General features: G+C 35.8%; 2 protein-coding genes and 1 long non-coding RNA gene across 3 annotated transcripts; all 3 read left to right on the forward strand.

The window, feature by feature from the left end:
• Nucleotides 1-7447: 7447 nt before the first annotated feature.
• On the forward strand, nucleotides 7448-10696 carry LOC141487542 (uncharacterized). The gene is made up of 2 exons (XR_012468430.1): nucleotides 7448-9525; nucleotides 10587-10696. It is a non-coding gene; the product is annotated as an uncharacterized lncRNA (long non-coding RNA).
• Nucleotides 10697-19490: 8794 nt separating this feature from the next.
• LOC111516786 (GILT-like protein 1) lies at nucleotides 19491-28525 on the forward strand. The gene is made up of 4 exons (XM_074186637.1): nucleotides 19491-19651; nucleotides 22080-22223; nucleotides 27823-27993; nucleotides 28214-28525. Exons 1-4 carry the CDS (start codon nucleotides 19592-19594, stop codon nucleotides 28454-28456), a joined length of 618 nt encoding a protein of 205 aa, XP_074042738.1. The 5' UTR covers nucleotides 19491-19591; the 3' UTR covers nucleotides 28457-28525.
• A 23620-nt stretch (nucleotides 28526-52145) lies between these two features.
• Nucleotides 52146-90582, forward strand: LOC111511970 (microfibril-associated glycoprotein 4). The gene is made up of 7 exons (XM_074186638.1): nucleotides 52146-52305; nucleotides 60400-60568; nucleotides 68454-68559; nucleotides 75773-75879; nucleotides 78276-78497; nucleotides 84887-85117; nucleotides 90070-90582. The coding sequence occupies exons 1-7, from the start codon at nucleotides 52228-52230 to the stop codon at nucleotides 90225-90227; spliced, it is 1071 nt and encodes a 356-aa protein (XP_074042739.1). The 5' UTR covers nucleotides 52146-52227; the 3' UTR covers nucleotides 90228-90582.
• Nucleotides 90583-112598: the final 22016 nt, after the last annotated feature.

Consider the following 112598-nt stretch of genomic DNA (forward strand, 5'->3'; position numbering starts at 1 on the left):
TTATCAACAAAAGAGTATAAAAATACCAGAGCGATTCCAAAAATGTATTAATATATGGGGTGTTCCATTGAAAAAAATAAAGTTGCTAGGACTTTTTGATGGAAGTGGCAACGCCGCAATGCTGAAAATATTTTAGATCGATAAAACAGGTAAGGAAATGTGAGAGATGAAATTTTCAGGAAAATTATGCTTTGCGTTTTCCAGAAACGTCTAACCTACCATCGACCGTGAGTCACGCTGTATAATCTGAACGCTTCAAACCATTTATGTCACGAAAAATTGTATCTCGTTCAAAATCCCGAAATAATTCAAGAACAGATACAATATTAGTATTAGTAGGCATCTCATTGATGTCCTCCCCAAAAATCTTTTTGTGATTGTATATCCAAGCCCTTAAATCAAATTGTGTCATATCCATGATACATTTGGACTCAATGATACATTTTTCTAACTCGTCTCGATTGTTAACACTTGTGACGCAATTATCAATATAGAATGATTCTTTGAGCTTATCTGCAATACACTTGAAAGACTGAGAAACTTTATTCAAATGATATTTAATAGTGGCCGCTAACAAAAAAGGGATCGATAAGACACCAAATACTACTCTTGTATGACGATATTGGACAATTCCAGTACGAGATTGATCTTTCCACCATGAAAACTTTAAAAAATGACTATCTTTGGGTGCCATACTGATCTGGAGGAATGCTCTTTTTATATCTGAAATTACTCCAATTGATCCTACTCTGAACTTCATGATAATATTGGGTATCACCTCTATTAAATTTGTTCCCTTTTCTAAATAATCGTTTAATGACATACCATCACGAATTATTTTCGCCAAAGCATCAAAAACTGGCCTGATCTTTGTTGTACTACTAGAATCTTTGAATACAGGGTGATGCGGTAGAAAATGACCTGAAATATTTCTATCATCGTTTCGAACCTCTTCAATTATCCCTGAAGTTTTCCAGTCTTCCAAAATCTCACTATATTCTACAAATTGATTGCTACTGATTAAATTCTCAGTTGTAAAAATGAGTATTTTTTCCGCGGATTCCCTATAACCTAGCAATTTTGGACCATCCTCTACCCAAGGAAGTTCAACTGCATATCGGTTACTAATATTACGACAAATCGATTTATTAAACCGTCTTATTGTTTCAGCATCTACGACGTATTTACTTTTGACAGCTTTAGGATCCCGAATTCACAGAATATCCAAACTCCATAAACTGGCTATGTTTATGTCATCAAAACTACATAGTGTATCGAAAATATCATTATTGCTTTGACATTTTCCCAAAAGTGTCCACCCTAAACGAGTTTCTATGGCAACCAAATCATTATCTACATTTTCTAGCCTTCCTGTCAACAATTTTCCATAAATATCTGTACCTAAAAGTAAGCTGATCTCAGTAGATTCAATACAAGAATCAGAAACAACTATATTTTCATTTCTCAACTCACGATTAATATCAATATTATGGAAACGTAGAGAATAATTACATATTTTTGTTTGTTCAAGAGCTTTAACTTTACAGCAAAATGTACTACTTAAGTTATGAATTTATATTTCGTATAGAGTATGAATTTTGGGCTTCAACTGTACTCCCCCAAAAACAATCTGTATAATGTTCTCATACCCTATTTTTTCAAAACCTAAATTTACAGCGCACTCTGTCAAAACATAAGATCGTTGAGATGGTGAATCCAATAAAGCTCTGACAACTTTAGAGCCATGTTCACCGGCAATCCTTATAAAAACAGTTTGCAATAAAGTACCAATACTGTCATTACCGAATAAAACATTTTCATTATTCTGTTCACTATTAGAAACTGAATTTTCATTTAATTTCATATCAGATTTTGTAGCCAACTCAGCATAAAGAATAGGATAATGTTTTTTGCTACAAACTATACATTTAACAATGGTTTTACAATTTTTGATGGTGAGCAAAGCAAGGCAAGCAAAGCAAGCATTCTTTTTGGTGACGATATCTTTTCTTTTAGTGAAAGTGAATGAACGGGCTTTAAAAAAATCTCAACTTGAATGTGATTTACTATCGCAGAATTTGCATTGAAAAATCTTTTTGTTACCCCTTTATCCAGTTGAGAGAATCGTGGCTGCTGTATACAATTCAGAATCACTTTGATTTTGATGTGTTACCTTATGTGAAACTCTGTCGATTATTTGACCTCTCAAACCATATTTTGGATCCTTTCCAGAAACAAAACTGTTCCTGGCCAAGCGTATACGCTCTTCACTTTCTACTTCATTCTCGAAAAAATCTAATAACATTTGTAAATGATTGGTAGAGTGATCATTGGAAGAATGAGAAATACTGCTTGATTCCCCTTTTATTACCCTTTTGTGTCTCTCCCACACCCTCAATATGTCATCAGGAAGAGCAGATTCAAGTAAAGGGTATAACATAGAAGCATATTTGTTACAAGTAACCCCCAAAGATTCAAGAGCCCTCAACTGTGTTTCTAAAGAATCATATAAAACCATCAGTGGCATACCTGATTTCTCAATATTAGCTTGTTTCAAAACTAAATTGAGCAATTCCCTCACATACCTCTATCAAAAACTCATCTCTGGCGAATCTAATCTCGAGCTGATCAATGACATTTTTATAGTTAGCCCCTGATGGTGGGAAACTGGATCCATGGCTTGCAGAAGGTATTGAAATGTATCATCCTGTTCAATGTCTTCGTCCTCGTCTATCTTACGGAACTGACCCCAAAATCCCATCCATTGTTTAACATCTCCATTGAATTTTTTCAAATCTAGTTTTGGTAATAGGAACCTTCGTTTTATATCTGGAGGGTTTCTCTTTGATTGCTTTTCGTATCCTCTTGCCTTGGTGAATTCGTCAACGTGTAATCACTTTTGGATCTATAATGTATTAATTGCTCTCTGTAGATCTTTATTTTTCTGAATTCTTCATTGATTATGGCATCTTCTCGGAAACCAATGAAGTTTTAATCACTGAATCAAGTTCAAATATTCGTTCAGCTTCATCCTCTAACTGTCCCAGCAAAGTTGAAATGTCGTACTGCTCAATTTCTGGACTGCTGAGCTCTTTTTCCAAGTCATCACAAATACCGGTAAACATTTTTCTTAACAACTCTCGTTTTCTCTTGGCTGAGGAAGGACTCTCCATACCTAGTCCTGTCACGGTCGCCAATTAATGTTATGGAGTGATCTCAAGAAAGAATGGGTATTTTCTTTTGTGACTTTTTTGAAAACGTGTATTGACAATTCTATAACATTTCATCTGACAGTAGTTATCAACATAAAAATAAACTATATCTAGATCTACAAGGTATTTCAGAACAAATAAAACAAAACTTCTCTCTTCTCTATCCACAACATATACTATAAAAGAGTATCCAAGAATTTTCTCGTAAACTAAGTAGTTTAAGAATCATTGTCGAAACAAATGGTCTTTTTCGTTCCTTCGGATGCATGAAATTTTCATTGATTTCATTCTTGGTATAAAATAATTCCTCGAGTGACATTGTGATAGAAAATCTGACTGATGGAAATTATATTTTACGACCTTTCGAGTTATAAATTGAAAAATTATTATCATAGATTCATCTGAGAAATTGGGGATTTTTTGTTACATTAAAGTTATTTTTGTTACTTATCTTCAAGTACCCAAATAAGTACCTACAGGTGCTCGAAAAGAAGATAAGAAGCCTTCAATCAAGTCTTAGTCTTGATTTTCGGAATCACAATTCTCAAGGATTCTTCAAATGTTGTTTTGACATGTTTCATAACAAACGTCTTGTTTCTATGTACAACGAAACCCTTCATTTGAGTCAAAATAAGTTCATTAAGATTGAGTAAGCAATGATAAGGAAGCAGAAGCTATCTTGTCGACTACATATTTCGTGAAACGAGCTGTATTTGAACGTACTATGGAAAATTGTTTTTTTTCAACATACTTTCATCGAATAGTACGATTTTTTCGTTGAAGCAACTCTATGATATACACTTTTTTTCAGTTAATACTTGGCCAATTTTTGTGAAATGATAACATCACCGTTCGCCATAATCATTCAACTCAAACATCAATGAACCGTCCTCAACAAAATCATCAACAAATGTCACTTTCCTTTTTCGGAAGGCGACTTCAATCCGGTAGACCAGTTTTCTGAAAGTTGCACGTAAACTACAAGTTTACGTTAAACACAATATCAACCTCACTATGGGAATAATATCTCTGCAATGACCCATTAGATATTAATTTGATGTGTGCTGTAGGAAAAAACCCATTTATCCAATAAGATGCAATATTCGTTTATATTGAAAACGATCCCCTGGTTTAGCAACCTATAATTTGTTTCCGAATTTTGTGATTTCGTTATGATTTACCACAGTTGGATCTTTCGAGTCGTTTCATCACCTGAGGTGGCGTGCGTTGGGTATTTTGTCAGGAACACTTGTTGAAATTGAATACTTGATTTATTTATTGACATACAGTTGATGCTGTTATAACATTTTGATCTGGAATATCAAGTCTCTGCAAGGCCTGTAAGGAAGCCTATTAGACATCGTAGTTCATCCCTACTGTAGTCCAACAACTGTTTGGAATCAAGCTTCGAAAGGTGGATAAACGCCTTGAAGTGAGCCAATCCTGGAAGTTTCTGCCAGAAGTCCATACATCTTCTTGCCATCCAAGTATTCAATGTTTGAATTTCATTAGTTCGGACTTCCATTGTCTACTATGATTTAAAATCCCTGAAACAACCAAAAAAGTATAATTGAAAATGAATAGCTGGAAATAACAATTATATTAACCAAAATAAACCTGAAATGAAATAATGGTGAAATAAAATACAAGTAAAAATAGAACAATTGAATAAATAAAAATAAAGAAATGAAAAAAGAAAATGAAAATAAAAAGTGGAGAGATTCCAAGTCAGGTTAGTTCACGACGTTTTGATTGTTAGTATCTACAATCGTCTTCGGGTGATGACTGCTGAAATCGCCAATCCCAGGAGAGAGAACTAAACGCATATTGGAACGCGCCAGCCGAGCACTGATAAGGTCTCAAATCAATTATCACCGTTGGAAGAGGTCAACTTTGTTGCAGGATGCCACGGAACGATTTGAAGAGATGAGAAGGGAGACATCGGAAGATGATCATGGACCAATCTTTGCCTAGATTGAAAGCACGTGCTTGAAGATCCGTCAAGACATGGAGATTACCAACAACAGAAAGTGGGGAAAGTTAGTGAGGATACAATTCCCAAATACAGAACGAAAACAGGACAACTATGAAGCCGCCAACGTCATCAACATGAGTTTCCGCCCGCTCATGGGAATAGAGGAATCTTTGTTGAGAAAAGGTCTAAATTTCGCCATTACGCCAACATCTGTGCCCACTTTGGAGATAATTACTGCAGTGGAATCCAACAGTTCCCTTGTTGACCAGACCGAGGCAGAAGAGTTCAGATGGAAAATTAGAGAACAGCTGGATCGAGAACCAGTTCCAACATCTAACATCAGCAATGAAGAACGTGGAGCTCTGAACGGCCTACGTAGAAACAACATCATCAAGATCCTACCTGCAAATAAAGGAAACGCTACTTTGGTAATGGATACCGTTCTCTACGAACAGAAGATCGAAGAGGTTCTTCAGGAAGGGATGATATACAAAGATCGTACGGGACCATACTGCATCAATCGAAAGGAAGTTGTACCAGATTTTGAAAAAACACCAAGTCTATTTTCCGGACAAGGAAAGATCATCGCTAACACCGCACCACAGTGAGCCCCCTCACTTGTATGGTCCACCCAAAATCCACAAGAAGGACGTTTCGCTTAGACCGATCATCAGCTCCAGTGATTCGGCTACTCAAAACTTGTCTAGATTTTTACTTTCCTTAATACAACCATTACAAAGAAAAACATCGTCTTTTGTGAAGAATTCAGGGCATTTCGTCGAACTACTAGGGTCAATTGAGGTCACACAGGAAGATCAACTATTTAATTTTGACGTGGAAAGCCTTTACACCAACGTTCCGGTCGAAGAAGCACTCCAAATCATACAGAGAAAGCTATCCGAAGACGGGAACCTGAAAGAGAGAACAAAACTACCTATAGAAGTAATCATGGAATTACTAGGATGCTGTGTACGAAACTGTTATTTCCAACTGAAGGACGAATTCTTTACACAAGATGAAGGACTGCCAATGGGATCGCCACTTTCACCAGTCATAGCCAACATATATATGGGGTGGTTTGAAACTCTGGCCATTGAAGAAGCCCACAAGAAACCTTGAGTCTGGTTGAGATATGTTGACAACATCCATAATATGGTACCATGGGAATACTGAACTAGACGCCTTCCTGAAACACATCAATTACACAATGGAGAAGGAAATCCACAACGAATTGCCATTCTTAGACGTTTTGGTGAAGAGAACCGACACTAAGTGGGAAATATCTGTATACCGAAAACCCACTCATACGGGACAGTATCTGAACCACGAATCCAGCCACCATCAATCGACTAAAAGAGGAATCATCAAGACTCTATTAGACCGTGCTTTTGGGCTTTGTAATACGAAGGAAGGTCTCGAGAAGGAACTAGACATCATCAAAAATGATCTTCAACAGAATGGCTACTCCAAAGCGATGGTAGAAAAGACTTTGGCTAGAAGACAGCAGGAGTCTCGCAAGGAAGAGAAGCCGACACAACCAGTGCTTGCAGTTCCCTATATCAGAGGATTATCGGAGAGGATAAGAAAAATTGGTTCCAAGTACATCATCAGAACCTGCTTCAGATCCGGTAACACTATCCATAGCAGCCTCACGAAAACCAGTCTACCAAACACGGACTGCGATTCCAAGAATTGCATTTACCGGATACCCTGTGAGTGCGGAAAATCCTATATTGGTGAAACTAAGAGGCCATTGAATGTTCGCATTGCTGAGCACGAAAAACACACACAGCGAGGGGAAACCAGCAAATCAAGAATAGCAGACCATGTTTGGACCCATCAACACAACATCGAGTGGTCCCAAGCTGAGATCTTGCACGGAGAGGAACATTGGTTTAGGAGAAAATTCAAAGAAGCCGCATACATATTGTCTAACAACGTATTCAGCCAAGCCAGCGTAGAAATACGCAACATATGGAAACCCATCATCAAGCGAAAAATGGCCAACTCCCGCCAAAACGGTCATCTCCCACGGAACCAGTGAAGCGGAAAATGGAAAGCGGGGATAAGTGAAAGTACTCGAACGACCTATAAATAGTCATCTCTCGGAGGAATTAGTCCAGTCATCACCCGAAGATGATTGTAGATACTAACAATCGAAACGTCGTGAACCAACGTGACTTGAAATCTCTCCACTTTTTATTTTTTTTTTTATTTATTTATTTTCATTCATTCAATTGTTCTATTCTTACTGGTATTTTATTTCACTATTCTTTCATTACAGGTTTATTTTGCTTAATATAATTGTTATTTTCAGCTATTTATTTTTAATTATTCTTTTTTAGTTGTTTCAGGGATTTCAAATCATAGTAGACAATGGAAGTCCGAACTAGTGAAATTCATCATGAAACATTGTCAATGGTTGTTTGCCACAACCCAAAGCGATGCCAATGACAGGTTCTGGTCCAATGTAGCCGCTTGCAGCACCTTCTTTTGCAAGGGAGTCAGCAGCCTCATTACCTTCCAGGCCAGTATGGCCAGGAATCCAGACCAGAGACAATCTGTTAAGTCTTCCTATCGAGGAGAGTCATTTTTGGCAATTTGCTACCAATTTAGAGGTTGTACGGTAGGAGCCAAGCCAATAGCGTGAACTTCCGCTTGGAATACAGTCGCATAAGTTCCTAGGCAGAAACTGTCCTGGGTCTGCGACTAAAAAGACCTGCACCAGAACCGTAGAGGTGTTTTTGATCCTCCTGTGAACCAATAACTATCTGCTCTTAATTTTTCCATCTCCCGGATGATCCAGTCTTCTCTACCTGGGAATAGTACTTTATATGGCATTTCGCAGTTGACAGTTGGAAGCATAAAGTCAGAGGTCATTTCCAGAATGCTGGTACTTCTAGTGTCAAGCAACAGTCTGTTGCAGTCTGTATTCAACTGATTTGTGCAATTGGCAATGTGCACAAGTCTGTATGCAGTCCATCTAGCCTCTCCGTCCAGAAAAATGTGGAGAGGATCTCCATGGCCGCTGACGGTGTGGTACTGATGCCACCAGTTATACCCAGACAAGCCTGTCTCTGTAGGCCAGAGAGCTTTGCTTGGACCGGTTTCTGTGAAGGCTTCGGCCACCAAGCAACTGCACCATAAGTGATCATTGGTCTGACAACCATCACCTGAATTCATTGGTTTGTTTGGGACCCAAGCCCCAAGTTTCACAACAAATCCTTCGACATGTACATCTAGCTTTGTGTAAAACTGTTTCCAAATGAGCGTTCCAGGTGAGTCGTCCATCACGAACAATGTCAAGATATTTCACCTCCGTTCCAAATGGAATGACCTCATTATTGAGGGAAATCGACGTTAGATCGTCCAATTTTCCTCTCTTGGTGAAGGGGATTAACACAGTTTTGCTGGAGTTGACAGACATCTGCATCCTCAGATATTACAAGCTACCATTACCAACGTGGACCTTGCCAGGATGACAAGGTCATCTACATATTAATAATAATAATAATAATAATATGTTTATTTGTCAATTGTTCACATGCTAATTCACATCGATTATATTATATATAATATACAAATAAACACAAATAAACACCAACACCGAACATCGCGAAAGCAGAGCTTGTATGCGATGAAACTGTCAAAATTTTCGATTGAAAAATATACGTATTTTATGAAATAAACTATAGCAACAAACAAAAAAGAAATACAGAAGAAATAATCTAGACAGTAAATAAAACTTTTGTATGTAGTAGTTAATAAAAATAATAATAAACAAAAAGAACTACAAACCATTGCAAACAACAGGATTTGCCAATACAAAAAAAGAACAACATACCATGTTACTAGGACGTCAGGCTCTTAGTAACAAATTAATTTGATGTCGTTCGTCCAAAACGAATTTTTTAATTAATTTTTGAAATTTTTTAAAATGTTCTGCCTGTCGAATGGACTCCGAAAGTATATTATAGGCTCGACTAGCTGAATGCAAATGACTTCGATGACCAATTGTTTTGAGTGTCAGTTCTGTTTTGATAAATTTTTTTACTTTATTTCTAGTGTTATGTACGTGGTCTATATAATCGTGACGTTTATGTTTATATTGAAAATACACTAACTGTATGTAGTACAACTGACTAATATCAAATATTTTAGCCTCTTGATAAAGAAGGTTTGTAGGATACAACATGTCTCTTTTAAATATTATTTTTAGGAATCTTTTTTGTAGAGTCTCAAGTTTGGACAAATGACAGTTTGCGGCTCCACCCCATCCCAATATTCCGTAATTTAGCCTAGATTCAACCAGAGAGTAATATACAATCTTTATCACAGGTAAGTCTAAGTATCGGTTCAGAAAGTTTATTTTATATAGCATAGGCCTCAATGTTTTAATTACATTTTGTATATGTATATTCCATTTCATAATATCGTCAATTGTTATACCTAAATATTTTATATATCTAACTCTATTTATTTCTATTTTTTTATTGTTGACATGTAACTGTACAACATTAAAATCTGATAAACCATTTTCATAACAACTAAATGGAACAAAGCACGTTTTTGAGTAATTAACAGTTAATAAATTATAATCAAACCAGTCTATAATGTGAATAAAATCTTGATTAATTTTTTGTTGTAGGTCAGCCGATGACTCACTCTGATAAAAAACAGCCGTGTCATCTGCAAAACTAATAATGGAACCTTCAGTATTCAAGGTAAGTACATGATTAATATAAATGGTGAACAGAGTAGGCCCTAGAACCGTACCTTGCGGCACACCATATGTTATTAAATTTTCTTCACCTAATTTATCATTTATTTTGACTTTTTGCTTTCTTCCAGCTAAATAGCTCACCATCAAATTATAAACACTGCCCCTGAAACCTAAATCCTGCAAAGTTTCCAACATCCTATTATGAGACACTGTGTCAAATGCCTTTGCAACATCCAAGAAAATGCATAACGATTTTTGTTTGTATCTAGTGGTTTATAAATTTTGCTTGTCAGAAAAGAGATTGCATCTTGTGTTGACCTATCTTCCCTGAACCCAAATTGATGTTCTGATATTAAATTGTATTCATTTAAGTATTTTGTTATACGAATTTTCAAAATTTTTTCAAATATTTTTGCAAAGTTAGAAATCAGGGAGATAGGTCTATAATTGGAAACTTCAGTTTTACTTCCTTTTTTATGTAATGGGACTACAATTGATAATTTAAAACAAGAAGGGTATACACCTTTATAAATAATATTGTTTATTAAATAACACAGTGGTATTGCAATCTCATTTGCAATTTCCTTCAAACATTCTGCGGTAATTTCGTCGTAACCCGGTGATTTTTTGTTTTTTAAAGATTTTATGGTGTTAATAACTTCTTCTTCTGTTGCAGGTTCCAAGAAAATTGAATGGGGTAGTGATTTGTAAGAATGTTTACAATTTGAAGTCCGCGGTATTTTATTAGCAAGTTCTGGTCCTACATTGGAAAAATAGTTATTGAATTCCGTAGCTATTTCAAAAGAATCAGTGATAGAGTTTCCTCGAACATTATGTATTTCTGTTATACTGTTATTTGTTTCTGTTTTGCCTGTGAGTTCATTTACAGTGTTCCACAGAATTTTTGAATTTTTTGAATTTTGGTAGTAGTTACGTTTGGCTGTTCTGATCACTGTTGTCAAATTGTTTTTATAATTAATAAATTTATATTTTTTAAATAAATCATTTGGGTTTTTCTTATGTTCTTTATAAAGTGTGTCTTTCTTGTTTATAGATTTTACCAGACCATTTGTAATCCACTGTTTTCGATGTTTGTTTTTGGCATTTATTTTAATTTTTTGAGTATTAGTATCTATATTTGTTTTCACTACTTTCATAAGAGTTTCAGCTAATTTATTAGTATCTTGAATATCATAGAATGTAGTCCAGTCATAATGCTTTAAAGAATGTTCAAAGTTATTATAATTTATAGTTTTCGTATACAAACTTTGAATTTGCTGTCCCGAATAGTCTTTCCCAATGCCACCCTGTTGCAAATGTAGAATTGTCGATGAATGATCAGTGAGTGCAGACTTATAAATACAGGGGGCACACAAATTATTGGATAATTCATAATTTTTACTTCTTACAAAAATATGATCTAAGCAAGTTCCTGAAGCATCTCTTGTTATTCCATTTATTGTTGAAACAAAATCAAATTCATAAAGTATGTTCAAATAGTCAGACACCAACTGATCATCCTCATCTAATATGTTAATGTTAATGTCACCCAAAATGAAATGATAATCAGTAAGAAATTTTGATGCCACTAAATACCGCCCAAGACTATATAAAAACTCTCTAATATCAGTAGATGGTGGTCTATAAATTGACGTAAGAATAATTTTTTTATTATTTACAGTTAAATTTGTTTCAATGACTTTAAGTTGGTTAATGTTTATGATATTGGTATGGTACTTTAAATTATCACGTATGTATATTATCACGCCATCATTTTTGTTTATATCACCTTCATTATATATTAAACTATACCCATTTAATTTAAAAATACCTGTATTTTGAACCTTAAACGTTTCAGTTAAAACTATTACATCAAATTTATTTTCGAACTGTTCTAATATAATCTCTAGCTCATCCATATTCTTTGCAATGCTTCGTATATTGTGGTTAAACACCTTGAATGAATTTTTGCAATTTTTTTTGTTAAAATATCCTCATATTCTACAATATTATATACAGTATAAGTATCTAAAGTTTTAATTCTAACATCCCTAATATACTGATCCATCCCCAATTCTCTCTATTTCTTTACTGTCTTTTAAGATTGATTAATTGTCTACCCTAATTAGGAAAACAAATATATATAAATTATGCTAAAAATAATGAAATAATGAGAAATATATAAACAATTTTCAGGTCGCTGCTCTGACTCAACATAACTTTCTTACATCTTCTTCACTCTGAATAAGGATTTTTTTGCCATTTATCTATGAGTAAATTCTTCCCTCTATGGTCCACGTATTCGTTTTTCCAAGTTTTTCTTTAGCAAACACCATTAAATCGTATTTGCTTCTTGTCAATTCTTCGGTTATGACTACATTTGAACCTTTTTTTTTATTAAAGTAGACGGAATTCCGCTGCTTCAAACTATCAAATACAACAATAACAGGATCCTTATTTCTATTTTTTCTACTATTTATCCGATAGCAAGAGTTTATTTGTACATCAGGCACTCCGATCTTCATAGCAATTGAATTTTGAATATTGTCTTTCAATTCATTTACATTTTCGTTCTTGATACCATAGAACCTTAATTTGAAGTTATTGGTTTTCTGTTCCAATTCTTCAACTTTTAGGGACAACTCTTCGTATTCCCCTTGTATAGTCCTAATTTTATTTGAATGTTCATTTATTTGCAAGGATAAATCCTCAACTTTTTGTAATAATTTTTGTGACAGTTTATCAGCTAATGTTTCGGATATATCCTCAACGAATTTCTTGTTTTGAAGCATTTCTTGCAACACTTCTTTCGATATGTCTTTAACCAATCTTTTTATCTCTTCTCTTTGTCTTTCAGTAAAAACCATTTTCGATATTTTTATATGAAGATTTGTTTGATTCAATTCAATTGATGCAAGAAATTAATAAAAGAACAAAACTTACAGTTTCAGCAGAAAACTATGTAAAAGTATTTCTTCATAATAAACACTCCACTATCGGCTCTTTTTTTAAACTATTTTTTTTTATCACTAAAAATTAAAAAATAGCCAGAGCTGCAAAAATAGCGTCTACACTCGACGAAAACTCATGAATGAATCTTTAATTCATTCAAGAAATTTTCATATATTATGGGTTTCAGAAACTTGGTTACATCCTGGTATCCCTGACAGCTTTATAAACGTTGAGGATTATTCATTGATTAGAAATGATAGAGTCGCCAAACGTGGAGGATGAGTAGCTTTTTTTATTAAAAGCCTGTTAGGATACAAAGTTTTAATTTCTGAAAATGAAAGTTTCCTTGAACACCCGTGGATGAAAATTCAAGTGGGAAAAGAAAAATTTGCTGTCGGAGTATGTTACAGACCTCCTAAAACTGATCATGTGGCTTTCCTGAACAGATTCGAAAACGTTTTGATAAACATTCATCCCGAATTTGAGCATATTATATCTCTTGGGGATTTCAATATCGATTATTTCAATACAGATTCTAACTTATTGAAAGATTTTAGATCAGTAACTGAATCATTCAATTTCACGCAAAATATTTCTGATGCAACTCATATCACGAATCACTCTATGACTTTAATCGATCATCTCTACTCTAATTTTGAATTAAACAGCGTAGGTGTGGTCGATTTGGGATTTGTTAGACCCTTTTTAATTTACTGTTCATTTGTAATAGATCGCAGTGATGGAAAATCCAAAAATGTTACTTTCCGTGATTTTTCTGGTATTGATTTTAAACAATTTCAACATAACCTTGTAATTCAGGACTAGGATCGTATTGATCAATTGAACCGTATAGATGATGAAGTTGATTACTTGAATAAAACCATTCTGAAAGTGGTAAATCATCATGCACCGACAAAAACGTTCATTTTTAACTCGTGCAAAAGGAGAAACCAGCCCTGGATAACGGATAATATGAAATTGTTGCAAAAACTGACAGACAAGGCTTTGAATGGATATAAAAAATCTAGACTGCAGACCCATTGGGAATATTATAAAAAGAAAGAAAAAGGCATATTTAGATTTCAAACTGTACCTTGAAAGAAAAATGGAAAGAAATGAGAAAACTGAATGTAACTCATAAACAAAATACTGTGAATCTAAAGCAAATGGAACTTCAAACTAAACAACGCCCTTCATGGTATTAGCCAGGGGAGTTGTTTTCTGATAGGCGTCAGTCCATTAAATCTACTGTGTAGGTATACAGGCTGATTCACGGTGAATGGCACATTAGACGTTTCTGGTGAACCAGACAACGGATCACTTTGAAAATTTAATGGAGGGCATATTCGGACATTCTCTAGCCAACTAAAATATTTCCGACAATGCGATGTTGCCGCTTCTATTAGAAAGCAGTAGCAACTTTGATTTTTCAAATGGACCACTCTGTATATAATATTATTTTTTGAATCTCCAACAATTGCCCGACAACTTTTTTTGATATTTCCCTATACCTATCTGTTACCGTTTTCGAAATAAAAATTAATTTCAATTTTTTTCTTCGAAAATCATGACTTATAAAAATGAAGATATCTTTTAGTTAAGAAGTACTATGATATCGAAATTTGGTTTGGAGTTAGGTGATACTTGGACACTTCCCACACGTCAGCCTAATCTCCGTTACTTCAATACAGGGTGGTAAAAAAATACAGTTTTTTCGTTTGCTTGAAAAAGTTGCTGAAATTTGATTATTTTAAATGGAACACCCTGTGTATTATTGAAAATTCGGAAAGCTGCTGAAATTTGCTTCCTTTCTATGTATATCATACCTATACCTAACTAGTCAAGTTTCGGACTTATGAACATTTATTTGTGAAAATGTCCCTTCAGAATGGTATTTCCATTCGGTATTTGGTCAGCAGGCCATGATTACTATTTGACAGTAGCGTTGTGGCATTCTCCTAATAATATCGACATTTTCGTCACTTCAGAAGTTGCAAATACCTTCAAAACGATGGAACAAATCTATTCAAACGAAGTTTATGAATTTGTTCATTATTTTTGGACAGTGTGACAAAATTATCAGCAGAACATGTAGAAAGTTCAATGAAATGTATCCGAATCTACCGCCAATGAACCTCAAGAAATTTATACGAATTCAGAACAATTTCAATGCATTTGGATCAACTTTAAAAGCATCAAGAAACTTGCCTAGACCCGTAACTTTCGAAGACAACCAGATTAATGTCTTAGCATATTTTCACGCATTTCCCGAGTCATCGATAAGAAGTGCTGAAGAAGATTTGGGTATAAAATATTCATCGGTTCAAATAATCTTGCGAAGACATAAAATGCATGATTATAAATTCACCAAAATTCAAGCAATGAAGCCTCAAGATCCTCAACAGAGAGTAGAATTTTGTGAAATGTTAATGACACGCATTCAAGAAGATCCACTTCTATTAAATAAAATTATTTGGACTGATGAATCGAAATTTTCGAGAGAAGGGATTTTCAATAGAAAAAATCGTCATTATTGGTCCAGTGAAAATCCTCACGTCGCAAAAGAAGCCGGATTTCAAGAAAAATTTAGTTTTAATGTCTTCTGCATGTTGATAGACAACAAATTGAGGTACGTGATATACGAGGAGTCATTAACATCCAGAAGCTATCTGAATATTTTGGAGAATACTGTAGACAGTTTCGTGGATAATCTGCCACTCGAAGATTATCGAAACTGTTGGTACCAACTAGACGGAGTTCCTGCACATTGCACAAGAGAAGTGAGCGCAGAACTGGATAGACTATTTGACGATCGGTGGATGAGGCGCTTGGGACTATGGAATTGGCCAGCGAGATCACCCGATCTTAATCCATTAGATTTTTATTTGTGGTGAATGTTCAAAGAAAAAGTTTACAAAATACCTGAGCGTTCGAGAGATGAATTGTTAGAAAGGATTGCCCAAACATTTGAAGATTTGGATCCCAATGAAATCAGATCTGCCACCACGAAAGCAGTCAACACCCGCATTTTAAAGTGATTGGAAGTGAACGGCCAGCGATTCGAACATATTTTGAAATATTCCACATGATTTTTTTACTTTTTTATAATTATTCATATCAATATTTCCAATTTCAAGGTTCTTGGTGCTTTTTTAAAGTTCATCCAAACATATTGAAATTGTTCTGAATTCGTATAAATTTCTTGAGGTTCATTGGCGGTAGATTCGGATACATTTCATTGAACTTTCTACATGTTCTGCTGATAATTTTGTCACACTGTCACTAAGAACTTCGTTTGAATAGTTTTGTTCCATCGTTTTGAAGGTATTTGCAACTTCTGAAGTGACGAAAATGTCGATATTATTAGGAGAATGTCACAACGCTACTGTCAAATAGTAATCATGGCCTGCTTACCAAATACCGAATGGAAATACCATTCTGAAGGGACATTTTCACAAATAAATGTTCATAAGTCCGAAACTTGACTAGTTAGGTATAGGTATGATATACATAGAAAGAAAGCAAATTTCAGCAGCTTTCCGAATTTTCAATAATATATAGGGTGTTCCATTCAAAATAATCAAATTTCAGCAACTTTTTCAAGCAAACGAAAAAACTGTATTTTTTTACCACCCTGTATTGAAGTAACGGAGATTAGGCTGACGTGTGGGAAGTGTCCAAGTATCACCTAACTCCAAACCAAATTTCGATATCATAGTACTTCTTAACTAGAAGATATCGGCATTTTTAGAAGTCATGATTTTCGAAGAAAAAAATTGAAATTAATTTTTATTTCGAAAACGGTAACAGATAGGTATAGGAAAATATCAAGAAAAGTTGTCGGGCAATTGTTGGAGATTCCAAAAATAATATTATATACAGAGTGTTCCATTTGAAAAATCAAAGTTGCTACTGCTTTCTAATAGAAGCGGCAACACCGCATTGTCGAAAATATTTTAGTTGGCTAGAGAATGTCCGAATATGCCCTCCATTGAATTTTCAAAGTGATCCGTCGTCTGGTTCACCAGAAACGTCTAATGTGCCATCCACCGTGAATCAGCCTGTATAGAGACTGGCTTGAACGTTTGGAGTTCCATTTGCTTCAGATTTGTTTACTGCCAGTCTGACTGACTGACTGACTAATAAGAAAGTTTTTCTACCTCATTCAGAGGAATCGGGCAAATTACGAATATGCAGTTGATTAGTACCTCGTCCACTGGATGGAGTGACATTTTGTGATGTTCGTTTCAACTTCGGAAGAGGAATGAAATACTCTGAAAGAATTCCGATTTTCAATTGTGGAATATCATTGACTTCAGGTCGATGATGGTCACTATCTTGCACTGATGAGCGGCTAATAAGCCCGAAACCGGTCTGCAAGTGTGCCCGTTCCAAAGTTGAAGGTCGACTCTTTCAGTTGTATTACCAATTGCATATGCAGGACATTTTCTGTGAAGATTCCTGCACTGACGCCTGTCGGATATAATCCGACGCACTTCGTGGTATTAGCCAGGGGAGTAGTTGTTTTCTGATTGGAGTCAGTCCATTTAACCTACTGTGTAGGTATATCGAGACTGGCTTGAACATTTAAAGTTCATTTCTTTAGATTTGTTTACTGCCTGTCTTCTAGCATAGCCCACTGACTAATAAGAAAAAAATACTGTGATACCAAAATCATTAAAACATCCTCAAGAATATAAAAGCTATGAAGTGTATGAAGAACTTCTTGATATTGATAGTATTCACGGCACGACAACTGGGGCAGATATTTTTAAGGGAGTTGAAAATGCCAATAATAAAAAGAACCTTCGATGAAGAAATTTGAAATCTATAACAACCGATGGATGCAAAAATATGTATGGTAAAAATAAAGGAGTAGTTGCACTTGTGTCAAAGGCTGTAGAAAATGATGGTGGTTCAAAACCATTAGTCTCACATTGTATCATTCATCAACAGTCCTTGTGCAGAAAATGTTTGGATATGTCTGAAGTTCTAAAACCAGTCATATCACTTGTTAACTTCATCAGATCCACTGGGCTGAATCACCGACAATTCCGCGAAATTATTCAACAGATTGGAGAAAATGATTTACCATATTATACTGCCGTACGCTGGCTTAGTTGCGGAAAAGTCCTTAAGCGCTTTTTTGAACTTCGAGCAGAGATCTAAATTTTTTTGAATGATGTGAATGGATGTGAAAGTTAGTCTTCTATGTCGATTTGACAAATCATATGAACGAACTGAATTTGAGATTGCAAGGAGAAAATCAGCTTCTCCCTAATTTATACAACAATATCAAATCCTTCAGGCAGAAAAAAAATACTATTTCAATCGCAATTATGTAAAAAATGTTTCACACATTTTGAAACATGTGAAATATTCAGCCACACTACAGAGACTAAATTTCCCGTCAAGTTTGCAATCGAAACTTTGAGGGCTTTGAAGATAAATTTTGATACTCGTTTTTCAGATTTTGATGTCATTGCGAATGAAATTGAGCTTTTTCAAAATCCTTTTGATTCTGACATTGAAACCCTGGCTCCGGAAGTCCAAATGGAAATTATTGATTTACGGTGCAGTGACATGCTTAAGAACAAATATCAAAATTCATCTTTGTTGGAATTGTATGTATTCCATTGGAACAATTTGCTCGTGGGTTGTTTTCTGTTTTTGGTACTACTTACTTGTGTGAAAAAACGTTTTCCAAGATGAAGTACACAAAGAATGTTAACAGATCTCAATTAATCGATGAGCATCTTAAATCTCTTTTGATAATTGGTACAAGTAAAATTGATCCACAACTACAAAGTATTCTCGGTGGAAAATCACAATTACGTAAATCTCATCACTGTTTTTGTTTTACTGTGATTCATTTCAATTATTTGTTAGTTATTAATATGCTTAAACTTAGATACTCAAGTTAAGTTTTCTTTGTCATCATTTCTGTCGTTAAGTTTCACCTTGTAAGTGAATAAAACCGAGTAATTATCATTCTGTGTTTTCTTCTTCAACTTATCACAGCAATAGTACCAACAATTAGCCGTCGCGGGCCGGATTGATGACACTGGCGGGCCGGATTTGGCCCGCGGGCCGTAGTTTGGAAACCCCTGATCTAGAGTATTGCAAGAATTCATAGAAGAAAACCGAAACCCTTTTTTCTTTGAAAGTTCACCTTCCATGAAAAAACGTAAACATTCTCATTTGATGGAGGACGGAAAGCTATCATAATTTCCTTGTTCGTTCGGGATGTTCTAGAATGTCCGTCTTCTAAAACTTTATAGCGGGCGGCCATCATATTTTCGAAAGCATGACTTTCAGGTTGAAGGGCAAATGCGACACCATTCAAAGAAAATTGTAGGTAAACGAGTATATTTATTTGATTTTTCTGGTACTATCGAATGAAATGCTTCCAAATTATACATTTTCCACAATCCTTCTGCTCGTAGTTCTGAAATACACCAATAAATGCTCGCAATGAATGGAAATATATTTCGTTGACCAATAAAATTCATTAAGTGTTTTTCCAAATTTGGTGATATCATCTGAAACAATCAATCATATCAAGTAGTGCACCTATCAGTGATTGGGATATATCTTTTAAAATAATCCCAGATATTTTGCTATAGTATAAATAGATTTCGGTCTGATACATTGAAGCACTATTCTGAAATCAGTACGTCGATACAGTGACTGATATATTTCTTATAGAACTGAGATAAATCTGAGAAAATGAAGGGAAAAAGTTTGAGTTATTTCATACTGTTTCTCTCTTGCTTTTACCAATGCCAAGTAAGTTTAATTTTTTAAAGTCAATACTATCTTCGAAATGTATCATATTATTATTTTTGTTGCTCAATTGACATATTATCAAAACGCATTTTCGATTTCAACAACTTAATGACAGATAATCATGACAGAAATGGTTATTCAATTGCATAAGATCAAAAACAATTCCAGAATAGAAAATACTCAATATGATTTCTGCAGGAATTAAAGCAGCTGTTTTAAGGACCAAGTTTGAGTTTTGAGAAAATGAAGAAAAGGATAATAAACACACATTTTCCAGATATCTATAATATCAATCGAAATTACACTAATCCATTAGTTGATGAAAATCATGTAACTATCCATGACAATAATTGATCAATATATATATTTATATATATATATATATATATATATATATATATATATATATATATATATATATATATATATATATATATATATATTACAATGTAGGTTTTCATGGATGGTAGAATATGATGTGTTGTTTTTCCGGGTGTTCATCCGTTGGGTACTATTCGATAGTCGACGTTTCGCCATCATCTCAGATGGCATTATCAAGACGAGTTACTGCTTCGCTTCGAGAGGTGTAACTGTTTTGTGGACTCAAAATTAATCTTGTGACCTGTTTGTAGATGGTGTTGTTTTGTTCTTATCGAGTTTTTGTGCTTCTGGGTTCTGGCAGATATACGTCTGTTGGTCTGACCGATATATTGTTGTCCACAGTCCTCGCATGTGATGCTATATACTCCTTGGTTTTCTAGGGAAATTCTCTCTTTCGGTCTGGGCAGCCAACTGGATATCGTTTTGTGCGGTTTGTAGGTTGTCCGAATATTTTTACGTCTTAGTATTCTCCCGATTTTGTCGGTCACACCTTTGATATAAGGTAGTGTCACAGATTGTCTGTCGGGTGGAGAGTCTTCTGTCGTTCTAGTGGATGTTTTTTTGGTTCTTCTTTGTCTGTCGATGGCCTTTTGAATGATCTTTGGTCCGTAGCCATTTTGTCGCAGAGCCTTTGTTGTCTCCCCCAATTCTGTTGCCCTGTTTGTTGGTTCTGTTAGGCGGAAACTGCGTGATATTAACGTGTTGGCTACGGATTGTAGCTGGGTAGGGTGGTGGTGTGATGCTGCTTGTAGGTAGCGGTTGGTGTGTGTGGGTTTTCGGTAAACTGTATAACCCAAATTGCCAGTTGGTTTTCGTGTTATTAGTAGGTCTAGGAAAGGTAGCTGCCTGTTCTCCTCTCTTTCGGTAGTGAACTGGATGCGGGAAAGGATGTTGTTCAGGTAGGTCACAAACCGGTCTAGTTCTTGTTTTCCGTGGGGCCAGATGATGAATATGTCGTCTACATATCTTTTCCACAGAGTTGGTTTGAGGCGAGCGTTGTTAAGTGCTTCTTTCTCGAAGTGCATCATGAACAGGTTTGCGATCACGGGCGATAGGGAGGAACCCATCGGAGCTCCCTCTACCTGTTTATAGAGCTATGAAGAAGCCATTAACAACCCTCAGGTAGAAAAACAGGTAGGAGAACTACCAAAAGCCATCAACAACCCTCAGGTAGAAAAACAGGTAACAAATCCATACAACTTACGCAAGCGAAACCATATAAAAACACCACAAGAAGAACCTAACATCAGTTACACCTCTCGAAGCGAAGCAGTAATTCGTCTTGATAATGCCATCTGAGATGATGGCGAAACGTCGACTATCGAATAGTATACAACGGATGAACACCCGGAAAAACAACACATCATATATATACATATATATACATATATATATATATATATATATATATATATATATATATATATATATACATATATATATATATATATATATATATATATATATATATATATATATATTATATAAAACAGAATAATGACTGTGTTAACTATAAATCGGTTCAGTATACAGCCAAGTGTGAAGGATGGGCAACACTTGGTTGCATCCTTCACACTTGGCTGTACCGTACTGACGAAGGCTAAATAGCCAGAAACACGTGTCTACGGTTTGCCCACTTTCATATGAGTGGACATGCGGATTCGTTTTCCGACGGCATTTCAGGTTAGCTTCCCAAATTTCTGCTACCGCAGTTGTCGGTTGATTGGTCAAACCACCAACACTGACATTGACTGGGGGTCACACCAATAGGTGGTTCCACTTATGTTTCGCTTGCGTTTACGCAGCTATTTTCCTCAAGTACTTTCTTGGTTTTTCTCATTTTGTCTTCAATAGAGGACCGCCTGCCCGGTACTGACGATGCCCAATAGGCTGAAACAGCTGTCTACAGGTGGCTCTTAAATTGAAATCAATATGGGAATCATCAAAAAGTACTTACCTATTTATTTTTGATTTTCATGGAATTATTTTCCAGCAGCTTGAAACCACAATAAAATGTAACAATGTTAATTTATCAAATTATTTTCAGGCAATCGCCGACGTGAAACTTAGTGTATATTATAATACTCTCAGTCCGGAAGTCAAAGACTTCTTCAACGTACAAGTTCGAAAACTCTACAATAATTTGGCACCGTCCTTCAGTCTCGAGTTGGTACCGAATGGATTATGCGGTGTAAGTAAAAAATTATAATGAAAAAAACTTTCTAAAAACGAATTGATACTTAGTCTTTGAAAATGATAAAATATAATCTGATAATGAAAATGGTATACCTATACACAGTGTCTCAATTGTCACGGATCAAACAGAAGAAAGAGAAGGGACTTTTCGACCAAAAAAAAACAATATTTTTTAAATGGAACAACCTATTTTTTATCATGCATTCTGATTCGTGATAACATTGTCAGCAACAAAGTTCATAAGCGACTTATGTGTACAAAAATTTTTTTGTTGAACATATATTTGGGCTCTTCTCTTGACACTACGTGTTGCTCTCAACACAATTTGTTCATCAATTCTATTAATTATAGTTTCAATATAACTTTTCAGTTCATCTTTATTATTATGTTTTATTTTGTTCACCTCATTTTCCAGAAATCCACGAAAATGAAAATATTGAATTGTCATGTCAGGTGAACAAGGAGGTCAGTTCACAGGACCATTTGTAGCAATCCATCTGTTTTCAAAATAGTCTCGCAACATTCTTTCTACGCCACTGAAATAATGTGCTGGTGCTCTATCCTGCTGAAAATAGATTAATGAATTGATGAAATGGGGTCCGTTCAGAGAACTATTGTAGAAAAATGTACCAACAATTCTGCCTCTAAATAAACCACACCAAACATTAATACTGAATCGCCTTTGCGAATTGTGGGGATGGGCTACAAAATGGATTGTGTCTACTACTATAATGAAAATTATTTCTATCATACATCCCACAATTTGAAAAATTAGCCTCATCGTCCCATAAAATATCCTTATAGAAGTTTTGATTTTGTCTGCAATCATTCATAAACCACAGACAAAAATCAAATCGTCTCTCAAGGTCACCAGTTTCTAGTATTTACATTAGTCTCATGAGGAACGGAGGCGTGCACTTCAATTTCTGTACATTCAGATATTACAAAACGTTTTTTATTTCTTCTCTTCTCGAAAATATTTTCATTGTTCTTGAATCGATGAAGAAGCACAGCAAAAAACGCCGGTTAGGTAATTCACGATCCGGGAATGAATTGTTGTAGTAATGGAGTGCTGTCACGTTATCTTTCTGGTAAACCAAGTAGAATTCTAACATATTACATAGTTGACAGTTGACAGTAACAATAATTTATGACATTGTCATGGTATACTCGAGAATATTCGACGAATAGTACTTCAACAAAGTTTCAAGGCAACTTGATTACTCATTATAATTCTGTTTCCTCAAATCAAACACATTTTTTCCAACGGCATCAATATGACGCTCCACTTCTTTCTGTTGTGTACGAAAATCTGTTTGTTCTGTTCTGTTTGAAATCTGTTTTTCCGTTAATCATCTGTCGTCCCCATAGGAACGACAACTCTCAAAAGTTGATTAACTTGTTCGAGCTAAGGACTAACGAGGTCTCACCTTTCAACGCGTGATTCCTAACACGGAAATGGCTTCAATGTTATCATTACGGCAGTCATATTTTGATTCACAAAATGGATTCGGCTAATGGAATGTCATCACGATGAAAATCGTCGTTTCGAAAAAATTAGTACCAAACAGCTAAGTAGTGTCAAAAGTGAGTGGTACTATATAATGATCACGGGTCTTACAAGTTCAAGTCACAGCGCAATTTTTTTTTTGCTGTTAGTAACAGAATATTGTCATAAGTCGCTCATTTTCAACTTTAGGAAGGAATATGATATGAGCTCTGTTGTTGAGAATGTTTTCACGAATCGAAATATATAATGAAATGAATTTAGTTTCAAAAAGCTTGAAAACCCGCTTCTGAAGAACATCGAAATGAAAAGTTGAAAAAAATTTTTTAATGAGCTCAAAACAATGACGAACGAAAAATAATAGTATTATTGTGAAAAAAGCAACGGTTGCTTGATATACAAAAAATATGGCACAAAGAACCCATGATTTTTTCACAATAATATCAGTTTATTCCGTTCGTTATTGTTTCAAGCTTATTTAAAAAAAATCTTACTTTTTAGTTCGATGTTTTTTGAAAGCGTGTTTTACAGTTATTCAAAACTATAATAATTCTTTACTTTTCAGTTTCATGTGCTATAAAAGCGTGTTCCTTAGTTTTTTCAAACAATATTCAGTTTTAACTTTTTGTCCGATTTATTGTAAAAATAATTTTTTTCAAGTTCTAGTCACTAGTATTATGAAACTTTAGACGGCGCAAGAATGTAAAATTCGTCTCAAAATACATGATAAAGTTTGAAGTCTTAAATTCTATAGTAATACTGAGATGCAGGTAGTCTCCAGTACGTCTCCAACAGAGGGCGGAAAGTTGTGAAATTATTTGTTTCGAAGTAAGAAGAAAATTTGCAGTAATAGTTTCAAAAAACAATTCAGTCTTGATATTTCGATTTGAAGTTCAATTCAAATTATTAATGGACTTGAAATTTATTTTTTAGTGAATAATTTCATTTTTCATATCATCCTTTTGATTTAATATGTACCTATGTCAAGCGAAGAAAGTTTTTGGCTTTCTACTACTCCATCTTGATACAGAAAAAAAGAGATGAGGAAACTTTCCAAAGAAAGGAAGGAATCGATTTGAAAATAAGTAACCGTATACATGGATGTGTAGATCATGCAAAGAAGTAACATTCAGGCACAAACTGAAAGAAAGTTGTCCTGAAACAGCTACTTTCATATGAACATTGAATTATACGAAAGAAAAAAACTCTTTCGAAACAAATACTTCTATATGAACCCTGAATCATACAGAAGATACTCGTCTCTACTCTACTACTTTGAATGAATGGTCATACATTGCACTTACGTGGAACACTGTCACCCTCACTCGAATACACCGATGTTTCGCCTTAAGACACTTGCCCAAAGGCTCTTCAGTACCAAATTGAATAACATTCTAGAAAATACACACAATTCATTCATGAATAACGATTTTTAATGTCACAGAATAAGCTTGATCTGCTTATGTCATCGATGACATCGTAATGACATTCATTCACCTATTTGATTCAATCCCAGCCAAGAGGAATCTTATTTGAATTGAAGAGGTTTTAATTTTAGGAGTGATTAATTTTTGGGAAAGAAAGTTTTTGGCTTTGTACTACTCCATCATGATACAAAAAAAGGGAAAGTGGAAAACCAAAAACTTTCTCTCACAAAAATTGATCACTCCTAAAAATATAACCACTTCAATTCAAATATGTCAAGCACTTCAATTCTAATTTTTCGATTTTTTGAAATATTGCGTAACTAAATTTTATAGGTATACTATTTACGATAACGTTTCCATTGTTGAAATCCATATTTTGGTTTGCTTTCAAGTAATCTAATTAGATTTTGAAGTGTATCTTCCGTTTCGTTTAAAACTTTTTTCTGTACTAAATCAAGGGTAATTGAAAATATTCAAATATCTAAATAAATTATCATTCTTGAAATCCATTTTTTATTCTGATTTTTTTCATTAACCTATCAAGGAGGTCACGTACATCAACATCCTCTCGCGAATGGACCAAGCAGGTTACATACAGTGCCATCTGCCCGCGAATAGATCAAGCAATAACGCCGATAATTCTGTCAACATAGATCTCGAGCTTGAAAGTTACAAGCAGACAAACATGCATACAAACATACATGACTGTATTTTTTTTTGTTTTCGGCATCAAGAAGGCCAATAAAAATTCTACAAGTTTGCCCATATAAACAAATTTGTAGCATCAATGATAACGGAGTTATCAATGATGCGGACCCATAGAACTCATCTTCTTCTTCTTCTTCTTTTACTGATTTTCTAAATATACAGTTGTCCTCTGAAATTTCAATATAGCCAGGTATATGATTGAAAATCTTGAGAGCATAATAATATACAGCGTGTATACTGTATGCCCTTTCTTTCAAAACACACCATGAAAAAAGTCAAGCCCACAAGATTTTGTGGGCTAAAACATGTGAAAGTACAGACAATAACAGAATAGGATGATTAGAAATAACAAAATTGTAAACAAAATATCACATTTTCACAATAAATGCTGAAAATGGTGTTCATTACATTCTAAACACTCTGAAATGTTTTTTTGTACGCGACCTGTGGTTGATTCTTCAATTTCCTGGGGATCCAGATCTTCAATACTCCGCACTATTCGCCGTCGCAATTCTTCTTTGGTAAGCACTGGAGTACTGTATACCCTTTCTTTCAAAACACCCATGAAAAAAGTCAAGTGACGTGAGATCGGGTGATCTCGGTGGCCAATCCCACGGCCCTAAACGTTTAAACCAACGATCCTCGAAGAGTTCGTTAAGTTTACTGGAAACTTCCTGGGTGTAATGAGCTGACGCCCCGCCCAGTTGAAACCACGAATTCCTATACTCCTCTATAGGCAAATTTTCAAGAAAATCGGTTACAGTCGTCCTTAATATTTGGAGATATCTCTCTGCATTCAGTGTGTCTTCATAAATGAAGAAGCCAATTTTATCGTTCTTCAGAATACAGAAAACATTCTAGTAATTTTTTTTTCGAAAACCCATTTCTTTTGTAACATAAGGATTATAATCAACTATTGTTTGAAGAGAAGTTTCATTCGATGGTTGAGGAGTATTTTAATAATTATCTTCTCATTGTATTATCTGTGACTAATTGAGAAACATCAAACGAAATCTGTTTAACAAAAATGAGTGATGAACAAGGAAACCATGCCAATTTCCGTTTGAAACAGTTTATCTCGAAAACGGTTCAAAATAGAAATAGTATTATCTGAACAAAGTTAATCTAAAATTGGATGTAGAGCTCAAAAATGTTGGAATATACAGGGTGTTCCATTTGAAAAAATTGAGTTCCACTCATTTTTTCATGAGATCAAAGTATCTGCATTTTTTGAAGACCCTGTATGAGGCAAATGAAAATATGACTCGGAGTGAAGATCCTCATAGTATCACTTCACTCTATTTCAAATTTGATCGTTTTAGTGCAAGAGAGTTCAAGATCAGCATTTATAAAAGTTCATGTTTGGTAAAAAAAAATATCAAATTGATTTATATCTTCTAAACGGTAATAGATAGGTATAGAGAAATAGTATATGAATTTGTTGACAAAGTGAAAATGAATCATAATATGATAATATATACGGGGTGTTCCATTTGAAAAATCAAAGAAGCCGTTACTTTATAGTAGAAGCGACAACGCCGCTTCGTCTAAAATATTATAGGCTTGTAGGTCATATTGACTTAGGCACACTGTGGAATTTTCAGGTTGATCCGTTGAATAGTTTGCCAGAAACGGCTAATTAACGCTCATCATGAAAAGCCCGGTATAAGCTTGACGATTACCATACAATGTCATTTTTGTCTAAAAGATTATAAAGTATTATTATTTTTATGTATTATTATTAAATATAAAACTGATCCGAATGAATTTTTAAATTTCATATCATGTCAAATTCAATAATTATTTTAATTCATGAATCCACCATCAGAACAAAATATATACTTATAATTATCACGCATTCATATGTTTGTTTGAACATATAACTGTTACTCAAATTCTGTTTTCTCAAGTTCTACATTCAGCTGAATGACACATTTGATTCCTGATTTCAGATGGACTTCCTGTCACCAAGTTTAACTGTGAAATGTCCCAATGGCCCGAACGAGGTTCATGTCAATAGAATCCATTCTTGTGCAGTAGGTCGACATTCGGAAAAGGACAGTCTTGAATTTGTTCTGTGCTCGATGGGATCGGATCCGTCCAATGACGAAGATACAAAAAAGGTAAGAAACGTCGACTATGAATTCAGTGATCAGTATATTGACCAAATTGTTCGAGAATAAGTTTCATCAACAATAAGTAAGATGAAACTATTTCAATGATTTCTTCAGAAAATTATATTTTCCGAACAGGCATATCAAAACGTGAAAAACAAATCTTATTCGTATCCACTATATGGAATATTGTGATTCTGAAATGAAATAACTTTTGAATTAATTTCAGTGTGCTGAGAGTGTTGGAATGTCATGGAATGAGCTGGAAACTTGCTTCAACGGCTACTCAGGATTTATCTTTCAAACTGCGAATTATTTCAGAACTTCCGGCATTAACCCCTATATAATGAAAGTTCCTGCTGTTCTCTTCAATGGACACCTTAATAGCACATTGAAAAATGATGCCATCACTAATTTACAAGGAGCGGTGTGTGAATTTTTGAATAACGAACCAGACGCTTGCAAAGAATGATTTCATGCTGCTTTGCTTTCCTGATGAATTATCTTCTTAAGAGTAATTAAATGTCAATGTTGAAGTTTATTTATTATTGTTTTATTCACACCACAGAGTTTGGGATCGTTATAATCAGAGAATAAAAATGTCGAAGAACTTATATTTTCAACGAACCTTTTTCTTGAATACTATTAAAGATACTCGTATTTCTAGAATGGGTTAAAAACAATATGGGTTTGGAACAGGATTATCCATAACTAATAATGATGAAAATAGTAATTTCACATTCATTTTACCCATTTATTTATACAGGGCTATTCAAATTCGTTTCTGTACATAAGGATTTCGTAAACGATAAGATTTTAATATTTTTTTTTAATGTAAAGCACTGAAAGGTCTACCTTGGAACAAAATTTGAATTGTTTATCATAGTTTCAGGGCATACTACGATATTTTCATGGTCAAAAATCGGGATTTTTTATTAGCGATTTTTTTATTGAAAAAATTAATAAGCCACTGGATTCAGAGTTCCTCTAAACAGGTGTGAACAAAATTTCATAAAAAAATATTCATTATTAACAAAGTTATGACAACTCAAATATTCTATACCGACGAAGCCACTTTCACTACAAATGGAGTAGTGTCATTACAGAATTGTCGCTATTGGGCAGCGGATAATCCTAACTGGGTAATGAACTGTAAAAGCCAGTATTCCCAAAAATCAACGTCTGGTGTGGGATATTGAACGAACGAATTATTGTTACTTTCTTTTTTGAGGAAAACATTAATGCGCAGAAGTTTCTAGAATTTTTAAACACAGAGTTTTGGGATGCTATTCACGAGCTGCCAATCAATGAACGATCAAATTTAATTGTCAAGTTAGATGGGTGTTCAGTTCATTATGCCAGAGCTGTGAGGCAATGGCTTAACGAACATTTTCCAAACCGATGGATAGGCCGTGGTAGTCCGTTTATAGAGTGGCCACCCAGATCTCCAGACCTCACAGTTTTGGACTTTTTTCTCTGGGGACTTCTCACACAAAAGGTTTACAAAAACCGCTCAAGAGATAAAAATGAACTTTGTGCAAGAATTCGACAGGTATGTGCAGATATTAGCCCTCAAGAACTAAGGAACGTAACCAGAAACATTCGTAAGCGCTACGACATATGTATCGAAATACGTGGTGGAGCAGTAGAGGCTCCTAGAATATGAGTTAGAATTAATTGTTGCACTGAATCGAAACATTAAAATAATCAGTTATTAGTTACGTTTATTGAAATTTTTTGCTTCATTGTTAGTTGAATTGTGTGAATGTAATTCCGTTATTTTCAATTAAAATATTTACGCTATTTGTTTTTTTTCCATCTGGTGGCACTTATTGTTGAAATCATTAAAAAAATTATACATTGTAACTGTTAGCTGTGTGAGTTTTCGAATTTTTGAGTTGTCATAACTTTGTTAATAATGAATATTTTTTCATCAAATTTTGGTCACACCTATTTAGAGGCACTCTGAATCCAGTGGCGTATTGATTCTTCCAATAAAAAAATCCCGATTTTTGACTAAGAAAAAATATCGTAGTATGCCCTGAAACTTTAATAAACATTTCAAATTCAGTCCCAAGGTAGACCTTTCAGTACTTGACATTTAAAAAAAAATATTTAAATCAATTCACAAATTCATATTTTAGGGGGGTGTTTCCATTAAAAATGGGTCACACTGTAGATCATCAGTTAAACTGTGGCAAAGTTGCGTATTTCAGAGACCTATTCAATGATGTGAAAAAATCGAATATAGCTCTTTTGGGTCTGGAGATATATAAAAAAACCAAAAAATCCCAAATTATTTTTTTGCCTATATCTTCTTTATTCGCAGAGATATTGAAAATATGTTCACATTTTGCTATAGGCACTTTATGTGAGCTTTCAGAATATGTCCATGAATCTTTTATACATGGTGTCATCTGACTTGGTCACTCCCATCTTTGAATTTTTAAATACGGACCTGTATTTTTTGTTGTAGTTTTTGTATCGTCGACGTTCAGTTCATACTGAGAAATTGAATTCAATTTTATAGTTCGGGATGTTTCAGAAAAATTTTGATTATAATTGTGTGAATTATTCCCTTTCGAATAACATCTGAAACGAACAATATAATTGAAATGAAAATTGAAATGAAGTAATTCATATACAAAAAAAAATTAATGGCGCAATGAATGTTAGAATTGGAGTTCTTTCATTCTGAGACATTTTTGAACTCGGTTTTTCATATTAATTACTGCCCTTAATACACTTATTTGCTGCATTGTTGCGAAATCATTCAAAATCTTCAATCTCGAGTCTTCGACATTTTCTATCTCTCTGACATCGTAAATCCTATTGTTCAATGCCTCCCCATAGAAAATACTCCAAAATAGTAAGATCAGGTGATCTTGCAGGCTATATTATTGGCCCATTATCTGTCTCGGAATGAAAGGATTCCAATTCGAACAATAACTGCGCCATTAATTTTTCTGTGTAAATTCATTACTTCATTTCAATTATCATTACAATTATAGTGTTCGTTTCGGATGTTATTAGCTAGCTCTCTAATTTATTCAAATATTTGTATGCAACTATAGCTGGGTTGACAATAAAGACGATTATTATTATTATTATTATTATTATTATTATCATGAAAGCTTTCTTATTCGAAGTTCATTGTAGAGTTATTCACACCACAACCTCCATATTTAAAGATGATTGCCTTATTACTTTAAAAAGAATTTTTACTGAAAACTCATGTCCAGAAAAACTTGTAAACACTTTACTTTTCACTTTTACTAAAACAAATTCAATTCAGACAACCTTTAATACAAACCAAGAAAACCAAGATTCAAACAAAAAATTCCGTAGCCTTCCATACGTAAAAGATTTAACTTCGAAATTAATTAATGTTCTGAAGAAAACAAATCTCAGAATTGCTCACAAGAATGTTGAAACAACAAATCAATTCTTTTCAGAATTAAAAACACCTGTTAATACTGATCAAAATTATAATATCGTTCATAAGATACCTTGCAAAGATTGTCATTTATTGATTCATGTCAAAATTAATTTTCAAAATATTTTTCGTTTCGATTTGCTGCTAATTTTTTATATTAATCTCATGTTGAGTGAGTTATATCTGTAACGTTTCAAACATATATTTTTACAATCATCTTTTCTGTTATCCTGAAGAAGGAAATTAACATATCCGAAAGCTTGACAAACAAGCAAAGAGTTTTCATCATTGACCTTGACTGCAACCTCAAGATACCATCTGATTAATTCATAGATTCAGTCATTAAATATCCTACTTTTATATATATATATATATATATATATATATATATATATATATATATATATATATATATATATATATATATGTTAACTCGAAGATTCTCACGGATAAAGTATGATGAGCTGTTTTCTCGGGTTTCGCTCCATGTTCTGTGTATTTTCTCCCCATAAGGATTATTTTCACAACGTTTCGGCAAAGTCTCATTTGCCATCTTCTGGTGATGTCTGGTTTTTTCAACTAGTCTAGCTGTCAACTAGTCAACTAGTCTAGTTGAAAAAACCAGACATCACCAGAAGATGGCAAATGAGACTTTGCCGAAACGTTGTGAAAATAATCCTTATGGGGAGAAAATACACAGAACACGGAGCGAAACCCGAGAAAACAGCTCATCATATATATATATATATATATATATATATATATATGACTAAAGTTCATTTCCAAGACTTTTCCTGCTAACTAATGGCTAGTTCCAAGACTTTTGTATAGTTCCAGGACGGTCTTGGAAGAGTTTTATGTTTAATGTAGACTACCGGTACCTCAATATATAGTTCCAGGACGGTCTTGGAAAAATAATAGTCTTGGAACCCATGTTACCAATATAAATAACTCATGTGTAGCTGGCGCCGACTTTGTGCGCCAGCTTCACATGAGTGCAAAAACACACTTTTTGGAGTTCTGGGTCGATTTGATAGAGTTCAATTTGCTGAAACTATTCATATGAATAGTTTCAGCAAATTGTGTATTTCAATAAGAGAAAGTAGTGGCGCTTACTTCACACGGTGCCAACTTTTTCGAAAAACTTAGTTCTGGTGGTATTTTTCGATGAAGATGAAGAAGGATAGTTCTGGAGTTCTTGACCATTCTGGAATATAGCTCAGCCGAAATAAAAAAGTTATTGAAGAAGAAAATCTATTTTTGACTTATGAAAATTATCATTTTGGAAAAAAAATCAAGAGATATTTCAGTTCTGGTGAGAGTTCTGAGTAGCAATCGGCAAGTTCTATAAAATATGTCAATCGAATTTTATAAAAAAATCGAAACTTCAATTTATTGGCCATCACAAGGTGAGCAATTCTAAAAACCAACATTTTCAATAATGACAGAAATGAATCTCAGAACAGTTCTGATGGAAGTTCTGAATAGCACTCGGCAAGTTATACAGAATATGTCATTAGACTTTTATCGAAAAATCGAAACTTTTCAATTTATTTATGCGAAACTCGAAAAACCAAAATTTCGAATGACAGAAAGGAATCTCAGAGCAGTTCTGATGGGAGTTTTGAGTAGCATTCGGCGAGATCGACAAAATATGTTGATCGAGTTTTAGGGAAAAATGTGTTTTTGCAAAAAGTCGGCACCAGCTTCAGATGGTGTATATAATGTATAATTTAATATTTTTACAAGCACGTTGATATCAATTTTGTGAGATTCCATGTTACCCCGGAGAATTCTCAATATATGAAGGTAAAAGAACAAATATGTTTTGTAAGATTCTATTTGAGAAGCAATATTACACTGAAAAATCACAGTTAATCGGTCATGTTGTGGATGGCATTGTAAGTACACGCTTTTTGTGTTTTCACCGAGCCACTATGTGAATTCACATATTGAAATCGCAATCAATTTACTTTGACATCACAAGAACTGTGGTAGAATCCAATATCCTGTGATTTGAAAATCACTCTTCATTTTAACTTACGAGAATTTTGAATTTGCATTCTGATTATGAATTCATGTTGTGATATTCATATTAATTTCGATATTACCTACACTTCAGGCTACTTTTTTTAGTGATCTCATGTAAATGCAGCTGACGATTATGAAAAGGCAAGAAAATTCTATTTACTGTGAAAAAAGGTGCTTTTATATTGAAAATGACACAATTGATGGAAAACATTCAAATTATAGTCAGTAGTACCGTGCCTATTGATTTTTTGCTCTCCTGTAGACATTGTCAAGAGCATTTGACAATATTTCTTTATATTTCAGTTGTATGGATTGATTCGATAGTCCTGAAATATTTCAATAGAGATTATTGGCAATTTATCTAGCGTGTAAATTACCTATGATCTTTTTAGAAATCGCAGTAAAATCGTTATTTGATAAAAATTATTGGAAACTCTTCACATAAACGCTGAATTTAAAAAATAAAGAGACCTAATCGTGAACCAAGTGAGATATCGTGGTGTGATTTATTCAACGTATTCAATGTGTACCTTGTATATTTGCTGTATCCGAAGTGGAATGGTGCCATTGAATATTTCAAAGTGGTTGGTTTTTCAGAGGTTGTTACACGAAAACTGTAATCAATAGTATATGGTGGAGAGAACATGGATACTGATAATACAGATTTATATGTAAGATATAACTTTATCAATGTCCAAATCCATCCTGTTTCGACGAATAAATCTACTGCAACGAAGAAAACAATTTTTCATTCACCTGAATGTTATGTTTTGTTTATTCAATTTCATCTCGAGCATTGAATTGAATTCGTGTATATTTCGAGAAAAGGTTTTTCAAAAAAGTATTGTTCAATGGTCGATGTTACTCATCACCAAAATAAAAAAGTGCACATGAACATGGGACTGTATAGTTTTTGAGATACAAGGTGTTGAACATTTTCTAAAAATGTTTTTTTTTCAATATTCTGTATCACGACACGAGAAAATATATAGTTCTATTAGTTTTTTGCTTAGACTTATTATAGAGAAATAAAATGTTTTTTTTTCAATATTCTGTATCACGACATGAGAAAATATATAGTTCTATTAGTTTTTTGCTTAGACTTATTATAGAGAAATAAAATGTTTTTTTTTTCAATATTCTGTATCACGACACGAGAAAATATATAGTTCTATCAGTTTTTTGCTTAGACTTATTATAGAGAAATTCAATGTTACCCAAATAATTGATGAATAAATGATATCTTCGAATCCACTATCAAGCGTTAGCTCATTTTTGCCATAGGATTTTGTTTTAAAATTTCCCTCATTTCATATGATTGAAATGAATCTGGGCCAAAATTAGATGTACTCACTTATACAGGGTGTTAGTGAATAAGTGCGACAAACTTCCGGAGATGATACTGTATAGCTTTTGTCCGCGAATTCTTCGTATTTGTGGATACCAGATGTTAAGGTTTTCTTAAAAATTGACTATTCATTTATTGCTCTGAAACCAGTCGAGGAATGCAAATGAAATTTGCTGGGCTTCAAGGGGTAGTTATTGCACATTTTCTTACATGCAATTGAGAATTTTGTTCATCAGTGGCGGGCGTACGGGTAATGATCTCATTTTTTTTTAAAGAAAAACTGGTACATCAAATACGTATGTGAGATATTTGAAACTAACAATAATTTTTGAATTCTTCGTTCAATTTGTGACAGAAAATCTCTCTTACCTTTTTTCATATGGAGGGCCGTTTTTATGCAAAAAAAAAATATCTTAACGCATACTTTTCATTTCTTCAATACACTATTAGGAACAACAGAAAATAACACTCATAAATAAATAGGCGCATATCTATAACAAATGTTCAAAATGACCTCTCTCAGACGTTATACAAGATTCAACTCTTCGCTTCATTGATTGTCGTATTCGCGTAAATATTCCTGATGTATTTCTTATTGCCTATATTATATTATTATTGCCGGCTATAATTCGTTTCCTCAGGTCTTCTACATTTTCGATGAGAGAGGAATAAACCAACGACTTGAGAAAATCCGAATGCAAATATGTAGAAGATTTAAATCCGACGATCGAGCAGGCCAATGTTCCGTACCTCCTCTACCTATCCAATGATTTGGATATTATGTATCTAAGTGAATACGTACATTATTGCTAAAATGGGCTTGTGCACCATCATGAATCAACCATAAGTGCTGTCTCAGCTGTAGAGAGATTTCTTCAAAAAGAACAGGTAACTCTTCATGTAGAAAATGAAGGTAAAAGTCGCTAAATATAATCATCAATTACCCCAAGCCATACATTTACTGAAAATTGATGATGAAAATGCGCTTCAAATATTCCACGTGGATTTTTCTCAGTCCAGAAGTGATATGGAAATTTCATATACATTATCGTCCAGAATTAGCTTCGTAAGTAAACAAAACGCCATTTGAAAAATTAAGAATGTGAGCAATTTGATGAAGAATCCAATGGCAAAAACTACGTGCGGAAAAAAGTCCCTAGGTAGTGGAGCTTGCACACGTTAAATATGAAACGGATACAATTGCTGTTCTGTAAGAATTTTGAATATAGTGAAGTTGCTTACATTCAATATGTTGGAAATTTTTCGATTATGTGTTGTAGGTTACTCTATGGACAAAATGCATCTCTGACAATTCCACATTTGTATATTTTTTCAGTCTTTCCGATAAAAAAAAAATTAATTACTTATTGATATTTATACTATATAGCTGGAAGCTTAATAATGATGAAACGTTAATTTGATATTTCGTTGAATTATTCGTTTTTGAGAATGTTGACAGTAGCCTACTAGCTTCGCACAAGTCTCTCGAAGACTTCTGAGGGTTGCCGTAAGGGAGCAGCCTGTTGACAGAGAAAAAACAATTTCAGAACAGTTTAAGAATAACAATGACAAACACGCGTGAAAATGTTTTATTTATTTATATGAAAACGGCGCCCATACAAAAAAAAAGTCAAGGGGGAAATTTTTGTCACAAATTGAACGAGTAATTCAGAAATGATTCTTAGTTTGAGCTCATTACCTGTATGCGCGCCAATGATGAACATAAAGTTTTTATTTGCATGTCAGAGAATGCGCAATAACTAACTACCTCTCCAAATTTAATTTGCATAGCTTGACCGGTTCCAGAACAATAAATAAATAGTCAGTTTTTAAGTAAAACTTTAACAACCTGTATATCGGAAAACTAAGTATTTGCAGATAAAAGTTATACAGTAAAATGTCATTAATTTTTCATACAGAATCACACTCTGGAGTTTATTTCACTTATTAACTAAATACCCTGTGTATGAATGTTTTTCATGATGCACTGTTTGGAACCTTTGCTGCAGTAATGAATATTACTGGAGTTTTTTCCCAACACCGAATCATTATTTTTAACACCTCGACACGTGTTTTGATCACCAAGTGATCATCTTCAAAGAGGAAGATAAACTCTAATCTATCTTCCTCTTTGAAGATGATCACTTGGTGATCGAAACACGTGTCGAGGTGTTAAAAATAACGATTTGGTGTTGGAAAAAAAATCCAGTAATATTTATGAATGTTTTGACAAATCAGATCTAAAAACGATGATGCCAAGACGTCTAGAGTGGTGAAAAAGTGGAAATTGTAGAAAAATTCCATGGACTATGAATGAAGTGAATTTTCGAAAATTCGATCACCTGTTTTTTTTTGCTGATGTTTTCATTAGATTCCCCATGACGGATATAATATAATAATTCTAGGTATGATTGGGTAATGTTGGGATTCTAAGATTAAAGAATAATTAATGCACCACCTTACGGAAAAGAGTCAATATTGTTTTGATCGAAACCAAATTTTGGTTTGAGGGTTTTGCAACAAGACAAATACCATGTCATAGTTTTTTTGCTTATAGACGTCAGGAAATTGAAAAAGGTTGATATATTCATAATAATATATAATTTGAATTATCGGATTATTATAATTATTACTTTTCAGTAATCACTACAATGGTGAAATCGATAGTGTCACCAAATCTTTCAGACTGATATCCCTATCAAATAGAAGAGAGGTTTTGGATATATTGTTATTACATAAAATCACGAACAACACCATAGACAACTCTGACCCTTTTACAAAAGGAAGAATCAGAACTACCAGATATTCTCATTGACAACTTCACAAGACTGTACCTGAATTGTAATAGCAGTAATGAAAGAGACTTTGCTTTGGAAGACGACTGGATGTTTCTCAAGCTGAATATTTTGAAACAAACTCCGAGAGAATCGTGCGTAGTATGTAATGCAAAACTCAATCTGAATCGGTTAATTTTGAAGTGCCCAATCAATGTTTGTGTTTTGAAAAATATTTATATCAGAGATAATGCCTAGTTCTTGCATACATCACTTGGAGGATGAGAACGGTTTTCTCCTGAGACTAATTCTTTCTTGGATGCAGTTTAATTTTCGATCATGTAGAATGAAAAAAATGTAAGAACTTAGGAATGTACAGAACATGCCCCAATGGGATTACCACGATCAAGAGAGTTTTACAGATGGAGAATTCAAATCGATGATTCCAATGAATAAGGATCAGTTTTGCAATATCTTTACCTACTGCGATTCTGTACCAGTAGAAGGTGGAAACAGATATATTTATAAAAAAGATTTTGAACAATGTCTCTTCGAAGATTTTTTAAATGGCATTTTCAAATATCTTTCATATCTACCATATATCCTAGATTCACAGACAGAATTGTAAAACTCTTGGGGAAATACAACAACAAAACGGTTTTCAAACTCAACAAGAAGATACAACTGAACCCCAAGTCGGCTAAAGACAAAAGAGACCCACTATCAGCAGCAGGAGTATATCCCATACCGTGCACTTGTGGGAAGGTATATATCGGTACCACCAAAATATTGCGTACAAGGCTGAACAAACATGGAAGAAACTGTAGACTATGCTAAATGGGCAAGTCGGCTGTGGCGAAACACGCACTCGGTGAGGGAAACCACAGGATTCTATTTGAAAACTCAAAACTTATTGCCCCCCACCAGGAATACCAAAGCCGGCTGGTACGGGAGGCAATAGAGATCCCACTAACACACGGATAATTTCAACAGAAAAGAGGAAGATGTGATCCTCAACCGAATATGGAATCCCATTCTAAGAAGTTCAAGAATAGCAAACATCGTGACGCCAGGTAGAACGAATGTTAATGAAAATTTACTGAATCCAGGTATAGTAAATAGCAATTCAAACTACTTGAACCCATCTGAATATGCTCTACGCAGTCGGAATACCTAGTCATCGGAGTCAAAATCAAGATGTATGAGTCTCTGAAGAAGCTATCCATTTGCGCCAGCGGAACGTCAGGAAGAATCTTCAATAAACGTAGGCCTTCAAACCCGAATAGAAGTAGTGATACTGAAAACCTTATCCATTTTGTCTAGTAGGGAAAAAATGTCTCTAGCCGTGTATGAAATGAAATTTGATCGGATGTAGAACTCAAGACGTTATTAGAGTAAAACCGAAAACAACGAAGAGAAACACGGAATATAAGTTGAAGTAAGGATTCCGTAGGTGGTACGAATTGTCTAGTGTTCGTTCCTCGTACCTGACCTCTGTTATTGATTAACCAAAGGAAGATTTTTCAATTTTCTTCATATTTATAACAGTGCATTGAAGAAATTTATCACAAATATGAATTCAGGAAAATATTAAAAACTATTAATTTTTTCCCAAGTCCATTTGACAAACGTCAAAACACATCAAAATGAGTAAATAAGTACAAATATTGAATCATGGATGTTACTTTTCATTTCAAAAAGTATCAGTGATTCTCAACAGTCCATCTGCATCTTATATCGTTATCTAATTTTTATAGAATATTTGAAAGGAAGTCCTGGTATTATACGGTTTATACAAAAATTGATATATAAAAAAGACTGACATGAGTATACATATCCATTTTATGAATGGCATCTGTTGAGTGAACTCATATATCACAAAAAAACCTAGATACACTTTGGTATAATTTTTTCTCAAATGTACAAAATGTCCTTGTACTCGCTGTTAGTCATATAAAATTCTAGGTACAGTAAATAGCAATCTAAACTACTTGAATCCATATGAATATGCTCCATGCAGTCGGAATACCCAGTCATCGGAGACAAAATCAAGATGGATGAGTCTCTGAAGAAGCTATCCATTTGCGCCAGCGGAACGTCAGTAAGAATCTTCAAAAAACGTAGGCCTTCAAATCCGAATAGAAGTAGTGATACTGAAAACCTCGGCCGCGAAAGTCTTAACCATTTTGTCTAGTAGGGAAACATGTTTCTAGTCGTGTAGGAAATAAGATTTGATCCGATGTAGAACTCAAGATGTAATTAGAGTAAAAACGAAAACAACGAAAAGAAACACGGAATATAAATTGAAGTGGTACGAATGATCTAGTGTTCGTTCCTCGAACTTGACATCTGTTATTGATTAACCAAAGGAAGATTTTTCAATTTTCTTGATATTTCTAATAGTGAATCGAAGAAATTGATCACAAATATGAATTCAGGGGAATATTAAAAACTATTAATTTTTTCCCAAATCCATTTGACAAACGTCAAAACACATCCAAAGAAGTAAATAAGTAAAAATATTGCATCATTGATGTTACTTTTCATTTTAGAAAGTATCAGTCATTCCCAACAGTACAACAGTCCATCTGCATCTCATATCGTAATCTATTTTTCATAGACAATTTGAAAGGAAGTCCTGGTATTATACGGTTTATACAAAAATTGATATATAAAAAAGACGGACATGAGTATATCCATTTTATGAATAGCATCTGTTAAGTGAACCCATATATGACAAAAATAACCCATATACACTTTGGTATAAATATTTTTCCAAATGTACAAAATGTCCCTGTACTCGCTGTTAGTCATATATATATATATATATATATATATATATATATATATATATATATATATATATAAGCTTTCACTTAATTCATATGTCTTGTAATTTCACAGTTGATACGTGTTTTTATCATGATCACAACGTTCATATTTTAATTTTAACTCAACTCAATTGCGACCAATCTCACTAACATTGTAAGTATTCGTCTGTTAACTTAAGTTCTGTATTAATCCAAAATCTATCATCTTAGCTCCCTGATGATGACAATAACAATTGTCGAAATATTGGAAATATAATGTTATAAGAGTACACTTGCGCTTTGCTGCTATCCCAAATAACTCCAAGGAATTGTATATATATATATATATATATATATATATATATATATATATATATATATATATATATATATATATAGAATGGAAGAACTCTGCTTTACTTTGCCTTCTAGTGGAAAGCTTCTTCAGGGCCTATAATTTAGTGAGTTGTGGGTTTTTTTGCCAATGAATGAAATTACGAATCATACTTAGGGGCCATCCATAAAGTACGTCACACGAATTTTAGGACTTTTGAACCCCTCCCCCCGTCCTTGTCACAGGTTGTCACATTTTTATAACCCCCCCTCCTGATGTGACGTCACACAATTTTAAAATTAATGTATGTATTTAAAAATAATCGAGAGAAAACAGCTATTTTCATTTTTTACTTATTTTTATTAAATAATAATCTAATAAAATCAATATAAAGTCCAACATTTCATAAAACCGAAAAAACAAACGACTAGTTAGAAAATAATAAACGATTACAGAGATAGAAAGATGTAATTACGGACTATTTTATAATAATCTAAATTAAAGATGTTTAACTGATTTAGCCTAATTAGTTGTATTATAAATTTTGAACTTACTTTACTGTCTTGTGGCTTTACTAGTGCTAATGCCTTTGATGAAGAAGGATTCTTTGAGAAAAAACTCAAAAGTGTCCCCTTTTTTTTGGTCAATTTCACTTGTAATTCTTTAATTTTTGATTCTGTCTCATCTTCAATGTTATCATTATTTTTTAATCTTTTCCATAAGGCGTTAACTTCTTCTTGTATGATTTGTTTTTTTTTGTCAGCATAAGCTGCACTATAGGCATCGAATAATCTGCGGTAAAGACTACCTAAATCAATCTTTTTGTTCATTTCAAAATAATTTAATGAATTAAAATTGTTAAAACAATTAAACTGAGAAAACTATCACTGTCACTCGGCAAAAGTCAATCGCGAAATAAACAATAGGAATGTATTGAAGTCACTGCACCAGCGCGTGAGGTAGCACTTGGTCGAAGGTCTCGCAAACAACCGACGGGCGGAACGATAGAAAAGCGAGCGAGCACTCGCCGACGACTTTAAACCTATTTAAATCCTTACCATTCAAAATTCTCGTGAATTTGAGAATCTCACTTGTATTACAACGCCGCTCTAGAAGTTAAATGACGTTGCATGAGAGATTATCTCATAGCAAGAATGCTAACTTATTAATAAATATATATCAAGTTCGTAAATTTTTTAAATTTTCAATTCACATCCAAACTTTGCGTTTTAGTATTTTAAATTTTAACATGTGACGTCACAAAACTATTGACCCCCCATACCCCTTGTCACACGATGTCACACTTCGGTGATACCCTCCCTCCCCATTAACGTGTGACGTACTTTATGGATGGCCCCTTACAGTAAATTGAACATATAAATCGACGAAAAAAGTTAAACAATAATGGAGTTTTTTGGTTTGATGAATGTCATACCTTCACAATTACTGTCAATTACTGACGATATTTTTCAAGCTGCAGATGAACAACATTTGACCTGTTTAATACTCCTAGATTACAGCAAGGCATTTGACACTCTAGATCATGTGATATTGTGTGACAAACTTGTCTACTTCGGTTTTTCTCGGAAAGCAGTGTCTCTCTTAGAAAACTATCTGAAGAATCGTACTCAAAGAGTTGTTGTGGATGAAATTAATTCAGATGCTCTGCCGGTATTGAAGGGAGTGCCACAAGGATCTATCCTTGGGCCCTTGCTTTTTAGCTTGTATATTTGTGACTTTTATCTGTCCGTGAAAAAATGCAATATACATCACTATGCAGACGACACGCAGTTATATTTCTCTTTTTCGCCAGGCGAGTCTACATCTGCTCTGTCGCATATTAATAACGATCTCCAAGCCATCTTTGACATTTCTACTGCCCATAAGCTCAAGCTCAATTCAGACAAATCCGCAATAATGATGTTCGGAGCTAAGAAGAACAGAGAGCTTACCAACTCTACCTTTCAAGTTCGCATCGAAAACGATATACTTCCCTCCGTGGACGAGACAAAAAATTTTGGATTGTGGTTTGATCTGGATCTCCGCTTTACTAAACATGTCAGCTATCTGAACCAATCTTCTTATAACGTCCTCAGACAGCTTTTTCCTAATCGTGATTTGCTCAACACAAACTTAAAACTCAGACTATGCGAGTCTCTGATTATGTCAAAAATTTCCTATTGCGATAGTATTTATGGACCTGCTTTGAAACAATCGAATACTCTCCGACTACAGCGTATTCACGTTTCTCGTGAACGTCTACGTTTCTCGTTTGGTATTCGGAAATATGACCATATATCCCCAGCAATGCAAGAATCAGGATTGTTAAATGTTGGGAAACTTAGAACTCTACACCTTCTTACCAACACACATAAAGTTTTGATAACTCGACAACCTGATTACTTACTGAAGAAGCTTAAAACATTCTCTACGATTAACAGCTTTACTACAAGGAACAGTTCAGTTCTAGTTATCCCCGAACACAAATCTTCCATCTTCACCCGCTGCTTCTCGTATAATGCACCCAAATATTACAATCAACTACCCTGCGAATTTCGATCATACACCATCGTAAACTTTAAAAAAACACTGAAGACTTATTTATCTCATTAGCCTCTTGCCCGTTCCCGACCTTGGCATTTCTGAAATGAATTTTCTAAAGTAAAGCAATAACTAAAATTTTTTGATATTGTTAACTCGACTTGTGTTCATATTATTTATCTATAGTTTCTCCCAGGTTGAGTTGAAAAACAGCCTTGGCTGATACTCCGCCTATTCACCATATACTGGAAGTTTTTTTTTCTTTGTTTTTGTTCCTGTATTCTGTTCTATTTTATTTTTGTCTATTCCATTTGTATTTTTATGGTGAATAAAGACGTATTATTATTATTATCTTTTTCACCGTAGTTGCGCTGGTCAGGCCCTATCCCCCGAAGCCCCGATACATTCGGGAGGGCGCGCCAGCATAATCAACCAATGACCACTCCCCACACCGTGGGGTAAGTGATCATTGGGTCCGAGAATCATGTGCCCTGAGCAAACGCAATGAGCCAAGAATGACAGCCTTCTGCATCTGTGCGGCTAAGATTTCTGCCTTAGTGCGGCAAGCCGGTATGATTTTTAGATTCGAGAGTAGAGAAGACATCATTCCACCAAGGACTACAACAATCAGAACGACCATCTTGACAGAGTGATCTGGATAGAGTCTGCGGAGTTCGAAGAGAAAATCTCGATATTTTATCCGTTTTTCCTCCTCTTTTCTGACGATATTCGTCTCGCCAGGAGCTGAAAACTCCACGACAAATATCGTTTTGGTCTGGTGGTCGAGAAGGACTACATCAGGCTTATTAGCTTGTATGAGCCTGAGGGTGGGGAACGAATAGTTCCAATAAATTCAGCACTTCTCGTTTCCCACAACGGATTCAATATCCCCCGGAGCGTAGGGCAACACCGGTGTCTCGTCAATACCGTAAGAGTGCCGTAGATGGTAATATAGCACTCTTAGGGCCGCGTTATGTCGATGGATATAGGCCGACACCGCATATGCTGGACATGCTGATAGCAAGTGCATTAGGGTCTCGGGCGCCTCGCGGCAGGCCCTGCACCTTGTGTCAGGAACCTCTATACCCATCACGCGACTGCGGTAGACTAAGGTGTTGAAGACACCATCCTGGCAAGCCATGATGAACCCCTCAGTTTCCGACTTCAGCCCACTCGACCTGAGAAAAGCGAATGTCAGGCGCTTTGATAAGCCAAGGTCTTCAATGTTATTGAAGAAGACCCCATGCATCGGCTTATCCCTGTGTCTCCGCAGAAGTAAGGTGATCTCTGCGGCTTTTATCTGAGCTTTTTGCTGAACGGGTTCCAACTCGGTGACAGAGTTGTAGTCACCTCTTTCGTTATTATTATTATTATTATTATATAAATGTCATTTTCTAATGGGCATGATGATTTGATAATCTTTAACTCTAAAGGGAAAGTTGATTGATACAATTTTCATTATTATCAATATGAGTTTTGGTATAGTTCCAGCAAGTTACTGTATATACTGCTGAGATTATCAATGTCAGTTCTTTTATTCATACAATTAGAAGACTTATTAATTTCAACCATTTCAAGAAAGAAAAAGGCGTTTGGAAATATTTTTTTTCTGTATGTAAAACTGTGATATTAGAGTAATTTGGTTTATGATCTGTTTCTATAGAATGTTGCGCTAATGTACTACATGGATCAATAAGTCCCGAGACTAACCCAGAGATGGCGCTCTTAGTAAACCAGTAACCACGTCTTTCTAGAGTACTAACCTTTGCTTGAAACGTGTCGAAATTTTAAGTCGATCGGACCAGAAACAGCTGAGTTATCGAGGTTAGAGTAAAGTCGTTTTGTAGTTTGTTTAAAAAATGGAAAAAACCGAGTTTCGTGTTCTGATAAAACATTTTTTTTAATGGGTAAAAACACCGTGCAAGCGAAAGAATGGATTGAAAAATGTTACCCGGACTCTTGTCCATCAAAAGCAACGATTTGTCGGTGGTTTGCCGAGTTTAAACGTGGTCGTACCGACACAAATGACGCAGAACGCTCGGGTAGACCTGTGGAAGCTGTTACACCGGAAAATGTGAGTGAAGTGACAAAAATTGTAATGAAAGATCGTAAAGTGAAGCTCCGTGAGATTGCTGAGGTGACACAGATATCATATGGAAGTGTATTTACTATCCTTCATGAAAAATTGAGCATGAAAAAGGTTTTTTCTAAGTGGGTGCCGCGATTGCTTTCGATGGAACAAAAACAGCAACGAGTCGATGATTCAGAAAGCTGTTTATCGCTATTTACTCGCAACAAAAAAGATTTCTTGCGTCGTTACGTGACCATGGACGAAACATGGATACATCACTACACTCCAGAGTCAAAGCGGCAGTCATCTGAGTGGCGCACAGCTGGCGAAAGCCGTCCGAAACGTCCGAAAACGCAGCAGTCAGCTGGCAAAGTGATGGCGTCAGTTTTTTGGGATGCGCATGGCGTGATTTACATTGACTACCTCGAAAAAGGTAAATCGATCAACAGTGATTATTATATTGACTTACTGGTACGTTTGAAGGAGGAAATCGCAAAAAAACGACCGCACATGCAGAGAAAAAAATCCTTTTTCACCAAGACAATGCACCTTGCCACAGGTCGATGAAAACAATGGCAAAATTAAACGAATTGGGCTTTGATCTGCTTCCCCACCCCCCATACTCACCAGATTTAGCCCCCAGTGACTACTGGCTCTTTGCTGATCTTAAAAAAATGCTCCAGGGAAAAATATTTGGCTCAAATGAGGAGGTCATCGCTGAAACTGAAACTTATTTTGAAGCGAAAGATACATTTTTTTATAAACATGGTATTGAAAAATTGGAAAAGCGTTGGAACCATTGTATCACCCTAAAAGGAGATTATGTTGATGAATAAAAAAAAAATTTGTAAAAAATGTTGTTTTCATTGTTAGTCTCGGGACTTATTGATTCATGTTACATGATTTCTTATTAAGCTTCATATCACTTTTATGTGAAGTCATTTTATCTTTAAGAATTCTAGATGTTGTTCCAATATAATCCAAATTACAATTGTTACAAGGAATGTTATAAATCACATTTGACTTTTTGGTAGCATCCGTTTTATTTTTTAATTTGGTATTCAAATTCTTTATAGTTTTAATATTTTTTTGGCATATTTTGATATTTTGTTCATTATGAAAAAGTTTTATGATATTTGAAGATGAATTTCCAAGATTAGGTATAGATTTGTAAGAAAAATTGATAGGTGAACTATTATTATTACATACATTTCTGCTGATTACATTGGAATTTGTATTACTGCCAGTATTGAAAATTATTTTATTGAGAAGTTTTCTGGGATAGAAATTCTCGATCAATATGTCTCTAAGAAGTTTGAGATTTTTTTGCTTGAGGGAAGGGTGTACTAATTTTTCTATTCTTTTTTTCAAACAGAGTATTAAATTGATTTTAACTGATTTCTTATGAAAAGAGTAGTAATTGATGTATCTTCCTGAATTAGTAGGTTTCACATACCAATCAGTGATCAAAGAATTATCAGTTTTACGGATAACTTTTGTATCAAGAAAAGGAAAGGTCTGATTATTTTCCAATTCGTGTGAATTGTAATTTTTTATCATATCTATTGACAACATCAAGAATTTTATGAGATTTGTCATAAGATATTGCACAAATGATATCATCAACGTATTTCTTTAAAAAAGGAATTTCAAAACTCAGTTTAGGAAGTATGTTTTCAAAAGGATCATACATTACGTATTGAGCTATAATAGGAGAAATAGTAGCTCCCATTGGTGTAGCAAGAATTTGTTTATAGTATTCACCTTCGAAAGAGAAATAACTTGAGTTGAAGATGAAATCAATTATTTCAATAAACTTTCTTTGGGTTATTGAACATTTTTTATTCATATCATTCCATCTTTTGATAATACTTTTCTCCACTAGATGCATAGGTATATTGCTAAAAAGTGAAATCACATCCATCTCCCCTGTAGACTGAGCTTCAGAAAGAATTTTCAAGTTTACTCTGTCCATAAAAGTCCCACGAGTAACTGGGGAAAGACGGTCAACACGACAGAGCTCCGCAATACCGTGGCCAGGCAGTGCTACGACGAGAAAGCGCCCGGTATCTCGAAGGTTCCGTAGACACAGCTGAAAGACCGTGTCATTCATCCTTTCGGCACGGATACACACTCCTTAGGATTAAGCTATCGTTGTGCTGCCATTCAGTTAGGGAATAACAGAACCACAACTGATTCTGTCATTCCCGTATCCAGTGGGGCTACTTGGAAGCAGGCATCCGATGTCCGGTTTGCTCAACCCCCACATCACAAGCCGATGCACTTGCTTGAAACAGCATACACAGTGGTTCAGGCAGTGAAAGATGAACAAAGACAGCCAACCCGCCAAGTACCAACTCTCCAGTACTGGATATATTTATGAACAGATTTCAACTGCAAACAAGAGAAGGGTTAGATCACTTTCCCATATGCGAATGCTGTAATTTTTCAATTCTTGACACAAATGAAAGTGAAACAGGTTACCTCTGTTGTTGATGACTCCAGCACCAAAACCGTAACACTCTTTTTGGATAGCGGTTCACCAGCAAATTCATCAGGAAATGAACTATACTCACAGTGAATATCACTGGATTCTTTTCCCAACACAAAACTGTTATTTTAACACCCCAACACGTGTTTCGATCACCAAGAGGAAGATTAAGTTGTTTTATCTTCCTCTTGAAGATCATTTGGTGATCAAAATTCGTGTCGAGGTGTTGGAATACCAGTTTGGTCTAGGGAAAAACTCCAGAAATATTCATTATCACACCAAAGGTTTCAATCGATGCATTACAAATATACTTACAGAAAAGTTTTTAGATAATTTTTGACTAGAATGAAAGTTGATCAAATTCATCGGCTTTATCGATTCCGTGATCACTCACGAAAAGACAGCAGTGGCGAATGTAGTATCAACAGTTGCAACATCAGATCAAAGATTCTTCCTTCAGTCTAAACTCTTGTGTTCACCTGTTTCATAAAACAGTATAATCCAATGTTTATCAAACACGAGATGGTTGCTGTCAAGAATGTCATCGTGATTTCATCCAGGTTTGGAGACCATCTCCCCTACCCTTTTGGCTGATTGTTGGTCTTGAAAGGGACCAATGGGTTCATGACTGAATTGGTGACGGCATGAAGTCCTTAGACATCAGTTCCGCCCTTCACGGGATACCCCTACCTGGCTGGGGTGGGATGGATGAAAAAGTTATTCATCCGTTAACGGGGGACATGAGGGCCTCATTCGACAGAGTGTCGGGGCCTTCTATATCGGGAAGGGTCGTCTACAGCATAATCTGTGGCTTCCCTAACTAACGGGTTTTCATGAGTTTCCGTTTTTTGGAAAACTCTCTCATTCATCGACTGAATGGAGAGATGGTTGCTGAAATATTTAAAAATGGATACATACATGGAAGATATCAATACTGGTATTCTCGTTTGAAAGGTGCTTTATTCAAAGCGACTGCAGAAGTTATCAAGGAGTCGTGGTCAGTAGTTTCATCTGACAAAGTAATAAACACTGCCTGCTTTGAAAGTCAGATTCTTCCCATCAAGACGCCCAGGAATTCCCTCAATATCTTCAAAAAGGATTACATGAGGACCTCGATGGAATTACTGAGGAACCCAAACCGATCTTAACGGAGATTGACGAATAATTGAGCGACAGTGGAAAAGCGCAAGAGTCATAGCTGAGATACTTGAACATGAACAACTCTGAGATTGTAGACAATTTCGTTGGTCAATTAAAATCTACTATGAAGTGCACACACTGTGGATTCTCATCAGTAACCTCCGATCCTTTCCGAGATTTGTTTCTCCCTATACCACAAAGAACTGGCCAATTGAGTTTGTCACAATGCTTGGATTCCTTCACAGAAGAAATAACCTTAGATGTAGATGAAAACCAACCGGTTCGAGGTGCAAGGAAAGAAGAAAATGAATTCCTATCAATCCATACGTTTCCCCGCATTTCAGTAATTGAATTAAATAGAAGATTTTCTTCAACGGAAATATTCAGAGGCAAATTGAATGTTGTCATTGAGTTTTCTTCAGAAGGATTATACACTGTGTCCGTAAAGTATGGAACAAATTCATTTTTAGCTAAACAGGCCATTTTAAGGAATAATCCTGAAACACGTCGATTTTTGATGTTAATTTACCGTATTTTAAAATAATAATCTAATATACAGGGTGAATTACGTTCGAGTAATGACGTCAATGTCATTTTTTTTTAAATAGAACACCCCCATTTTGTCTCAATTTTCGGATTACTCTAGCTGAGCTGATTCCAAAAATGTATCACATGTTGATTCCAATTGGTACAGGGTGGACAAAAATACAGTAGTTGTGTGTGTGCTAATAAAGTAACGCGTAACATTCTTTATTAGGTAAATTAACAATATTATCAAAAATACTTATTGTCTAGCGGACAGAATATGCTGGAATGCATGACTTTATATTAAATGTTCGAACTGCAGCCCTTGCTGTATTTGACAGTAACCCAAACGGTGTACAAATTCTTGTTGAACCTTGTGTATGGTTTCTTGCGTAAAATTGTTTATTTCTGTTCGAATTTTCACTTGTACATCTTCAATATTTGCCGGTTTCGTTTTATAAATAACATTCTTCAGATGGCCCCACAGAAAATAATCCAAAGGATTTAAATCTGGTGACCTCGCTGGCCATTCAGTGGGTCCACGTCTACCAATCCACCTGTTCGGAAAAATTTAATCTACGTACCTTCTAACATCTACAGCATAATGTGGAGGTGCACTATCCTGTTGAAACCATAAACTTTCATCAAAACCTCCAGGATTACGTCTGCTGGGAAATAAATTACGTAAAGTAGGTACGAGATACCCCCTTAAAAACTCAAGGTACTTTGCCCCGTTTAAATTATCTTCGATAAAGTAGGGTCCAATGATTCGATTTCCTACAATTCCAGCCCATACATTTACCTTTTGAGGGTATTGTGTATGATGCTCACGCATCCAGTGGGGGTTTTCTTCTGCCCAGTATCTACAATTCTGACGGTTAACCGCACCATTCAACGTGAAAGTGGACTCATCAGAAAAAATAATGTTTTGTATCAAGAGAGGGTCTCGGTGACATTTATCCATCATTTCTTCGCAAAATTGGAGTCGTCTATCAGGATCATCTTCGTTTAATTCTTGCACAAGTTTGATTTTATAAGGATGCCATTTTTCAAGCTTCAATAGTTTGTGTACCGTTGTTTTGCCAACACCGATTTCGCGACTAACTTTACGAACAGAAGTGTGCGCATCTTCTTCAAAACTCAGTAAAACATCTAATGCTGTATCAGCATTTGCAGGGGGACGACCTGATTTGCGTACATTTGCAACCGTACCAGTTTCTCGAAATTTCGTTTCCAGCTTACTGACTGTTGAACGCGTTATAGGTCCTTCTGGATATTTATCATTAAACAAATTGCACGCTTCCATCTGAGTTCGCGATCTGTCTCCATACCTAATCATCATAAGTATTTCAATTCTTTGTTTTACACTTAACTCCATTTCTACTTCCAATTAAATCTAAGCAATCATTCGAATATTCACGAATACCAAAAATATTGTAGTACTAAACTGTCACTGAACATCAATAAATTACTAAACAAATAATGATACTCCACAAAAAACTAGACGACTATGTTTTTTATAAATGTAGATAAGAAATAATTTCTTTCATATTCTGTCTGCTAGACCACAAGTACCAAACATGTTTGGAAACAGCTCATTTTTATTACTTTAAACATGTAGCAAACTACGGGGTGTTACATTCAAACCAATTGCCGCTAGACAATAAGTATTTTTGATAATATTGTTAATTTACCTAATAAAGAATGTTACGCGTTACTTCATTAGCACACACACAACTACTGTATTTTTGTCCACCCTGTACCAATTGGAATCAACATGTGATACATTTTTGGAATCAGCTCAGCTAGAGTAATCCGAAAATTGAGACAAAATGAGGGTGATCTATTAAAAAAAAATGACGGTGACGTCATTACTCGAATGTAATTCACCCTGTATATTAACATAATTAACATCAAAAATCGACGTGTTTCAGGATTATTTCTTAAAATGGCCTGTTTAGCTAAACATGAATTTGTTCCATACTTTACGGACACAGTGTATATGAGCAATTATGCATCAGATAATGTGGCTCCTTGTCGTTACAATCTATATGCACTTTCAAATCACAGTGGGACTACTTACAATGGGCATTACACAGCATATTGCAAACACTTTTATAGTAGCACATGGAATAAATATAACGATTCACACGTGTCCTCAATTCCACCAAAATCGCTTGAGTGGAGAGGCATATGTCCTTTTCTATAAACAGGAGGGAACAAATAGTCACTTTTGAGAGGAGTTTTTTTCTTTCCCTCTTTAAATAATCTGAATTCTGTTAATTGATTTGTATTTCATGATTATTAAACAAATATTTTATACTAATCTAAAATAAATTATTCCTTGTAAAACATTCGGTTATTAAATATCATGATGTGCTGCATGGATGGATCAAAAGTACACGAATTCTTGTGACACAAAAGTGGATCTCTATATTCAAAAATTCAACCCTGTATCAAAGAATAGTAAAGATTCCGGTTTAATTCGTGCTCGATGAGGAGTTTGAACTTTTGCCTTGAGTTTCGAGTTTCTTCAAGGACTGTTTGCTTCCTCAACCAATATCGTTATTTATTTTTTCTTCAGAAAACAAAAAAACATGAAAACAAATAACTGGAAATATAACCTTTGTGGTGGAGGCATCTGTAAATATAGATATATACGATGTGATGTGATAACTTGAAATCATTCCATATAAATATCAGAGTTATTTCGAGCAAGTCTCAGTTTGGCGTTCGACAGCAATGTTTCTTCTAAGTTTAATTCTTAATTGCATTTTGAGTGCTCTCTCTGCTAGAGTTTGGATTGAAAGTGATATTCAGGTGAGTTTTTTTGACCAATTGGAATTATAGAATCACTTTCATAAAATTGAGAACAGAACACATAAAATTAATTACTTATATGGAATTTGAAAAATAGGCTCAACCATGTTATATAGATATATAAAATATAGTTAACGGTTGAACATACAAATGTATGAATGAATATTTGGACAGATGGGCAATAATGGGTTTTTATAAATTATTTTTTCTACAATTCTGTGGATTTCAATTCTTGGGGTGTTTTTCATATAGTTTTTCAGTTCTCTTTTAAATGTGATCTTTGGCGTTATTTGCTTTAGTTTTTGTGGATAGAAACAGGCACGCTCTCTGCATAATATACTTTTCAGGTTTGATGATGAAATAATTTATTTGCGTTTCTGTACCTGGTATTGTTGTGGTGTTCTATCGATAGGGGTTCATATTTTCTAGAGTATTGATAAATGGTTACCTCTAGGAAATAAAGTTGACGTATATCTAACAAGAAGAGAAGAGAATTGAAACTTTCTTTATTTTTACCACTTTTATTTGTAACTAACGTTACTGCAGTTTCATCCTATAAGGACTTTTTCAAACTTATACATTAAATTAACGATGGTTTTTAGCCTTAATAGCCTTGGTTTAACCCTAATATAGCACCCCTGTAGGAAATGATGAAGGTATTTGGCTTGATTGAGTACCTGAATTTACAATCGAGGACCTTTCATGTCCGTCATACCGTATTTGGATATTTCGACCACATTGTCCCCCATAAACATTATTACACTCCGGACACTTACGCCTATAAACTCCAGATTTCTCCAACATGTCCATCTTATCTTTGACATTGAAAAGGAAACCAGATCCCACTTCCACATAGTTTTTTCCGAAGAAACCCGCAATTATCTCTGTTCTTTTTGTGAAATATGTTGGAGTTACCCATTTCTTGATTTCTGATTGTTTGATCTGGGGGTATATTAATCTGTAAGTGAATTTACGGCTTCGTTTTCTGACTGACTTCTGGATAGTATCTGCGTTGAAAACATTATTATGACCAATCTGTGTAATTGTATCAATTTCCCCAGCTAGATTGTTAGCAGACAAAGGCAGTGGGAATGCTCTGTGCAAGATTCAATTGTATATCTAACATTTTGGAAAATATTGCAAAAAATAAGTTATTTACACGAAATTCGGTACCCGGGGTTTTTTTGACGTGGGAAATCATAATTTCGTATTAATTCTCATGTAACATCTAGAGGGTGCTGCGTATGCTGTCATTATTTATTTCAAATTGCTCTAACTTTTTTGACGGTAAACTTTTGGTACTTTTAATGAAAAAACCTAATTCCTACACCTTTTCCAAGTAAAAAAGGTACATTTTCTCAACAACGCTGGAGGTGATAGTTTTCGAGATATTTACAATTTTTTATATCGATGCATATTACTTAGCTCCTGGGACGCTAAGTGAAGTTGTTGAGAACATTACAAAAACTAAGTATGTGGTGGATCTCGTCAAAATAAACAATTTTTTCCTTTAACATGTTTAACGAAGAATGATTCGGTTTCGAAATAAAGATTGTTGAAATTTTTCGAAACATGGTAGGTTTTTGTCAAAAGTTTTTTGCAGTTTCAGTTATTTTCATCAAATTTTATATATACGCAGTATACCCGTACAGACTTCTTCTAAACTGAGCATTATCGAACTGCTTTTTCAATCCAAAATAAAAAAAATTGTCAGGTTTAATTATTCGATTAGAAAGTGCTACATTTCGTAGTTTGTAAAAAAAACAATTCGGAAAAATACTATGCTATTTACTATAGTCCGTTCATAATTTGTTGATAGCTCACTGCAAGTTTGGCCCTCATTAGAGAACTGAAATACAGAGAGGAGAGCTAATATGATATAATAACAAAAACCAAACTAAAACTGGCAGTTTAAGATGTTTTCGACTAACCCACCTTGTATCTGAAGAAATACAATACAGCTATAAAACTTTTAATCCGATTTTGTAGGTATTTTGAGTGGAAATGAGTGACCAGTGTCGTAGAGTATATGATTAAAACATTAGTTACTTTAAATAAATTAATATATTAATATTCCTAAACTGTAGGTACTGTAAACTGTATTTTTATTTTAAAAAAATTTCTTTATTTCATTCAAAAATAATAAGTTACTTGCAATTTGTAAAAGATACATTTATTTAATTAATACCTATTTTTGAATGATATAAACTACGATTACTTACAAAACTATTCAAATTCAAAATAAACACGATCATCTTCGGAATCCGAGTCGTCTTGCAGGTTAATAATTAGCGGTTGTGTCTCTACAGTCGCATCAATTATATTGTCAAGATCCCACATTTTTTGTTCTTCTTCTATTGCATGTCTTACTGCATCTCGCCAATTTTGTTCTGTAATATGTTGTAAAGACTCATATAACAATTCACGTACAGCTTGTATTTTATATGACGTATTTTTTCTAGCCACATAGCTTTTCATTTGTGCCCAAATGAGTTCAATTGGATTTAATTTGCAGTGGTAGGGTGGAAGTCTAAGGACTGTGATGTTTCGTCTTTCCGCCATTTTGTCAACTACGTATTTCTTGAACTTAGATTTGTGTTGCCGGGCAAATTTTAAAAGTTCTGCTTTAACCATTCCATTTTCGTAAGGCAGGGACTTATTCCGCAGCCAGTCAATGATATCCTGTTTCTTCCACGCAGTCGTTGGAAGTCTTTCAACTAGTCGTGAATGATAAGGTGCATTATCTAATACTATAATTGAGTTTGGTGGTATATGTTCAATCATCTGCTCAAAATACTCTTCGAAAACATCAGCTGTCATCTCCTCGTGATAGTCTTTTGTGCTTTTGGATTCAAATTCCAACAAACCATGCTTAGCAAATCCTTTTTCACTGCCAATGTGAGAAACTATTAATCTACTGCCTTTACCAGAGGGTGGGGAGATACCAGTAGACCAACCTTCCATAAAGGCTTGCCTGGAGCTTGATATATTTTTATCTGTCCAAATTTTTGTGAGAGTATGACCTGCGTTTACCCACGTTTCGTCCTGATAGTAAATTGGCTTTCCTTCAGCCCGAAATTTTCGTATAGATCTTAGATACTTTCTTCTCCAACATATTATCTCTTCCCGGTCAAACAAAAGTGATTTTCGGTCTGATTTCTCCCACCGGAAATTTAATTCTTTTAAAACTTGCCACAATTTGGTTCGTTCGACATGAGCCAAATCCGGGTCGTCTCTAACTTCTTGTAAAATTTTGTTTAAGTTGGGTATTTCTTTTTTGGAAAAAAATTCGTGAATTTTCCTTCGAATACCATTTTTGGCAAATTCATCAATTTCAATAGGTTTTCTCCCCCTCTTTAAGTATTCGTTTGTATTTGGGTTAGCTATACCTTTTTTTTTATTTCTGATAGGAACCTATATATTGTTGACTCCCCTACGCCCGTCATGTTGGCACAACTCTTGATTATGTTCTGAACAGTGTTTGTAGGATTCTGAGAAACTAGAGCATCGTGAACGTTCAAAACAATAGTCTTCTCTCTTGGTGAATAGACAGACTTACTGACTGTACGCAACAGTACCGGTGTAAAACTTGATAATGTTGATGATGATGACGAAGCCATCGCAAGCAATCAAACAAAACAAGCAGGAACGAAAGGTACGTATATGTTTGTAGGAATATGAAAAAAAGTTACTCACGCACTGCACAAAATTCGCAAAATAAATATTAGAGACGTTAATTACTGCCGTAGACGCCGAAACACCAACGAGCCGTAAATTAAATGCGATTAAAAAATGTACTAAACCAAAAATTATTTTCGTTCGTAACAACTTCACCCTTTCAAGGCAAGTTTCGAATATAAATTGAAGCTTTATATTTAATGAATAAACACCTCAGGAACCTTCGCCTATGATTTTACGAGTTTTACGACCGTTTTATGACTTGGGCCCTCATTTTGTGCTATCGACAAATTATGAACGGACTCTCCCCATCAAAAACTTCCGCACCAGTTGCAAAATGCCCGGAGTGTTTCTTATCGTTCCGCAGCAAGCTATGATGCGATCTCTCAACATTTCCTCGTTTTCAATAGGGCTAGCACAAACTAGTGATTTTAGGTGTCCCGAAAAGAAAAAATCGACGGGTTTGAGGTCCGGTGACCTCTGGGGCCAATGTTCAGTGCCTTCTCTTCCTATCCATCTTTTGGGATATGCTACGTCTAAAAACTTCCTTGCCATCTCACTAAAATGAGCAGGAGCTCGTTAGGGATACGTTTCCTGATAGATGCGTCCGGCCTCGCTTGAATTTCCGTCAGTCAAGCCGTATGCAAAAGCCATATCAGCCATTTCAGCATTCGTAAAGTCGGGCATGGTACCAAAAAATCACTTTATAAACTCCGAACCGTGAATTTGTCAATTGATAGTTGAAAATGTGACAGAGAACTTTCATTTTATAAACAAATTTTCATAGCCTACTCGATTTAATTAACTTAATTTGCAAGCGGAGAGTGACAAAAATTATTAAAATCAAATTTGACCATGAAACTGTAAATATCTCGAAAACGATCACTTCCAGCGTTATTGAGGAAGTGTACCTTTTTTACTTGGAAAAAGTGTGGAAATTAGGTTTTCTCATGAAAAGTACCAAAAGTTCACTGTCAAGAAAGTTAGGGCAATTTGAAATAAATAATGACAGCGTACCCAGCGCCCTCTAGATGTTACATGAAAATTGATACGAAATTATGATTTTCCACGTCAAAAAAACTCCAGGTACCGAATTTCGTGCGAATAACTCATTTTATGCAAGAGTTATTTTTAAAAAGCGAACAAAAAAATTTAATTTCAACACCCCGTATCTCCGAATCAAAATATTTTCGGACACAAGTTCATATAGACTTTTTTCTTTGAAATTATCTCAGGAATACATCACTTGAAAATTTTAACGTACTCATGTTACACCCTGAATACTCCAAGATATACAGGCTGATTCACGGTGGATGGCACATTAGACGTTTCTGGTGAACCAGACAACGGATCACTTTGAAAATTTAATGGAGGGCATATTCGGACATTCTCTAGCCAACTAAAATATTTTCGACAATGCGGTGTTGCCGCTTCTATTAGAAAGCAGTAGCAACTTTGATTTTTCAAATGGAACGCTCTATATATAATATTATTTTTGGAATCTCCAACAATTGCCCGACAACTTTTCTTGATATTTCCCTATACCTATCTGTTACCGTTTTCGAAATAAAAATTAATTTCAATTTTTTTCTTCGAAAATCATGACTTCTAAAAATGCCGATATCTTTTAGTTAAGAAGTACTATGATATCGAAATTTGGTTTGGAGTTAAGTGATACTTGGATACTTCCCACACGTCAGCCTAATCTCCGTTACTTCAATACAGGGTGGTAAAAAATACAGTTTTTTTCGTTTGCTTGAAAAAGTTGCTGAGATTTGATTATTTTAAATGGAACACCCTGTATATTATTAAAAATTCGGAAAGCTGCTGAAATTTGCTTTCTTTCTATGTATATCATACCTATACCTAACTAGTCAAGTTTCGGACTCATGAACATTTATTTGTGAAAATGTCCCTTCAGAATGGTATTTCCATTCGGTATTTGGTAAGCAGGCCATGATTACTATTTGACAGTAGCGTTGTGACATTCTCCTAATAATATCGACATTTTCGTCACTTCAGAAGTTGCAAATACCTTCAAAACGATGGAACAAAACTATTCAAACGAAGTTCTTATGAATTTATTTATTATTTTTGGACAGTGTGACAAAATTATCAGCAGAACATGTAGAAAGTTCAATGAAATGTATCCGAATCTACCGCCAATGAACCTCAAGAAATTTATACGAATTCAGAACAATTTCAATATGTTTGGATAAACTTTAAAAAAGCACCAAGAAACTTGAAATTGGAAATATTGATATGAATAATTATAAAAAAGTAAAACAATCATGTGGAACATTTCAAAATATGTTCGAATCGCTGGCCGTTCACTTCCAAGCACTTTAAAATGCGGGTGTTGACTGCTTTCGTGGTGGCAGATCTGATTTCATTGGGATCCAAATCTTCAAATGTTTGGGCAATCCTTTCTAACAATTCATCTCTCGAACGCACGGGTATTTTGTAAACTTTTTCTTTAAACATTCCCCACAAATAAAAATCCAATGGATTAAGATCGGGTGATCTCGCTGGCCAATTCCATGGTCCCAAGCGCCTCATCCACCGATCGTCAAATAGTCTATCCAGTTCTGCGCTCACTTCTCTTGTGCAATGTGCAGGAGCTCCGTCTAGTTGGTACCAACAGTTTCGATAATCTTCGAGTGGCAGATTATCCACGAAACTGTCTACAGTATTCTCCAAAATATTCAGGTAGCTTCTGGATGTTAATGACTCCTCGTATATCACGTACCTCAATTTGTTGTCCATCAACATGCAGAAGACATTAAAACTAAATTTTTCTTGAAATCCGGCTTCTTTTGTGACGTGAGGATTTTCACTGGACCAATAATGACGATTTTTTCTATTGAAAATCCTTTCTCTCGAAAATTTCGATTCATCAGTCCAAATAATTTTATTTAAAAAAAGTGGATCTTCTTGAATGCGTGTGAACAACATTTCACAAAATTCTACTCTCTGTTGAGGATCTTGAGGCTTCATTGCTTGAATTTTGGTGAATTTATAATCATGCATTTTATGTCTTCGCAAGATTCTTTGAACCGATGAATATTTTATACCCAAATCTTCTTCAGCACTTCTTATCGATGACTCGGGAAATGCGTGAAAATATGCTAAGACATTAATCTGGTTGTCTTCGAAAGTTACGGGTCGAGGCAAGTTTCTTGGTGCTTTTAAAGTTGATCCAAATGCATTGAAATTGTTCTGAATTCGTATAAATTTCTTGAGGTTCATTGGCGGTAGATTCGGATACATTTCATTGAACTTTCTACATGTTCTGCTGATAATTTTGTCGCACTGTCCGAAAATAATAAACAAATTCATAAGAACTTCGTTTGAATAGTTTTGTTCCATCGTTTTGAAGGTATTTGCAACTTCTGAAGTGACGAAAATGTCGATATTATTAGGAGAATGTCACAACGCTACTGTCAAATAGTAATCATGGCCTGCTTACCAAATACCGAATGGAAATACCATTCTGAAGGGACATTTTCACAAATAAATGTTCATAAGTCCGAAACTTGACTAGTAAGGTATAGGTATGATATGCATAGAAAGAAAGCAAATTCCAGCAGCTTTCCGAATTTTCAATAATATACAGGGTGTTCCATTTAAAATAATCAAATTTCAGCAACTTTTTCAAGCAAACGAAAAAACTGTATTTTTTTACCACCCTGTATTGAAGTAACGGAGATTAGGCTGACTTGTGAGAAGTGTCCAAGTATCACCTAACTCCAAACCAAATTTCGATATCATAGTACTTCTTAACTAAAAGATATCGGCATTTTTAGAAGTCATGATTTTCGAAGAAAAAAATTGAAATTAATTTTTATTTCGAAAACGGTAACAGATAGGTATAGAGAAATATCAAGAAAAGTTGTCGAGCAATTGTTGGAGATTCCAAAAATAATATTATATACAGAGTGTTCCATTTGAAAACTCAAAGTTGCTACTGCTTTCTAATAGAAGCGGCAACACCGCATTGTCGAAAATATTTTAGTTGGCTAGAGAATGTCCGAATATGCCCTCCATTAAATTTTCAAAGTGATCCGTTTTCTGGTTCACCAGAAACGTCTAATGTGCCATCCACCGTGAATCAGCCTGTATTTGATTTTTGTAACCAATGATATAGTGATTGGCTGTTCATTTGATTTCGGTATTGAATAATTGAGAAATGCGAAATCAATTAGAAGTTCCTCGTAGGTTCAGAAATGTCCAAGCAAACTTCGTATTCACTTCATATTGTACATTTCTGGAAAGATTCAGATAACGAAATTGATATATCAATTACACGAAATTCGTTCTTCATTCCACACTGTAAACTGGTGAGAATTGAAATTTATCGAATGATATTGTTGTGACAGTTATCAATAACGTATTTTTTTCATTCAAATCTTTCAGAACATCTCGAAAAAACAGGAAAATCCTGTTAATAATCTGGATCGGCATTCAGAGGATTCCGAAGAATTCAAGTTCACTAAATTATTAGACATTCACTTGAGAGGCGGTTATGAGCAGCTACACCCAAATCTACGAAACTTAATTGAATCCCAAATTCAACGAGATAAAGGTATTTGAATATTTCAAAGATGAATCCATAGTTGAAATGCAGGTAATTTTTACACGCTTCATGAAAGCTTCACCTGCATGTATGTATGTTTGTTTGTAACACTCCTTTTCATTTAATATCGGGATTTGTATTTGACAGAATTATCGGCATTATTGCTTGATCTATTCGCGGGCAGATGGCGCTAAACGTAACCTCCTTGATATAGTTCGAATTCACTTTATATGTAGTATTTTTAACTTTTTAGTTCGAAGCTCTTCAAAAGCGTGTTTTTCAGTTTTTTTCTCGACAAGAGTAATAACATACAAAAGCAAAAATAACGATGAAGTATTCGCACTTGATTTTTTATTTTGATATCTAATTTTCTTCTAATTTTCGGGCTACTTCTTTGAAGTCAAAATTGATTTTATGCCCCTTCTGCAGGTATCTTGAAGAAAAGTAGAAAATGCTCGTTTTATCTTCAGACAACGTTTGTGTTCCTGGGTTTTGGAAAATATTTTTCATTGCTGTCAGCCAATTAATATACCTTCAACGAGGGTCAAGTTTCATCACCGTTAAAGGATGTCGTGATAATGAAAATATCCTCATTGAAATCACGAGGCAGATCAACCAAGCCTATCGACTGATTTTGCTGCGAATCCTACAAAACTCAATGAAAGATCGCGATGAATCTGCATGTATCATAAGCCTTGTTATATATCTGAGCGATTTTGTATCGGTGAATCGTGTCAAAGCTTCTTACATGTATTTGTTTCAATCGAAGAATACCTGCCGTGAATTGAAGGAAACTGAAAGGCTAGTGAAGTATTTGAATCCGATTTTCATCAAATAACAAACTTGAAATGAAAAATCAAAACTCTTTGACAGATGTTTTGACCTACCCTCTTTCCATGTTAACGTGGACAGATTACACGTATTCATAGAACTTTTGTTTGAAGGTGATTGACAATGTTTCATGATGAATTCCATCTGTTCAGACTTCCATTACCTAATATTATATAAAATGATTTGAAATCCCTAAAAGAACCAGTAAAAGGAAAAATAAAAGAAAAAGAGAATGGCTAAGATTACATGAAAAGCCTTTACACCAACGTTCCGGTCAAAGAAGCACTACAAATCATACAAGGGCAGCTATCCGAAGACGAGAACCTGGAAGATAGAATTAACTTACCTATAGAAGTGATTATGGAATTACTGGGATGGTGTGTACGAAACTGTTATTTCCAACTGAAAGACGAGTTCTTTACACAAGATGAGGGGCTGCTAATGGGATTGGCACTTTCACCAATCATAGTCAACATACAGTGACACCATTAAAGTGCCTACCATATGGGAAACTTTTTTTTCGAAAAGTTTCAATGAAGTTTACCTTCGGTACTTGTTTGTGCTTTGAATTTAACTCAAAATGATGCGGCCAACTGCGACCCACTGACGTTCAGTGTTTGTCAAATTCAACTTTTTTTTTGAAAAAAATTGAAAAGGTGCATTTCTAGATCGAATTTAACAAAAAGTTACTTGAAAAAGTTGTGTCTACGGCAATTTTATATCCATATGCCAAATTTTATGCAACTAGGATGAAGTTAACGTTTTGCTTATTTTTGACAGATATCCCCTTTATTTTAAAGAACAAGTTCGGTTAATTGTCATCAATTCATGTATACATAACAAACTCATCATGGAGTTTAACTTTTCTGATAAATTTTTACTTATACGGACATTTTTAGAGAGAAATTAAAAATGTGCTATAAAATTTTTTAACATGACTGGTGCAAAGTTTCAATCACTTGGCTATTTTCTTAAACAAACGTCAGTACCTTCAATTTTGAAAAAGCAGACACAACTCAAAAACTACAATAAGTATTAATTGTATTACTAGAATTGAAATTATAATAAAATTTCAATATTCAGTATTTACAGATTATTTATTAACACCAACTAGGGCGGTAAGGATGCTTAATCACGTTGAATAAAATTTTCAATCAGGTCTTGGCAAACAAAATGCATGCTATGGTAGTGTCAAGTTATTGATTTACTTGTCAAATTTTTACCAGTTATTGTTGCAATAATGTTGTCTCTTCAGGAAAGAATAGAAATAGTTTTAATATGCGGTGAGAATACACCATACCGGCAAATAGCTAACATTTTTAATGAACGGCATCCAGGAAAAAATGTTCAACATACTACTGTGTCAAGGATAATGTCGAAATTCAGAGAAACAGGATCCGTAGCAAATCAATTTAAGAAAAAGCCCACTCCAAGTAAATATGATGAGGAGGCCCAACTTGACATTCGTTTGGAAGTTATTGAACACGGGCAAACGAGCATAACCGATATCATAAAAAATACCGATTACAAGAGAGAAAGTGTTAGAAAAGTTTAATTGAAGAATGCATTTTGGCCTCACAAGCCAAATTTTATTAACACATCGAAACAACGAGATTTTGATGTCCGTTTGGGGTTTTCATTCTGGTTTCAAGGAGAGAGAGAAGAAAATATAAAGTTTCCGTATAAAATTTTATGGACAGATGAGGCAACGTTCTTTTCAAATGGAACGGTAAGTTCTCAAAATTGCCGATGGTGTGCCCAAAAAAATCCCAATTTCACAGTTGAATGTGGTGATCAGTATTCCTTTAAAACTAATGTATGGTGTGGGATACTTAACGACCAAATAGTTGGGCCATTTTTCTTTAGGGAAAATTTATCATCCGTCGGTTATCCCAACCTTTTAGATAATATGCCTTTGAATATTAAATACGACCTATGGTATCAGCTTGATGGCGCACCAATACATCACACGGTTACTGTAAAACAGTCCCTCCAACAAATGTTCAGAGGCGAAGTTACTGGACGTAACTGGGAACATTATTGGCCACCTAGATCACCCAACTTGACGCCTTTAGACTTTTTCTTGTGGGGTTACCTGAAACAAAAAGTGTACCAAAGTAGACCATTCACTGACATACAACATCTGGAAAATACTATTCGCGAGTGCTGTGCAAATATAAATCCCCGATTTATTAAAAATGCAGTTACAGATGTCAGTAGAAGGACCATAATTTGTATTGAACGTGGAGGACGACATACTGAAATGTAGGCTATAAGTGTTTGACAACCTTATTCAGATCAATGAGTAATTTTTGTACCCATTTGTATTTTCTATAATATTTTTGTTGTTTAAAATTTACAATAATAACAATAGTTCTATCGAAATTATTTGCATTTTTTTTTAGTTGCCTCTGCTTTTTCGAAATCAAAGGTTTGTTTAAGAAAATAGCCAAGTGATTGAAACTTTGCACCAGTCATGTTAAAATTTTTATAGCAAATTTTTAATTTCTCTCTAAAAATGTCCGTATAAGTGGAAATGTATCAGAGAAGTTACACTTCATGATGAGTTTGTTATGTATACATGAATTGATGACAATTAACCGAACTTGTTTTTTAAAATAAAGGGGATATCTGTCAAAAATAAGTAAAACGTCAACTTTATCCTAGTTGCATAAAATTTGGCGTGTGGATATAAAATTGCCGTAGACACAACTTTTTCAAGTAACCTTTTTGTTAAATTCGATCTAGAAATGCACTTTTTCAATTTTTTTCAAAGAAAAAGTTGAATTTGACAAACACTGAACGTCAGTGGGTCGCAGTAGGCCGCATCATTTTGAGTTAAATTCAAAGCACAAACAAGTGCCGAAATTAAACTTCATTGAAACTTTTCGAAAAAAAAGTTTCCCATATGGTGCGCACTTTAATGGTGACACTGTATATATGAAGTTGTTTGAAACTCTGAGATATGTTGACGACACCTTCATAATATGGAACCATGAGAATACTGAACTAGGCGCCTTCCTGAAACACATCAACAGCGTGAGACCTTCCATCACTTCCACAATGGAGAAGGAAGTGGTAAACATCTGTATACCGAAAACCCACTAAAACGGGACAGTACCTGAACCATGAATCCAACCACCATCAATCGACTGAACGAGAAGTCATCAAGACACTATCAGACCCTATTTTTGGGCTCTATAATTCGAATGAAGGAGCCTTAGAAGGAAGAGAAGCCGTCACAACCAGTGCTTGCACTTTTCTACATCAGATGATTATCGGAAAGGATAAGAAGAATTGGGTCCAAGTACATCAGAACCTGCTTCAGATCCGGAAACACTATCTGTAGCAGCCTCACGGAAATCGGGCAACCGAACGCGGACTGCGATTCCTGGAATTGCATATTTCGGATACCGGTGAAACTAAGAGGCCATTGAAAGTTAGTTCGCATTGCCGAGCACAAGAAACGCACACGGCCAAGGGAAACCAGAAATAGCAGAGTATGTTTGGACTCACCAACATAACATCAAGTGGTCCCAAGCTGAGATCATGCACATTGAGGAACACTGCTTTAGAATAAGATTCAAAGAAGCCGCATACATGTTGTCCAACAATGTATTCAGCCAGCCAGGTGTTGTCAGAATCACAACACGGCACAAACTAACCCAGCAAATTTGTTCATGTTTGGATGAATCGGAACTTTCCATTGCTGTTTTCATATATCTCAGCAGAGCTTTCGATAACGTCGACCACTCTATCTTACTAAATCTTCTGGACGATCAATGTGGGAATTACAGATATAGCGAATAATTTTTTCAAAAGTTATCTTAACCACAGAGAGCAAAGGGTAAAAGTGGAAAATCATATAAGTGGGTAGGAAATTATTACATGTGGTGTGCCCCAGGGGACGGGATTAGGACCAATCCTATTCAATATTTACTTGAACAATCTTTTTTACAAGACATCAACTTCAACATTCTGAGTTTTGCTGATGTTACTGTGTTGTTTTACGAAGAAAAAAACTGGTTCAATTCGAAACAGAAATTAGAACATGACCTTCATCAAATTAAATTGTGGTTCGACCACTTTGAGAAAACCCATTACTCACCATTTAGTAGTTATGACAACTCTAATAGAATATACCATCAATATCTCCAATACGAAAGTCATCAAACCCACAAAGAAAATAAAGTATATTGGAATAATTTTAGGTAGCAATCTCAGATGGGACCAGCACATAGACCGCATAGGTGAAAAATTACGTTGCATAATTCACAAGTTCAAACGGATAGCAAACATTCTCAATCAAAAACAGAAAATCATGTTACATAAGAGTGTAGTAGAGCCTCATCTGAGATATGGTTTAATTGGTTGAGAATTTCACTAGTTCGGACTTCCATTGTCTACTATATAAAATGATTTAAAATCCCTGAAACAACTAAAAAAAGAAGAATTGAAAATGAATAGCTGAAAAAACAATTATATTAACCAAAATAAACCTGAAATGAAATAAAAGTGAAATAAAATACAAGTAAAAATAGAACAATTGAATGAATAAAAATGAAGAAATGAAAAAAGAAAATAAAAATAAAAAGTGGACAGATTCCAAGTCACGTTAGTTCACGACGTTTCGATTGTTAGTATCTACAATCGTCTTCGGGTGATGACTGGACTGATTCCTCCGAGAGATGACTATTTATAGGTCGTTCGAGTACTTTCACTTATCCCCGCTTTCAATTTTCCGCTTCACTGGTTCCGTGGGAGATGACCGTTTGGCGGGAGTTGGCCATTTTTCGCTTGATGATGGGTTTCCATATGTTGCGTATTTCTACGCTGGCTTGGCTGAATACGTTGTTGGACAACATGGCCTCTTAGTTTCACCAATATAGGATTTTCCGCATTCACAGGGTATCCGATAAATTCATTTCTTGGAATCGCAGTCCGCGTTTGGTGGCCTGGTTTTCGTGAGGCTGCTACGGATAGTGTTACCGGATCTGAAGCAGGTTCTGATATTGTACTTGGAACCAATTCTTCTTATCCTCTCCGATAATCCTCTGATGTAGGTAAGTGCAAGCACTGGTTGTGACGGCTTCTCTTCCTTGCGAGGCTCCTGCTGTCTTCTAGCCAAAGTCTTTTCTACCATTGCTTTGGAGTGGCCATTCCGTTGAAGATCATTTTTGATGATGTCTAGTTCCTTCTCGTGACCTTCCTTCGTATAACAGAGCTCAAAACGTGCGGAAAATCCTATATTGGTGAAACTAGGGGGCCATTGAATGTTCGCATTGCCGAGTACAAAAAACACACACAGCGAGGGGAAACCAGTATATCAGGAATAGCAGACCATGCTTGGACCCATCAATACAACATCGAGTGGTCACAAGCTGAGATCTTGCACAGAGAGGAACATTGGTTTAGGAGAAAATTCAAAGAAGCCGCATACATGTTGTCCAACAACGTATTCAGCCAAGCCAGCGTAGAAATACGCAACATATGGAAACCCAGCATCAAGCGAAAAATGGCCAACTCCCGCCAAAACGGTCATCTCCCACGGAACCAGTGAAGCGGAAAATGGAAAGCGGGGAAAAGTGAAAGTACTCGAACGACCTATAAATAGTCATCTCTCAGAGAAATCAGTCCAGAAGACGATTGTAGATACTAACAATCGAAACGTCGTGAACTAACGTGACTTGGAATGTCTCCACTTTTTATTTAAATTTAATTTTTTCATTTCTTTATTTTTATTTATCCAATTGTTTTATTTTTACTTGTATTTCATTTCACTATTATTTCATTTCAGGTTTATTCTGGTTAATATAATTGTTATTTTCAGCTATTCATTTTCAATTCTTCTTTTTTAGTTGTTTCAGGGATTTCAAATCATTTTATATAGTAGACAATGGAAGTCCGAACTAGTGAAATCCATCATGAAACATTGTCAATCACCTTCAAACAAATAATTGGTTGGGGTTATGTAGAAAAAATTCATCAGATGTATCCTATGGAAAGCTTACGACTACCCTAGCGGTCTACTTCATTCAGAATCTGGAATATTTGATTCCAGAAAGCTAAATTCCATAAATATTGCTGTTGTACAACATAAAAAAATTATCTATTCCCATAAATATACTACACGTCTGAATCATAGTATCGTCATACCATTTATGCTCAAATAGGTTGGACAGAAAAGCCACCGGTATTTGGGACCAAAACTCTACAGTTCTCTTCCTGAAAATTTGAGATGCGAATCAAGTCTCAAAAAATTTATGACAAATATCAAATTATTTGTTAAGGATATAACACGAGCAGAGGTACATAAAAATATATAAATTTATATACGTACTTCCTCGATTGTAGACACATATTGTGTATTGATTTGTTTTCAGTCTGGAACTATTATGATTAAAATAATCTTCATTTTATAATTCTACTTTATTTCACAATGGTTTACTTCTGTCATGGATCCCTATACATTATTTGTTTTCATTCATTTAAGTATATTTCGTTCAAAAGTGTCCAGTTCAAACTTATATTTTTATAAATAATCTCTAAAACTTTTGGGAAAGAAAGTTTTTGACTTTCTACTACTCCATCTGATACAAAAAAAATGGATGAGAGAATCTTCCAAAGAAAGGAAGGAAGTAATCAATTTGAAAATAAGTAACGCTATACATGGATGTGTAGATCATGCAAAGAAGTAACTTATTTCAATACATTATTTTATTCACATTCTGTCACAGGTATACAGTACAAAGTTATATCCATACATAGTATCCATTTATTACATTGGTTTATTCTTAATTATTTATATTCTGTTCAAATATGTCCAATATTCCAATATATTGATTGGTTTTATTTATTTATAATCAGTTCAAATGTAGCTATTTTGAATTTATATCTTAGTATTTAACTTGATGCATAAATCTCATTTAATACACAGAGGCAGATAATTTTACCTTGTGAGATGTATTTGTTTTGTTCACTGTTGATTTCTATATGTGTACATGTAGTTTCACTGTAAAAAATATTAAGAGAGTGAATATATACAAATTATTATATTCAACAGAGCTTCCTATCTCGGAACAGGGAAATAAATGCCCAGTCGACAGCAGATTGCGAAATGATGATGATTCATTACTAGAGAAACTAGAGAATTTAATGTTTTCGCAAAGGTGAGTACTGATTATGTCGAAGTATAAGTTAATTGAGTCAAACTCAGATGTTGATCACTGACATCAGGAAAACTTTCCAAAATTGTGAAATTCAAAGTTTGATGTGGTATACAAAGGTAATTTATGAAAATGATATCAGCTCTCGAAAAGTAGTGCATAATTTTGGTGTTTTGAAATGTCTGGTCTAAGCCTTGACGAAACATAAAAAAATATGTACGACTCCATGGGTTTTCAAAACCTCCGCAATCTTTGAAATTTGAAAAACTACACTTTTGTTTATTATTAGGAATTATTCATGAATAACCATCCTATGCCATTTCTGTGCTACAACCTTATACATTTCTTAACATTGAAAATATAGTCAAATCACGATTTGTGTCTTGACAATTTTTGTTCAGCGGGTTCGGTTGTATGAACAATGTAAGACCAGCTGATTAATAATTATAGAAACATTGAAACTTCAATATACTCCCATCTCCTCGCCTCACAACTTTTCCTACGTTTTTTTTGAAGACAAAACGAAACAATCCGGTCATTTTAGGTTTTTTAAACCTCAATCTGCGGAAGAATTCCTACTGAGCTCAATTTTGGTATTCACCTTCATTATGGCGTTATAATGAAGATGTGGAAAATCGACACTGATATCGTGTCGGTTGAAAAAGTTATAAGGGTCAAAAGGTTACGAAATTCAGTTTTTCGCGAATATCTCCTTACCTATGGCTCGGAGGTCAATGAAGGTCATTATAAAAGTTATTCCTCATACGATTATCTACAAAAAATTATTTCTCTATTTTTCTGTAAAGTCAACCGTTTTCGGACTAGAGCGCTGAGAAAGCGAGTAGAATGCACTCACATAGGGTATTGTTTACCGTATACATATAAGGCGTCGACTGTATTGCTTTTTGTTAATGTATTCAAGTTTTCTTGGAACTCCTAACTCCTACTCAGGCGTTTTGTGACAAATATACTTATATTATAGCGGTTTTGGAACTTAGTAAAATCTAATATATATACAGAGCTTTTCATGATGAGCGTTAATTAGCCGTTTCTGGCAAATTATTTAACGGATCAACCTGAAAATTCCACAGTATGCATAAATCAATATGACCTACACGCCTAAAATATTTCAGACGAAGCGGCGTTGTCGCTTCTACTATAAAGTAGCGGCTTCTTTGATTTTTCAAATGGAACACCCCGTATATAATGTCATATTATGATCCATTATCACTTTGTCAACAAATTCATATACTATTTCCCTATACCTATCTATTACCGTTTAGAAAATATAAATTAATTTCGATATTTTTTTTTAACAAACATGAACTTTTATAAATGCTGATAATCTTGAACTCTCTTGCACTAAAACGATCAAATTTGAAATGGAGTGGGGTGATACTATAAGGATCTTCACTCCGAGTCATATTTCCATTTGCCTCATACAGGGTCTTCAAAAAATGCAGATACTTTGATCTCATGACAAAATGAGTGGAACTCAATTTTTTCGAATGGAACACACTGTATATTTCAACATTTTTGAGCTCTACATCCCATTTTAGATTAACTTTGTTCAGATAATACTATTTCTATTTTGAACCGTTTTCGTTTGATGTTTCTCAATTAGTCACAGATAATACAATGAAAAGATTATTGTTAAAATACTCCTCAATGAAACTTCTCTTCAAACAATAGTTTTATTAACGCTGAAACACGAACTGAAAATAATAAACCCATAAATTAATGAGTTAGTTTAATCGTCAGTGTATTTCAGAATATGTTCAAACACATCTCCACCTCTACTTAAACAAACATGTAATCTCTTCAAAAGATTGTCATGTGTTGCGCTTCTGATCAAGTCTGGAGTCAAACTATTGAAAGCAGTTGTAACTCTCGATTTCATATCTTCCATTGTTGTTATTGGAGTAGAGTAAACCATATTTTTAATGAAACCCCACACGAAATAATCTAATGGATTGTCATCTGGTGTTCTAGGAGGCCAACAAAAAGGTCCATTATTACCAATCCATCTGTCTTCGAATATTTCGGTTAAAGATTCGCTGACTGAATGAGAATTATGGAGTGGAGCACAATCCATTTGGTACCATACACGTTCTCTTCCTGGTCTATCAGTTGAAATCATTTGAATTCCATTCCTCAGTAAATCTTCATATTTTGATGCATTCAAATTATCATCATAAAACTCGATATAAAAAATTGACTCATTCTTTATGGCACAAAATACATTGAATTGCCATCTTTCTTGAAAACCCCTTTGGGGGACAACATGCGGATTTTCTGGCGCCCAATAATGACTCTTGTGTCTATTGAAAACTCAATTTTTTGTGAACTTGGCCTCATCTGTCCATATGATATTGTCAAGGAAATGTTCATCCTGTTGAGTCTTGACAAGTAACCATTCAAAGAATTCCACTCTACGAGGAAATCAGTCTCTTTCAAATGTTGGACACAGTAGAACTTATAGGGATGCCATTTATGCTTATTGAGAATTCGACAAATTGTCACGTAGGGTATACCTATCTCCCTTTCAGCCTCGTGCAGAGAAGCATTTGGAAATGCATGAAAGTATCCGAAAACTGTTATACCATTGTCATCATCATCCACTTTAGTCTTCTTACGAATGATTTTTGGACGGAAGGTTCCTTTCACCCTACAGTTTTTTAGTAGTCGATTTATCACATTATTATTCGGCTTCGGAAGTTGTGGATATCTTTCATGAAATACTCGGCATGTTCTACTTGCAATTCTATTGCACTCACCATAAATTATTAATAAATTCAAGAAATCTCCATTACTATAACCTAATCTTGACATTATTCTATCATAATTGGTAGCTATCACAGTCAGTCAAAACCACCAACGAAAGTCTGACGTTATATAATTGGTTTATTCATTTTTCCAAAGCACACTATTAAAAAATATTAATGTGTACTGTTGTACGTTAGAGACCAATACCTCAGTGTATACAAATTGTAACTTTTTCTAAGGTAGGTACATACCAATTTCGAATTGACTGATCTGAGACAGTTAAAAAACTGGACCAAAAAGAAATATTACTAAGTATAAAAAAAATGTTGAATATCCAAAATGAGTGATGAATTCAAAAAAACGAGCAAGAGAACCACGTCAGTTTCCGTTTGAAACAGTTTATCAAAGTATCTGCATTTTTTGAAGACCCTGTATGAGGCAAATGAAAATATGACTCGGAATGAAGATCCTCATAGTATCACTCCACTCCATTTCAAATTTGATCGTTTTAGTGCAAGAGAGTTCAAGATTATCAGCATTTATAAAAGTTCATGTTTAGTAAAAAAAAATATCGAAATCAATTTATATATTCTAAACGGTAATAGATAGGTATAGGGAAATAGTGTATGAATTTGTTGACAAAGAGATAATGAATCATAATATGATATTATATACGGGGTGTTCCATTTGAAAAATCAAAGAAACCGCTACTTCATAGTAGAAGCAACAACGCCGCTCCGTCTGAAATATTTTAGGCGTGTAGGTCATATCGATTTATGCATACTGTAAAATTTTCAGGTTGATCCGTTGAATAGTTTGTCAGTAACGGCTAATTAACACTCATCATGAAAAGCCCTATATATAATACAAATGACTACTATATATATATATATATATATATATATATATATATATATATATATATATATATATATATATATATATATATATATATATATATATATATAATACGAATGTCCTCCACTAGTCAAAACACTGTTGTCATTTTTGATGGTTACTCCGAAACCAGTAAAAATATCAAAACGATAGAACGACTAAGACGAACCGCAGCCGTTTCTACATTTTGTGAAGTGAACTCCAATGATTCGATGGAAGTTTTTATCAGTCAAGAAAAAAATTTATCTATTCGATTTAATAAAACAAAATTAGTTGAATGCTCATTGAGAATTTCAAAAAAGTTGGTATTTCTATAAGACAATCATGAAATAATGCTGATGTCTTGATAGTTGAAACAGCAATTGAAAAATCAATAAATAATACTTCAATTATCGTTTGCGAAAACATAGATCTATTGGTACTTCCCATAGCACGGACACAAATACTTGATCAACCTACATCCATTTTTTTTAAGAAACCAGGAAAACAATGTTGAGAAACAAAAGTATACCAGACTGAAAGCCTAAACAAGTATCCACACTGCAAGACAAATATTCTGTTTCTACATGATATAACCGGATGTGACACAACTTCAACACTTTTTGGGACAGGAAAAATTAAAGTCATGAAAATGTTTGAAAAAACACCCGATTTACACAATTTTGCAGAAATATTCCAACAAGGAAATTGCGCTCGAGATGCCCTTGTCAATGCTGGAATACATTTTCTACTAGCAATGTACGGTGCACCAAAATCAGAATATTCAATTGACAGTTACAGATACTGCAGCTTTGCTGAACTAACAAGATGAAGCACAGCTGTGTAATTTCAATTATTACCACCCACTTCTTCAGCAGCTCAACAGAGTATTCATCGAGTCTATTATCAAATACAAATCTGGCCAGTAAAAGAAATTGATCCAGAACAGTGGAGAGTTGAAAAATAATATATTACAACCAATAACACCTTCATTGCCACCAGCACCCGAAAATCTACTGAACACAATCTTTTGTAATTGTACAAAGGGGTGTAGTGGCAAATGTGGATGTGAAAAATTGGATTGAGATGATCTTAACCCTCTACCGGCCGTTATTTTTCAATGAAAGAAAAAATTCGAAACTAATTTTTTTTATTAAAAGATTAATTTCTTGAAGTTCTGAGTATACAAAAAAGTTTTCACCCCCCTTACAAGTTTGTGGGGGGTTAATGGGTATGGAATAGCATGAAACAGTTCGAGTTAGGTGTTATACATAAATGTACATTACACTTTACAGAATACATTTTAGGTGACCCGTTACAGTGTGGATATTTACATCTTTCCCTTTTTTTAGTAAAAGTTGGCCAATGACCAATTTGATCCTTGCGAGTATCTTCCGTTGGCATTGTAGCTACTTTTTCTCTTTTGTTTTTATTATCTATTTCTTTCTCAACAATAAATGAATTTGGTCTTCCTCGTTTTTTCGAATCAACTTGTGCTCCACTGGAGCAAAGAGTACTGGCTAGATCAATCTTGAATTGAAGTAATGACATCTGTTCTTTTTGAGATATATTGCATATTTTGCAATCTCCTCGATATAAAAAGCCAAGCGTTCACTACGCAAAGATACATGAGGTGAAAATATATTTTGTGGTACCATTTTTTACTCCGAATTGAAGTTCTATAGAGAGCAATGAGGGAATCAACCAAGTCAACTCCTCCCATGAATTGATTGTAGATGCAGACAGCTTGTGGGCACAAAACATCAATTTTGGAGTTGGTCTTTTCATCCCATCTCTTCACTTCTTTAGTGGGATGAATGCCAACAAAGCTACTCAGTAAATGAACTGGCTTATTATCATACCATTTTATGGCCCTTAGATCAACTCCATCTATGCATGCTCTTTTTTCTTCCATAGTTCCCCTTCCTTTCTTCTTCATATCTTTATCAGAAGAAAATGAACAACCTGCCAAACGATTATAGCGAACAGTTCCCAAACTTGGGATTCCCAATTTGAATAATTCTACTTGAAGCTTGACACTATTGAACCAATTATCATAATATAATGTATGGTACATGTTTCTGGGGATTATTTTTGCCAATCGCATTACTACATTACCACTTACACCCACATCTACTAGTGTTTGATCAAGTTCTTCTTTGCCAGCATATAATTCCCAGTTGTACACAACACCATATCAAAACCACACAAGACAAATGCTTTATATCCCCACTTTCTGGGCTTAGCCTTCATATATTGCTTCAAACAATGTCTACCTTTGAAAGGAATCATCTGTTCATCAACACAAAGCTTTTCGGTCATCGGAATATTATTGAAATTTTTCACAAGTTTGTTGATAAATGGACGCAGTTTGAATAATTTCCTTCCGAGAAGGAAAAACCCCTTTCTCTTGAAACAGGTTGAAAAGTTTGCAAAATACCGATGCTAGTTCATTTGGGCAAGCTTAAAGTAAGATGACGAGCACTTCTAGACGGGCTAAACGCTGTCGAAAAGTTATTTCCTACATTGTGGATTCTAGTGTGGAAATAGTTGGTGGTGCCTGTGGAGTGGGACGTAAATTCTTCAACTAGTAGATTTGCTTTCTCTATAACTGTTGTTGCAATTGAACTATGCACTTTCTTCAGTCGTGGAATTGAGGATTTTGTAACGTTTCGATCAACAGCTTCAGCTACCGACCAGAAGGATCTAGACCCGTTAGTATTGACAAGCAGTTCATCTCTGATTCTGTGATTGTAGAGTTCTTTGCTTTTATCTATCCTGAGTTTGCAGCTATTGCGAGCATTAACAAACCTAGTTCGGTTTTTGGCACTGGAGTTTTTGCGCCACTGCCGGTAGCCGAGATTTTTGGAGGCGACAGCTTTCTCGCAATTTTTGTTGAATCAAGATTTGCCGTTATGAGGTAGTTTTATTGATGAAGGAATATGTGCATCTATGGATGATAGAATAACTTCCGTAACTACAGAAGCACTAGTTGATAGATCTTTAGAGCTGGAAGAAACATCTAGCCAGAGGAAATTTTGGAAATGGTTTTGAAGATACTTCCATCCAACTGATCTGCAATGCCAAACTTTGCGCGGCTCAGATACATTCACTCGACACTGAAATGAGTTCCAGTGTTGAGTGATATACAGCTGCCTGAGGACGTTGTAAGAAGTTCGTTTTAGATAGCTGATGTGTTTACGGAAGCGAAGTTCTAGATAAAGATTCATCTTGGTCACGAAGATAGGTATTTAATTTTTAGTGCGGACTTGAAAAGTGGATTAGGTGAGTTTTCTGTTCCTCCTGAGTCCAAACAGCATAATTGCCGATTCATTAGGATTCATGTTGAACTCATGGGCTGTAGAAATGTCAAAGATGGCTTGAATATCTTAATTAATATATCACTGGGCAGAGGTAGAATTAAAAGGCGGAAAAGAGGTTAAATTTTTGTATTTTTATTTCCATTTTTTCAACTTTACCACATTTATTCGATTTTCTAACCTCAAATGAAGCTTGGATGTACACCTCTCAAGTTTTCATTTATTTTTCTTCAATACATTATTGTTCATTCTAGGTCACCGAATTGCAAATTTTTAGTAGGAGTTGATAAATCTCCTTTTTGTTATCAACATGTCATGGAAAAACCACTTCCAAAGAGCTGTAAGGAGATACAAATGAATGGTAAGACTGATATCTGACATAGTATAGTACGAACACTGTATAGAATTATGGAATAATTTAAATTTCTGGAAAAGAAATGTTTTGACTTTCTACTTCTCAATCTCTATACGAAAAAATGGAGAAATCTTCAAAAGAAATGAATAAGAAAACTTTTCACATGGTCGCTCTTGGATCACTCAGTTTGTCATCATTTCATTCGTGGTCAAGATCATAGACTGAACTGTTGCCAAAGTGAGCGTGTAACATCCGTCTAAGGGTTGTGCTTTCAACTCATAGTGAAGAAATCATGGTTTTGAATTACCAACAGAAGTGATTTTCATAGATCTACATTAGAATTTTGCTTGGTAGAAAAATTGATCAACACCACACATATACAGAGTGGTCCAACGAAAAGTATGCACCTTGCTCTTCTCCTTTTTTTGTAACTTAACGCAAAAATGCTCAGACAGGTCAATTTTGCTTTTGAAGGGGACACATTTTAGATGTATTTTTCTACCTGTGCCTTCAACCCCCTAGCGAGGGTGAGTAGCAACCCTAAAATTTTAAATGAAAAGTGGGGTCAAGTGATATATCGTTTGAAAGGGCACAAAATTCTCTTTCCAATGATACCTAATTTGTTGTATTTCACTCAAACATGTAGGTATTATGAAGAAAAACAACTAGAACCCAGTACTTTGAAATGTGTAATTGACTTAGTAGAATCCTACTTCAGCAAGTGCTGAAAATGTGACCCATTTGCTTCCATACAATAATACAGATTTTGTTCAAATCTATTCCTAACATTCTGTAGCATATCAGGTGTTATACTTCTGCACTCTGCTGTAATTCGTTGGCGAAGATCTTCTATGGAGTCGGGCTGCGTAGCAAAACATTTATTTTTCAAGTGTCTTCAAAGGAAAAAGTCCAAAGGCGATAAATCAGGTGACCTGGCAGGCCATTCGATGGGGACTCTCCTTCCAATCCGCCGTCCAGTAATCCGATCATCTAAAAACTCTCTTACCGGAGCAACATAGTGAGGAGGTGCTCCATCTTGCTGGAAATGAAGCCGATCATCATTATGATTCAGGTCATTTTCAATTATTTCTGTTATGAGAGGATAAATTGTATCTTCAAGCATGTTCAGGTAGACCTCACCAGTTAAATTCCTAGGAATAAAAAGTAGTCCTACGATATGACTACCTAATATGCCACACAAGACATTGATTTTTTGAGGGTACTGGGTATTGACCTCTCGGAATGAGTGTGGGTTACTGTCATCCCAGTAACGGCAATTGTGCCTATTCACAGCTCCATTCAAAAAACATGTACTCTCATCGGAAAAGCACGTGTTGAATGATAGGTGCGGATCATCAATTAGTAGCTGGCTCAGTTGTTCACAAAATTGCAACCTTCTATCAGGATCACCTTCATTGAGTTCCTGTACCAATTTAATTTTGTACGGATGAAATTTATAGGCTTTTAATATCCGTATTATGGACGAACGGGAGACACCTGAGGCTGCAGCAAGCTCACGGGTACTTTGAGTATAATCCAATTCAACGTGTCCCAAAACAGCGATTTCCACTGCTTCATTTCTGATCGGTTTCCGTGGCTGGTGTTTCATATTACAGACAGATCCGGTATCAACAAACTTTTGGACTAACTTGGCAACGTACGAATCATTTCCCGGGATGACCGTTATTGAAGAGACGAGCAGTAAGTCTAGCACAACTATTATATTGATAATGAAGTTTAACAATTTCAACTCGTTCAGAAATGGAATAAACCATTTTTACAGTGAAGTTGAAATAATTTCAAAAGCAACCGAACTGAATCAATGAACGTTTGCCTAAATTCTTTTTGTACAATTATTTGCTGTTGTTAATTGAACCAAAAAACGCACGAGAGGAATCGAGGAATGTAGTAGTGATAAAAATGCCGTTTTTTCCCCATTTTCATTAACACCAAAAATATCGAGTAAATGTTCTTGCTTTTTTTATAACTATTCAAGTAAATACAACAAATCAGGTATCATTGGAAAGAGAATTTTGTGCCCTTTCAAATGATATATCTCTCGACCCCACTTTCCATTTGAAATTTTAAGGTTGTCACTCACCATCGCTAGGGGGTTGAAGGCACAGGTAGAAAAATACATCTTAAATGTGTCCTCCTCAAAAGCAAAATTGACCTGTTCGAGCATTTTTGCGTTAAGTTACAAAAAAAGGAGAAAAGCAAGGTGCATACTTTTCGTTGGACCACTGGATATTTTATGAGTATATAGGAGAGGCGAAATATTTTGAATGGGACTATTTGAATTCAACTCTTTATTTTTACTGCATGGGAAGATAAAGTTTTTGTACCGTCTGAAGCAAATACTTGTGGAGAAAGAGTTTTTGGCAAACTTTCACTATTTTCAGGAAACAACGTTTCTGGAATATACGAAATTCAACCAAAAATGTCCAAAAAATCAATAATGGTTTTATGTGACATGGAAACGATGGGTGGTGGATGGACGCATATACAAAAGCGATTTGATGGTTCTCAAGACTTTTTTTTGGGCTGGCGAGAGTATAAATTTGGATTCGGGAACCTCAAAGGAGAGTTCTGGCTGGGACTTGAGAATATATATCTATCGACAGGTATGTATGAGTCGTTAGAGTCAACACACTATACAGAAATTTTTGTGAAGACTATGACGCTATTCAATTTGAAAACTTTATCATTTGATAAAGGAATGACAAACCTTCATTCCTCTCCAGTGATTGCCTACATTTCAATTCACTGTTTCCGATAAAATTTATTTTATCTATCAGTTAACTTTTGTTGAAGAAATGGAATAGGTTTAAATTTCTCTTGGAACGAAAATACATCGTCTTCTTTGAAATCTATGAACAGCAGTTTTTTTTTCGTTTTGCTCCAGTGTATTAATTTTGTTCGACACAAATTCTCGTTTCTGATAAATGGATATTCTAAGCCTTCTACATTTTTATATAAAGTTCAATTACTGTTTCATTGCCATCACTTCACTACCTACTGTGGTTTCATTACCTATTGACCATCTATATAGTGTAATTTACGTAAATATACAGGGTGATTCAAAAGTACTTTGACAAACTTCAGAAGGTGATTCCTCACAATATTCTAATATGAATAGTTCGAATAAATAAACGTCCAGAAACGATTCGTTTCCAAGACACAGGATGTTGAAGTTTTATTTTTATTTTCGTTTTTTTCAAATAACTTTTGAGATACTGAACTTAATTGAACGAAACTTGGTAATAGGATGTTTTTGAGGTGTCGAATTCGAACCTGAGGTTCTTATTGCTCTAACTCGTAGGGGGCGCCACCGACACGTTTTTTTTGTTTTTTAAAGATTCATAACTTTTTTGGGCGTACTTCTAGCACATTTTTCAGTAAAAAAATCGATTCCTCTATCATATCTACGTGAATAAGCTACCCTTGTTACTAGTCGCTGTAAGCAACCGTTTTCTAAATATTTGGACTTGAAAACTTCAAGTCGATTATTTGATAATCGATGCATGTTGAAGTTATTACGAATATTTTGCATTTTTCACAAGAATGCTTTAGAAATAAATTTGACGTTTGTGAGTAGTTTTGGAAATTATATATTTTGTGACAGTTAGACGTTTAGTTGAAGTTTCCGTAAGTAGAAGTAGAAAACACTTATTTTGGAGAAATGGATTGTTTAAACAATAATGCTCATTTAGCCGATATGCATTTCGTTTATGGCCTTGCGGATGGCAATGCGCGCGAAGCAAGACGTATTTACCAGGAGCGATTTCCTAATCGAGTACTGCCTTCAGCTCCAACATTTGCTAGTCTCCACCGTCGTTTGGCAGAAACAGGTAGCTTTAAGAGGGCAGCTGATATTATTGGAAGACCACGAGCAGTCCGAACCCCAGAATTGGAAGAAGCTGTTTTGAACGCTTTCGAGGAGAATCTAGAAAAAAGCACAAGAGTAACTGCTGAAGCTGTCAGTTCTACTTAGTCCACAGTTTGGAGAATTATCCACGATCAACAGTTTTACCATACCATATTCAAAGGGTACAAGCTCTTTTGCCACGAGACTTTCCCCAACGCATTACTATGTGTCAATGAAATGAAAATTGGCTGAAAATCCTCAATATTTAAGATATGTAATCTTCACGGACGAGGCAAACTTCTCCAGAAATGCTATCACAAACTTTCATAACAACCATGTTTGAGCTCTCGAAAATCCGCACGCAGTTAGTGAAAGGCATTATCAGTATCAACTTTCTGTAAATGTATGGGCGGCAATAATTGATAATTACTTGATAGGTCCTTTCTTTCTTCCGCTCCGACTGAATGGCGCAACTTACAGATACTTTTTAGGAAATGAATTGCCGGGACTACTTCAGAATGTACCATTAGAAATTCGTATCCGCATGTGATTTATGCATGATGGGGCTCCGGCCCATTTCAGCGTTGTAGCCAGGGAGTTCCTTAACACAGTCTATCCAAATCTATAGATCGGTAGGGGTGTAGAAGAAACTAACCAGACGTGGGCACCAAGGTCCCCAGATCTAAACCCGATAGATTTTTATTTTTGGGGACATTTGAAGTCACTAGTTTATAAGACTCCAGTAGTGAACGAGGAAGATCTAAGAAGCCGAATAGTAGACGCCTGTGAAACAATAAGAAACACACCAATAATTTTTGAGCGGGTACGAGATTCAATTACTAGACGACTGACTGCCTGTTTCTTTGCTGAAGGTGGACACTTCCAACAATATATTTGAACACAATTTAGTTTCGTTTATTTTAGTTTATTCTACATATTCAAAATTTCCTGAAATGAAATGTTGACATTTCTTGCAAATTTCATTAAAACAAATACTGATTATGCACCCTTGATACAAAAATAACTATTTCGCTTGAGGATGTCATAAAGGAACGTACCCAACACTCTTCAAACGAGTGAAATGTCAAATTCATTTCCAAAGCATTCTCGTGAAAAAACAAAATATTCGTTATAACTTCAACATGCGTCGATTATCAAATAATCGACTCGAAGTTTTCAAGTCCAAATATTAATAAAACGGTTGCTTACAGCGACTAGTAACAAGGGTAGCTTATTTACGTAGATATGATAGTTATAGGTCTTTAAAAAAAAGAGAAAGATGTGTAGCTGGCGCCCCTACGAGTAAGAGGAATGAGAACATCAGGTTCGAATACGGCACCTTAAAAGCCTCCTATTACCAAGTTTTGTCCAATTTAGTTCAGTTTTTCAAAAGTTATTCGAGAAAAACGAAAATTGAAATAAAACTTCAACATCCTGTATCTTGTAAACGAAGCGTTTCCGAAAATTTATTCATTTGGACAATTCATATCAGAATATTGTGAATACAGTGTGTAAAAGCCAAATGAAATGATTTCATTTTTTCGATCAAGGTACATATTTCAACAAAATTCCTAAACACGTCAAACTTGAATTATAATTTGACTCACTTCAACGGAAAAAATACTACCCCCACCTTCAACACCTATCGAATGATAGGTACAACCCCCAATTTATTAAATGGGAAGTATAGGTTTGTGATATATTGTTTGAAAATGTTATCGTTTTCAAGTTTATTGCAACATTTGTGATGTACTGTTTGGAACCTTTGGTGTAGTAATGAATATTAATGGAGTTTTAATAGTATTTTCTATTCTATTCAATAATAGAAAGGCCAATTGTAAAATTGATTCAGGGTGGTACACTTGTATGTGTGGTATTACTGATTACCTACCTGTATGATGTACCTGAATAGCAAAAAAGCTTTAGTTTTGAGTAGTTTCTAGTTTTATCTTCCTCTTGAAGATGATCACTTGGTGATCGAAACACGTGTCGAGGTGTAAAAATAAGGATTTGGTGTTGGGAAAAACTCCAGTAATATTCATTACTACACCAAAGGTTCCAAACAGTACATCATAAGTATTAGGTGTATAGTTTTTTCAGAATCTGTGACGAATGCCCAGCGATAACTATCCACTCAGAATATGACGGATTCATTCTTAGCATGAAAGAATCAATCTCATCGGAGCACTTTTTGTTTTCATTCATCGAGTTCAGGTCTTGCATATACAGGCTGATTCACGGTGGATGGCACATTGGACGTTTCTGGTGAACCAGACAACGGATCACTTTGAAAATTTAATGGAGGGCATATTCAGACATTCTCTAGCCAACTAAAATATTTTCGACAATGCGGTGTTGCCGCTTCTATTAGAAAGCAGTAGCAACTTTGATTTTTCAAATGGAACACTCTGTATATAATATAATTTTTGGAATCTCCAACAATTGCCCGACAACTTTTCTTGATATTTCCCTGTACCTATCTGTTACCGTTTTCGAAATAAAAATTAATTTCAATTTTTTTCTGCGAAAATCATGACTTCTAAAAATGCCGATATCTTTTAGTTAAGAAGTACTATGATATCGAAATTTGGTTTGGAGTTAGGTGATACTTGGACACTTCCCACACGTCAGCCTAATCTCCGTTACTTCAATACAGGGTGGTAAAAAAATACAGTTTTTTCGTTTGCTTGAAAAAGTTGCTGAAATTTGATTATTTTAAATGGAACACCCTGTATATTATTGAAAATTCGGAAAGCTGCTGGAATTTGCTTTCTTTCTATGTATATCATACATATACCTAACGAAGTTCTTATGAATTTGTTTATTATTTTTAGACAGTGTGACAAAATTATCAGCAGAACATGTAGAAAGTTCAATGAAATGTATCCGAATCTACCGCCAATGAACCTCAAGAAATTTATACGAATTCAGAACAATTTCAATGCATTTGGATCATCTTTAAAAGCACCAAGAAACTTGCCTCGACCCGTAACTTTCGAAGACAACCAGATTAATGTCTTAGCATATTTTCACGCATTTCCCGAGTCATCGATAAGAAGTGCTGAAGAAGATTTGGGTATAAAATATTCATCGGTTCAAAGAATTTTGCGAAGACATGAAATGCATGATTATAAATTCACCAAAATTCAAGCAATGAAGCCTCAAGATCCTCAACAGAGAGTAGAATTTTGTGAAATGTTGTTGACACGCATTCAAGAAGATCCACTTTTTTTAAATAAAATTATTTGGACTGATGAATCGAAATTTTCGAGAGAAGAGATTTTCAATAGAAAAAATCGTCATTATTGGTCCAGTGAAAATCCTCACGTCACAAAAGAAGGCGGATTTCAAGAAAAATTTAGTTTTAATGTCTTCTGCATGTTGATGGACAACAAATTGAGGTACGTGATATCTGTTTAATCTGTTTAAAATCTGTTTAAAATCTGTTTTTCCGTTAACCAGCTGTCGCACCCCTACGAACGACAACCCTCAGAAGTCGAAACTTGTGCGAGCTAAGGATTAACGAGGTCTTACCTTTTAACGTGTGATTCCTAACACGGGTTGGACGGTAGCAAGTGAAGATCGATCGTTCAGACTAGGGCTTGAACCACCGACCAACACGGCAGTCAATTCGAGTGAGTGAACAAAGCACCCACGCCGAACCGCTTGGCTACCGACTGACCATATATATACCAGAAGCTACCTGAATATTTTGGAGAATACTGTAGACAGTTTCGTGGATAATCTGCCACTCGAAGATTATCGAAACTGTTGGTACCAACTAGACGGAGCTCCTGCACATTGCACAAGAGAAGTGAGCGCAGAACTGGATAGACTATTTGACGATCGGTGGATGAGGCGCTTGAGACCATGGAATTGGCCAGCGAGATCACCCGATCTTAATCCATTAGATTTTTATTTGTGGGGAATGTTTAAAGAAAAAGTTTACAAAATACCCGTGCGTTCGAGAGATGAATTGTTAGAAAGGATTGCCCAAACATTTGAAGATTTGGATCCCAATGAAATCAGATCTGCCACCACGAAAGCAGTCAACAACCGCATTTTAAAGTGCTTGGAAATGAACGGCCAGCGATTCGAACATATTTTGAAATATTCCACATGATTGTTTTACTTTTTTATAATTATTCATATCAATATTTCCAATTTCAAGTTTCTTGGTGCTTTTTAAAAGTTTATCCAAACATATTGAAATTGTTCTGAACTCGTATAAATTTCTTGGCGGTAGATTCGGATACATTTCATTGAACTTTTTACATGTTCTGCTGATAATTTTGTCACACTGTCCAAAAATAATAAAACAAATTCATAAGAACTTCGTTTGAATAGTTTTGTTCCATCGTTTTGAAGGTATTTGCAACTTCTGAAGTGACGAAAATGTCGATATTATTAGGAGAATGTCACAAAGCTACTGTCAAATAGTAATCATGGCCTGCTTACCAAATACCGAGTGGAAATACCATTCTGAAGGGACATTTTCACAAATAAATGTTCATAAGTCCGAAACTTGACTAGTTAGGTATATGTATGATATACATAGAAAGAAAGCAAATTTCAACAGCTTTCCGAATTTTCAATAATATACAGGGTGTTCCATTCAAAATAATCAAATTTCAGCAACTTTTTCAAGCAAACGGAAAAACTGTATTTTTTTACCACCCTGTATTGAAGTAACGGAGATTAGGCTGACGTGTGGGAAGTGTCCAAGTATCACCTAACTCCAAATCAAATTTCGATATCACAGTACTTCTTAACTAAAAGATATCGGCATTTTTAGAAGTCATGATTTTCGAAGAAAAAAATTGAAATAAATTTTTATTTCGAAAACGGTAACAGATAGGTATAGGGAAATATCAAGAAAAGTTGTCGGGCAATTGTTGGAGATTCCAAAAATAATATTATATACAGAGTGTTCCATTAGAAAAATCAAAGTTGCTACTGCTTTTTATAGAAGCGGCAACACCGCATTATCGAAAATATTTTAGTTGGCTAGAGAATGTCCGAATATGCCCTCCATTAAATTTTCAAAGTGATCCGTTGTCTGGCTCACCAGAAACGTCTAATGTGCCATCCACCGTGAATCAGCCTGTATATTTTCTCCTACTTTATTTTTTTCTTTCATTACAGCTATGGGAGGAACTGAGTTACTTATCGAGATCGTCGATAGAGACAATGTAAAAGCCCATGCTCACTATAAAGCATTTGCAATAGGATCTGAAGCAGAGGGTTATAATTTGAGTGTGTTGAGAGATTGCACTGGAGATGCTGGTGACTCATTAACTACTCACCTCGGTGAGAAATTCACAACCAAAGACTTTGATCAAGACAAGCATGCACAAAATTGTGCTGTGTTATTCAGTAAGTAACTGTTGACAACTTGATATTGGAATGCCTATTCCATTTTGTGTATGAACAAGCTGACCTTAAAATATCTTATTGATTGGCAACTCATCGTAAGAAAAAAGAACAAGCACACCATCAGACTATTTAACATATCACATCGGTGAGATTGAATGACCTATCATCTTCCTCAGACAAGAAAATAGAATAGTCAATCAAACATTTGAAATCAGACTATGAAATTGCATTTTACAAAAAAGTCCCACTTCTATGTTACTATACTTCGATTCATACTTCGAGCCTGTAATGCCCTCGTGTTATGATGTTCATTCTCAGGAACAGGATCAGTTGCATCTACTACTAGACCAGTTGAAATTGATTCATAGACTTCATGATAAAACGCATTTCTACTCTTTTCGAAATGTTCTGAACCATTCTGATGCATAGTATCATTGAAAATCAATTTGAGTAGAGACAGCAGCGTTGAAGTCCATAACTGGTATCAGTCTATCGATTGCGAATATTGATTTGAACAATCTGATGTATAATTGCTGAGGATACACTACAAAAACACACTTTTGTCTATTTTCCACAAATAGACGAAAGTGTGTTTTCGTAGTGTATCCTCAGTTTACATGAATTTCCACAAAATAAACAAGTCGTCAATCGAAGTTGATGTATAATTACTGTATATTGTTTTTGCAATTCCCATTTGTATGAATAGTATGTCCTGAAAGTCAATATGCTTTTCCAAGAAAGCCTTTTTATTTGATCCTTTTCTATTATGTGTCAGCTCAAACTGTAAACTATTCTATGCATGTCTTTTGCCTGTTTCACAGGAAAATATCCGCAATTACAGGCATTCCTCCAATATATCAATTCCATTCCAAAGAACATAAAATTCAGAATAGAACTTGAAACTAGTGAATCGATGAAATTTTTGTCCTAACAATCACAATAATTATTAACAAACATTTCGAAATTCTCCACCAACCAACCAGTACAGACACATAAATCAACAACTATCCTAATCACCCTCATGACAGACTCACCCCAGACTCATTAGTATCCCTATGTCAACAAAATTTAATGGAACTGATGGCAGTTGATAAGTACTTCACCAAGAACATTAATAATCATATCCTGGACAAAATTCATTCAAACAAGCAGTCAAACAAGTACTTTCTCTCATCAGAAATGATACTGACACTGAAATATACAGGAAAGGCATCAGAAAAAATGAGGAGACTACTATCTAAACAGAACAACATGGCACACAAGACTGATAACACTTTAGATAAACATATACAAAACGAATTTCACTAGTTCAGCCTTCCATTGTCTACTATATAAAATTATTTTTAATCCCTGAAACAACTAAAAAAGGGAATTTTAAAATAAAAAGCTGGGAATAACAATTATATTGAGCAAAATAAACCTAAAATGAAATAATAGTAGAATAAAATACAAGTAGAAATGAAACAATAGAAAAAATAAAGGAATGAATGATGAAAATGAAAATAGAAAGTGGAGAGATTCCAAATCCCGTTAGTTCACGACGTTCAGATTGTCAGTATCTACAATCGTCTTCGGGAGATGACTGGACTGATTCCTCCGAGATAGTACTATTTATAGGTCGTTCGAGTACTTTCACTTATCCCCACTTTCCATTCTCCGCTTCACTGGTTTCGTGAAAGATGACCGTTTAGCGGAAGTTGACCATTTTTCGCTTGGTGATGGGTTTCCATATGTTGCGTATTTCTACGCTGGCTTGGCTGAATACGTTGTTGGACAACATGTATGCGGCTTCCCTGAATTTTCTCCTGAACCAATGTTTCTCTCTGTGCAAGATCTTAGCTTGGGACCACTCGATGTTGTGTTGTTGGGCACAAACATGGTTTGCTATTCCTGATTTGCTGGTTTTCCCTCGCTATGTGTGTTTCTTGTGCTCGGCAATGCGAACATTCAATGGCCTCTTAGTTTCACCAATATAGGAGTTTCCGCACTCACAGGGTATCCGGTAAATGCAATTCTTGGAATCGCAGTCCGCGTTTAGTGGCCTGGTTTTCGTGAGGCTGCTACGGATAGGCTGAATCAGGTTCTGATGTTGTACTTGGAACCAATTCTTATTATCATTTCCGACAAACCTCTGAAGTAGGGAAGTGCAAGCACTGGTTGTAACAGATTCTCTTCCTTGCGAGGCTCCCACTGTCTTTCAGCCAAGGTCTTTTCTACCATCGTTTTGGAGTAGCCATTCCATTGAAGATCATTTTTGATGATGTCTAGTTCCTTCTCGAGATCTTCCTTCGTGTCACAGAGCCCGAAAGCACGGTCTAATAGAGTCTTGATGAGTCCTCTTTCAGTTGATTGATGGTGGTTGGATTCGTGGTTCAGATACTGTCCCGTATGAGTGGGTTTTCGATATACAGATGTTTCCCACTTAGTGTCGGTCCTCTTCACCGAAACGTCTAAGAATGGTAATTCTTTGTAGATTTTCTTCTCCATTGTGAAAGTGATGGAAGGTCTCATAATGTTGATGTGTTTCAGGAAGGCGTCTAGTTCAGTGTTCCTATGGTTCCATATTATGAAGGTGTCGTCAACATATCTCAACTAGACTCGAGGTTTCTCGTGGGCTTCTTCAATGGCCAGAGTTTCAAACCACTCCATATATATGTTGGCTATGACTGGTGAATTTGCCTATCCCATTGGCAGTCCCTCATCTTGTATAAAGAATTCGTCCTTCAGTTGGAAATGATAGTAATTCCATAATTACTTCTATAGGTAGATTCGTTCTCTCTTTCAGGTTCCTGTCTTCGGATAGCTTTCTTTGTATGATTTGGAGTGCTTCTCCGACCGGAATGATCCACGTCGAAACTAATTAGTTTATCTTCCTGTGTGACCTCAATTGACCTAGTAGTTCGACAAAATGCCTGGAATTTTTCACGAAAGACGATGTTTTTTCTTGTAATGGTTGTATCAAGGGAAGTTTTGAGTAGCCGAATCTCTGGAGCTGATGATCGGTCTAAGTGGAAGGTTCTTCTTGTGGATTTTGGGCCGTACATACAAGTGAGGGGGCTTACTGTGGTGCGGTGTTAGCGATGATCTTTCCTTGTTGTCCAACAACGTATTCATCCAGGCCAGAGTAGAAATACGTGACATATGGAAACCCATCATCAAACGAAAAATGGACAACTCCCGCCAAACGGTCATCTCCCACGGAACCAGTGAAACGGAAAATTAAAAGCGGGGATAAGTAAAAGTACTCGAACGAACTATAAATAGTCATCTCTCGGAAAAATCAGTCCAGTCATCACCCAAAGACGATTGTAGATGCTAACAATCGGAACGTCGTGAATTGTTCTATTTTACTTGTATTTCATTTCACTTTTATTTCATTTCAGGGTATTTTTGCTTAATATAATTGTATTTTGAGCTATTCATTTTTGATTCTTCTTTTTTAGTTGTTTCAGGGATTTCAAATCATTTTATATAGTAGACAATGGAAGTCCGAACTAGTGAAATTCGTTATGCTTTCAGCTGTTCACATGTACCTCTCCCGCCTTTTTTTTCATGAGAAATTCAATGGAAGAAACCCCAGCTATCTGCTATGCTGCTTCTGCTGATACAGACCACAGTGAATTCTCAAGATCATTTTCTGATGCAGACTAGTGATAGTAGTTTTTTGTTCTCCAAAACTATATGACAGGCAGGCGCTGCACATAAAATCTGAGAATACGCCACATTCAGAAGTACCCTTCTTTCGGAGGAACAGGGTCCGTCTATATTCGAAAGGAGATCTTTGAGAAAGCTGTTAATCATTTTTTCAACTTTGTTAATAACTTTTTCCGTTTGCTTGGCAAAGGTGAACTTTGTATCGAGTCATACGCCTAGGTATTGATTGCTCTTTCGTGGACGTCTTGGATTTCAGAGACGGCAAGATTCAGTTTTCTTTTCATCGTGAGGAAGAAAGCTTCTGTCTTATCTGGTGCCAGTTCTAGCTCTTTATGCACTAACCAGTTCGATAAGCGCTCATCAGCTGCATTTGGTTTATTAGCCAGAATTCCTTCACCATCGTCAACTACGACACGCGAAGCCTATAAACGTAAAGCCTGGTGATTGTTTTATCCTAAGTAATTCATCATAGAGCACATTTCATAGTCTAGGGCCAAGTCTGACCTTTGTGGTACTCCGCTGTTAATTGACCTTGTTCTAGATATATTTTTCGCTTCAAGTATTATCTTTCTTCCTGAGAAGTAGGCTCTGATAATATTGTACAAGTTTTAGTCAAGTCTCCTTCGTCTCAATTCATCAAAAAATTTTTGCCTTGCGCTGTTGAAGGCATTCTTTACATGAAGAGTGATCACCGAACTATGGAAGAAAGTACTTGTTTGCCTGGGGAAAGTACTGTTGTACTGAAATGTGTCTATATGGTGTAGATTGTAATTGTAATCATGAATGGTGTAGTTCCGTTGCACTTTTTATAGCAAATTTTTAATTTCTCTCTAAAAATGTCCGTATAGGTAAGAATGTATTACGAAAGTTGAACTCCATGATGAGTTTGTTATGTATATATAAATTGATGACAATCAACCTAACTTGTTTTTTGAAATAAAGGGGAGATCTGTCAAAAATGAGCAAAACGGTAACTTCATCCTAGTTGCATAAAATTTGGCATTTGGATATAAAATTGCCGTAGACACAACTTTTTCGGGTAACTTTTTGTTAAATTCAACGAACTTGGTTCGCCGAACCAAGTTCGACGAACCAGATTCCCATGTGTGTAGGTCGCTTAAAATGATTCCGTGAGCAGTCATTATTTTTATTCTGAATGACTTTATATTACAGGCTGCTTAGAAACTGAATCGTTTCAATAAACTAGAAGAAACTTTTTTCAGTTCTATATCAGATAACTAATTCAGGATATGAATAATTGCCATGTGGAAATATTTTTCATTTTCTACATATTCTAGGTGGTGCTTGGTGGTACAAAAATTGTCACAATAGTAATCTCAACGGAAAATACCGAAACAGTGTTCTTCCTGACCAGTATAAATACCAAGGAATACATTGGCTATCATTTCGTAGTCATGAATATTCACACGCTAAATCCAGGATGTTGATCAGATAAGCCTGATTATGCTTTCTTCTCAAAAATTTGTGATCTAATATGCTAATAAGAACACACTATCTCTCAATAAAAATTGAACTGATGTCTCTTTTATTTCTTCTGTTCTGTTGGTTATTTCGGCATTGAGAAAATATCTGTTGAGAACTATTTGAGAAGGATACGTACTATTCGAAGTCGAGTCAATGTATGGAAATCAAGTAAGCAGTAGGATAAAGGAAACGTGTTTTATTTCGACAAAGGAAAATTTTTTCTCAGAAAATTATCGAAAAATACGGCAATATCGGCAATCTACATATGATATTTTGTAATTTTTTCTGTATTACCGATAATTGCATAAATAAAAATAATAAAATAATGGCTTTTATTGATGGTTCCATACAATACAACTAATCAAATGGCAGGATTCAATGTATGCATATGATGAATCATCGCAGAGAGTGTTGTTCCATCCATTTCTAAGAACAAAAAAAAAAAGTGAAAAACAAAAAAAAAAAATTTGCTATCTAGAACACCTCAACAAGTATATACAGCGAAATTATTGAAATACGAATATATATATATATATATATATATATATATATATATATATATATATATATATATATATATATATATATATATATATATATATATGATATATATATATTTTTTTTTCATGGAATTATTCTCCACCAGCTTGACTGTATTAACATTTCTAGATTTCATATCATTTCTAGAAACATGTGGATTCGTTTTCCGATGCCATTTCAGGTTAGCTTCCCAAATTTCTGCAACCGCAGTTGTCGGTTGATTGGTCAAACCACCAATACTGACATAAAAAACTTGGCAAGTTGACTTGGGTGTCACACCAATAGGTGGTTTCACTTATGTTTCGCTTGCGTTTACGTAGCTATTTTATCAAGTACTTTCTTAGCTTTTCTCATTTTGTCTTCAATCGAGGACCGCCTGCCTAGTACTGACGATGCCCAATAGGCTGAAACAGCTGTCTACCGGTGGCACTTTAATTGAAATCAATATGGGAATAATCAAAAAATACTTGTCTATTTATTTTGTGATTTTCATGGAATTATTTTCCAGCAGCTTGGCTTCATTAACATTTCTAGATTTTATATATCTATCTATATATATACAGGGTGTCCCTGGACTTCCTCTTTTCCTCTCGGGAATGTATAGATGGGGCCAAAATATCACCAGTACTTCATATAACTTTTTTTCCTAAAAGTCTTCGTAACCATGTTACGGGCCCTCGAAGTTACAAAATGAAAAATGTTTTTCTTTGATAACTTTTCAAGTGAATATTCAAAATCATCCAAATTTTGGTAATTGACTGAACAAATGAATTCCGTCGATGAGCTTTCATGCAGGAGTCAGTTGTTTTGCTACAAAGTCAGGAACGGACTACCCCCGATGGTCCACACCCCAAAACTTTGAAATGACAGATATTTTTCAATATTTTTCAACAAAATAAGGTTACTTGGACAATTTTATGAATAAAAGTACTCGTGTGGAAAGTCGATCGGAGCAACGAGTCTTGATAAAGATGTAGTTCTACTCGACGACATCAAACCCGCTCGTCCACCATTATTTGAAATGAATAATTATCAAAGCAGAAATAATAATGATAACGTTAATTCAACAACATTTATAACAGGAATAATACAAAGTATGCTAAAATGAAGTCGTAAACAAAAAGTACAGTACCTATATGGAAGTTTAAGTCACAATTGTGATAGCAGATATTTTTTCAAAAGAAATATCAAGTTCTGTAGATTCGTGATGTTTTTAAACTAACAAGCTACTCTACTATGAAATATCGAATTCATTCCATATTTTGTATGTACATAATACGTGTGGAATGATCACGTTTCGTGTTGATCAGTTATCTGAATCTCATGAAACTCAACATTCGAATGTTTCAAATTCTTCTTCACAGCTAAATTTAGCTGAAAAAACGCACATCGGAAAAAATATTTACTATACTAATAAAAAGCAAACGAATGAACTACAAAAACGGCTGCACATGATCAGGTGAAAAATATCCAGGGAATAATTATGTTCCATTTCTTTCACAGATGTTGACAAAAAAACCTTTCAGAAAGTTTTGATAAAAAATGAGAAACTGGATTGCGAATTTGTTTTGTTGAGTGGTGCGTTGTCATATGACTATCATTGTATTGTCAATATTCTATAGGATATTTTGAATTTTTTTGATATGGAACAGTTTACATTCAATGAATATGCAGATATGCATGTATTTTATGGACGAGCATTTTGTAATGCTGCAGAAGCTCGTCGTCTGTATTCCGAGCATTTTCCCAATCGAACGGTACCGTCAAGAGAAACATTCGAGCGTGTCGATCACAGCTTGAGGGAGACAGGTATGTAATAATTGATAATTAATTTGAGCACGTTGTTTCATTTCGATATTATTGTAGGTACAGTTTTGCCAAAACGAGGTGGTGAGGGCGCTCCTAGGACTGTACGTACCGTTGTATTGGAGGAAAATATTTTGGAAGCCGTCGCTGATGATCCTTCAATGAGCATCAGAAATCTATCAGAACAGTTCCATACATCCAAGTCCACTATTCATAGAATAATTAGGGAAAAACTGCTCCACCCATTTCACATCCAGAAAGTACATGCCATGACACCTCAAGATTTTCCAGCACGACTGGAATATGCCAATTGGTTCATGGATAGGCAAAGAGAGGATATGACTTTTATTAATCGACTTTTATTCACTGATGAAGCAGGTTTCAGTAGAGATGGAGTTATCAACTCTCATAATCTCCATATATGGGCCGAAGAAAATCCCCATGGGATATTGCAAACCAAACACCAACGGAAATTCAACGTGAATGTTTGGGCTGGTATCATAGGAAACCATCTTATAGGACCATTCGTTCTACAGGACCGATTGAATGGAGAACATTATTTGGAGTTCATTCAGAACGATTTGAATGGACTTTTGGAACATGTTCCATTGCAAACCCGAAGAGATATGTGGTTTATGCATGATGGCGCTCCTCCTCATTTTAGTTTGATTGTGCGTGACCATCTGAACCATATTTTCCACAATAGATGGATTGGTAGAGGTGGACCATATTCATGGCCATCGCGGTCTCCGGATTTAAATCCATTGGATTTCTTTCTGTGGGGGCATCTGAAAAGCCTTGTTTACGTCACACCTATTCACACAAGAGATGCATTGTTGAATAGAATAACATTACATTGTGAAGCCATACGAAACGACCCTGGAATGCTATTTCAAGTACAGAGAGGGTGTCTTCGCAGACTAAGAAAATGTATAGAGAGAGAAGGTGGTCATATCGAGCAGTTTCTGTAGCGGATTTTTCATTTCTGTTTGCTCTTGAGGCTCTTGAGTTTCGTTAGTTAAACGTGTTTGCATTATAAAAATTCGTTATGAACATTTTACCTATCATTTCCATTTTCCTTAAAAACTAATATTTTCGAATAATGGTAGACATCTCAGGATAAATGTTGTTATTTCTGCTTTGATAATTATTCATTTCAAATAATGGTGGACGAGCGGGTTTGATATCGTCGAGTGAAACTACATTTTTATCAAGACTCGTTGCTCTGATCGACTTTCCACACGAGTACTTTCATTCATAAAATTGTCCAAGTAACCTTAATTTGTTGAAAAATATTGAAAAATATCTGTCATTTCAAAGTTTTGGGGTGTGGACCATCGGGGGTAGTCCGTTCCTGACTTTGTAGCAAAACAACTGACTCCTGCATGAAAGCTCATCGAAGAAATTCATTTGTTTAGTCAATTACCAAAATTTAGATGATTTTGAATATTCACTTGAAAAGTTATCAAAGAAAAACATTTTTCATTTTGTAACTTCGAGGGCCCGTTACTTGGTAACGAAGGATTTTAGGAAAAAAAGTTATATGAAGTACTGGTGATATTTTGACCCCATCTATACATTCCCGAGAGGAAAAGAGGAAGTCCAGGGACACCCTGTATATTGATCAACTCATTAAATTGATCAACTCATTAAACATGTGTCGGAAATCTTGGAAAACTAACAGCAAACTCTGGGTTATTTTTTGATTTGAGCAAAGCTTTTGACCTCGTTGACCATGACATTCTGCTACACAAATTGCAGTTTTATGGTATACGTGGTCCTGCATTGAATTGAGTTAGATCTTACCTGACTGGCCGTAGTCAGCTGGTCTGTGTGAATGGAATTAACTCTGTAAGTAAATGTATAGTAAGAAGGGTACCTCAAGGCTCTGTTTCAGGACCTCTTTTATTTTTGGTTTCTATTAACGATCTTCCGAAATTTTGTTCGAAAGCTTCCATTATAATAATTTTTGCGGATGACACTAATATCTTGGTATCTGCGGTAACTATGTCCGAAGTAATTGTCAAAGCTAATGAAGTAACTGATCAAATTGAGGAGTGGTGTTCTACAAATGGTCTGCTGCTGAATTCTGCCAAATCTCAAATGCTCAACTTTGTTACTAAAAATATAACTGTTGATAAAAGCTATTTGGAAAGATTAAATAATGATATAAAACAAAAATTAAACAATTTGTGGACACAACACTCAAAAAAGGGGGCAAACCGCGGACACGTGTTTCTGGCTATTGGCCTCATCAGCGCGGTGCAGCCAAGTGTAAAGATGGGAAACACTTGTTTGCCGACATCAGGAAATAACACAAATGCACGGAGTCAACCGCACATTTGTGGTTCCAGTTAGAAGACCTACAATTCCCAGGCTACATCTAACATGACCACAGAGGCAGCTATAGCTGCCTTCTCTAACATGACGACGGAGGCAGCTATAGCTGCCTCCGAAAACCTAGCTATACAGGCATCACCATCCCAAGCGATTCTCTTCATCCGGACAGTCATAAATTAGCAGCCCACAATTTAATGCTGCACAGAGCATTCTCACTGCCTTTGTCTGCAGACAATCTAGCTAGGGAAATTGATACAATTACACAGATAGGTCATAATAATGGTTTCAACGCAGATACTATCCAGAAGTTAGTCAGGAAACAAAGCCAGAAATTCACTTACAGATTAATATATCCTCAGATCAATCAACCAGAAATCAAGAAATCGGCAACGCCAACCTATTTTGGAAAAAGTACCGAAATAAAAGCAGGTTTCTTCAGAAAAAACAATGTGGAACTAGTATTCAGACCACATGCCAGGTTATGTCATTTCCTTTTCAATGCCAAAGATAAGGTGAACAAGTTGGAAAAATCTGGAGTTCATAAGCTTAAGTGTTCGGAGTGTAATAGTGTTTATGTGGGACAATGCGGACGAAATTTCCAAAAACGGTATGCTAAACATGAATGGTCCTTCAGACTAGGAAAAAATGATTCGACGTTTTCAAACCATTCCTTGGCATGGAACCACAAGTTTCCGAATCTAAACGATACGAAAATTCTGCACTATGCAAGGAAGGGTTGCAAACACAATAATTCAGAATCCTTGGAAATTCACAAGCATAAACATTGCGGGTGCAACCTGTTAAATGACCGAATCGATTTAATTCACTCTCCGGTTTTTAAATTGGCACATCCGCATTGTGAACTGTGAATTCAGTTACTCAATCAAGTACCTGAATGGTATAAGCGGATGTAATGAATCATTATTAGTTTATTGTATAAGTTTGAGAATCCCATATAGGACGAAACTGTAGTAACGTTAGTTACAAATGAAGAGATAAACATTTCCATTTCACTTTTAATCGTTTATTATTCTGACTCACACACCGGGATATATTTTTTTGGGGTTGCTTCAAGACTTTGTCTGCATATGGCCTAGTGGTACATCCCACTGAATGAACTGCAGGCAGAGCTCATGTCTAGTTGGAATCAATTTTGTTTGTTTGGAATGTTCAGACGGTCCATCTGAAATGACTCTCCCGGTATTGACAATGAGCTAGTACTCCGAATTAAATGACCAAATGAAATTAGTTTCAGCTTTTCATGTACAAAAAAGGTACTTGCGACGAATATTCCAAATGGAATACATTCCACAGGAGCCTGATGGTTTTACTTCAGCTTTCTGTGTTGAATTAGCTGAATTTGCTATTGTTTTTTTGTCATTTACATCTACCACATAATGCTTTCTAAAAACTCATACATGAAAACAGTTCAAATGATATCTGGTATATAATCTGAAAGAAACCGATTCGCATTTTCGAATGGAATTTCGTGAATGGTTGCTGATAAGAAGTCAGGAAGATCCACATTTTTTATTATATGGGGTGATGAAGCTAAGTTTTTAAAAATGTATTATTCAATTGTCATTAATGAGCTGATGAATTTAGAGTCCTGCCGTTCATTTTGAAAAAAGCACAGAAGGATTCTGTGTTTGTATATCTATGATGGAAATTTGGATGGTGAACATATCATAAAATGAATATTACTGGAGTTTATTCTCAACACCAAATCTTTATTTTCACACCTTGACACGTATTTTGATCACCAAGTGATCATCTTCAAGAGGAAGATAAAACTATAAACTACTCAAAACTAGAGCTATTCAAGCTATTCAGGTACATCATACAGGTAGGTAATCGGTAATACCACCCATACAAGTGTACCACCCTAGATTAATTTTACAATTGGCCTTTCTATTATTTTACAATATGTCCTTATATATGTTTAAATGTTACAGCTATATACAGAACAATTTTCAGCTATATAAAATCAGTTTCACACCATTGCCTGTCTAAATATATTTACAATGTGTCTTTTTGTAGTAATCAGTTAACCCAACAATATTTTTTGGGAAAGAAAGCTTTTGGCTTCCTACTATTCCATCTTGATACAAAAAACAAGGATAAGGGTGTCTTCCAATGAAAGGAAGGAAGTAACTCTATACATGGATGTGTAGATCATGCAAAGAATTACCTTTCAGACACAAACTGAAAGAAAGTCCTCCTGAAACAGCTACTTTCATATGAACATTGAATTATACGAAAGAAAAAATTCTTTCGAAACAAATACTTCTGTATGAACACTGAATTATACAGAAGATACTTTTCTCTACTCAGTTTGTATTTCAAACATTCGTTGTGGAATAAAATTCAGATATCATTCACATGAGTTCTACTTCAAATGAATGATAAAAAATTGCACGCACATAGAACACTGTCATCCTCACTGGTATACACCGATGTTTCGCCTTAAGACACTTGCTCTTCAGTACCAAATTGGATAACATTATAGTGTAATTTCTAAAATGTTATCCAATTTGGTACTGGAGAGCCTTAAGGCGAGTGTCTTAAGGCGAAACATCGGTGTATACTAGTGAGGATGGCAGTTTTCCATGTAAGTGCAATTTGTTACCATTCATTTAAAGTAGAACTCATGTGAATTGTATCTGATTTTCATTCCACAACGAATGTTTCAAATACGAACTGAGTAAAGAGGAGTATCTTCTGTATAATTCAGTGTTCATATAGAAGTATTTGTTCCGAAAGAATTTTTTCTTTCGTATAATTCAATGTTTATATGAAAGTAGCTGTTTTCAGGAGGACTTTCTTTCAGTTTATGTCTGAAAGTTACTTATTTGCATGATCTACACATTCATGTATAGAGTTACTTCCTTCTTTTCTTTGAAAAAATCCCTCATCCTTCTTTTTTGTATCAAGATGGAGTAGTAGAAAGCCAAAAACTTTCTTTCCCAAAAATTAATCACTCCTAAAAAATATAACCCCTCCAATTCCAACAATATCATTTCAACAAGCTATAAAGTATGCTATTTGGTATTGGTCCGTTATCGTTATTCATAATATTATTATATTCACTTATTTCTACACTCTCATAGGCATCTAGTTGCCTGTTGCTGTTAACTTGTCTAACTAATCTTAAAGAACTGGAGTATATGTAATGGTTTCGTTGCAAAATATGATGGGCGACTGCTGATTTTTCAGGTCTTCCATATTTTAAGTGTGCTATGTGTTTCTTATATCTCACTTTAATAGATCTTTTTGTCTGTCCATAATATTTTACATCGCAGTCCTTACATTCAATTTCGTAAATTCCAGACTTTTCCGAATTCTCGACTTTGTCTTTTGGACTTCCCAAAAGGCTCTACAGTATATGATTTGTTTGAAAAACCACCTTCATACCTAGTTCCTTGAAAATATTTTCAAAGTTCTTCGTATATTGGTGGTATGGAACTCAGATGTATTCATCTTGGTTTTTGTCCTTTATGAAAGTCGAGATTTCGTTCATTCTCAACCTAAACTTCTTTTTCCTAATTATGTCATCTACAATACCCCTCGGGAAACCGTTAGTGGCTGCTATTTCCTGTATTGTACGTTTTTCTTTTGTGAACCTATCATGTGTTATAGGGGAAGTCAAAAGACGTTGCATCAAAAAATTCAACCCAGCACGTTTGTGCTGTCCACAGTGATGTGAACTGTCAGGAATATACCTGTACGTCTTTGTTTCTTTTCTAAATATATCGTATTCTAACCCTCCATCTTTGCTCCTCATTATCAAAACGTCAAGAAATGGTAGTTGTCAGTTAACAACAATAAGGCGTTAACTTCTTGTATGATTTGTTTTTTTTTGTCAGCATAAGCTGCACTATAGGCATCGAATAATCTGCGGTAAAGACTACCTAAATCAATCTTTTTGTTCATTTTAAAATAATTTAATAAATTAAAATTGTTAAAACAATTAAACTGAGAAAACTATCACTGTCACTCGGCAAAAGTCAATCGCGAAATAAACAATAGGAATGTATTGAAGTCACTGCGCCAGCGCGTGAGGTAGCACTTGGTCGAAGGTCTCGCAAACAACCGACGGGCGGAACGATAGAAAAGCGAGCGAGCACTCGCCGACGACTTAAACCTATTTAAATCCTTACCATTCAAAATTCACGTGAATTTGAGAATCTCACTTGTATTACAACGCCGCTCTAGAAGTTAAATGACGTTGCATGAGAGATTATCTCATAGCAAGAATGCTAACTCATTAATAAATATATATCAAGTTCGTAAATTTTTAAAATTTTCAATTCACATCCAAACTTTGCGTTTTAGTATTTTAAATTTTAACATGTGACGTCACAAAACTATTGACCCCCCATACCCCTTGTCACACGATGTCACACTTCGGTGATACCCTCCCTCCCCATTAACGTGTGACGTACTTTATGGATGGCCCCCTACCCCCGATGGTCCACACCCCAAAACTTTGAAATGACAGATATTTTTCAATATTTTTCAACAAATTAAGGTTACTTGGACAATTTTATGAATAAAAGTACTCGTGTGGAAAGTCGATCGGAGCAACGAGTCTTGATAAAAATGTAGTTTCACTCGACGACATCAAACCCGCTCGTCCACCATTATTTGAAATGAATAATTATCAAAGCAGAAATAATAATGATAACGTTAATTCAACAACATTTATCCTGAGATGTCTACCATTATTCGAAAATATTAGTTTTTAAGGAAAATGGAAATGATAGGTAAAATGTTCATAACGAATTTTTATAATGCAAACACGTTTAACTAACGAAACTCAAGAGCCTCAAGAGCAAACAGAAATGAAAAATCCGCTACAGAAACTGCTCGATATGACCACCTTCTCTCTCTATACATTTTCTTAGTCTGCGAAGACACCCTCTCTGTACTTGAAATAGCATTCCAGGGTCGTTTCGTATGGCTTCACAATGTAATGTTATTCTATTCAACAATGCATCTCTTGTGTGAATAGGTGTAGCGTAAACAAGGCTTTTTAGATGCCCCCACAGAAAGAAATCCAATGGATTTAAATCCGGAGACCGCGATGGCCATGAATATGGCCCACCTCTACCAATCCATCTATTATGGAAAATATGGTTCAGATGGTCACGCACAATCAAACTAAAATGAGGAGGAGCGCCATCATGCATAAACCACATATCTCTTCGGGTTTGGAATGGAACATGTTCCAAAAGTCCATTCAAATCGTTCTGAATGAACTCCAAATAACGTTCTCCATTCAATCGGTCCTGTAGAACGAATGGTCCTATAAGATGGTTTCCTATGATACCAGCCCAAACATTCACGTAGAATTTCCGTTGGTGTTTGGTTTGCAATATCCCATGGGGATTTTCTTCGGCCCATATATGGAGATTATGAGAGTTGATAACTCCATCTCTACTGAAACCTGCTTCATCAGTGAATAAAACTCGATTAATAAAAGTCATATCCTCTCTTTGCCTATCCATGAACCAATTGGCATATTCCAGTCGTGCTGGAAAATCTTGAGGTGTCATGGCATGTACCTTCTGGATGTGAAATGGGTGGAGCAGTTGTTCCCTAATTATTCTATGAATAGTGGACTTGGATGTATGGAACTGTTCTGATAGATTTCTGATGCTCATTGAAGGATCATCAGCGACGGCTTCCAAAATATTTTCCTCCAATACAACGGTACGTACAATCCTAGGAGCGCCCTCACCACCTCGTTTTGGCAAAACTGTACCTACAATAATATCGAAATAAAACAACGTGCTCAAATTAATTATCAATTATTACATACCTGTCTCCCTCAAGCTGCGATCGACACGCTCGAATGTTTCTCTTGACGGTACCGTTCGATTGGGAAAATGCTCGGAATACAGACCACGAGCTTCTGCAGCATTACAAAATGCTCGTCCATAAAATACATGCATATCTGCATATTCATTGAATGTAAACTGTTCGGCCATATCAAAAAAATTCAAAATATCCTATAGAATATTGACAATACAATGCTAGTCATATGACAACGCACCACTCAACAAAACAAAATCGCATTCCAGTTTCTCATTTTTTATCAAAACTTTCTAAAAGGTTTCTTTGTCAACATCTGTGAAAGAAATGGAACATAATTATTCCCTGGATATTTTTCACCTGATCATGTGCAGCCGTTTTTGTAGTTCATTCGTTTGCTTCTTATTAGTATAGTAAATATTTTTTCCGATGTGCGTTTTTTTCAGCTAAATTTAGATTCGTGTTAAAGAATTTCTCCCATAAAATTATAATTATCAGTGAAACTCCTCAACAGTTTAGCTGTGAAGAAGAATTTGAAACATTCGAATGTTGAGTTTCATGAGATTCAGATAACTGATCAACACGAAACGTGATTATTCCACACGTATTATGTACATACAAAATATGGAATGAATTCGATATTTCATAGTAGAGTAGCTTGTTAGTTTGAAAACACCACGAATCTACAGAACTTGATATTTCTTTTGAAAAAATATCTGCTCTCACAATTGTGACTTAAACTTCCATATAGGTACTGTACTTTTTGTTTACGACTTCATTTTAGCATACTTTGTATTATTCCTGTTATAAATGTTGTTGAATTAACGTTATCATTATTATTTCTGCTTTGATAATTATTCATTTCAAATAATGGTGGACGAGCGGGTTTGATGTCGTCGAGTAGAACTACATCTTTATCAAGACTCGTTGCTCCGATCGACTTTCCACACGAGTACTTTTATTCATAAAATTGTCCAAGTAACCTTATTTTGTTGAAAAATATTGAAAAATATCTGTCATTTCAAAGTTTTGGGGTGTGGACCATCGGGGTAGTCCGTTCCTGACTTTGTAGCAAAACAACTGACTCCTGCATGAAAGCTCATCGACGGAATTCATTTGTTCAGTCAATTACCAAAATTTGGATGATTTTGAATATTCACTTGAAAAGTTATCAAAGAAAAACATTTTTCATTTTGTAACTTCGAGGGCCCGTAACTTGGTTACGAAGACTTTTAGGAAAAAAAGTTATATGAAGTACTGGTGATATTTTGACCCCATCTATACATTCCAGAGAGGAAAAGAGGAAGTCCAGGGACACCCTGTATATCCAAATCAAACAACTAGGTAGAAAGTATTTAGATGGCACTAGAAACGGAAGTATGAAATGCGCGTAAGTCCCACTCATTATACATCAGTGAGAAAGTTGCATAAGTCCTAGTAAATGTACGTTCATGGTTCAGTATCCGTTCGGTTCAGTATCCGTTTAGTTTGTCAGACTTTGAATTGGCCGTTATTTTATCAGACTGAGATTTAATATCACTAAGGTAAGTACATACCATATGAATTTAAGCTTTTGAAATGTGTTAACATATATTAGACTGGATTATTATAATTTCTGTGAACTTAGGGAGTTGTGCATTTTTCACACTGTTGATATATTTAGAACTCACGGGAGTTATGCATGTTTCGAAGCCTTTTGAATATCAATTATTACTGTAGAGATTGATTTTACCAGGGGCTTTATAACCTGGGGGCTTCTCAACTGGAATGTTTTTACTAGTGACTTCACGCTTTCCCACATAGCAATAGATATCCCAGGTATATTTCATGAATATACATTTAAGGATATTGTATTATGCTATGAATATGCCATGGATATATATATATATATATATATATATATATTATATATATATTATATATATATATATATATATATATATCTTCTGGAGAATATTCCCTGGAAGTGCTCCTGGCGAACCTTTGGTATATTTTAAGAACATTCCTTGGGAATATTCTTGGAATATCTTATAATATTCTTAGAATATGTAAGGTATATTCTATTAAGAATATTCCAGGAATAAAACCCGAGGAATATTCATAAAATATTAAGGATATTCCTAGTTTATTATAGGAATATACAATGGGGAAACACCATAGAATATTCTTTAAATATATTTTATGAATATTCTAGGAATATTTGGAATATTCCAAGAATGTGACGAGTAAACGCTATTAGGCATGTATATATTGCATTTTGATGCAAGATTTACACAAGTAATAAAACACATAATATTCATAAACAAATATATTTCAAAAACAATATACACTGAAATATTTGACGTTTCAACCAATATTAAAAATAAAAAATCTAATTCAAAATATTTATTCACTGAATAAAATATTCCTGAACTGTCATATTACAAATATTAGTAATGTATTCAAATTAAGATGTTCCTACTCTCAAACAAATGTATACTAAAAAATATACTAAAATAACAACTCTGTGAGTTCATCAGCACTAATTAAAAAATTATAAATATATCATTTAATTGAATAAGAAAAAATGTATTACATCAAGATATAGGTTAGGTTAGGTTAGGTTAGGTTTCTCACTTCAAAAACTGAACCCACAAATGAAGTATTTGAAATGAGTGGTATGATGGGTTCTTCAATGAATTTCATTTACCTAAAGTTATCCAAACTTTGCTCACCAGAATAGTTTTCCTTATATTTGTCCAACAATGCATCACCCAGTGTTTCAATAGTAATACCTGGAACAAAATGTACATTAACGTTCATTATCACTATTTGAAAGTGGCACAATAAAACTGGAATAAAAATCAAACAGATATTTTTCGCATAGGTTACTCATGAACATGTACAACATTTTATGACTTGGAGAGCAACATTGTCTTGTTGAAAAGTACTCATTACGTTTTCAGTTCCTTGGCGCACCTGCCTGTACCAGGTACTACTCTGTTTCCTTTTGGGTAAATTGATACTATCTTGAAAACGAGTGATAAAAATTATGAAAACAAATGATACAAAAGAATGTGTCATTCACTTACTTTTGAAGATATTGAACTGTCTATTGAAGACAGACAACTGAAATCACTCTAGTTCAAACATATACTTAGTCAAACCAACAAATCCCACACACCAACCCTCTTCGAGCCTAAAATGAGGTATAGTAGGTTAATCACCATGACTTTACTATCGATACTATTGCATTTCACTTACTTTTCTTGAAGACTGAATTAATGCAACTCTCCTGTTCGAAGATCCAAAATCAAACTATTCGTTGTACTGCAAATTGGACAACCCCAAATTATAAATGGTGCACTGAACTACATATCAAATTGGCAGCGTTAACTTTTGTCGGGACCACATGGGAAGAAGCTCATAGAAAGGCGGAGGTAGGTATAAATATAATTTTCCACTAGCTAAGTAATAATTTATTGAGTGTTAACGTCAAAAAAACTAAATTTATTGCATTCTCTTCAACAAAGAAGGATCAGTCCACTATTACAGAAATTAAAATCCATAAACTTACTTGCCAAAACGATAGACTCTCTTGCACTTATCCGTTCATACGGACAAGTGCAAGAGAGGTAAAATGGACTGGCCGAGTCCATTTTACGGTATTGTCTTATAATATGGGGCGGAATACTCAAATCTTCCTTACGTAATTTACAAATGATCCAAAACTCACTCATAAAAATTATGTTCAAAAAGAATAAATGCCAGAGTACTCAAGCATTATATGAAGAAAGGGGAATATATAGTGTAGGAAAACTGTATACTTTCCGTTGTATATTATGGACAGCCAGTGTTACGGTTTCATTTGTTCAGAATAGTGTGTACCAACGAAAACTTAACAGAGCCGTTTTTGAATATAAAAAGTATGATTTTCGAAAATGCTCGGACACGTCGATTTCTAATTGAAGGGGGACACCTTTCAGACTAATCAGATTTTTTGTAGTACGCACCCCCTCGGAGGGGTGCGTCCGACGACCCTTATTCAGATAGGGAAAGTAAGTCGAGTGGCACCTTGTTACAAATGTCTTTCGAATACCTTTACAACTCTGTTGGAAGCAAATTTTTGTGACGATTAGTTTTCGAGATAATTTAAAGTTAAAATTGCCACGTTAATAATACATTAGACAGATCACTCGGTAACTTGTATGCCTAGATAAAAAATATTTCGAACAGTCCTTCTTATCAGTTTTTTGTAAAAAAAAATCCCTTTCTTAACATCGATACCCACTCCTCTTCTTCCAGTTTTCATCAGTACATCGTTCGCTTGTTTTGTTTGAACGGGTCGTGTATTGTTATTTGTTCAAAAATGCCTTACACTACTGCTGAAAGGGTATCAGTTATTGCTTTATTTTTCGGCAACGACCAAAATGCTAATAGAACATCAAATTTATTTAACTAACAAAACCCTGGTAAACACCTAAGCAGAAATCACGTTCTGGATTTGGTCACAAAATTCAGGGAGACAGGTTCGGTTTTAAATGAGAAAAAAAATGTTCAGAGAAGGGAAATGGATGACGATAATGCGATTGGAGTGATTGGTCAAGTCATAGCCAATCCCAGGTTAAGTACCAGAGGTTTATCAGCAATGGCCGGAATAAGCCATATGAGCGCATGGAAAATCATTAAAAACTACAAATTCCATCCTTACCAAATAAAACTTGTTCATAAACTCAATGGGGATGATTTTGATCGGAGACAGGAGTTTTATGAGGGCATGAGTGAAATATTCCGAGCTGCTTTATAACATTTCTCTTTCGGACGAAAGCTCATTCCATCTACTCTACTCTACTCTACTCTACTCTACTCTACTCTACTCTACTCTACTCTACTCTACTCTACCCTACCCTACCCTACTCTACTCTACTCGACTCTACTCTACTTCACTCTACCCTACTCTACTCTACTCTACTCTTCTCTACTCCACTCTACTCTACTCTACTCCACTCTACTCTACTCTACTCTACTCCACTCTACTCTACTCTACTCTACTCTACTCTACTCTACTCTACTCACTCCACTCCACTCCACTCCACTCCACTCCACTCCACTCCACTCCACTCCACTCCACTCCACTCCACTCCACTCCACTCCACTCCACTCCTCTCCACTCCACTCCACTCCACTCGACTCCACTCCACTCCACTCCACTCCACTCCACTCCACTCCACTCCACTCCACTCCACTCCACTCCACTCCACTCCACTCCACTCCACTCCACTCCACTCCACTCCACTCCACTCCACTCCACTCCACTCCACTCCACTCCACTCCACTCCACTCCACTCCACTCCACTCCACTCCACTCCACTCCACTCCACTCCACTCCACTCCACTCCACTCCACTCCACTCTACTCCACTCCACTCTACTCTACTCTACTCTACTCTACTCTACTCCACTCCACTCCACTCCCATTCCTTGTGATTTTAAGTACAGATTGTGTATCATTTCTGTAAAATTTAGTTTGCAATAATTGTATACGTACTATGTATATATAGGGGAAAAGAGGCCTCCACCTAACCTAACCTAACCTAACCCAACCTAACCTAACCTAACCTAACTTCTTTTTTTTTCAGCCTACTAGTGCCCACCCAAGGAACTATCGTATGGACATTACTTCTTGGGTGGCTGCTGGGGGAGGGGAAATCCTTTATGGACTCCGGATGTATGGTTCTACCCACATCCGGGTGTGCGTGGACTCCAGGATGAGGTGCTAGTCTGTGTACCCGCTAAAACCCCTCCTGATACCTCTCACCCAGTTCTCTGTGCTACTCTCACTGGTACTGCTCCATTAATCTCTCGTCAGTTTCTTTCCTGGATACTACTCTCCCAGCGAACCTTTTGAAATGCTTCCAGTTGCTTCCTGTGGGGAGCCTCAATACACCATTTTCTATATGTGCCCCTATGTCAGCCTGCATTTCATGTCTCTCCCTTGTCCATCTTGGGCAGCTATACAGGGTATGCTCTGGACTGTCTGTGTGCTCACAGTAGGCGCACTGGTCGTTCTCGGACTTTCCGATTCTCTTTGTGTACGTTTTAAAAGAACCGTGTCCTGTGAGGAGCTGCGTGGCAACGTAGTCTGTTTGTCTCTCTCCAAGCTCTAGCCATTCTTTAATAGATGGAATCAACGTTTTGGTCTATTTCGCCTTCGACTGGTTGTTCGTCCATCTTTCCTGCCACTTTTCTCTAGTTTCCTCCCTAGCCCTTTTCTTTATACGTTCTACAGGTCCCTTGCCCAGTTGTTCGTGGACGTATCTCCTTTCTCTTGCTAGTAGGTCAATTGGAGCTACTCCCGCAATGACCTGTGCTACTTCCGCGGAGACCGTTCTGTACGCCGAAATAACCTCATGCCGGGAGGTTCAACCTAAGGACACTATCGTACAAGACGTTCCACAGGAGTGGGCCCAAGACCGACCCCTGTGGTACTCTCGCGTATATGTCCACCGGTGGGTCTTTTCCCACGATAATTTTCCTGTCTTGCAGGTACTCCCTCAGAATATTGATCAGATATTCTGATACTCCATATCTACTCGCCATTTGTATAATAAGGTGCCAGTCTGCCGTGTTGAATGCATTCTGTACGTCGATTGTGATTAAGACACACCATTGCTTTCTGCAGTTTGCAGCAATATCTTCCACTTTTTCTACTGCGTGAATAGTCGACCTTCCCTTTCTGAATCCTTACTGGTTTTCCGCGAGTCCACCCTTTTCCTCTATTTCTGTTGCCAGCCGATTTCTGATCAGTGCCTCGTATAGCTTTCCCAGTGAGTTAATCATGCATAGTGGTCTATACGCCGGTGCAAGATTCGGGTCTTTACCTTTTTTCGGAATGAGTATGACCTTTGCGGTTTTCCAGTCATTCGGGAAGTTCTGCTGTGCTAGTAAGGCATTTAGCACTCCCATAATCCACTCTGGTTCTGCTATAAATGCCTCCCTTATGACCTCGTTAGGGATTCTGTCCATACCTGGTGCCTTTCTCATTTTCATGGAGCTAATGGCTATCTTCATTTCGTCCAGCGTGATTGGTTGAGCCAGTTGTATTTGCTTCCTCCAGGTTATAGTGGTATTACCTCGTGTTTGGAACAGTGATTTCACTGTAAGTCAGTTTTAGTTTTCACTATATATGCCGCTCATACCTGTGTATATTTGTGAGGACAGTTCCGGGTATGAGGGAAGGTAAGGGTTAGGTTAGGTTAGGTAAGGATAGGATAGGTTAGGGTAGGTTAGGTTAGGTAAGGTTAGGTTAGGTTAGGTTAGGTTAGGTTAGGTTAGGTTAGGTAAGGTTAGGTTAGGTTAGGTTAGGTTAGGTTAAGAGTAGAGTAGAGTAGAGTAGAGTAGAGTAGAGTGGAGTGGAGTAGAGTGGAGTAGAGTAGAGTAGAGTGGAGTGGAGTGGAGTGGAGTGGAGTGGAGTGGAGTGGAGTGTAGTGGAGTGGAGTGGAGTGGAGTGGAGTGGAGTGGAGTGGAGTGGAGTGGAGTGGAGTGGAGTGGAGTGGAGTGGAGTGGAGTGGAGTGGAGTGGAGTGGAGTGGAGTGGAGTGGAGTGGAGTGGAGTGGAGTGGAGTGGAGTGGAGTGGAGTGGAGTGGAGTGGAGTGGAGTGGAGTGGAGTGGAGTGGAGTGGAGTGGAGTGGAGTGGAGTGGAGTGGAGTGGAGTGGAGTGGAGTGGAGTGGAGTGGAGTGGAGTGGAGTGGAGTGGAGTGGAGTGGAGTGGAGTGGAGTGGAGTGGAGTGGAGTGGAGTGGAGTGGAGTGGAGTGGAGTGGAGTGGAGTGGAGTGGAGTGGAGTGGAGTGGAGTGGAGTGGAGTGGAGTGGAGTGGAGTGGAGTGGAGTGGAGTGGAGTGGAGTAGAGTAGAGTAGAGTAGAGTAGAGTAGAGTAGAGTAGAGTAGAGTAGAGTAGAGTAGAGTAGAGTAGAGTAGAGTAGAGTAGAGTAGAGTAGAGTAGAGTAGAGTAGAGTAGAGTAGAGTAGAGTAGAGTAGAGTAGAGTAGAGTAGAGTAGAGTAGAGTAGAGTAGAGTAGAGTAGAGTAGAGTAGAGTAGAGTAGAGTAGAGTAGAGTAGAGTAGAGTAGAGTAGAGTAGAGTAGAGTAGTAGAGTAGAGTAGAGTAGAGTAGAGTAGAGTAGAGTAGAGTAGAGTAGAGTAGAGTAGAGTAGAGTAGAGTAGAGTAGAGTAGAGTAGAGTAGAGTAGAGTAGAGTAGAGTAGAGTAGAGTAGAGTAGAGTAGAGTAGAGTAGAGTAGAGTAGAGTAGAGTAGAGTAGAGTAGAGTAGAGTAGAGTAGAGTAGAGTAGAGTAGAGTAGAGTAGAGTAGAGTAGAGTAGAGTAGAGTAGAGTAGAGTAGAGTAGAGTAGAGTAGAGTAGAGTAGAGTAGAGTAGAGTAGAGTAGAGTAGAGTAGAGTAGAGTAGAGTAGAGTAGAGTAGAGTAGAGTAGAGTAGAGTAGAGTAGAGTAGAGTAGAGTAGAGTAGAGTAGAGTAGAGTAGAGTAGAGTAGAGTAGAGTAGAGTAGAGTAGAGTAGAGTAGAGTAGAGTAGAGTAGAGTAGAGTAGAGTAGAGTAGAGTAGAGTAGAGTAGAGTAGAGTAGAGTAGAGTAGAGTAGAGTAGAGTAGAGTAGAGTAGAGTAGAGTAGAGTAGAGTAGAGTAGAGTAGAGTAGAGTAGAGTAGAGTAGAGTAGAGTAGAGTAGAGTAGAGTAGAGTAGAGTAGAGTAGAGTAGAGTAGAGTAGAGTAGAGTAGAGTAGAGTAGAGTAGAGTAGAGTAGAGTAGAGTAGAGTAGAGTAGAGTAGAGTAGAGTAGAGTAGAGTAGAGTAGAGTAGAGTAGAGTAGAGTAGAGTAGAGTAGAGTAGAGTAGAGTAGAGTAGAGTAGAGTAGAGTAGAGTAGAGTAGAGTTGTCGGAGAGTAGAGTAGTCGGAGAGTAGAGTTGTCGGAGAGTAGAGTAGTCGGAGAGTAGAGTAGTCGGAGAGTAGAGTTGTCGGAGAGTAGTCGGAGAGTAGAGTAGTCGGAGAGTAGAGTTGTCGGAGAGTAGAGTTGTCGGAGAGTAGAGTTGTCGGAGAATAGAGTAGTCGGAGAGTAAAGTTGTCGGAGAGTAGAGTAGTCGGAGTGTAGAGTTGTCGGAGAGTAGAGTAGTCGGAGTGTAGAGTTGTCGGAGTGTAGAGTAGTCGGAGTGTAGAGTTGTCGGAGAGTAGAGTTGTCGGAGAGTAGAGTTGTCGGAGAGTAGAGTTGTCGGAGAGTAGAGTTGTCGGAGAGTAGAGTAGTCGGAGAGTAGAGTTGTCGGAGAGTAGAGTAGTCGAAGAGTAGAGTAGTCGGAGAGTAGAGTAGTCGGAGAGTAGAGTAGTCGGAGAGTAGAGTAGTCGAAGTGTAGAGTAGTCGGAGAGTAGAGTAGTCGAAGTGTAGAGTAGTCGGAGAGTAGAGTAGTCGAAGTGTAGAGTAGTCGAAGTGTAGAGTAGTCGGAGAGTAGAGTAGTCGGAGAGTAGAGTAGTCGGAGAGTAGAGTAGTCGGAGAGTAGAGTAGTCGGAGAGTAGAGTAGTCGGAGAGTAGAGTTGTCGGAGAGTAGAGTTGTCGGAGAGTAGAGTTGTCGGAGAGTAGTCGGGGAGTAGAATTGTCGGAGAGTAGAGTAGTCGGGGAGTAGAATTGTCGGAGAGTAGAGTTGTCGGAGAGTAGAGTTGTCGGAGAGTAGAGTTGTCGGAGAGTAGAGTAGTCGGAGAGTAAAGTTGTCGGAGAGTAGAGTAGTCGGAGTGTAGAGTTGTCGGAGAGTAGAGTAGTCGGAGTGTAGAGTTGTCGGAGTGTAGAGTAGTCGGAGTGTAGAGTTGTCGGAGAGTAGAGTTGTCGGAGAGTAGAGTTGTCGGAGAGTAGAGTTGTCGGAGAGTAGAGTTGTCGGAGAGTAGAGTTGTCGGAGAGTAGAGTTGTCGGAGAGTAGAGTTGTCGGAGAGTAGAGTAGTCGGAGAGTAGAGTTGTCGGAGAGTAGAGTAGTCGAAGAGTAGAGTAGTCGGAGAGTAGAGTAGTCGGAGAGTAGAGTAGTCGGAGAGTAGAGTAGTCGAAGTGTAGAGTAGTCGGAGAGTAGAGTAGTCGAAGTGTAGAGTAGTCGAAGTGTAGAGTAGTCGGAGAGTAGAGTAGTCGGAGAGTAGAGTAGTCGGAGAGTAGAGTAGTCGGAGAGTAGAGTAGTCGGAGAGTAGAGTAGTCGGAGAGTAGAGTTGTCGGAGAGTAGAGTTGTCGGAGAGTAGAGTTGTCGGAGAGTAGAGTTGTCGGAGAGTAGAGTTGTCGGAGAGTAGAGTTGTCGGAGAGTAGTCGGGGAGTAGAATTGTCGGAGAGTAGAGTAGTCGGGGAGTAGAATTGTCGGAGAGTAGAGTTGTCGGAGAGTAGAGTTGTCGGAGAGTAGAGTTGTCGGAGAGTAGAGTTGTCGGAGAGTAGAGTTGTCGGGGAGTAGAATTGTCGGAGAGTAGAGTTGTCGGAGAGTAGAGTTGTCGGAGAGTAGAGTTGTCGGAGAGTAGAGTTGTCGGAGAGTAGAGTTGTCGGAGAGTAGAGTTGTCGGAGAGTAGAGTTGTCGGAGAGTAGAGTTGTCGGAGAGTAGAGTTGTCGGAGAGTAGAGTTGTCGGAGAGTAGAGTTGTCGGAGAGTAGAGTTGTCGGAGAGTAGAGTTGTCGGAGAGTAGAGTTGTCGGAGAGTAGAGTTGTCGGAGAGTAGAGTAGTCGGAGAGTAGAGTAGTCGGAGAGTAGAGTAGTCGGAGTGTAGAGTAGTCGGAGTGTAGAGTAGTCGGAGAGTAGAGTAGTCGGAGTGTAGAGTAGTCGGAGTGTAGAGTAGTCGGGGAGTAGAGTAGTCGGAGTGTAGAGTAGTAGGAGAGTAGAGTTGTCGGAGAGTAGAGTAGTCGGAGAGTAGAGTAGTCGGAGTGTAGAGTAGTCGGAGAGTAGAGTAGTCGGAGTGTAGAGTAGTCGGAGAGTAGAGTAGTCGGAGTGTAGAGTAGTCGGAGAGTAGAGTAGTCGGAGTGTAGAGTAGTCGGAGAGTAGAGTAGTCGGAGAGTAGAGTTGTCGGAGAGTAGAGTAGTCGGAGTGTAGAGTAGTCGGAGAGTAGAGTTGTCGGAGAGTAGAGTAGTCGGAGTGTAGAGTAGTCGGAGTGTAGAGTAGTCGGAGAGTAGAGTTGTCGGAGAGTAGAGTTGTCGGAGAGTAGAGTTGTCGGAGAGTAGAGTTGTCGGAGAGTAGAGTTGTCGGAGAGTAGAGTTGTCGGAGAGTAGAGTTGTCGGAGAGTAGAGTTGTCGGAGAGTAGAGTTGTCGGAGAGTAGAGTTGTCGGAGAGTAGAGTTGTCGGAGAGTAGAGTAGTCGGAGTGTAGAGTAGTCGGAGAGTAGAGTAGTCGGAGAGTAGAGTAGTCGTAGTGTAGAGTAGTCGGAGAGTAGAGTAATCGGAGAGTAGAGTAGTCGGAGTGTAGAGTAGTAGGAGTGTAGAGTAGTCGGAGTGTAGAGTAGTCGGAGAGTAGAGTAGTCGTAGTGTAGAGTAGTCGTAGTGTAGAGTAGTCGGAGAGTAGAGTAGTCGGAGAGTAGAGTAGTCGGAGTGTAGAGTAGTCGGAGTGTAGAGTAGTCGGAGAGTAGAGTAGTCGGAGTGTAGAGTAGTCGGAGAGTAGAGTAGTCGGAGTGTAGAGTAGTCGGAGAGTAGAGTAGTCGGAGTGTAGAGTAGTCGGAGAGTAGAGTAGTCGGAGAGTAGAGTAGTCGAAGTGTAGAGTAGTCGGAGAGTAGAGTTGTCGGAGAGTAGAGTTGTCGGAGAGTAGAGTTGTCGGAGAGTAGAGTTGTCGGAGAGTAGAGTTGTCGGAGAGTAGAGTTGTCGGAGAGT

This window comes from Leptinotarsa decemlineata, unplaced genomic scaffold (genome assembly GCF_025532065.1).
Source record: "Leptinotarsa decemlineata unplaced genomic scaffold, Ldec_3_MD MMD2_P_RNA_scaffold_4, whole genome shotgun sequence".
Classification (NCBI taxonomy): Eukaryota; Metazoa; Arthropoda; class Insecta; order Coleoptera; family Chrysomelidae; genus Leptinotarsa; species Leptinotarsa decemlineata.

Coding starts and splice junctions, on each gene's coding strand:
- LOC111516786 (XM_074186637.1), top strand. CDS start 19,592: ATGAAGGGAAAAAGTTTGAGTTATTTCATACTGTTTCTCTCTTGCTTT. Junction 19,652..22,079: donor CTTGCTTTTACCAATGCCAA/GTAAGTTTAATT, acceptor AATTATTTTCAG/GCAATCGCCGACGTGAAACT. Junction 27,994..28,213: donor ATGACGAAGATACAAAAAAG/GTAAGAAACGTC, acceptor AATTAATTTCAG/TGTGCTGAGAGTGTTGGAAT.
- LOC111511970 (XM_074186638.1), top strand. CDS start 52,228: ATGTTTCTTCTAAGTTTAATTCTTAATTGCATTTTGAGTGCTCTCTCT. Junction 68,560..75,772: donor AATTTAATGTTTTCGCAAAG/GTGAGTACTGAT, acceptor TGTTCATTCTAG/GTCACCGAATTGCAAATTTT. Junction 85,118..90,069: donor AAATTGTGCTGTGTTATTCA/GTAAGTAACTGT, acceptor TACATATTCTAG/GTGGTGCTTGGTGGTACAAA.